Source organism: Coloeus monedula (assembly GCF_965178545.1).
Source record: "Coloeus monedula genome assembly, chromosome: 6".
Classification (NCBI taxonomy): Eukaryota; Metazoa; Chordata; class Aves; order Passeriformes; family Corvidae; genus Coloeus; species Coloeus monedula.
This window is the reverse complement of record NC_138786.1, coordinates 42,775,508-42,914,162: the sequence shown is the minus strand read 5'-3', so window position 1 is coordinate 42,914,162 and position 138,655 is coordinate 42,775,508. Positions and strand designations below refer to the sequence as shown.

The 138,655-nt window shown below is 44.0% G+C and overlaps 4 protein-coding genes across 6 annotated transcripts in view; 3 read left to right on the top strand and 1 right to left on the bottom strand.

Moving 5' to 3' along the window:
• The first annotated feature begins 20,393 nt into the window (after positions 1-20,393).
• On the top strand, positions 20,394-99,677 carry SPTLC2 (serine palmitoyltransferase long chain base subunit 2). Of its 3 annotated transcripts, XR_014226463.1 has the most exons (13): positions 20,394-20,520; positions 31,622-31,816; positions 39,094-39,248; positions 40,275-40,423; positions 40,746-40,870; positions 45,501-45,594; positions 49,402-49,522; positions 50,353-50,572; positions 52,458-52,584; positions 87,229-87,364; positions 89,352-89,481; positions 94,810-95,674; positions 97,992-99,677. XR_014226463.1 is itself a non-coding variant. In XM_082282935.1 (12 exons), exons 1-12 carry the CDS (start codon positions 20,428-20,430, stop codon positions 94,927-94,929), a joined length of 1,650 nt encoding a protein of 549 aa, XP_082139061.1. In that variant the 5' UTR covers positions 20,394-20,427; the 3' UTR covers positions 94,930-99,677. The 3 variants fall into 3 exon arrangements, 2 of the variants coding, with proteins under 2 accessions (XP_082139061.1, XP_082139060.1); XM_082282935.1 differs by having other exon boundaries at positions 49,417-49,522; positions 94,810-99,677; XM_082282934.1 differs by having other exon boundaries at positions 94,810-99,677.
• A 3,380-nt stretch (positions 99,678-103,057) lies between these two features.
• Positions 103,058-120,895, top strand: ISM2 (isthmin 2; the record flags this gene model as incomplete). The annotated part of the gene is made up of 6 exons (XM_082284268.1): positions 103,058-103,198; positions 117,256-117,516; positions 118,006-118,381; positions 119,176-119,316; positions 119,830-119,907; positions 120,378-120,895. 6 exons carry the CDS (start codon positions 103,058-103,060, stop codon positions 120,893-120,895), a joined length of 1,515 nt encoding a protein of 504 aa, XP_082140394.1.
• Positions 120,896-127,898: 7,003 nt separating this feature from the next.
• Positions 127,899-134,331, bottom strand: AHSA1 (activator of HSP90 ATPase activity 1). Its single transcript, XM_082282757.1, has 9 exons — positions 133,983-134,331; positions 133,439-133,629; positions 133,173-133,255; positions 132,411-132,528; positions 130,685-130,773; positions 130,200-130,334; positions 129,341-129,442; positions 128,747-128,798; positions 127,899-128,305 (listed from the first exon to the last, which is right to left on the bottom strand). The coding sequence occupies exons 1-9, from the start codon at positions 134,060-134,062 to the stop codon at positions 128,133-128,135; spliced, it is 1,023 nt and encodes a 340-aa protein (XP_082138883.1). The 5' UTR covers positions 134,063-134,331; the 3' UTR covers positions 127,899-128,132.
• Positions 134,332-134,567: 236 nt separating this feature from the next.
• The window catches only part of VIPAS39 (VPS33B interacting protein, apical-basolateral polarity regulator, spe-39 homolog), a 15,295-nt gene continuing 11,207 nt past the window's right edge, over positions 134,568-138,655 (top strand). The window contains exons 1-6 of the mRNA XM_082283154.1: positions 134,568-134,627; positions 134,786-134,878; positions 135,343-135,442; positions 136,738-136,881; positions 137,879-137,917; positions 138,276-138,340. Of these exons, the coding sequence (XP_082139280.1) occupies positions 134,786-134,878; positions 135,343-135,442; positions 136,738-136,881; positions 137,879-137,917; positions 138,276-138,340 (441 nt within the window). The 5' untranslated portion in view covers positions 134,568-134,627. The remainder of the gene's footprint in view (positions 134,628-134,785; positions 134,879-135,342; positions 135,443-136,737; positions 136,882-137,878; positions 137,918-138,275; positions 138,341-138,655) is intronic.

The following is a 138,655-nucleotide window of genomic DNA, read 5'->3' as shown; positions in this document are numbered from 1 at the left end:
TTTCCTGGTTGGTGGGCATCTGGCGACGTTTTCGTCTCCATGCCGAGCTGGTCTGGTTTTGTGGAGGTCCTGTATTTGTCTCAGGAGAGTTCTTGGTGTTTGTAGTAGCAGTGTTTGTAGGGCCTAAGTATGGTTTAATGCTTTTTCCTGGGAACCACTTCGGGCCAGATGGTAGCTGGACACAGGCGTAGCCTCTCCCCCAGGTAATCAATTGGAAAGGCCCAGATACCTGGTGTGTTTCAGGGTCCTTCACCAGCACTGGTGGCTTCTCCGTGAGCTTAGCTTGGGTTGAATTTGAGAAGTGGCGGAGTACTGGTGGGTCAGGCTCTGACGAGGTACCATTTAGGAAGTTAATGACATAGAGAGCCTTACAGAGTCTTTCAACAGGAGACAAGATTTCCGTTTCTCTCCGTTGCTGGTTGAGGACTCTTTTGAGGGTTTGGTGGGTCCTTTCTACAATGGATTGTCCTGTGGGATTGCTAGGTATGCCTGTCTTGTGTTTTATTCCCCATTGGTTGAAGAAATCTTTTAACTTGTGAGAGGTGTAGGCAGGCCCATTATCTGTTTTGATTTCTTCAGGGACTCCCAGGGTGGCGAAGGCAAGGAGAAAATGCTTGATGACGTGGATGGCACTTTCTCCTGCATGGGCTGATGCAAACACTGCCCCAGAAAATGTGTCAACTGACACGTGCACGTATTTGGATCTCCCAAAGGATGGGAAGTGGGTTACATCAGTTTGCCACAATTGGCAGCTGTTCAGACCGCGGGGGTTGACTCCGGTACCCATAGATGGTATTTGGTAGTTCTGGCAGTTCGGGCACGTTGCAATGATAGCTTTTGCTTGATCTTTTGAAAGCTTGAACATTCTGACGAGTGCAGGAATGTTTTGGTGAAAAAATGCATGTGACAACTTTGCCTGGGCAAAGATGTCAGGGACATTTGCAGTCTCTGCTGGCATGGCCAGTGCATCTGCTCTCCTGTTCCCTTCAGCAATGGGGCCAGGGAGGTTAGTGTGTGACCTCACATGCATAATGTAGTAAGGCTGTTTTCTGTGCGAGATTAAATGGATTAATGTAGAAACCAATTGGTATAATTTTTGGTTGGAGACCTCCTTTAGAAAAGCATGTTCAGCCCTCATAGCTATACCAGCGACATAAGCCGAATCTGTGACCAGATTAAAAGGTTCATCTTTAAACTTCTCAAAGGCTCTGACAACAGCTGCTAATTCAGCAATCTGTGGAGATCCCTCTACTGTTTGGATATCAGATTCCCATTTCTGGGTATTGGGTTGTCTCCATGTCATGACAGACCGATGTGATGAACCATCAGTAAAGACGGTCAGAGCTTTAAGAGGTTTTCTACTTTGGATTAATTTTGGAATCAATTTAAAAGCTGCTTCACGGTAGAAAAATCTATGTTTTGGCATGTGAACGGAAATTTGGCCTGTGTAGCTATCTAGGGCTAACTGGAGGCTCTCATTGGTCCGAAGCAACAGCTTCAGATCTTCAGTGGTCAATGGCAAGTATATGCATGTGAACTCACACCCTGCAAGAGAGCGGAGACGAGTTCTGGCCTTTTTTATTAAATGTGCCATCACTTCTTGGAAGGTGGTTAATCTCTTTGTAGGTTGATGGCTTGTGAAGACCCATTCAAGTATCAGCAAAGGGTCTCTGAGTTTAGGGTCCCATTGGAAGATCAGTCCATGGAAACAGGGAGCTTTACCCAAAACTGCAAACTGAAGAGGCAGGCTGGGTTCAATGCGATGGGCTTGGCGTGAAGATAGGGCTTCTTGAACTTTAGTGATGGTATCTCGGGCTTCAGGTGTCAGGACACATGGAGAGTCCAAGTCTTTGCTGCCGCGGAGGAGGTTGAACAGGGGATCAAGGTCTTCATTTGTAACTCCCAGTAGGGGGCGTATCCAATTTATGGATCCACACAGGCTGTGTAAGTCCCTTAGGGTTTTAGGGTCCTTTTTGATGGAGAGTTGCTGGGGTACGATGGTTCTCTCATGGATCTGGAGGCCGAGGTAAGTCCATGGGCTGGAGTGCTGCACTTTGTCTTCACGAATCTCGAACCCTGCTTCTTCTACGGCTTCAATTGTCTTTTTAAGAGTTCTGTCCAAGTAAGTTTTTTCTGATGCACAGATTAGTATGTCATCCATATAGTGGTAAATGATTGCTTCTGGAAACAGGCTTCTGATGGGGGATAGAATGTGGGCGACATACCACTGGCAGATGGTCGGGCTGTTCTTCATGCCTTGTGGGAGGACGAGCCAATGGTACCTTCTGAGTGGGGCTTTATTGTTAAGAGAAGGGATGGAGAAGGCGAACCGTGGTGCATCCTGGGGATGGAGCGGGATGTTAAAGAAACAGTCTTTAATGTCTATGATGGCCAGCAGCCAGTCTCGGGGCAGCATGGATGGTGATGGCAGGCCGGGTTGGAGGGGGCCCATGTCTTCAATGACCTCATTGATCTTTCGTAGGTCATGGAGTAGTCTCCATTTGTTTGTGCCGGGCTTTTTCAGTACAAAGACAGGTGAATTCCAAGGACTTGTAGTCTCAGTGATATGACCTTTGGCAAGTTGCTCTTCCACCAGGGCTTCCAGCGCGCTGAGTTTTTCTTTATCAAGGGGCCACTGCCTTGTCCATTTTGGGTTGTCAGTCTTCCAGGTGAGTGGGGGAGTAGATGGCAGCGCGCGTTTCTCAGTGGCCCCAGTCAGAAATCCTGGCTGGGAATGGTAAGAGTGGCACCCCACTGGGATAGAAGGTCTCTGCCCCATAAGGTGATGGGGGCTCTTACCACGAATGGTCGGGTGGTCGCTATCTTGCCCTCAGGTCCTTCAATGACAACATTCCGTTTGCTTCTCATGGATACTGCAACTCCACCAATCCCGGAGATCATACCTGCCACTGGCTCCAGTTCCCAATTCTCTGGCCACTCGGAGCGGGCGATGATGGTCACGTCTGCTCCGGTGTCCAGCATCCCTGGGCGGTAGACCCTCTCTCCTTTACAGAACAAGCTGCACTCAATGGTCGGTTTGTTTGAGCCCACGATCTCTATCCACATTGCTGTAGGATTGAGGGGAAGCTGTTCTGGGCGGTTCTGTGGAAGTAAAAAAGCTTGTGCAATTGGTGTTCCCTGTGGGAGAAAGAAAGGTGTGTCCGTGCAGCAAAGCTGGACAAGAATCTCTTGTCCAGGGTGCACTGTTTGTATCTCAGGTAATACAAAGAGTTGTTCTGGACCATGGATGGTATCGCTTAGGATAAGAATGTCCCATGGGCCGTCATGCGGTCCATACTTTCCTGTGGGGATACGATAAAAACGCTTGTCAACAAAGTTAAATGGCAGTGATGTTACCAGTTGGCGTCTCGTTCCGATCGGTAGCGTTCCGTGTGTTGGATCCTTTTCATGTGTTCTGGGATCGCCTGGGATGATGGTGCCGGGCGAGGTCCAGCTGTCTGCTCTCGGTGGTCCGATGTGGAGTTCACCGCTGCGGCAGGGTAGTATGGCCTTTGATTTGTTGTCTGAGCGCGGGGCCTTGACACCGCGCTCCGATAGAAGTTTTTTGGACGCTGCTGGTGCTGTTGCTGTCTCTGGTGCCTTTGGTAGGCGGCGCGATGGTCCTGGGTGGGTGACCTTTGTGGGCAGTCCTTTATAAAGTGTCCAAGTTCGCCACAATAGAAACAGCGGGCATTCTCCTTAGAGACTGCTGCAGCAAATGCACTGGAAACTCCCTCTGTGATGCCCTTTACAACTGCTTGGGTCATTGTGTTCTCTGTGGATGTGTGTCTAGTACAGGTCTCTATCATTTGTTCTATTGTGGGTTCTTTGTCCATGGGTAGGGCCCTCAAGATGATCTTACATTGTTCGTTAGCATTTACCATGGCAAGTTTGCTCAAGAGTTCTTTTCGTCCATCCGGACTTTCTATCTGTTTTTCTAAGCTAGCTTTCAAACGATCAACAAACTGAATGAAGCTTTCATTTGCTGACTGTTTGATGTTAGAGAAATATTGTGTAGGAACAGAATCATCAGGGGTGAGAAACAGCGATGTCTTAGCTGCAATAGCTATATCTTGTAATGCTACTTCAGGTAAGGTTGTAGCTTGATCTAAAGGTTTTTGGAGGTCACCTTCTCCAGCCAGTTGTTCTATTGTCCAATTTGTCTGATTTGCATCTTTAGCATAAGTGTCAGATAGTGTTTTTAAGTGTCTTTTCCAATGCCTTTCCCATAACATATATTCGGCAGGGGAAAGGATGCAGTTAATAATGTTTTTAATATCATGTGGTACTAATGTATAGGCAGAGAAAGTGGCTTCCAATAAGTTTCTAAAGAAATGTGATCCTCTCCCATGGTCTTTTGCTGCCTTGCTAAGCTCTTTGATTTCTCTGTATGGGAAAGGCTCCCATGCTTTTGTAGATATGCCACCCCTCCTCCCTCTCCCTATAATGACTGGAAAAGCTGAAATTTTCTGAGCCAACTCCCAATCCCCCTCCCGGTTTGCTTCCCTGCGTGTCTGTGCCCACCGGTCTTCAGATTCAGAGTCAGAGCTGCTGCTACTGTCATCTGAACAGAAAGGATAGGCCATGGCAGGCCGGGGCTGGGATACAGGCGTAGCGCGGCGTTTTTGAAATGCCGGCTCTGCTTTACCCAGGGCAGGAATGGCGGGGGGTCGGGGGTGCTTTGAGGGGTGGGAAGGGGTCTTGTTATGGCAGCAAGTGGGTGAAGAGGTTGTACAGCAGGAGGTCGTTTGGGGGGGCGGATTACAGGTAGTGCCGGTTTCGCAATTCCATGTGGAGTCGGGGTGGGCGATAGGAGGATGGGGGGGGGCAGTAGGCTCTAGGACAGCAGCGGGGGAAATGGGGATTGCGCAAGAACCCGTAGGAGGGGGAGGGGGGGGTGCAGGGAGAGGGGGAACATCAGCAGGGATTGCGCAAGATGCAGCTGGGTGGGGGGAGAGCGGGTGTGCCGGCGCCTGCCAGGGTGCCAGGGCCATGTGCGGTGGGGGAAGGGGGGAGGGAGATTCCATTCTATGGGCGATAGCCTGAGGCGGTGCCGAGGATAGCTGCGTTCCGCCAGCGGCGAGAGGGGCAGACGCGGCAGGAAACTGGGACGCGGTGGGGTGGGGGGGGTCGGAGGCACCGCGGGCCGGTGCGAGAGGGGGAAGGGTGGTGTCGTGCGGGGAGGGTTGCGGGATGCCAGGGGCACAGGGAGACAGGGCTGGGGGGGGTTCAGAGTCATCCACGCCGGGGAGGGGGGATGAGTCTGGGGTGGGTACCGCGTGCGCTGCCTGGGGGGTGACAGCGGAACCGACGGGGCGAGCGGGGGGGGCCGGACACGGGGGGACCGCCGGGAACAGGGGATCGGGGAAGGGAAGTGGGGGGGCCGGCGCCCCAGCTGGGCCAGGGCCGGGGCAGCTGGCGGGGTCCGCGCTCTGGCTGGCCAGTGCCGGAGGCGGAGAGGGGGGGTGGGAGGGGGGAAGGGCAGAGAAGGGGTTTGGCTGAGGGGGGGTTTTCGCACGACACGTTGTAACCAGTAAATGAAATAAAGGAATGAATTTGGAAACTGACAGGTTTCCCGAGGCTTGAGAGGAATACAGTTTGTTCCCCACACTGTCCCAGAAAGAATCAGAAAGAACAGAATCGATGGTAGCTTCAGGGAAATTTAGAGATAGCCAATTACTGAAAGATTTGAGATTTTTCTTAGAAAGAACACCTTTACAGAATTTAAAGTCAGATTTTAAGAGAAGAGTCAGAAGAAAGGGGTATAGGTCTCTCTCAGATTGGGAAAGGCTGGGTTTAGTTTGCCTTTGTCCCATCTTAGTTCCTCCCTCAGCAGAAAAAGAGAAAAAACCAAAAAAAACTTAAAATGCGCGCAAGACGAGAGCAGAGCCCCAGGTTTAAACTTACAAATCCCGTTTCTGGTGGGGCTGGCTCCTGGAAAAGTCTGCTGGGGGGATGGTCTGGCAGTTCGATCCTCAGGGACTGTGTCTTCGGTGGTAGATGAGGGACTCGAACTGTCCCCGTCCGAAAGGCCTGCTAAAACGTAGGTCTATCTTCAGAGGAGCAGCACACGAACGGCTGGTTCTGTCTTGGCAATCAAGACGCAGCTCAGGCCAGGTCCGGGTTGTCCAGGATCCAAGGCTGTTCGGGCGCCAGTTATTACAGCTGGTGATGGGGTCCGTGGCTGCGACCCAGGAAGATATGACCGGTCCGGGGAGATGGTCCCGAAAGGAATCGCCTGCCCGAAGTCTGGTATCTTCCTCTCAGCTGCTGGCAGAGGAGCCCTTGCAGAAGCTATCAGCTCTTTAGTGATTATCAGCTCGTGATTTCAGCTCAGCTCTGCAGGGCTGCCTCTAAGGCCAAACCAGACCAGAGAGAGAGACGAGAAGACCCGTGTGGCTGGTTCCGCACGAAGGTAGCTTTATTGGTGGTTCCCTCCGGCGAAGGGAAGGCCAGTGACGAGCTCTCCCTACAGAGGTGAACTTGTCTTCTTTTATAGGGATACAGGGGATCAGCAAGGGGACCAATGGGTTACAGAGGGTCTGGGACAGACCAATGGGTTACAGAATGATCTGCATAGGGTCTCCCAAAGGATTGTGGGTCTACTTTTCCTCACCATGACTCAAAAGTCCTTTCCTTTCCAGGGAGTCCTGCTGGGTGATTGCGAAATCTCTTATCTCAGCAGACATCCCTCCAGGGCAGTGGCTGGGCATATCCCACAAGTGCTGAAGGCTGCAATCCTTAATTCCACAGATTTTTAATACTTCCTTTCCCTGAATTTCACATCAGAAATGCTTTTTTTTTCATGTGATATGAAACCTACTGAGAAGCCATGGGTCCCTTCTGGAGAGTGACTGTACAAGTACTCTGTGTTTGATTCCATGAATATTGTTTTCTGCAGCAGAAAAGTGTAAGAGAAAGAAGCATTAGTCACATACATGCTTAATTGAGATCTAATAGCCAAGGTCAGTGCTCAGCCCAGAATAGATAGCAGAAGCCTCCTGTGATATATTTTTGTAATGAGAGGTTCATAGCACACAGACTGATCTATTATTGGGTTTCACTATGAAAAATTTAGCTATCTCCTGGAATATGCTCAAATCTATTTTGCATCAGTTCCTTGCTTTTTCATTTAAAAATATCTTTCCAATGAGACCTCATGACCATGCAAATTAGCAAGTCTGTGCTGTGTGGAAAGATTGCTGCACCTCCACTGAAGTGCAGCTATTTGTTCTTTTGCCAACCCTCTGCAAGATGACAATACCTGTTTGTCAGTGTCTAGAATGCTTTTCTGTGATTGAAACAAAAACTCTTACAGGGAAAAGATGAGTACTCAAGGGAAGATGCTGCGATGGGCACATCAGTGAGGAGAAGCACTGGACCTTTGCCTTGAGCTGTGTTCTGCATGTCTGCAAAATACCAGTGCAGCAGAAGTGACATGATGACCTGCTTGCTGGTCTACAGCACCTCCCTGGTTTCCTGTGGTACTTCAGCCTACAGGACCAGTGTGACCATCCACTTGGTTTTTTCTTTCCACCTTTTGCATATGGCTCTGTGCAGGATGCATCAGCGTTCCTCCCCAAACCAAGCATCTCCGAACATTTTTAGTCCACAAAGCCTTTCCTCCTTCAAGTTTTCCCCACAGACCACAAAGTAACCATCTCCCCAAACCTCTGAGAACACAGGATAGACACTGTTTATAATAGCCTCACAGACCACTGAGAACTAGAGAACTGATGAAAGAAATAAGGCTTCTGAAGATAAAAGGAGTTAAGGTCTCCGAAGATGAAATATAGAAGTCTCTGAGGAACACACCTTAGCACCTGTAGTACCTGAAAGATGGAGCTGTACTTTCCTTGCCAGGAAAACAGCATAGGACATGATTTGATCCAACTGAATAAGAACAGAGAACATGTTCCATGTGGGCACTAAAAGCAAGTGTGAATACACTAGATGGAAAAAAGCTTTATGTTCTGGTGCACATTTGTCTTCTGTCTGTCCTTGGAGTCTTGCAGTACATATTGCTGGTGAGCTCCAAGCTCCTGGTGGCACCAGGACTGGAGCTCTTCACTGTGATGCTCCCTGGAGCACCTCTTGCAGCATGGGTGCGATGTCCTCCAACACACAGGTCTCTGCACACGTGTACTTTGTGCATAAGGGCTGGCAGCTGGCTCAGACCTCGCTGCTCCTGAGGTCACTAAGTGGATGCACAGTGCCAGAACCATACTGTGTCACAGTAATTCGAATCACACCCCTTCTGTCTTTGCACTGCAGTAGTGACCAGTGTAGGAGGTATCCAGACAGTGGCCCCCTTCTACTGGAAGATGGAGTGTGTAGAAACCACCCCATATCCCAGTGTTTACCACTCTCCCACTCTGGAGACAGGGCAGCATGGTCCTCACCCTTTCTGAAAAGTGGGGGAGAGAGAATTTGGGGGTTTTAGAGCAATGCACAAACATTATTGCCTGGAAGTCTGGCATCTGTCAGGGAGAGGAGTGCGGTCGCCGTGGTAATTCTTCGCCTCATTTAACTGCAAAGTGACCCCGTGTGGTTCTTTGTAGCCACTCCCAGCACAGCAACCCCCTGCCCGCGGCCCACAGCTACACTACACATCCCCTGCTGGGCCACACCGCTGCCGTAGATGATACACAACATGGATGTGCTGAGCAATTCACACTCCTTCAGCTCTCTCCCCCTCACATCACCTATGCCTCTGGATAACCACCCAGTCCCTGCTCCTATAACTATAGGTCCCTCTATTGCACAGGCATAAGATGCTTCGGGAGCACAAGATCAACACATGCTCAGCCAGGCACCAAAAGATGCACCCACCCTGTCTCCCCCAGCCCCCCAGCCTTGCCACCACACCTGCCTCCAGCTCTTGTACAGTTTATTCTTAGATGCATTTTGTTTTCATGCTGTGGCATGAACAAGGAATAAATTCATCTTTGTCCTATTCATTTTCCTCTGTTTCTGTCTCTGACCAAAAAAAAAAAATGTCCCTGAAAAGCAGGTTTATAAGGAGAAACCTGGGTGCCTCTCTGCAGAGCCAGCTCATGGGAAGCTGGTGATCAGGTCACTTGGTGCTCCTGACTGGACCCTGCTGCTCACAATTCTTGGCAGGTAAATCATCTCAGGAAGGATAGGAAATCATCTCAGTACTGTTTCTCCTCAAAGCACCCTGTGGGTCCCTGCAGGATCTCCAGGAGGCAAGGAGAAACTCCTCAGCCATATATACATGACAGTTTCAGATAACAGGGTCCGTGGGAGTCAGCAGGCAGGGACTTAGTGAAGCCTCAAGTTCCCATATTGCATGGTGTAAGTGTCCCTTTCTACCTTGTGCAGTGGTGAGTTTTAACAAGCACGTAGCAAAGGCACGCAGCCAGGGACAGCCCATCACTGACAGTAACAGTCACCTGAGTCTGACAGGGTTGCTAACAACCAAGACCCACTTGTTGCTGCTTCACAGCTTATGTGCTCTATGCATGTGGCCTACAAAATGCTATTCGAAGTTCTTCAGGCAAAACATGTCCTTTAGAGAGCTGGCAGGGTTGCCTGCCCATACGCTTTTGTACCTTCATTCCTCTTCATAAATCTTTCAAGCTTGCTGACTTCAGCTTGCTTTCTCCCGAGGTCCCCTGCCCTTCCTAAAAGCACCTCAGTGTCACCATCCTCAAGCCTGAATGCCCTAATCTGAGTATGATCCAGGTAACACAACCAGACATCTGTATATGTGTGAGGAGAAAACTGAAATGAGATTTCCCCACCTGACTGCCCATCATTTCTGAACAAGACATCTCCAGTTCTCTCAGGACTGGTCAGGGTTGCACATCTCATCCTCCTCTACCTCCAGGAAGTGACAATTCACTTTCCCACCCTTGCTCCCCTCTGACCCCATCCCCATCACTGCTACCTGCACACTTGGCTGTGGCTGAGCTTATATGCCTCCGAAGGTGCTGGCCCTGCTTTTAGCCCTGAAGAGGAGGTGGGACACAGGCAGATCCACGGTGCTTGCAGAGCCCACAGCCAACACAGCTGGGGCTGCTCCAGCCCAGAGAAAGCCCCTAATGCCTGAGCACACACTTCCCTCTTATGGCCATGCCCGATACAGCAACCACGCAGGCCTGCAGCATCTTCACTGGAGATGTGATTTTCCTATGAATATTTATGAATTTCCTATAAATTATACCTACGAAACATTTCCCGTAGTTTCCTCTTACACTTGTTGGATACAGACATGTCTCCCCTGCACTCGAGGCTCAAACACAGCATGAGCTTTGCATCCCTGTCTGGCTGCTGATCAACACACTGCGCAGTGTGAGTGGGAAAGACACGAGTGCTCAGTCCTGCCTGCAGCATCACACTGTCTCTCTGATGGAAGCCCGAGTATCAATCCCTGGTCCCAGGGTAGATTTCCCCTCTTGGTAGTGCACAGCCTTTAACATTTTTCATCTCCTCTAGTTAAGTTTTACGTCCTTTGACTTTGGAGGGAAAGTTTTTAACTACCTAGTTATGGGCAGTTAAAGACTCTTCAATTTCTCCCTTGCCCCATTTCACTGTATGGCAAAGTCTCTTTCTCTTCTATCTATAATAATATCCTTGCCAAAAGAAGAGAAAGCAGCCTTCTGTTTTCCTGTACTGACCTTTTTCTCTGGACTGAACTTCAAGTTCTTTCTGAGCTCCCATCACCCCTTATACCAGATTTTGTAATTCAAAAGCAGTTTGCTGCACAGATGGGGTAGTTTCCCCTTATGTCTAATCCATCGCCACCTTCCTCCAGCCACCAAACCACTTCAGTTCACAGACCTGAAGAAAATTTTCCGTAGGATAATTTTCTGTTGGATGAATTGAACTGACTCACTCTGCAAGTACAAAGTTAAGCACTTAAAAAAAAAAAAGCTCCTTTAGCCATGTCTTTTGCCAACTTGTCTATCTTCTTCCTTCATTCATTTTTTTCTAAAGAGATGCAGGAAAATAAGAACCTGAAAAACTGTGCTTGGTATTTGAAAGGTAGCAAATTGCTCTTTCCTTCCTCTCCAACCCTTCCTTCCTCTCCAAGCTAAGGTTTGGTCACTGCTCAGGTGCTAGAGCACTGTCCTCACTGTCTCTCTTCTCTACAGTATGCTGTCCTCTCATGTGCCATCTTTGTAATAGCATCAGTACAGGATGAAATGAAAGCTATCAACAAAGACATTTTCCAGGGAACACCATTTTTAGTTCTGTTCTTCTCACAGGAAGAGGTGAATAAAGAGGAACCTGTCCAGTCTCCTGCAGTACTAACAGCACTGTCAGAAGCAGCAGCAGCAGTTATGTTGCCCTTGAAGTCAGCCATAGCAGCTTGATCATGCTCTGCTGGGCTCTGGGCCATTAACCAGAGTTTCTCAGAGTGCTCCACAGCCACTGATAAAGTGAGACCATACCTGTCTGCTCTGAGCCTGTTTGCCAGGGTTCTGATGGGAAGAGGGTAACCTCCATAATGCCAATAGATAGTTCCAGATCCTCAAAAGTATTTAAGCACCTAGAAAGAAGTTAGAAATTAAAATACTATGGGCCTAGAGGTCCTAATGAGGATGTAGTTATATTGGTATTCAATGTTTTTGCTGATACAGCTGATGGTGCTTGGTAAAGTTCTGCTCAAAAAAGAGCCTCATTCTGCTGACATAAGCTGCCTGCACACAAGGAGGGCTTCACTGCTACAGCTCTGCTGCTACAGCGATATCACATGCATTTACATGTAAATTAGGGCTTTGTTTATACCGCACAGATGCAGCCTTTCACTTCATCCTGGATGGGGAAGGGGGGCAGGGACAGTAATGGTCTCACTACTCTCATTTTATGGACTAAGAAAGCAAGGCACAAACAAAATGAACTCACTAGTTCAATATCACCCAACATGGGTGTCAAAAAAGGCAGAGATCCTGATCACAGTTTACAACCATGGGACTGTTTTTTACTGTAGAGAGGGGGAGACGAGTCATCACTTGGCTCATAGGAGCCTCATCATTATGTGAGGTCAAACTCCCGATGTGTTTGAGATGGAGGCATTAGGAATGAATACACCAAGGAACCCTGAACACAGGGCACGGAGGCCTGTTCAGATGCACCGTCAGAAACTAACTGAACCCGCGACCTAGTGTTTCTTCTGCACTGCTCCCCACTCACCAACATGACTGGCAACAGGCATGGGTGACAATGAATGTCCATGGAGGATGGACATGAAAGCTGAAGCAGCACGGGTGATTAAATACACACCACAGGAACCAAATATGAGATCAGAAGCGACAGAGATTACCTTGCTTCCAACTACTGCTGCCCAAGTAAATGCGCACTGACTGCACCTCCATTCTGCCAGTACTTCTGTATCTTGACACCAGACCCTGTTAGGCCATATTTCCATTTACAAAAGCCAACATAAGCCAAGAATGATGAAATAACTGATCACATCTCAGCCATTCATTCCCAAACATGCCTCTGCATTCCCAAACGCTGCTGTATTAAACCATGTATCTGACATGGATACAAGGTGAATTGTATTGTAGGACCAAACTAATCATTTTTTTCTGGAAAGCTTAACTTGTATCAGCTTCTCTCAGTGGCAAGTACAAGGTTCCTGAGCTACAGCCTTTGTTGGTCCAACAGTGCCAGTAAACAACCTAGAAAGACACAAAAACCACACAGTTCCACTGTGATGGTATAAACAAAGGCCCAAAATTCAGGCTCCAGAAGAAGCAAGTCATGTCATGTGAAAAGGGGAGATTTCCTCAACCCTTAGTGTGGGGAGATTTACTTGACCCATAGTGTTTGATTTGTCTGTCAACACCCCAGGAAAGTCGAGATCCTTGTGCCTGACCAGTCTGTCAGACTCCTGTTAGGACAACCCTTCACTGAGCAGTCCTGCTGGACCGGAGCGTGGTTCCACTGACTTAGAGAGGGACATGCACCAGCAGCATAAGGGAGATCCCTCAGTGGGTCTTCCTCTTTATTTCAGTACACTACCTGCTGCTGGTGACTTCTAGTGCCCACGAAGGACGCTCACTAACAGTTTATGGAACAACACTCTTTATTAATATAAAATTGTGACAGCTTAAGGTTTGATGGGTGCTGGTGATAGTATCTGACTGCAAAAACATATTCAAAGCAGTGCACAGAAAAGCTCTAATCTCCATTAAAATATTCAGCAAGCATAGAGTTTGATTCTTACCCAGTAGGCATCTCCACAGTGGAGAAGGCAAGTTCAGCCTGTTGACTGATCCCAGCAGTTATGATGGAGTCCTCCCTAACTTTTCCCTCGCTCTCAACTTACTTTTATACTACTACTCTACACTTAGGTGGAGCTTGAGTGACTCCAGTCATACACACCACTGTTACTGATTGGTGTAAAATTCTCTCACTTTGTTTTTAAAGATACAGTCAAGAATACAGAGCACATGCCCAGTGAAGGGTGGTTGTACTTTGGGGGCAGGTAACTTTGGGGTGGAGGTGTGTGTTAATATTACAATTAGGCTATAATGACCCAAGTTCATCCAAGGGGAATGATTTCACCACAGCTGTTGGCTCAGCAGCAAGACATCTCCTGTCTCCCTTGGCTGACAGGTGTTATGCAGTTTCTCAGCTGCAAAGTGCCATCGAGTTCCCCTCCCTGCGAGGATTTCAACAGAGCCCACAGGAGGTGACTCCACTCCACCCTCCCTTCCATCCCCCTTAGCAGGTGCTACGGTTGCAGACTGTGGGTGTGGGGAACCATCCTGGAGTAGGTGTTGAACATGCCAACCGCATTCTGTCCAGGGAGCAGCAACTGTGTTTCACTCTATAATTTCCATACCATTACAACCTCTGTTAGGCTGTGAATATAACCTCTCCATTTCCTCTGATATTACCCCCGGTCATCTTTCCACAGCTGAGTGAAATGCAGTGAAAGTGGATGGATGTTACTGCTGGCCTTAAGTTGGCTGTAAGATACAGTCTAGTTCTGTTGCAGAGAAACAGACATCTCCATTCCAAACCACTGCCCAAGTCACTGCCCAAAGGAGGGCCAAATATCCAGAAAATTGAACTGAGGAGGGTGGGATGGGAACAGATACGAGTTTCTAAGTGCAGTTTTGTACTGCACTTAGAAATCTTGGGGACAGGGGACATAAGTAAAAGCAGATAAAGCATAGGAGGCTCCAAACAAAGCTAGGACAATCTTGGTAGTCAGCCCTGACTAAAACCTAGAGAAAAACAGCTCTTTGTTATGGTCTGAAAAAAGGTGTGGTGGTGCATGCCCCCTTCCTCCCCACCTCTGCGTGCACTATCATCTGAGAAATGCTTGTTAGGCCTCAGCCTTGACCAACAGCACCTGGGCTCAGCTCCTCTTGAGCTTATCAGAAACACTGTCTGCTCCCAGGAACTCATGCTGTCTAATGAGCTCCTGCTTTTTAACAAACAGCCTTGGAAACTTACTTTTCTTGCCTGAATAACAACCCAAGTGGAACTTTTCTTTGAAAGTTTGATAGCAAAACCAACTAGAATTGCAGCCAGGATGGAAAATTACTATGGCTAAAGTCAACTCCCTTGTGACCCTATGAAGAGCAGTCCTAAGTGAGACCCTCTGAGCTCTCCAGGACTGCAGTGGGCTGTGACCAGCAATCTCCCTCTGAGTGGGGTCTCTCAGAGCTCACAAACTTTCAAGTCTGCTATACTTGGATGACTGCTGCTGATTGCCGACAAAGGAGCTGCTATCTCCACTCCTTGAAGCTCAACCCTTTGCCCATTGAAAATATGCAAAGGCATCTAACATGAGTATTTCACTGAATTAGAGGGGAATTTTTCACAGGCATATGTACATATTCCTTTAGGTCTCTGTGCGTGCAAGTGTGAATATGCAACAGCAAATGTACTATGAAGGTTGTTCTCCTACATTCTTAAGTACTTTAGATTAATAAGTAAGTTAGGCATGTGAGTCATTATGCTATAGCAAATTCTATAGATTTTTTTGTTAAATTGATTAAGTTATCAGTTCAGTGCTGTTAAGTTTAAAGCTTTGGTCAAACCTGGGGCTAAGTTTGGTACGGGTGTCCACTCTAAACCTTATGACTCAACAGGAGGGTCTCTCTTATTTCTTTTTATTCTTACCCTTTTCCCATCTCCAGCCTCCATGCAGATAATTTTTTGTTGGTTTAGACTGACTGATTTTTACATCTTGGTCTGATTTTTCTCTGTGTGCTTTAACCACCTAGTTAGTAGTAGAGTGAAGCTTGCCAATGAACTTTGTTGTGCTTTCACTTTAATATTAAACCTGCTTTTGCTGATACTTTTCCCAGTGATTCTTTGAGCAACCTAAAACACACTTTTGTGACAGAAGGCTGGAGCCATGAGCAAGGAAATAGTGCCCTGCTGTTTGATTTCCTTACACCATTAGAAATATAACACTATACGTATTTTGTAAATAATAAAAAAGGTAAATACAGTTATCCGCTTCTCTCCTAATGAAGGATTAAACTTTTGCCACTTATATGTATGTATTAAAAGGAATAACAACTACAGGGGGTTAAATTAGTCTGTCATTTATCCCCTTTGCCACACTGGAATCCCTCACATACCCTGTTCTGCTGGCTAACACCCTGATCCTAACAGATATCATCCCCTCTGTTTTCTTGTGGCTCATCAGACCCATGCTCATACACATTCTTCAGTCCCTGGTGTATCTTCTCTGATATCTTGCACCTCTGATCATAAACCTCCTATCCTGACTCCTTCCCCATTTCACAACAAAACCTTTTTCAAGTCTCGTTGGCTAGCCTGGCTTCTCCAGGCAAACAGACTGAACAGCAAACAGTTCACTGTGTTTAGAAATTCTGGTCCAAGTCAGTGCCCAAATACAGGTTCAGTCAAGGCTGCATTGTAAAAAAGAGGAGAAAGTAGTCTGAACAGTCCTTTTAGTATTACATAGCTTTAAAGGTTAAAATATTTCCAGAATAGTGTTATTTTCCAAGCCAGTGAAACAGAAGCTGTAGTGAGCCTAGAACTGTAGCATCCACAGCAGAAGGTGTTAAGGACAGGGAGGGTCTCTCCTGGAGCAGAAACACGATTCTCAGCACAGTTAAATTTGAACCAACCAACTCCATTGTTTAGAAATATGTACCTGCCTACTCTTGCCTCCACCAGAAGGAAGCAATCTGCTGTGGGCATTGATGGCTTACCTTTACTTATAAAGATATGCTGAGGACAAATGATGGTCATTCCTACACCAGGCTAGCCAACCTTCCAAGCACTGCCTCTCCATCTGTCCATGAAGTTTAGCTAGGGGCTTACCAAGTTTTCCTGAGCATCCTCATAACTATCTGCTTTCTTCAAGGCTGTGAGGTCCCCAAAGAGCTTTCCACACTTATGCTAATTCTTCACCTATGCTACAGGCTGCTCTGAGAGGGTACAGTCTACATTCTTCAGGTGCATTCTGCCATTCAGACCCAAGCTTAAAACCAAGGTTCCCTGCTGCCCTGGAGGCATTTTGCAGCACAGTCCCTGTGCCTTCAGTGCTAGGCTGCTGTAACCATGACAGAAACACAGGACACAGTAACACCTCACAGCACTGCATTGTCCTGGTCATACTGCAGCCTTTTCAGCTACACCTTCAGCATTTTCTGCTTACTTCAGCCTGCACCTGGAGACTGTAGAAGAGGAGGAAAGACACCTGAAGAATGTAGACTGTTCCCTCTCAGAGTAGACTGTCTGCTATTATCTGCCTTGAATGCAATTGCTGAGCCACTGCTTTTCTGCCTCTGAATTGCAAATATAGAAGTCAAAGGCTAAGGTTTATTTCTGACTACAGCTGCCTTGTGACCTTCCATCAAGACTCTCTGCATACCTTGCATCATTCAGACGCCCAGTTTTGTGTCAGTTTTCAGTTCTCCCTTTTCTCTAAGGAAATTCTACCCCTCAGTCACAGCTCTGATGAATTCTGATGATCTCTTAGCAGTGCAGAAGGCCCTTGTTCTCTGTTTGGGACACTGGAGCGGAAAATTTTCTGCTGCTTTGTTCCAGTGGCTACCCAATTGCTCCTTCCTGAACTTGCCCTTCTGCCATCTCCAAAGTTCAAAACTCTCCTCTCTGATCCCCAAACCTACAGATGGTTAGAACAGTACTCATAGACTCAGACCAGTGATGTAAGCTTTCTGTTGACATGAGCCTGCTATGCAACAATCCCTGCCTGTCTTGACTTGTTACTTATGGCCTACTCTTCCTTTTGACTCATTAATTTTTTGATACAGTCCTTCGCTTTGTTCAGTTGGCAGAGTAAGGCACTTTGCTCTGACAGTTCATTGGAATAGTATCCATGAAAACTTAAATGTAACTTAAAACTGGAATTTGCTCTTCAGATTTTGTTTGGCTTCTCTATTTTGCAAATGCCGAGTGCAGAGGTACAAGCTGCAGCCACCTGTGTACACAGGTGTCTTGTGCAGTGCACAGAGCCATATCAGAGTTGCCCCCAGGTGTGATTCCAGGAGCTCTGTGGGATGTGTTCGGTGCTGCCTGTGGCAGTAGCTGTGCCCTGGGATGTCATCCCCATGCTGGGACTTGTCTCCGTGGATATCCTGGACTCTTCTGTCATTGCAACCCCAGTGTGGGCATGGCCTTCCGTGTCCCCAGCACTGTGCTGGAAGGGACCAGATGCTCCTCAAACCCCAGGTTATGCTGGCCCCATGCTCAGGGCAGGGTGAGGTCCCTCTGTGCAGGGCAGCACTGCAGCTGCTGTGTAAGACTGCATAAGGTAAACAGTAGCTCCCTTAATGTTATTTACATTTCCTAAACCAAAACTGAAACCATCACATTCTAAGGGTTCATGTTAGCTGGGTTCAAGGACAGATGAAATGACCAGTCTGCAGGTACCTACATGTGAAAAGGGTTTATGCTTTAATAGATAACACAGCAGTGAGATCCAGTGCCTGTCAGGAAAAGCAGCTTATCCTCTCCAGAAGTAAGGCATTTTCAGGTGAAACTCCTCCCTGTGCAGGTGGGCAGGGAGTAGAGGATGCTGCCCTACATATGCCCTGTGAGTGTAGACAGGTGGACCATCTACACCTCATGGCAAAAACTAGTCAGTATAATTTAACCTGTTCTGTTCAAAGGGAGAGGAGAGAGGAGGAAAATGCTTATAGCCAACTACGGCAACAGCGGAAAAAATCCTTCAAAAAGGTCTGCAGTATGTGGTCCCCTAATACACTTCTCTCTTTCTTGCTCATTTTTTTTCATATTTATTAGTTTCATGGATAACTTCAACTCTGCAAAAGCCCTCCACTAAATCTCTCATGTCTCTTCCCCACCAGTGCTCCTCCCTGAACCTACACTGACGGTCCACTGGCACAAGCACTCAAGTGCTAAACAGGGGTGTTTGCTGCTTTGATCCCAAGGTCCTTCCTAGTAACACCAGTGTCCCCCATGGCCCCAACCTGCAACACAAAAGATGGGACATGGCCCAGCCCCTCTCTTACTGCATATCAAAACCAGGTGAAAAAAGCTTACTGCTGAGGCAAGTCCATACCTGCTTCAGTGGCAGTTCAGATATGGGAGTGGCCACAGACAGCAAGAAAAGGAACAAGGTCAAACACCCAGCTTGCACTTGTTACTCTGAGACTGTGCTTGTACCCCGCATTACAAAAAGCCCTCTTATCCAAAGGTGACGTGGAGACTGGGCATGCACTGCTGCCTACAAATAGGCTGAAACCAGGCCTTCCTGAGGGAAGAAAAATGACTGCCTTTCACAGAAGCTAATTCGCTTGTTAGGTACTGCATGTTCATATCAAATTTGCAGTAAGATCCGTGACAAAGGCTCCAAGATGTGACTATAATACATAAAAATAACTATCAATAGCAGCAAATCAGAGAGAAAAGGATGAGACCGCTCTTTTGAATTCATCTACTTGAACCTGATAACTCTTCATTTTGTTTTTTCCCTGTTGCTAAGTACTAAGAAAAACCACAGCCCTTCCTTCTAAATTACACCAGAGATATCAAAGGTCACACTCTTCCATCTCTTCAGTGTGTGGTTAAACATGTCAGGCTGTTTTCTTTCTGCCAATTAACACTCCTGCAGCTCCCCACTCCCTCACCAGGATGCATACAGGTGTTTAATAGCGCACAAATACAGACGCTTTGTGTTTTCCTTCTGGCCTTGTCTGCATGACGTTTGGTAACCCAAACTGTACTGAGGTTGGTAACACCTGTCCCCGAACTAAATAAGGAATTTAATTTACCTGGTCTTTAAAAGAAGTACATCTTTCCAAACCCTGTCAGGAAACACGTTTATACATAAAGCTAATATGGTTTTTAAACAGAGCCGTGGGCAGAGCGAACAGCCAGCCAGCTCCAGCTGTCGGGGGCGATACAGTCCAGCAGGGCGGCCAGGCTCACACCAGTCTTCCGCCCAAGTGTACATCCTGTTGGGTTAAGCTCTGCCCGAGGCTTGTCTGCAGGGTTCTCTGCAAGGGCCTTCGATGACCTCGCGGACTCCGGCCGGGATACATCTCCCGAGTGCTGGCAAGGGCATTAGAGTAACTACGTCTGATCTCCTTTCCGGAGCTCTCACCCGGGGCTCTCCGTCGGCTCCGACGGATGATCTCATCAGGACACAGCCCGAGGCGTCTCGGGACAGCCCTCCGGGTGCCGGAGGAACCGCTTCATCAGCTCCCTCAACACGAAGCAGCGAAGGGCTCCCCGCTGCCTCACCCCGCCCCGGCCTTCTCCCTGCTCTAGCCACCGGCGTGCCCCAGGCAGGGCTGCCGGTTTCCCGGCGTGGATGGTGACGGCAGCAGCACCAACCCGCGCCGCTCTGGGCCCCTCCCCACCGCGTGCGGAAACGCGCTCACGGGCGCTCCGGGTCCCTCCCGGAGCGGGACGAGAAGGGCGAGGCAGCTTCACGCGGCCGCGGCCCCGGCCCTGTCGCCACTCCCGGCACCGCCGCCGCCACCGGCGCCACGCGCCCCCCGCCCGCCCCCGCTCCCGCTCCCGCCCCCGCTCCCGCCCCCGCCCATTGGCTGCCGCCTCCGCCCCGCCCCACCCCTCCCTCCGCCATTGGACGGACGCCGCGGCTCACTCGCGCCTCTTCCTCGGCCTCGAGCTGTGATTGGCTAGCTATTTCCCTTCCCTCCGTTCCCGGTTCCATTTCTGCCAAGTGATTGGACAATGCTCACGCTCTGGCTCCGCCTCCCCGCGAGCGTTCCGCTTTGCGATTGGGCGAGCCGCTCCCTTCGCCGCGCTCCCCTCCCACCCGGGTGCCGCGCGGGCTCTCATTGGGCCCTGTCCGCCCGCCTCGCACGCGCGCCGGCGCGTCCAGGCGGGGCCCGTCCCCCCGCGTGACGCCCGCGCCGGCGATTGGGGGAGCGCGGGCCGCGCTTCCGGTGCGGCGCGGCCGGGCGGGGGCGGCGGAGCGGGCGCGGCGGGGCCGGCGCGATGGAGCGGCCCGAGCGGCCCCGCGCCAACGGCTGCGGCGGCGCCCACGGCGCGCTCCGCAACGGCTTCGTCCGCGGCCCGCCAGGCACCCAGGTGTGCGCGGGGGAGGGGGGGCGCCGGGGCGGGCGGGGGGCGCGGCGGCGGGGCCCCGGAAGGCACCGAGGTGTGGCTGTGAGGGATGTCGGCAGAACCCAGGTGGTTTGTGTCGCCGGCCCTCGCCTGGGGAGAAAGGGCTACGCCCGGGGGCTACTCGCTTACCGCACTGGTGGCGGCATGTGAAACGACTGACCCTGGAGTCACGGCTGTAACTTTACTGCAAGGCTTTTGGTGGTGGCAGAGCTTTGAACTTAAACCTCGCTATACCGCACTAGGTCTGTGCTTTAGAAGAAAAGGTTTTAGCAGTTCTTCGCCGCTGATTTGTTGTTGTAGGTGCGATGCACTGGGCTGTGGGTGCAAGTAGCGTTGAGCAGGGACTTCCATGTAGAGCAGAGTTGGAGGTTGATGCAGCACTTCCCATCCGGCTGTATTAACACCCTGTGATGCAAGTGTGTATTTGTGCTTGCAGACTCCAGTTGTTGCTCTGCAAAACACTCAAATTTTGTGTTATAGTGTAAGGAACTTAATGGTTCTCATGAAGTCACTTTCAGCAGAAGTCAGTAAGTTGTGTTTCCTTGAACGCCTCAAGCTGTTTGAGAAGAGCCTTCCTCTGTCATCATGTCTCATGTTGCTTCTGCTTTTCAGTCCTCTGCTGTCCTTTCTATTTTCTCAGTGTAGGCTTGTGCACTTGTTCACTGTGTGAACTAGATTGAGAACTGATGCAGGGTAAAACAAAGCTTTTTTTTTCCTTGAGTTATCATTAACTTAGGATGGTTACTGTATTTCTTTAACTGAATGGATGCTCACAGTCTTGCCCTGGCCCTTGGGAGGTATAGCACAGTACTGGGAGTGAACAAATGGAAGGAGGTACAATACCTTTGTAGTGGTTTGGTTTGCTAAACCATGACAACCTTCGTTTGGCAGCAGTGTCAGCTTGTACTGGTTTGGGGAGCCATGGCATTGGTAGTCTTGCCTTGCAAGCACCAAGCACTGCTGGCTATAAAACCTTACACATAAATCTTTGTAATAAGATAAAGCATGGTGATGGTGAGTGTTCTTCTGTGAGAGTTTTTTCCCACCCTGTGCTTTCTAAAGAAGAAGGTCTGAATACAGTTATATTCTACTTCAGGAGAACAGAAAGTGCCGTAGGGAAGCACTTCCTCAAGGATTTTGTTCAGCTGGGTTTCTGGAAAACATGGGTGATGCAGTGTGTGAATTGGAAAAACCATAGATGTCAAACTGAGGAAGCTTAAAAGCCTTGCTGGTGTATGAGATGTTCTATTCACTTAGTAGCTTGCTTGTGATACTATGCTCAGATATGTTTTGGAGACCTGAGGGATTTGAGATAACTATTTCTAAAGCGAGTGAGGGTTCACTGGAGAAGTGGTAATGAGAAATTTTACCAAAAAGCCAAAGCATAGGGGCATTGTTAGAGGGTAGAAGAAGAATGTAGGAAAGTTTGATATCTTTCTGGCAGCTGCTTGCTGGTCAGAGGTTTATAATTAGGAGTATTACATCCTTTTCTCCGTAATTTTATGTGGGCTAAATTTGAAGTGAGGATCTGAATGTTAGAACTGGAGTGGAAGAAGCAACTGTTCAGGGGAACTAATCATGTCTAGCTTTCTCAGATAGCATCAGTGGTGGTAAGCTGCCAGAAGATGTGTTTGCTGATGTATCACAGATTTGGCTACTTGATTGGTCTGTCGCCTTTTCGGTTTTGGGTTTTTATGCAGAAGAAGGGAAACATGTGAATGCTTACTTTGTGTTGAATATATTTGTCTGCGTAGGTATATACCAGGTACATACCACATACAGCACTTGAGAATCTGCAACTGTAAGTAAGTACCAAAAAGGAGGCAGCTTACACAAAAGAATGCAATTGTTACTTAATAGAAAAAAAAAAAAACAAAACAGAAAATAAGGATGAGGAGAAGAACTTTTTTAAAAAAGCGTTTTACAGGGTTTGTGTGAGAAATAAGAGGCAGAAAGAGATCTAGCTAAAATGATGGGAACAGGAGAGGCAAGGAAAACCATTGGTTTAAAGAAATGTTCCAGTCATTGTCAATTTATCTGGAAAACCACAGAGCTTCTGAGGGGAGAGCTTAGAGACAGGGCATTACCATGCCCTCCAGTAGGGCTTGATAGTGCAGGAAAACTTCACCCATTTTTAACAGTGTGAAAAAAAAGGAGTCCTCTTCTACCTAGGACATTTCTGCTCAGGTTACCTGTGTAAGTTTTGGGGTTTTAAAATTTTGATTTTTTTGTTTATCTTCTTTTGGGGGGTTTTATCCTAGAAAACCTAGAGCTTAGATTCAAAGGTTTCCTTATGATACTCCCTTCACTGGGAGTGGTATTTGACATAGAATGGGTTCTTTACTGTTACTCCAGCATGAGCAGAAGAGGGTGAAATTGTTCGCTTTAATTTTCAAAGAGATTGTATTTGTCTCCTTCTGAACTGCTAAACCTTTTTTTGATAAGAGGAGAGGGAACCTTGCTGTCTACTAAAACTGTGCAATAACTGACTTTGGCTACCTTGGAGATTAATGGAATAGCATCAATGACTAGAAAAGTGACCATTTGAAGTTAAGGTTCCAGCATATTAAAAAACATTCTGCTGAAGTACTAAGATAAATAACAGCTCTTGGCTTTCCTGAGATGTCTTGTTTTCAAATTACTTGGGTCCTGCTTGAAGTTAATATGTTTAGAGATTGTTGCATTCACTGAATTTCAATCTCATTATGAACACCTTAATTAAAAGAGGTTGAAGAACCATATAGCAATTAAAAATTGTGGAATGTTAGAGAAAAGTGACTGTTTTCTGACTGTGTGCAGTTGAGAGAGTTCATTGTTAGAAAGAATGGTAATTTATGGATGGACTTAAAATTGATATAGAGCTCTGGTGTAATACTGCACTATGTAAGATAAAGCCTGACATCTCAAAGGGTATTGTCATGATGTGAGGAATTGAACATAGATAGGAGAAAGAGAGCAAATCTTAGTAAAAGAGATGTGAAGTTACCTCTTCAAGTTGTGCATGATTGTGCTTTTTATGCCCTTCTGCTCTTTTGGGGAGAGTGTTGAGTTCAATAGAAAAATGGTGTTTAGGAGCTATCAAGACACTTGTGGGAATAACGAGTGTGGGGAAATTGCTTTTTCTTTCTGCAATGCAATTTTAAACTGGAATGTATTTCTCCATTGGAGTGTTTTGCAAATGACTAATGGTTTTCCAGTGCTGCATCTAAAAAGATTTTTCTTGCTTAGAATAGGAAGATTGGGACATCTTTAATGGGAGAAGATGCCCTTATTTTCCAAGATAATTTATTGGAATCTACCTATTATTGTGAACAAATTCTTAGTAATGTGATTTTTTTTTTAAACTCCTTAATTGAGCTTCTCACATTAGAATGGTTCTATTATGCTTCTAGAAAAGTTAAAGAAGGAATAGTCTCAAACTAAAAACAATAAAATTGGAATATAGGTTTTAGATATCAAGTTCTTAATTTCTGTTGTGTGCAGTATCTCCAAGTCAGTTAGATGGGAGCTGGAATTATATAAACAAGTTTTAATTTCCCTGGTGTTTCTTGAAGGTTTTCAAACACCAGCTTATAGCAACTTCCAGATAGCTTATTGCATGTGCATGCCTTTGTAAACAAGGTCTTGTACTATTTCCTCAGGAAGACAAGGAATAGTTTGGTTGAGAAGAGTGGGAGTACTGTGGGATTTGCATTCCTTTAAAACTGTCACAAGTCCTGAATTCTAACAACTATTAAAATAGCCAGCATAGGTATTTCTTTCCTGGAAGCCTTGGTGTGTACATGCAGAAAACAGCTTGTGTAGACCTGTGATTTGTGCTTGCTCTTCTTAAATAGAGCAGTCAAACTGCTTGTGTGTTCATCTTGTGGGATGCTTCAGGATGCAGGGGAACAATAGCTTCCTCTTGGTTTTTAGATGCTTTTGCTGGAATTCGGGTTAGTGTAACTTCTTTCGGAGAGCACACTTAAGATGACTGCAGCAGATACTGCAAGTTTTTCTTGCTACAAGTGATTTAGTGGTAGCAGTGACATGAATCTTGTTTCAGATGAAACTTAGGATAAGATAAATATTCTAAATAACTACCCTAGCCACTGGTATAGAAAAGAATTGGAGTACAGAATTGTGAGGTTTTTTCACATCTGTGTGCAAATTTAAAATTCAGATGGAAAAAAAATGATCCTGAGAATCTAAATCTCATTAACTTCTTCATGAAGTGGTTGTTCCCCCTTTGTCAGCATTTGGGAGACTGCATCTTGCAAATGGTGTCCAGTTTTGAGTTTCCCAGAAAGATGTTGACATAACCACATCAATCTGTGAATCCAGTGGAGGGTCCCCAGGAAATGAAGAGGCTGTGACAGCTGGGTTTGCTCAACCTTAGGAGAGAGAAGCTTAACTAGCTGGCTGCAGGATATAGAGAAAATGAGGCCAGGCTCTTGGAAGCGTGTGGCAATAGTATGGAAGGCAGCACATGTAATTTGGAAGAATGGGAAATTCTGATTGCACATAAGGAAAATAATTTTTCCCATGAGGGTGGTAAGATACTGGAAGAAGTTGCCCAGAGAGGTTGTGGAATCTCCATCCATGGAGGAGTTCAAGACTGTTGGATGTGGCCCTTGGCAACCTGTTGTAATTAGCCCTGCTTTGACTTGGGGCTTGGACATGGTGACCACTGGACGTCCCTTCCAGCCTTGGTTATTCCATGGTTACAGGATTGCTGGAGAGTTTGTCCAGGTTTAGATGTTAGCATTTAATCCCTGAACCCCTGTAAAAATGTGTGCCTTAGGGCTTGTAGCAGGTACTCTGAGGCTTATATCAGACCTCAGGAAAGAAGTTACTACTTTCCAACTCTTGCTTGGTTTTATGATTGACTGTATTTATTGTGTTAGTAACGTAAAACTCAAGTGAGAAGAAGGTTGTCTGATCTAGAAGAGACTGCAACCTTGTTCGGATGTGTTAATTGACAAAACTTATTTTTGAAAAAGTGTACCTGTGCACAATGATCTTTTTCTAATACCAAATTCAGTTATAAAAGACTGTGAGCCTTTGTGGAAGGAATAGGTGCTCAACATTTTCCCTGGCTAAACAATTATTTGAGGCCATCATGTTATATTAGTAGGTGTAGTGCCAGTGTTGTACTTGTTGAGAATTTGTGTGTCTGTGCTGGTATGAAAACAAATGCTCATGGTAGCTGCTGATGTGATGGGCTTCTCTTAGATTGGAGTATGTGCTACTGAGAAATTAGTTTGGGTGAAGTGTTAAAATATATAGACTATATTTGTACTGCCATTTCAAATTTAGCTGGTGATAAACCTTAAATGCTCTAAGAAATTGTTATAAATGTATACAAGTTAATTTTTTTTTACGATATCTACTTAAGTGATATGTCATGTTGTATTTTTCTGTTTTAATTGTACAACATAACCAACGTTTTTCTATATTTCATGTTTTCAGTTTGTTGGGAGGACAAAAGCTTTATCTGAATTATCTATTGACTTCAGTTTCTCTAGATGGAACATAAAACATTGGCCCATCTTCAATGAGGTTTCCAGTTTTTTGTTTTGCCATCATTAAGAAATGAATCCTAGAAAAAGAACTGTTTTTAATTCAAAAGTATAGTTTTGAAGAATACTTACAGTTGAGAAAGCAGGAGTTGGAAAGTTTAGGAAGTAATGGGGTTTAATGTCTAAAAAAATGAGAGCAGATTCTAAAATATGTCTGGAAATGCTTTCAGAGGTATCTGAGAGCCTGGAGATTGACTTGTTAGGGAAGCACTGCAGACCTGTGCTGTCTTTGGAAATCTTTATTGTAAATCATATTTAGTAATTAAGCATGCAGTTAGGAAATTCTCTGTCAAAATTCTGTATGCCTAAAATCTACTGAACATAATAGATAAAGTTACATGTAAGGTTTAAGGTTTTAAATTTGAGGTAAACTGTCAGAAAAAAAAGTATATTCTCAGGAGGATTGAAATTGTCACCTATATGTAGCAAGCAAAAAACCCCAAGTTTAATTGCATCCTTTGCTTGCTAATGGGGGTGGGGAGAACCAAACAACTTTTAAACATTTTGAAGATTTACACTATTTTTGTAGATACGGTAAGTGCATCTTAAACAAGGGCTGTCAAATTTGTTGTGAGTAACTAGTTGCAAGTAAAAATATTTGATAATACCTGTCAAGAAGAACAAATCTTTAATGAGGAATATACTCTTAAAGTCTGTTTTATAAAACAAGTTTATCACCTGTGAGGGTTTTTTAAAAGCTTAAAATGTGATTCAAACCAGTTTAATTCTAATTTTCGTGGTAAATACTGGGTCTTTTTACCCATGCAACAGTCTGAGATTTGAAGTCTAAGCAAAGCAGTGCAAGGTGACAGTAAAATTACCACAGAATACATAACAGCTTAGAGCAGCTGCCATCATGGAATTCTCACTGCTGTGGTTTCTGTAGTGCTGATTTCTTCAATCCTTTGTAATAAACGTGACCACTTTTGCATACAGAGGCGCACTCATGGATGCGGTCTTTCACACTGTGTTTCTAAAAATAGAGCCGCAAACCTGTTAGTAAAATTTCTGCAGTATGTGTGGTATGTGGCAATGAGAAGCTACTAAATTTTAATAAGAATTTAGCAAAGTTGTGTTCCAGCGTAAATAATCTTTTTAAGGTGTTTACATGAAGTCTGCCAGGTTCATCTTAATTTGTTCTTCCTGTCAGTATGAAATGAAACGGCCTCTTTAATACAGAGTGCTGGGCCTTTCCTGGGGTAGCAGCAATAAGCAGTTACAGTGTACTTAACTTGTACTGTGTGCAGTAGCACTTGTAGCATCTTCTGTCCCTAAAATACATGCCTGCCATGCAAGGTGTGTACCCAGAGCCCTGTGGTAAATCCTGTGTGTTGTCTATGGGAGCATCTGCCGATGTTCCCATGTTTGTGCATGGCTTTTGTCTTCTCACTCACAAAGGATACAGAGACCATCCAAAGGAGGGCTACAAAGATGGTGAAAGGATCTAGAAGGGAAGTTTTATGAAGAGTGACTGAGGTCCCTTGGTCTGCTCAGCCTGGGGGAGAGGAGGCTGAGGGCACACCTCATTGCAGTTACAACATCCTCATGAGGGGAGAGGAGGAGCAGGCACTGATCTCTTCAATCTGGTGACCAGTGACAGGACCTGAGGGAATGGCTTGAAGCTGTTCTGGGGCAGATTTAGATTGGATATTAGAAAAAGGTTCTTCACCCAGAGGGTGGTTGGGCTCTGGAACAGGCTCCCCAGGGAAGTGTTCACAGCACCAAGCCTGACAGAGCTCAAGAAGCTCTTGGACAACTCCCTCAAATACATGGTGTGACTCTTGGGGTTGTGCTGTGCAGGGGTGGGAATTGGACTTGATGATCCTTGTGGGTCCTACTCAGTACGTTCTGTGATTATCATCAGACTCTGATGTGTTCTGCTTAGACCAGTGGCATCCTTTCTAGCAGTAGCTGTGTGATGCTGCTGCTGCTGCTGAGTAACTGCTACAATACTGTTTAATGTGATTTGTTTCCCCAAGAGTTTGGCCCAATACAGGCGTTACCTGTGGCTGATTCTTTGCTGCCTCCTGTAACCAGCTGAGCTGTGCTCTCTGATTCTCCTGCAGTTGAGTTCTTTAATGTGGTGGTGCTCTTCTGCGTACATATACTCTGCACGGTACAGGAAAGAGAGATGTAGGTGAGCATACATGTGCTTTTTTGAACCACGTGTTTAAGTGAACTCTGACTTTTCTTTGTACTTGGATATGCCGTATATTCTACTTCAAAGGTCATGGCTCACTTTATGATCATAAGGCTTGTTGAAATCATAAAAATCTTAATCTTCCACGCCTTTTTTCTCCTCCCATGAAAAGGAAATGAAGCACTGAACTGTAGCCACCTCCTTTCTTGGTCTCTGGACCTAAAATTGCTGCTCTTTTGCAGCAGCTTTGGAGCTTGCAGCATGTAAGCCTTCATTTGAAGGCTAATGTGTGGATTTATAAGGCATTCTTAGAAAAACAAATAGGCTTGTATTTAATGTGACTACAAATGTCTCTTCTGTAGTCAGCTCTAGAGGTTTTTTTATGGTCATATGCTTCATGAAGAGTTTGTGGAATTGCATTCAGTCTTTAATTTTTTGATTCAGCTAGGATAACACAAGCTTCTCAGCTGATGTGGTAGCTGACAGTGAATATAACCATGTATAAGCACATTGGTGGAAGAACACTGAGAGGTGAAATTGATTGGAGTATGGGTTGAATCAACACAGGTATTCCTAAAACAGCCTTTCTTAGTGAAATGTGGGGTTCAACCATATGGAATAACTTGTTCAGTTTTAGTGTTACAAGCCCAGGCACCTCCAAAGACCTGGAATAATTTGGTATGGTTTTATTCTGATTAAATTTGCATATAGATTTGGGTCTCTTAGTTGTTTCTTTTCTAACTACTTTCTGGTATTTGGTAACCTCAGATCCTTTATTTTAGGATGTAGCCTTTCATCTCTTCGGGCTGAACTTCCAGTTACCTGGGAAAGGCATTGGAAGCTTTGATGTGATCTCTAGTTATTCAGTCCTAGGTACTTTGCAAAGTAGTCATTACCAGTTTTCTGTCTGCTTATCCAGAAATCAGCTGCTAGTAGACAGGCCCAGGTGGCAGGTATGTAGTGTGCGTGCTCTTGAATAGCTGCTATTCACAGCCTGATCTGACAATGTGGGGATGCAAAACTTCAACTTGTAATTCATCAAGCTGTAAACTCTGGTGGTTAGAGCTTTGGTGCGTGGTCTTTCTTGTATGTGGATGCAATAAAATTCTATAGATTTGGGTACTGGAGCCATAGTGATACAGTTAAGCAATCCTGAGAGTAATAGGGAAGAGGCAGCTTTCACGGTTTTTCCTTTGCTTTCACGGTTTTTCCTTTCCTTTTCAATTGGCTCACTGATTCGGTGATTGTCATGGTGCTGCTGCCCCTCCTCTCTCTCCAAAAGCTGCTGGCTCTTGTTTGCTGAGCTCTATCGAATGACTTTGTGGAGCAGAACTGTAAAGGCTATTACAGTCTAATGAATAACCTTCTGCAAATGATTATATTTTCAACATGGATAGGTTCAGTGTTGAAGGGATACTGTGCTGATAATCAGATTTAGTTGCTTTAGTTGTGCAAGCTGGAGACTGGTGCGGATGGCTCAAAGTGGGAGTGAGAGGGGCTGGGGCAATTTCTTTGGCTGGCATCGTTCATGAAGAAAACAGTGTATGAACCTTTGGCCTGCATTAAAGCCTTAAATTGCCAGCACTTGAGCTGCAATGTGGTAAGCAAGTGTACGTACGCTTGTTCCAAAGCCGTAGCAATTTTCTAACTCAAGCCACCACTGTATGCAGTATGTTTTTAAAATAGTACTTCAGTATTAAACCTGGCCTCAAAGCACTGCAAGTTAGTTACCTGCATCTGGCTTTAAGTGCTGCTACTAAAAAGGAAGTTCCTACTGTGTCTTTGCTGTTTTGTTTCCACACTTACACCTATTCTAAAGTCCCCTCGACTATGCTGGCCAAATCAAAGCTTTGCTCTGCTTAGAACTGTGTCAGCAGAAGGGAAGAGGTAGAAATGACTGTCAGGAGGGAAGGTGCTGTTGTGGCTTATATTCGGTGACGGCATAGCTGCAGCATAATTGTATCTCCAACAGCAGACCCTTGCTTCTGAAAAATTGCTTTCACGTTATCAATGACAGACTTGAAATACAGACTTGCTCCAGCACCTGAGATGAGCAGGTATCACTTTCCAAATAATGCAGTGTCTGGTAAGGCCAGCAAGTATGTGTGCCTTTATTGATTCATCAGCTGTTGTAGAGGTTTGTACAATTCTACCTTACTTTCTCATATGATAATCTGAGTGACATAGGTGAATAATTGGTTTTATTGTGTCTGTTGGCTCACACCCCTCAGGAATTATTTGCCATTGTCTTTTTTTGACGTGTCTAGGTTCAGTTTCTTTCCTAGGTGTTGAGGTTTCTTTGATTAGTATATTTTAAGAAATATGTTTCTTATTTTTATATAAATTTGATGCTACACAAAGGGGATTTATATCTTGGAGAGTGTTCTTTCATATGTAGCCATTCTATTATAGTGCAGCCAGTCTATAACTTTTAGCAATGCAGACAGCAATTTGTGTCTAATGGCTAGGTTTCTGTGTTTTCATTCATTGACTTAGGAGATCTGATCTTTAATGTAAATATTTGAAAAAGTAGTCTAGTTAAAACCATTATTTTTTTCCCAGTGTTAATGTTGTGTGAGCACTTGGCTTGTAGCTGTGAAACTTTTCTGTAATAGTCACAAATATTGCATATTCCAGTAACTGTACTTGAGATAGACTTGCTGTATGTATTTGGCAGCTAGCAAATACCTTACCTTCAGATGATATGTAAGTAGCAAGATGACTTTTAGCATGGATTTTATGCAGAAAGCTTTGCTTTGTTCTGGTGCTGACATATATGCTGTGTTGAGACTCTATATACAATGACTTTTTTGTCTGTGGTGTCGTGTCCGCCTCATGGATGAGTACAGTGTTTATGTCAGCATCTTTAGGCTAACAGTGACAGAGACACATGGATTATGATTGTTTTGTTACACTAATATAGGCTTCCAAGTCTGAGAATATATTGTTTAGATCAATAAAACTATTACTTTCTATTTTTTTTCTCTGTAGTAATCCTAGGAAACATCACTATTCTGTTATTTGTGTCCTCTTGGTGAAGGCACTTTTTTCATTTTGGTTTGCCCAGATGTAAGCAATGCTCTGTATGTAACTTTGCAAGCTAAATAATTTTAGTGAGATGTTCGATTAAACTGCCCTAGATTGGTAACTGTGACTTTGGTTATATCAGCAATATGGCAACTTCTGTGTGGAGGCTGGCAGTATTTATCAGTAATGGCTGAACTTAGCTGGAAGCACTTTGTGCTGAGTGGCGGGGGGATGCAGAGCCTATAACTGACCAGAGGGCTGGGGACTACTCTGAAATGTCTATCTGTCTTTTCTTCAATTAATACCTCAACTGCCTTTCTTTAAATTTTCACTATAGATAAATCATATTGTGCACAATGGAGGATTATACAAAAGGCCTTTCAATGAAGCTTTTGAAGAAACACCAATGCTGGTTGCTGTGCTGACCTATGTAGGCTATGGTGTTCTCACTCTCTTTGGATATCTGCGAGATTTCATGCGGCAGTGGAAGATTGAGAAGTGTCAAAATGCGACAGAAAGAGAAGAACAGAAGGTAACCACTGGGAAATAATGTTCAGGGGGAAATGATGTGGCTGAGGCTTGAGTATTTCTTTGGGGAGAAGTGGTGTTCAAAGTTTTCTGCTGTTTTCCTTGTCTTCTGGATGCCCTAAATACTATACAAATACTGCTGTGTCGTTAAAAAAATAATGTTTCTTTTGAGTTATTTTTCCTCAGAGTAGTTTCCTCATCTGTCTCACTGCAAAGTTGCATTGACAGTTATATCAACCTACTGAAGGATCCCCCAGCTGCAGAAACAAGGGTTTGGGGAAGAGAGACTGCATGTGCCAGCATCAGTACCTAAAGAAAGGCTCTGGTTTGAGTTTGGGAGGCTTTCTGATGCTGATCTGGAGGCTGAGTTTTGATTTAGAAATGTTATTAATTCTTTTTACCTGAAGCAGTTGCAAAGAGAAGCTTGTGGGTTAGCTCCAGAGCACAAGCTATATGACTTTAAATTCATTTGGAGTCCAGAACACACGCAGGTTAGCTGGTAATTTTAGGTACTGACTTCTGGCTCACTGATAGTGATTAGAAAGAATTAATTCATGTTAAGACCTATTCACAAAAGCTTCTGTTACCAGGTGAAAGGTCTTGCCTGCCTCAGCAGTTAGCCTGGAATGGATAATTCTGATTTTCAGTACTTGTAAATTATTTTCAGAGATCTTTATTCCCCACAGGAGCTAATTGTTGTTAGGAAAGCTACCATTGAAACTTGAAGTTCACAAGCTATTTTCTTGCTAACTCTTAATGTGAGCCCTCTTCTAAAGAGTGTGACTGTCAGTGAGCTTTCTCCAAAGGTCTTACTTATTCTTGCTGATTTGGGTTCTGTTTTTCTCAACTGCTTTGGGAAGCCAATCTGGCTTATAAAATGTTAAGGGAGGTCCTTTTCCAGTTGCTGGTTTCTGGTTCTCTCTGCAGCCACAAAAGCAGTTGGCTAGCAGAAAATAGGAGGACGCAGAAGGGACATCTCAGTAAGTCAAACAAATAATCAAGGGAAACAGCACTGGAGTACAGTGCCTGGTTTTTTTGCAGTAGATTAGCTAAGGATCAGTGCCTAAAATTACCTCATGGTAACTTCCTTCTGTGAACATTGTGAGGTAGAATTAAGCAGAGTCACAGTAGGGCACTAAATTCCAAAACAAACATTCTTACAGGAGTTTAATGAGTAAAAGGCGTTTCATATTGGTTTAAAGTACAGGAGTTTAAATTTATGCTATTGCCAAAACTGACTTGTGGAATATGAAAGTAAAAATCTTGGATCCCTCTTAATAGTTAAAATATCTAATTAAAGAATGCTGGTTAAATCTCAACTTGAAACTTGATGTGTTCATTAATGTCTTTTGAGCTACTTTGGTTTATGACACTTGAGAACATGACACCCTTACATTTTTCTGTGTATAAAGTACAGTGGAGAGCAGTCAAAACAGTTGCAGAAATCTACTAAGACATTAGAATAAAAGTTTAAATATTGATGGGTATTCATGGTGTTGAGAATTCTAAAGGAATAACTGAAGTGTTGGTGCAGTTACTCTATCCTGTAGTTGTTACATCTCTGTTGCACAGTTGTGAAACGCTTGTCCTGTTTTCAGTGTGTAAGAACTGCTTACAGCAGTCCTTTTCTGTGGGAGCAGTCATGGCTCTTACATGAGTGAGTGTACAGAAAGGGGGCAGTAGGTCTAATTCAGTAACACATTATTGATTTTAGGCTCTCAGTAAAGATTGCCATAGAGGACCTTGAAGCACAGAGGTGGTTAGCAACAGATTATCCTAGTCCTAAAAGAAATGTAGCCTTGAATTTTTTTATAAATTAGCTCAGCATTGCATCTTACCTCTTACCCTGAAAGACATTTGCTTAATAAGTATGCCTTCGGGACAGATGAATTGAAACTCTTTCAGTTTCTGTGTTGGTTATGGCTTCCATGAAGAGATGCATGTATTCTGGTTTTGTTTGTACATAGGATGTCTGCAGATGGAGCTAATACAAAGTGCCAGTGAATATTGTGTAAGAATGAAAAATAGGAAATCCTGTTTAAAGAAGCTTTGGTGTTGGAGAAATCTCAGCTTAGTGTACTTCCCCAAATCATGTTTCTAGCACTTAGGTTATAATAGCTGTTTCTGATATCAGACAAATAGAAAAGTGATCATGTGAGGTCTAGAACATACAGTACTTATCCTCACCCTTTGCTGCTTTAAGCTTTGTTTGCTGGCAAATGAATTGGTGAGAGCACATTGCAGCATGTCTAATGTGGGAGCCAGGGGTTATTTTGGTGCAGGAGGTGGAGGTGTGTGCTCAATAACTTGTTTTGAAATTATTTTCTCAAATATTTGAATCTCTGCTGGATGACAGCCCAATCATCTTTTGGTAAGGGAGTGCAGATACCAGTGTGCAGAAAAGGCTCAAAACTCACCTTTTTTATTATTACTAATACATCAAATCAGAGGAGCCCTGTGATTACACTGGGGTACTTTCTGGTAGATTTGTGACTTCTGTGTGGAAAGTAACTTTTTTATTATTGAAATTCTGAAGAGCCAACTAGGTTATTATGATTTTCTTAAATATCAAGCAAAAGGATTAGCCTTACCTTTTTGAAATAGTTCATAATTGCTTAGGTGAAAAATTACAAAATTACGTAGTGTGAGAAAGTATTTTGTAAAGGGCTGAATGAACCTGTTCTGAAAAGCACGGAGTTGAAGTATGTGGATTTTCTGAGGTGTGTTTCTGAAGGTGGTTACGTTTAACTCATAACATAAACTTGGGTCCAAAATGTAGTATTAAAAACAAACTCAAGAAAAAGACTCAGTTTTTTCTGTGTTAGGGAGGGCAGTTTATTTCAGTAGAGAAAATCCTTCCTTAAATTGTCACTTAATAGTATAATCTTATTCTGCATCATAACTAGAAAACTGCAAGTGACTAAATTTAAAGAGTAGAGCATGATTTTGAACAGGTTTGAATTACAGCTGTCTCTGATGGCAGGTAAATTCCTTGGAATTTATTAGAGCCATGAATTGATAGAAATGATTCCAGGAAAACCTAATATTCACTCAGGTTGAAACACAAAAGGGTGAAAAGGGACAGACATTGCTAGTACTGATTTCCAGGAAATAGTTTCATGGGTTTTGGCTTTGTTTCAAATACATCCAGCTAAGCTTTTCCTGGAAACCACTGTTGTGTAGCACATCCTCTCGGAAGCATTTACCGGTCTGTTTTAGGCATGGGTAAACGGCAAGATGAAAAATTCTCAATTACTCTGGAATCAATTTATGCGTACCCAATTTAATGTGCTGTCTGGTCATACAATGTAGTTAAATCTGCAAAATGCTTATAGGATTTTCTAGGCAGGATGAAAATCACTTTTACCTTTCCTCCAGTCTAATTTGCCTGTTGATTACCTTACATGTTTTGTATATGGGAGTGACTGTGCAAATGGGGCTGGTAACTCTCTAATATACTGCTTCATACTCTGTAGTTTGCCCAGTTAGAACGTGTTTCTAGCATCTGGGGTTTTCAAACACATGTTCACAGGAGTCCAGCTGTAGGAATATTTCAGGGGCAGTAAACTGGAGTCTTTTGTTCAGTGTCATCTTAACATCTGTGTAGCTCATCAGAGGCCTCCTGATGGTACAAAGGCTACCCACAGTTATTGCTCCACTTTTTCTTGACTCATGTAACAATGAGATGAAACTGGTCTTTCTGCTTCCTTTCAGAAGCCTGAAATTTGTTGCAATTGTCTGCTTGATTTCTGTTCAGAGTCAGTTATGTATTACCAGGGAGCACATTATGCGAATTGCAGATAAGCCCTGCTGGTGCTTATGGCACCATTTGTTAGCTTAGGTGCAATGCTGTGAAAACTTGGCTCTAAAAGTAGCATAATCACTGCATTTGCATGTCCCTTTGCCCTGAGCTAAAGGCTACAAAGCTCTTGTTATGACCTTCACTTGTAGTATTAATTTACAGTATGATGAAATAATGGATTCCTTAATCACCTATGTTAAGGTGTTGTGCCCAAGGGAGAATTTTATTCTTCCCTTGATTGGCTGTGCTTTTCACTGAAATTGTTATGCTTTTCGGGCTTCTGGGAGACCACTAGTACTTCGTGTCTTCATCAGGCATCCCCTCACTAATACGGGATGTGTTCAATGCTTAAATTGACAGGAATAAAGCTGTTTAGGATTTTTTTAGCTCCATAAATGAAAGAACTTGCTGCTTTTGCTCTCTCTTTTGGAACCAGTGTAACTTTTGTAGTTGTTTGACTCTGCTTATTCAGAAGATTGCTCAAAGAATCAACTCCTAGAATATTTTTCCTTGAATGAAACTGTTTCATCTCAGACTGATATTCGTAGGGACTCTTACAGCTAGAAGGAGTGTTGGATCTGAAATAAGATGAGAATGTGATGGAAAAACAACAAGCTCTGAAGGCCATTTAAAGGTGATAGTGGTTGCTTCCAGCTCTAGGACACTTTTGCAGCAGAGCACTGTGGCTGCATGTGTCAAAAATTTGAAATCATGGAATATACTGAGTTGGAAGGCACCCACAAGGACGTTGAAGTCCAGCTCTTAGGCCTGCACAGGGCATCCCAAAGAGTCACACCATGTGCCTGAGGGCATTCTCCAAACTTCTTGATCTCTGTCTGGCTTGGTGCTGTGACCACTTTGCCTTAGGAGTCTCTTCCAGTGCCCTCTGGGTGAATTACCCTCTGGGTGAAAAGTATGGATTGATAGATTTCATCCATCCCTTCCTCCCAGGTGTTTATTTTTTTGGTTCAAAGATTGAAAACATTAAATTAGCATGAGGAATTCAAGTGGGCTTTTTGTTGTACTATCTTCTCTACTTCTTATCTGGAATGCCAGACTGCAGAAGCATGGAGGAGATAAATAAACCAGCCCCCAAACCAACCAGCAGACCATCTGCTCCTGTATGCCAGCTCCAAAAGAGGGCTCTCAAACTCCAAAAGTCAGTATCAGTTTATAAAGGCACAATATCCTTACGCTTTCTCTTTACACGTTCTCAGATGCATGGGTCCTGAGAACCCCTCAGTGGGGTTAGGATTACTGAGGAAATAGACAATCCAGTTTTGCATTATGCCAAAGTACTTCCTGCCTGTCTGTTCCAAGGAACTTTCTCATGAGACCTATCTGAGGATGGTTTGTTGGAGGGAGGGGTACATTTATAGATAACAAAGGAGTTCACAGTATGCTGATACCTCAACTTAAAGTCCTTTACTATAATTCTACAACTTGGTACCCCAAAAAACTAAAGCTAGTGTCCCATATTAAACCTTAATTCCCTTACCCATAATTTATTCCTTGAATTCTTGACTTTTAAGACACATTTTTTCTTTATCATAATCCATTAGGTTCAGAGAACTTCTCTACTTCACAGTTAAATCCCTTTAAACTTAGTTCTAATGCTGGCTTGTAAGATAATGCTTTTGTTACGTATACTGGTGGTGCCAACCTGTTGTGGGTGATTGTCCTTATCTCACCAGTTGAGCTTGTTACTGTTTCGGCTTTGTCAGCTTGGGTTTCAAAAGAAAACTCATCTGATGAGTAATCTGGAGTGGGATTGGGTTGTATCAATGCAGGCATACCTGCTTGGGTTGGTATAATGACTCATTTCCAGCTTCCCTTCCTAGCCAAGAACCTTGGCTAAAATATCAATTGTTTCTTGGGTCACATAGTTGGTGTGCTTGGATAACTATTGCAAAGCTGAACTCTTGTGCATAGATGGTTGAGAGGAGTGGAAAATACTTAGAAGCATCTCAGTAGATTATAATTAGATTTAACAAGTCTCTCAAGTATTGATCTTCTAATGTGCCAGGGTTTCTTTTTGATCTCACTTCCTCCACCCCTCTACAAATAACATAGCAGAGGGTTTGAAACAATTGTGGATAATTATTTTGATTTTGTGTCATGAATTGGGACAGGAACATGGAAGAAATAATTGCCCTTCTGTGCATGTTAGCGCATAGAAATTTTATTCCACTGTCTGTCTTTGAGAAAGGACATGCTTGTGATTCTCTGGAAGAGTGATTGCTAGCTAAATTTGGGTTGTTTTTCCATAGTTGAAATGATGAAAATTAATATCTTTGTGCCTTTTTGGCACAGGCAAATCAGAAATGGGTTTAGGTGCTTAGGCTTAGAAGTTGGCACTTTTGGGCTTGGTCTTTCCTGTGCAGCTGCTGGCAGGAGGGTGCAAAGGTACGGACCTAAATGTTCCTTTACTCCAAACTGCAAGGACAAAGTTGTTAAATCATTACAATATGAAGGTAATGAAAAAAGTACTCCTCCTGCAGGCAAACATTGTAAGTAAGAGCTTGTCAGTGCCCGTTTGTGTTTTTATTAAAAATCTGCCATAAATGCTCCCAGTTTTGCTTCAGTGGTGCAAATGTCTGACGCTGTAGTACTTGGTGAGATAGATACTCTGCCTTTCTCATACTGTCACCAAAAATAAAATTCACAATGTTTGCATTTTTCTTGTGCAAAACAGGAAGAAATGTTCTGCTGGCTCATACCTTTGTAATAAATTCGACTTTTTCCTCTGTAGATTAAAAAGGCGCTTTTTTTTTCCACCCAACAGAAGCAAATGAATTATGCATTCTTATCATTACTAAATGTCAAACTTTCTTTAATTAATTAGTAAAAAGGAAATCTTGTGACTTTGGAGTAAGAAAAAAAATATTCTTGAGTGATCAGATGTTCTTGCTGCTGCAGTTAGTTTGACATTCTTGTGTTATCCATTCAAGGCAGTCACTTACTTTTCCTGGAAAACATTGGAAGGGAAGCTAAAATTCAGGAAATGCTCATTCATAAAAATCACATGGGACTTCAGTGTTGATAAGCTGTGCAGAAGAGCAGTGCCATAATGTAGCTTATTAGTTTCTATTCAGAACAAAAAGTTGTGAAAAGTTCTAATGGTAATGTGTAAAATAATGCTAGTATTGCTATATTAAATGCATTCCTTGTGCACAGAATAAAATGTGGTAGAGCACCTTAGTTTTAAAAGTCTTTGTGTATTCAGTAGAGCAGTGTATGCTGTTTGGTGCCAAAAAGCCATTGCATGTTCCCTTGCTCTGCTTAATTCTGAAGGCTGACTATACCTCTCCTGCAAAGATTATATGCCCAAGGATTTAATGAAGGGGGTTATTTTATGTTATGTGTTTTCTTGAGTTTTTTCATTATACCAGAATGACAGAAAAGAATTATTCTTCTTACTCTAATTTTGCTATTGTATATACTTTCTTTTTACTTTGAGTGCCTTTGATGTGTTTCAGGACTTTGTCCCATTGTACCAGGACTTTGAAAATTTCTACAACAGAAACCTCTACATGCGCATTCGGGACAGCTGGAACCGTCCGATCTGCAGTGTGCCAGGGGCCAAAGTGGACATGATGGAGAGAGTTTCCCATGACTATAACTGGACATTCACGTGAGTCAAAACTGAAGAAAACACTTGCAAGACCTGCCTTGAAATACAGGGTCTCTAAAAGCAAGTTGCAGGCTGTGAGGTTAAAGGAGCAGTGAATTATGTTTAGTTTGAGCTTTCTAGCAGCTTGAATCAATGAATTTTGCTCTTTTGAAATGCATTTAGCCACCGAGGCGATGATTTGTATATAATCTTTTGGCTACTTTGCTGTACTATGATCTCCTGGGCATACACCTGCAATAAAATTTATACCTTTGTGTATGATAAGAACCTGGGGTAGATCCTTTGGATTGCACTGCTGCTAGTGTCTCTGTTCATTTAGAAGAAGTTCTTCCACTTGAAGTAAATGCTGCTGCCTGAACTGACTCTAACATGATTGCTTTGAGTCAGAACTGAAGTAGTCTGTAGAAACAAAATCGGAAATACAATGAAAGGAATTTTACAAATTGGAAATGACATATCACCAGTTTGACGTGAAGAGGTTTGCAGCACAGTACTTGGTGAAACTAGTTATGTCTCTTCTTGGCTTTCAAGGGCAAAAGAATTAAAACAGATTTTTTTCTGCTAAACTTCTACCTTATTCTCCTTGTCACGTACTGTTAGCACCGAAGTGCCAGATGTGTTTCCTTTCTGTGGTTAGAGGATATCCCGCTTGAGGGGCTGCCAAGTTAATTGATAGAGAGGTGTTATTTTGTAATTTAAAAAGAACTTGTATGCTTCTGGGATGGAGGGGGAAACATGTCAGAGCAACAGATGCTTTGAGAAGCCTCAAGCAATTTTATATGTGATAGCAAATTCACCTTTAAATGTAAACTCTCCTGGGAATTAATTTGAGATTGTAAGATAGGGAAAGAATCTTTTTCAGTGATTGTTGCAGTTTGATAATGAGAGGCAGTACTGAAATAATGTTTGGTTCTGCTGAGTTTTAACATTTCAGTGCATAGTCTAGGAAAGTGAAATAATAATCTTCTGGTGTAAATAAGTTTTTAAATTTTGAGTATCCTAACTTATGCTGTTTTTAAAACACAGGTACACAGGGAGAGTGATAAAAGACATTATAAATATGGGTTCCTACAACTACCTTGGATTTGCACAGAAGGCTGGGGCTTGCCAAGAAGCAGCTGCTAAAGTCCTGTCCCAGTATGGAGCTGGGGTGTGCAGCACTAGGCAGGAGATGGGTAAGTTGGAGGATGATAGTATGTTCCCTGAATGTGTATTTCAAAGTCTGTATCTGATTGCAGGTCTTTGAACCATTAATCGTTCCAGCATTGAACTTTAGTCTAACCAATAAAGAAACTTTTACTTCAGTGAGGACAAATTGACTCCCTGGATTTACATTGCACAGCAGTTCTCTTATGTTTTCATATATGGGGTTTTTTCAGTGTTCCGTTAGGGGCCTTTAAATAAAGCGTAGCTTGGTTGGTGGAAATTCTTTTTGTAGAATTTAGCAATAGTGAAAGCTTCTGCTTACTCTGCATTTCCCATTTGTTTTATGTGCAGGAAACTTGGACAAGCATGAGGAGCTGGAAAAGCTAGTTGCCAGGTTCCTAGGTGTGGAATCTGCAATGGCATATGGAATGGGATTTGCAACCAACTCTATGAACATTCCTGCTTTAGTTGGCAAGGTATGGATTAAGTCATGGACCAAAGCTCACCTAACAAAGATTCTAGTGGTTGAATTTTCTAAAAGCTACTTGTTTGCTTTTGTGTTTCCTCAGTGGCAACCCCTGCAGATATTCTCTATGGAAGCTGTAGGTCACAGTGTGCATCTCTAAGCATTGCAAAAATTTCTTCTGGAAACAGCATCCATGGGACCAGTAGCAGCCCAGAACTTTCTCTCTGGCAAAAAGCCTAGCATGTTAAGTCTTGCTTTCTCAGGCTATTCCTTGGTGTGTGAAATGGTGGCTGATTAACAGGCTGATTGGCTGGAGGTACTTTGGTGTTTTTGAGACACTAAGAACTGACTGTGTCAGATACACCGATAAGCTGAATTGCATATTGGCACATGGAGAATTTATTACCTTTGAGTGACAGCTAAAAAATCCTCCCTTTGAAGAAGTACCAAAGTTGTTTGAGGGAAATAAGGTCAAATAAGTAAAGACTCATGATGTTTACTGTGTGCCTCATAAAACAGTAGACAATTAGTCTGAGTGTCCAGTATCTCCAGCTATGTTTTTTTAGTTATTGGAAAATGAAATAATAGTGAAATTTTTGTTTGCATCTTCTAAGGCAAAATATATGTACTCTTAGCTCCTCCATAGAGTAAAATAATGCAAGGACTGGAACAGGTGGTTTTTTTTTAATTATTCACTGTCACCCTAATACTACTAGTCTATTGAAATTCTTTGTCCCTGTGTAGTGAATTATTTTCCTTTTATTTAATTTATTTATTTTTTCACTTCCTGATACTACTTTGTAAATCTTCCTCTTGCAGTATCTACAGATTATAAATTTGCTGTCTCATTCTTCCTGGCAACTTTTCTTCCTGGTGATTCTGTCTGATTAGCTGCACTGTCTTCCTGCATGCTATTTTTTTTTTTTTTTTGTAACAAGGAAGTAGCACTGTCTAAATAATGTGCCTTTTCTTTTGGTCTGTTAAATTTGAAATATGAAATGCTTTGCACAATAAAAAAAAACCCAACATTTTTGAGTCTGATGTGCTTCAAATCTAGTCTTTCTGGAGTCAAATACTTCTGCAGTGCTATGAATCTGAGCACTTGTGTTACTTCTGACATATCTTTTACCTGCATTTTTTGGCTCTTTGTCTTTCCACTTCTCTCCAGTTTTATGTTCAACAGAAAAATGATTAGTGATTTCTGTGAGACCTTTCAGTTTTAGTACACACTGTCAGATACATTTAAGTAGATTGCTGGTTGTTGTCAGTACAAATTACTCATTCCTGCAAACTTACTCAATCTTTTTTTCTATGTGGAGCATATCTTCTGTATATCTTCAATGCCTTATGAGAATACCCTCGAGACACCTTACTCAGATCCTGAGTTTTCACCTTTGAACTTCAACAGGTTTTACAACCATTGAGAAAATCTGAACAGTAAATTTCAAGGCACGTAACATACCTATTTTTATACAGCTCCCTTGTACATTTACTAAGCCAACTCTTGTCATAAATGGGTACAGCAGTCTGTGTTGGGTTAGTCATGAGGATACTTAGTTTTTTGTACGCTTGAAATAAAGTAGTAAGAAGCTTCTGCCTTATAACAATACAAGTGTCCTTATACTCAGGTGGATACTCCAAACAGAAAACACACTCTAGTGAAGAAAAGTTCTTGTCAGATGAACCATTTTGCAGCTCAGAATGTTCACTAAATGTTTTTTTTTTTTTTGGCTGCCTGAAGTTGCTTCTCACTGCACATTTGATTTCTTCATTGTCTGCAAATAAGGACACATAAATCCTGAATTCTGGCACCACCCAGTACACGATTAATTGTGTGTGCACAACCTGTTTGGCAATGCTTTGGTAGTCCTCAGTAAAGCTCAGAGATTCCCATGCAAAGCTCAGAGATTCCCATGCTTGATTAAACTCTTGGGCTAATTTTTTTTTTAATACTGTTTGTCTTTCTGCATGTCCTACTTAACGTTTTCAACTGCAAAGCTGCCTGGAACACAAGATATGTTTGACGTTAATGATATCTGGATTCCTCTATTACTATTTAATTAGCTAAAAACAAGCTACTGAGTGTAGTTGCTCACATATACTGGACCACCTGTTCTTTTTCTGCTCTGTGGAATCCTGAAGCACTTAGTTTATGTTCCTACTGAATCCTCTTTTAATAGCAACAAATACAGTTTGACTATCCTAGATCCATCTCTACGCCATAATTTGATCAGCATTAGTCAGCAAAAGGAATTCAAAAGCTTCATCATTACTTAGTTGATCTTTATTCACTGTGCCTTGTTTTCAGCATCTGCTTAGTAGAGGCTGCTGTTAATAGGTATAGTTGGTGTAGACTGAAAGTTGTATTTCAGCACTGTTAAAGCATCACTAAAACCAGGTCTTTCTGCACCTGGTAGTTTTCATCAGTAGACACCCTCTGTTTACAGCCAAGTTGTCATGTGCCTGGTACAGTCACTGCCAAGTATGCTGAGTCTAGACCACAGATAATGGGAAATTTGAGGGTTACTTAGAAGTTGTTAGACCATTCGAGGCTAAGCTAGACTCTCAAACTTGCCTGTTTTGGAGTAAGTGCCATTAATGTAGTTAGCATAATGTAGTCAGGAAGTGTCGTTAGTGTAGTTAGTTAATAACACCATTCTGTACTGCCTTTAGCACGGAACTTTTTATCATAGCTCTGGATTGAGAGACTAGACAGTTGAGTTAGAACAATGATGCTTGAAGGATATTTTTTTGGTTGTAAGAAAGTAAATTAATTTCCATACATAGGTGGGTTGTGAAATTAAGTGCTCAGGACTGAATTACGCGATTTATGTCCATAGCACTCTGTGGTAAAATGTGACATTCACTTCAATAGGCCTTGTAGGATGTGGTGGTAAGCCTGATCTTCACTAAAATGTTTTTCTAGAGCCCAAGTAGTGTTACCTCCAGTTACTGTTAGTCTTGTCCTGGATGCTTTCTCAAATGTAAATTAGCTCATAAATGCTAGTGAAGTCTTATTGTAGTAGCAGCACCCAGTTTTACATATGATCATCAGGGATTGCTGTACCAGTGGCTTATGTGATCCATGGCCCTCTCTCTACAGGCAGACAGTATTAGACTCTTTACTTCTTCTTCAGTTTCAAATTAATTTGTTTCTAAATGAATGTCCTGTTAGCAGGGGGTGAAAAGAGGCTGCTGCTGCTGATCAATTTGTTAGGTCTACTTTCTCCATCAAATGCTCGTCCTTGTTTTTATGGAAAAGCTTTTTCTAGACTATTAATCTCTTCTTCCTCTTGTTTTTTTTTGTTTTTTTTTTTTTTTAAATCTATCATCAGCTTTCTACCATTCCAAGAAGGATAGTAGTACTGGATTATTATATTCATGTTTTTTGATACAGTGGTGTTTAACAGTAATGCCCTCTGATGTATACATGGTCTGATATAGTAGTTCCAAAGAGCAAACACTAGTTGGAAATTTTCATACTGCATATGCCAAAGTCTATGAACTGTGTAATGTGAATGTTTGTAGCAGCAGTATGAACACATGGCATTTATTGCAGTTTCTGACGAAAGCCAGTCTTGAGCTCTCTCAGAATGTAGAATGTTTCTAAGTTCATCACAATTCTAGTGCAGTTTCCTTTATTTTGGAGAAAATACTGTTGTCTGTGACACTCCTATAACTATAGGCAATGCTTTTCACAGTCGTTTCTAGTAATTCCCATTGCAGAGAAGAAATCCTCTTGATTATTCCCTCCATCAGTTGTTATTAGAGAAGCATGGAATGACCATCTTTCAGTGCTTGATCTTCATCATTTTGACACCCTTTCTAGATTTTTAACTGAGCAAAGTCACTTTTAAAGTTGCAGCACATTTGCATAGTAATTGGAGCGGACCAAGGTTATTTAGAAATATTGTTGCTCCCTTATATATTAATCCCCCAATATACATTCCTGAAGTCCACAGTGGTAACGCTGTGACTGAATGTTCAGCATATCAGTTATTGACCTGTAATCATCACTGCTCTCAAAGCATACATATCCTGGTTTAATGTTTGTCCAAGGATTTATCATCTGGTTTTTTGAAAAAGCAAATGAATTCAATGTCATGTTTAATGGCTTCAGAAAACTTCCCAATTTCACAACGCAATTTTGTTTTCCACTTTCTGCCCCTTGTATATTACCTCCATCTACACATGGGTTTAGTCAGTGGTTGCTTCCTAATGTAAGAAATAGCGCAACTTCGATAAGGCCTTTAATCTAGGACTTCTGTGTCCTGTTTCTTAGCAGCACTGTAGACTTGCTGAGTGAACTGTGGTAAGCTGCTCTGCTCCCTGTTTTACCTGACTGCATAGGAGGATGAGTACTCAGCAGCAGCATGAGATATTCAGGCAGATTCATCTGCAGGATTTCCAGCAAAAGTGAAACTTGAGTGGTTCTTTCAGTTAAGAGAAGTTGTGTATTTTTATTTGCCATAATAAGGCTGCAAATTGGGTCTTAGCAAGTCTTGCCTGGACTAGCTGCATTTATGATAGAATTTTTTTTTCTTAAATGATCTTGAAGTACTTCAGAGCTGAAAGGTGTTACATGCTTGGCTGTGAAACGTAACCTTTTCAATATCTTCCTCTTTCCCCTTCTAATTCAGGGCTGTCTGATTTTGAGTGATGAACTGAATCATGCATCACTAGTGCTTGGAGCAAGACTGTCAGGAGCAACGATTCGAATCTTTAAGCACAACAGTAAGTATCAGATGGTGGACTCTGCCTTTCTGCAGATGCTATAGATCAAATACAATCTTTTCTATCTTCTAACAGTTGGAAATCCAATTTCATGCAAGGAAATCAATTGCTAGTTACCTGAAAGGTCAGAAGTCTGCTGCTACTGAAAGCAGAATCATCCTGAATAGGATATTTTTTTGTATGTTCAGTCCCAACTAATAACACTTTTATCCTGAAGCTGTTCTGGCTTACATCTTCTGCATATGGAGAAGAACATGCTACCTTTTGGCAACTCTAGGGGCACTGGTGTTTTAACATGGTTTCTTGTTCTACCGTGCTTGGGTAGCTCAGCATGGTTAGACTATTCTAACAGTCTGTGTCACATAATAATGCAGTCTTGTAGGGGCCTAGGTTACAATTTGGGGGATAAGGAAGTTTAATTTTAGAACTAGATGCTAACATGCTCCTACAGTAACAAAAGCTTATGATTGCAGATGTCCTAGCTAAACATTGAATTGAATAAACATTGAATTGGCACAGTGTAGTACTAAAAGAATTTTTGGGTCATGAAGCATAGATTAAGTTTACTGAATTACTTGCTTTAAGTATTTGTTTCCAAAATACACAGATTTTTTAACTTCCTAGTTTCATCTTCCTCCAAAGGAGGTATTTATAATAACTTTCAGGTTAAAACTACCTAGGATTTCCTTCTCTTACTCTTGATGAAAGAGGTACCTGGTTTTTCTTGACTAGTAAGGCCACAACCTTCGTTCTTCAGGTACTCCTAACACTCTTTATAGTGTCAGTCTCTGAGATCACCATGGCTCTTGCTCTCTTTGAAGTGTGTGGTGATAACAGCAAAACTTGGGTGACTGAAATTTTTTTTTTCTTTGTCCTACTTGATAGTGTGGATTCTCTCTGCTGTGCATACTGTTTCTTTTGTGTTCACTCTTTCTTGTTTTCTATCATTTGAAATAATTTGTTTTACAAAAAAGTAGAGCTTATTGTAACATTCATTTTTTTCTTTTTAATTTGTTGTGGTTGGATGCTGGCCCAATACCAGGCACCCACAAGAGCCACTCGCTCACCCTCCCCTGCCACAGCTGGGCAGAGGAGGGAAAAGGAAAAAAAAAATTAACAAACACTTCATGAGTGAGATAAGGACCGGGAGAAACACTTCAAGGGCAGAACAGGCTCAACTTAAGCTGTAAAGTGAATTTATTACTAACAGAATCAGAGGAGGATAATGAGAAGTAAAATAAGCCCTTAGAACACCTTCCCCCTGCCCCTCCCTCCTTCCCACCGACAGCACAGGAGACAGGGCCTGGGGGTTTGGTCAGTCCATCACCGGGATTTCCTTCCGCCGCTCCAGGAGAGGAGTCTTCCCCTGTGAGGCCGTGGGTCCCTCCCATAGGAGACAGCTCTCCTGAACTTCCCTGGCGTGGGTCCTCTCTCCCGAGCAGCGACCGCACCGCCCCTGCTGCAGCGTGAGCCCCTCCCACGGGCACACAGCCCTCCCAAACTGCAGCGCCGGGGCTCTCTCTTTCCGCGGGGTGCAGTCCCCCAAGGACAGGCTGCTCCAGCCTGGAAGCGGGGCCCTCTCTCTCCAGCGGGTCTCCCACTGGATCACAGCCTCCTCCAGGCATCCACCCGCTCCGGCACGGGCACCTCCCCCATGGGCTGTGGGTGGATCTCTGCATCCCCCGTGGATCCCCACGGGCTGCGGGTGGATCTCTGCATCCCCCGTGGATCCCCACGGGCTGCGGGTGGATCTCTGCATCCCCCGTGGATCCCCACGGGCTGCAGGGGCACAGCAGCTTCCCCATGGGCTGCACCACGGCCTGCAGAGGAACCTCGGCTCCGGCGCCTGGAGCACCTCCTGCCCCTCCTTCTCCACTGACCTTGGTGTCTCCATGTTGTTTTCCCTCACGTGTTCTCACCTCCTCCTCTTCTTTTGACTAGAATCAAAAACCTTGTGACTTCGTTTTGATTTTCGTCTTAAATATGTCATCACAGAGGCGTTACCAACCTCTCTCATTGGCCCAGTTTTGGCCAGCACCATGTCCATCCTCAGAGCCATCAGCCATTGGCTCTGCCAATGGTGGAAGCTTCCAGCAGCTTCCTCGCAGGAGCCACCTTTGTGGCCCCCCTGCTACATAAAACCAGGCCGTGCCAAACCAATACATAATGTATTTGTAAATTTTGGTTGCTGAGCAAGATCACAAAAGTTTTGCATTCAACTTCTGCATTTGTACAGACATACTTCTGAACATTACATCCAGTTGCAGAATTTCAGAGAACATTGGTGACAAACATAGTTCTGGCTATGAGGAGAAGGACTTAGAAGCTGCTGTGATGAAAAATAGATGATTTGTCAGCATGGGGTACAAATTAGCACTGGTGAAATTGGGGAGTATTCTAGAAACATTCTAGATGGTGGGTTTCTGTGAAAGAGAATGTAATGGCAGATTAGAATCAAGGCAAATTGCAAACAGTGGTCTTGGCCTGTCAAGATAATGTTCAGTTCATATTTCTGTATGCGTTCTCAGTCTTACTCTTGTTACACTCTGTGCTGCCTTTTTAACGTCATTTTCTCAAGATGTTAATGGCTTCATTCATACTCAGATTTTTAGAAGTGGGAGGGAGGGGGGAATGAAAAATTCCCCTGAAATTCCATGTTCAATGTTTTTATTTTTTTCCTGCTTTATTCTGTAGTTTCTCTTTTTTATTAAGGTCAGACTAATCTTCCCCTCCTTCCTGAAAAATTAGAGTAGAAGTTTATTTTCCATTGTTCTCCCTAACTGCACTAACCTTGTCTTTCCTTCATTGAGAGACCTGTTGGAGACAGGGACTACACTGCAGATTTCTTCATTATTGACTTTCTTAATGCTAGCTGTCCTTTAACAGTCCATTAACTGACCTACTTTGCTGTGTAGTTTTTAGTCTAGATCTAGTTCACAAGTTCCTCTTGCCACTACAACTGCCCTAGTCTACCAATGCTCTTTTCATTATTAATGTGTGCTCTTTTTCATGCCCTAGTGTTTAGATCTGTCTCTTGCTCAGCACTTGGCTTTTATGCTTTGATTAATCCCATCTTCACTCCTTTCCTCAGTTTTTTTCAGGACTGATTCCACGTGTATGTATTTGTTCCCATTACTTAGGTCTCTTAGGACTCATGTCAAGTGTTTGTAGCCAAAGTTAGTAAGATTTCAGAATACATTTCTCCTAACAGCTTTATCTGTCTAGTTTCTGATATGCTGAACATTGTCCTCTTTCCTACACTGGTGGTTCTGTTTTTTCCCTTTTCTCCTTTTGGTTTAGAAGCTTCCTGTTCCACACTTCCAATACCTTCAGTTGTAAACAAAGGAAAAAAGTACACTTGCCCTGATTCTTTTCCTGCACTCTGGTCTATCTTCTACTTGTCTTTAATTGATTATCCTTGAACTTGTTGTGTTCTAGCTCTATTCTGTTGTTCTGTTCTGAATTATTTCTATCCACAAGGACATTCTTACTACCTAAATTGCCTTCTCTTTTCATCAGAATGAGATATCTTCCTTTTATCTTTTTTTTTTCCCCCCACTTTCTTTGTTTGTGCCTAATGTTCTAACTTCTGTTTTAGTTTAGAATGATGAAATTCTTCCTTGGAGTTCATACAGTTACCTATTCCCTTCAAGCTCATCCATGGGCCTGTAGGTAGATGAAGCCTGTGCTTATTGACTTGTGTATGGTCTGTCCTCCACCCTGGAGCAATTTGTGCCTTTCTGGAGTATTGCTGTCTTTAGTCATGTCAAAGCTCAAGCTAGTAGCTGTTTTGGTACCATTTAACAGTAATTTCTGGCGCAGATATGCAAAGCCTGGAGAAGCTGCTCAAAGATGCTATTGTGCATGGGCAACCTCGTACACGGAGGCCCTGGAAAAAAATTCTTATCTTGGTGGAAGGAATATACAGGTACAAACTATTCTTTATATTCCTAAGACCCTCCACATGAGATCTAAATGCTTAGTTTTTGGGTTTCTTTGCCAAATCAAACTATGAATATTGTCACTTCATAGTTATTTCATTAGTCTCATCTGTGAATTAAATTACACCGTGTATGTCTCACATCCTGGGCTTTCTGTTGCTAGAACTATAGCTGCACCTGGTGTTATCACAATGTTTCCCACATCCTGATTAGATTGTAGAAATTAATTAATCAAAGCGGATTATTTTTATCAGAGCTGAGGTCTTAAGTTGCTTGTCCATTTCATTCTTTCTGTGCTCATTAGATTATGCTAGTGTGAATGGAATTGCACAATTTAAAGTTTTTGCTAAGAGTGAGTAGGAGCAGTAGGCATAGCTATGTTAGGCATTTAAATCATGGTGACTTTCAGCACAAAATGGGGTGTTTTGGAGTGTTACTAATGAGAGCCTAGTCAGTTCTTAGAAGCATCAGGTAAGTAGATGTCAAGTCAGAATACTGACATTAGGGTAGAAGTAAAATTGAGATAATTTTATAAATGAATTATCACTGAACACATTCCTATGCCCTAAGTTACTGTTGCCACTACTGTTTAGTCTGTATGTCAGTATCCCAGACATGCTGAACAGGTAGAAAGTAGAGATCTGGGCCCCAGGTACAAGGAGGAGAGGTGCATCTCTGCAGACTGTGATGTGTCTAGCAAATTTTAGGTGTTTGTAATTACTGAAAGAGTGAAGAAATGAAAGCTTAGTGACTTTAGGCTCTATAAGGTGGTCCCAACTATGAAATCAACTTATACTGAATTTTTGTTTCTTAACAGTATGGAGGGATCCATAGTCCGTTTGCCTGAAGTGATTGCCCTTAAGAAGAAGTACAAATCCTATCTGTACCTTGATGAAGCTCATAGTATAGGTGCCCTGGGTCCCAGTGGCCGGGGTGTAGTGGAGTATTTTGGACTCAGTCCTGAAGATGTGGATGTTATGATGGGAACATTCACCAAAAGCTTTGGAGCTGCAGGAGGATACATTGGGGGCAAGAAGGTAAAAAGCTGGGAATCTCATGGTTGGTGGTGAAGTCCATTTCAGACAGGTGGTGGAACTCTTCATTAAGCATTTCAAAGTTAATCTACTCATCAAGTACCCTACTGTCCATTTGTTTCATAATTTTACATACTGTCTAATACTGTGAAAGTCTGCAGTGCAGAAGAGTCTAGTCTAGTAAAATACCTCATAATCATTTAGGTTTCACATGATGATCTCATTTTGCAGAGTGTACAGTAGTGATGTAATATCTTTCTAGGAACTGCTAGGAGCCAGGAAGCTGGGATTTCTTGATGTTACTTTTAATGAGACTTGAAGGAAGAATGCCAAAAGCTTAAGTTTTTCAACCTGTTTGGAGGAAGATCCTCTTAGATTGGTCTGGTAGAATTGATTTCCCCATGGTGGAAACAATTTGCTTTCTGAAAAGACATCTTTTCCATTTTTCTTTTTTGGCTGGTTGATTGTTTTGGTGTTTTTGTTTATTTGTTTAGGCATTTTGTTTGTTTGGGGTTTTGGGGGCTTTTGAGGGGAGTTTTTTTGGCTACTGTCTCTTTTCCATTGGAAAGTATAGCTAGAAGGTTTTGCCTTTGCCAAACCTCTAATTCTCAGAGGGATAGTGTAGACAATTCCCTGTGTCACCTTTCCCATATCCTAAAATATCTGATCTCATAGATCAGGCTTCTAAGCTTCATTTGAGGGTAAAATTCTATCATTTTCCTACCAGGACAATAATTTTTTACGTATTAATTGCGATAATTACTTCCACTGACCCAAACGGAGATAGAACTTAGAGATATTGTAGGGTGTTAACTGCAGTTAGATGAAAATTACTTTGACAACTTCCCCAGAAAAAAACATCATATAAATCTTTTTCCAAAGGTAGTGAGCTAGTGGGATTGACTCCATGGCATAAGGTAAAGCAGCTAAGAGTCCTTTGCAACTGTGTTTTAGCTACTGATTGAGAGATTGCTTCAGAGGTAAGAGGCCTTAAATCTTCTTACCTAGTTTATTTCAAAGTCCCTTTACAACTTCCTTTCATTTAACTCTGTCCCTAGGCAGACAGCCAACGAACACTTCTGCACATTTTTATAATACATTTGCAGCTTGTGATAGCTACAGAGTTGTCATTATTCATTTTATGGTAGCAAAAGACAGAATCTGTCCTGGCATTCATACTGATGTTTATAATATTTTGGTAGGGTGGTATTTTAGCATGGTTTTATTACCATTAACAAGCAGCCTAGATAAAAGGTGTGTTGGTCCTTTGTTCCTATATGACCTGCTTTTGCCCTCTAGGAAAAATAGCATGTGTTTAACTGTGAAATGCAGAAGGGTTAGGCTGAGGTTCTTGTGCTCTTAAATTACACCTACTGGTTTATTTATATTGTGCTGATGAATGAGAGAGAAGATTTTGTGACCTGTTCCCTTGTTTAGTGGATTTTGGGGGAAAAAAGTATTTTGAGCATGATCCATAAGCATGTATGGATCCTGCTCCCCACTATTGGATTTTCTGTGTATTCCTACTGTTGTAATGAACACTTTTGAAACTCACCCTGGGCACAGCCTAAGCAATACAAACATAATGCAAACCCTTGTTGCAACCCACTGCTGATGGTGTTAGCTAAACAAATCTGTCATAGACATTTGTCTCTGATCAACACGCATTCTTGCCCTGTGACATTATTATTTGTCATGTCCCTGCTGTTCACATTTCAGCTGTTTATTTCTTGTACTGTTAAATTAATCCTTGAGGTACTTGTTCTCTTATGGGGCATTCTGAAAGAAGTTTTTTGTGGTGCCTTGTTTTATTGTGATTAAAGATACGACAGAAGCATTTCTCTGAGTGCTGGGAAGGCTATGTCTGATGCCTTTTGTGTTTTGCTAGGAACTGATTGATTACCTCAGGACATACTCTCACAGTGCTGCATATGCAACGTCAATGTCACCTCCTGTTGTGGAGCAAATCATCACCTCCGTGAAGTGCATTATGGGTGAAGATGGTACAACTATTGGTGAGTCTTTCTAGCAGTAAGCATGTAGAAACAGGAAGCCAAAAAGAGCTTCTATCACTTTGACAGATAACACATTCAGTGGGCGCTTTCATAATTATCTGTTAGTACATGTGTGGTTGGAATTTCTGGATCGGTAAACCAGTTTACAATTCTGCTTGGCAGATCAGCCTAATTACAGCATAAAGAGTTTTCAGCTAGAGGTAAGTCATCTTAGTCTTGTCTAAGACACTATTTTCTTATATTTGCATCTCAGTTAAAGTAAATATGGAAACGTTTCTGAAATCCCTTTTTACTTGGGGAGCTAGAGGTATATTTTTCAAAATTGGTGAACTTGATGGCCTAGGAGAAGACATTCAGCATATTTGTCTTTATTGCCTTAGTTTTCCTGTTTCATTGTAGAAGTAAAAGGGAAATTTGTACTACTTTCTGGGCATTCAAAGCCATAATGACAAATTCTTGTCTCGTTTGGTTATGGGGTTGTGGCTTCCTTCTGTTACAGCATGAAGTAAATAGCTCTTTAAGCTGCCTTGAAACTGAAATGGTTTGCATGTAGGATACTTTTCCCTCTTCACAGGTAATTAAAAAGTTGTGAGCAGCTCAGACAGGATGCTGGTGTAGTTTGCTGAGGATCTGTTGGAGGCATTTAGAATTCCGACTGCAGTATATATTGAATTCTTGGAGCTGGAGGCATGTGGCCACAAGGTGGTGGTGGTGTATGCTGAAGAAATGAACTGGCTTTTGAACATGCATCATCTGACCAACCAACCTGTTGGATAACTTACAGTGGAAAAGCTCACTGGGGAAATGACTTGAGAATTTTTCTGTTATAATAGGCTTCATTTGGTTTGCTTATATTATCTGAGACCAGGGTTAAGTGCCAGCAGTTGATGTTGGTGGTTGCTCAGTAGACACATCCTCAGTGAGGCAAGTACAGCTGGGCAGCAGCCTGCATTTGTGCTAGCTTTGAGTGCTTCTGAGTGGTCCATGTGAGAGACCTGTACCAAGAGCCAAGAGGTGACTCCCTGCTCTTGAGTACAGATATTAAGCAAGCATCAAACTACACAAAAAGTTGTCTTGCTGTAGTCTTAAAAGTAATTGTTTGAGCTTTTTATAGCTGATGATTTGCCAACAATCTGTGGTCTGCTTAGGCGTTGCTTGTTTTGGGTTTCTTCCAGTATCTGTTTTGCTTAATGAAACAGGAAGCAAGGAATGTGTAACTGATTTCTGTTTGCAGTATTTAAACTCAGGCATTTTTGTCTCTTTCTGAGGCTACAGTGTGGTATTTGTTCAAGCCAGGAGAATGGAAGTAACTTCCATTCCAGACTTCTCCTGCCATTATGCCAGCGAGATCCATCTGAGCTGAAAGGCAAACCAGATCAGGAACGAATTTGGCAAAAGATAAGCTCAAAAGATCTTTTTTGTTCTCATGTTGCTTAAAATGCATGTCAAGCTACATCCTGCTAATTTGGTACCAAGAAGTACCAGAATTCCTAGGCACTCTAATGAGAAAATGAGTGGTTTTGGTGTTTGATAGGTATTTCATTTCCAAGAAGTCTCCATATGTCCACTTTCTATATGAGCTGTAGCACTTTTCGTAAGTGATGGATTTAACATCTGGATAGCCAGAACCCTGTCAAATCTCAAAGGATTTCTCAGCTACAGGTCTTGTGAAAGTGTTACTGGCTTCTTTAAGCATCTAAGTCAACTTTGAGTTAAGATAAGCACCTCACAGGATGATTTCTGCATGAAAGTGCTTTTCTGTTTATTTTCTGCAAAGTGCTGTATCCCAGTCATGCGGGTTTTTTTTAATTGCCTTAAGGCTTTAGAGATAATACTACTTTTTAGACATTTTCTGTGGATGAAGTTGGCGAAAGTTCAATTGGATGAACTGAGCAGCTGATTAGTGATAGCATGACAGAAGTTTTTCTTTGTTTAAGGGCTTTGGCTGAAAAACTTCTGTTTAGATTCTGTGGAATTACAAGTGGGCTCTGGAGGACCACTGCCTGCAGCTGGTTTGACTGTGGATAAATAAGGAGTAGATGGGTGCTGGTAATAGTTGTTAACTGTGAAAGACAAGTGGAGAAATAGTGTTAAACTGGGTGACTGGTAAGCACCTCTGAACTGACTGTGTACTACAAAAATTTCATTGCATTTAAGTTAGTCAAGCTGAATGAATGGATGAAGGAAACTGAGATAGTGCAGTGGTTTTACAAGAGCACAGGAGTGGAGCTGGAATCAGAACAGTAGATGGCTAGCTCCCAACCTCATGTTTTGGACCACAGCTAAATCTTTTAATGGCTTCAAGAATGCTTTATTGAAAAGAGCCTTTGCGGCTTCTTTGTCTGACTGCTTCTGTTTACCACATGCTATTTGTAAAACCTGCTGTCCTCCATGGCATCAAATTATTGTGGAAATTGTCATGTCAGATTGAGACAGTCTGTAGCTGAGGAATAAGTAGTAGGAACAGAGTAGTTTTTGAAGATGAAAGAGGTTCTGTATATCATTTTGCAAGAATATGTTAATTGTTTTTAGGTTAATTCTAAATCTAAAGAAGCATCTGAAGACTCTAAACTTACAATATAAGGTGGTGTAATTACTAAAACTTTACATAACTAAAAAAAGTGAATGTCTCCTTTCAGATTTTTCCAGCAAGTTGCCAGCAACTAAATAGGGTATTAGTAGGAGGCAGCGCAGACAAAATACAGATGCTATAAAAAGCTTCTCAACAGAGAATGTAAGATGTGCTTATGTGGAGATGTGCTGCCTGAGTTGGGACAGTAGTTTTCTTGTGTCTTGATTTCTATTCAAATTAATCTTTTAATTCTTTGTAATGTGTATGCATGTACGTGACTAGCAAACTTCAATCACCCTGAAGACAGTTACAGCAGTAGAATTATATATGAATTATATATCTTATCTCTCTCTCTCTATATATATATATATGTATTTTACTTGTTCCTTCATCCAGACTGCAAAAAACCATGCCAACAGCTAAAGCGATGGCAGAGGCACCTTAGGGGTTCTTGGTAGTAGTGTTGCAGTATTGTAGCTCCTCTACATTATCAGATCAATACTCTGTCCTATTTTACTTTGCATTACTTGTCTTGCACTGTAATTGGCTAGAAGACCACCATGGGGTCTTAAACGAAACATATTTGATCTGTGATCCCTTTGAGAATTTCTTCAGAGGAACAGTCATCCTCAAGAGTGTTGAACATGTTGAGCATACAGACTCTTCAGAAAACTCAGGTGACAATGTACATATCTTGTATATCATCACATTTGGCTTTGATATATAGTAGAGCAAGGTGAGCAGGAGAGATGGAGAAGGCTTCTTTCTGCAAAAACCTTTTGGAACTGTTTTCCAATTCAGAGTCACTATGGTTGAAAACTTTAATGAAGAAGTGTTGCAGATGCTTGTCAGCAGTTTGGTGAATGTTGCTCTTGCTCTGTTCAGCCACAAAATGAATGAATTTCATATAGTTTTGTAGATAAAGGAGCTTTTTAAACAATGATAATAAAAAGACACAATAAGCAGACTTTTCAGGGTCATACTACACATACACAAAGATGACAAATTGATTCTTGGAATGGAGTTCTGGAAAGCTGTAGCATAGAGCCACTTGATTCTTGCTGTTATTTAACTTGACTGTAGGGAAAATGAGACAGCTTGGGTCTTGTCATGGTAAATGAGACATTGTTTTGATTTATGATGTTAAGTACTTGGCCTGTCGTGATGAATTTTTCAGCATCAATGGTTTGGTTTGAGTTGAAAGCTGGATTTTTTGCCACTACAGTCTCACTAGGACTGGGAATCCAGCTGGCTTCTTTCTGTTATTTACATAAGAGCCAATGATACATCCTGTACAACTGGAGTTCTGTTATCACTGTAGCTCTTCAGGACCCAGCCTGTTTGTTGCCCTGATAACATTGCTGGGGGCATGTGGAAGAAAATCATAAGTAACCCAAGTGAGATTCAGGCAAATCAAAACATGCAAAGTGAAACCAGTCTAGGGACTGGTTAAGCACCTTCAGAGCTGAAACTGAGTTTGCTCTCCTGTGTACTAAAACTGAAGATCAGCCTTAAAGCCAGGTGTCCTTTAAGTTTGAACTACAGCTGGCAGTACTAATGGCTTGTAAAAGAGGTGAACTACTTCTTTCCACAGACCTTAACTCAGTAATAGTAATTATACCTGTTGACATTTGTAATGAGTTTACTGACTTCCATGTGAGTTTTAGGTGGCAAATATCCCACACCTAATCACAGCACCATACATAGCATGCATAGAATGAGTTGTGGATAGACCTTGCCCAAGATGGCTCTTAAATTTTGAGTGAATGTTGTCTTGAGCACTGTATAGAAATGAAGGATTATTATCCAACACAGTTCAGTGGAGGCAGCAGTTGCGTTGACCATCCCAGCTGCTAAACTGTTGGAAACTGCTCTTTGGAGGCTGGTCAGTCAGTTAGCAGCACACAGTCTGATTGGTATTTTTCTCAGCACCTCAGTTGTGAAGAGCCAGTAATTGACTCCACCTCATCAGTGAAAACATTAAAAAAAAAAATTCTACTCTTGCCATTGCTATGTGCAACAATATTAAGTGAGTTAAATCAGAGAAGGTAGTTAAGCCAATTATAACCAGAAGTAATAAGAACGTACAGCTGTCTTGGCAGAGAATTGAGCATAACTGAGCTGTTCAGAATTCAGGACCATTGTTATACTGTCAATATGCCCAGGGAGAAGCATGCTGGGGGGGGGAGCTAAACCAAACAAAGCTCAGATAGGCTGCTTAAATTCTGGAGGAGAAAAGACTGCAATTAGTGTTTTAACTTCCATGCGGTTAATCAGGCCCTCACGTGAAGAAAGGATCTCAGCAGTTCAATCATCTGCCTAATCAGTAAGTTTCTTGAAGTTGGACATTTTGTAACATTACCTTTTTCTTTCCAAAGACAAACCACAACTATATGCACGTACAAACATAAGGAGTAATAAAGGAATAGCCCATGTTTCAGCACCTGGAACTGAATTTTAAGTAGCTTATGGTATATATATAAATGAAGTCTGTACTTTGCCATTCATGGCCAGCAGTAGATCCACAAATGGAAGCAGTGGCTGCTGTTGTACTCCAAGGGGGAAATACTCCTTCTGCAGGCTGATGCTGAAAACATTCAATTATCATTAAAATCGGTTCATCTGAATTTCCTCCAATAATGCACTTGTTAATGAGGTGTTAAATTATCACCTTGGGAACCTGGGGACCAGTCAAAACTAATTTGAGCAAAGTGAAATTTTTTTTGTTGCTGCCCTTGAGAATCTCAAGCTGAGCTGGGAAACTGTTGGAAAAACAAATACTCTGGGGGTCATAAAGAGAGTTTCCTGCTTCTCTCCAGGGGTTTAACAGTTTTAAACATCATTCTCTGTATTTGTACTTCCAGTTGAGGCTCTTTTAAATCCAGCTTGTTGCTGCACCCCTACCTGCCTCCCACAGAGTACGGCAAGCCTCCAGAAAAATTGCTTTAACCTGGGCTGGGCGGGAGAAATCTTTCAGCTTTTGATGCTTTGAAGAGTGTTTACAGACATTAGCAGAGTTGTGCCCTTTGTGTTGTACATTGAAATGTGAGAATTCTTCAGTGCCTCTTCTTTTGGACTTTATTCAACATTGTGGTGTTTGTACAGAGCTTATAAATCTTTGTAAGTGTACACCTGCTTTGTTCTTGCAACATTCTGGTTCAGAAATATTGCTTTGTTGAAGTAATTTAATTTTTTCTTCATTTCTTATACTACATTTGATTTAAAATGTGTATCTTTTTACTCTCAATAGCATATGTGGTGCCAGGTTTTTACAGAATGCTGGTGTGCAGCTACTACAGGGAAAGGAGAAAATACTGGTAGCAGGTTACTAGTATATTGTTAGCAACAGTGCAACTGATACGCTTCTAAATCATTAAGGTAACATTAAGGTAAAGCATTTCAACAGGAGCAGTCACACATGAGGTGATGTGCACTCTTTCTTTGGGTTAGTGTTAAATAGAGTTCATGGTTCCTGGTGTGGTACATGATTTACTAGAGCAGAGTTTTTAGAAAATACGTGAATGACCCACACAAGCACTGCCTCCTATCATCAGTCCTGGCAACTGCACCAAATTTCTACATATTAAAAATAATACTAGTACTGCAATAGTTTCTGCAGTATAGAGACTTCTGTGAAGACTGTGGTAGAATTGTTTCTATCTTCTTTGGAAACAGGCAATAGTCAGTAATGAAGCCTTTTCTGTGGGCTGTGTTAGGCTATGTGGGAGTTGCAGGCCAGCTGAGCTACTGTCCATGCCTACTTTAGTGGGTTCTGATGGAAAATGTGTTTGGCACAAGGTCAACTCATGCCATTTCCCATCAATGCAGTTGATCTGCCACAAATTCCCAAACACAGACAATCTTGACAATCTACAATGTGTACTTTTGTCCTACTAGAGTGCAGATGTTTGCTAATGTTTCAGAATTAAACTTTCTTAGATAGTACAGATTTAATCTTTGAAGGAAGAAGCTGTCTGAAAAACCTGCATGCCAGTTAATGTGTTTGAAGACCATATGGCCAGACGAGAGATTTGAGATTACTTTGAACAAGATTGAGCAGATTCTGTTGCAGTCTAATTTCAGTATTGGGGTTTAGTTCAAGACAATTTGACTTGTCAAGGACAGGATAAACCAACCTGTAGGGCTTCTTTCTGCCACAAGTAAGCTTCTGTTAATGCTCAGGTTATTGCCTAATTGTTGCATAGTGCAAAAGTTGTGGTTACAATACTGTCTGCATGGGGGAAAATGTGTTACAGAGTATGCATGCTTCTCAAGTTCATGTTGGCTAGCAGCTCCTAATATTTCTTAACTGTTTGTCCATGGACAGTGGGATTGAAAAAAAAAAAAAAAAGATAAAAAAGGCAGCAGTAAAATACTTCTGAAGCTTTTTAAGACTTTCAAGCTTGCTTTCCAGCTGGTCAGCTTAATATTGTATCATATAAGTGTGTTGGCAAACTCAGGCTCTAAGTAGGCATTGGAGAACTCATTTGTCCTGCAACTAGCATCTCTAGAACTAAGTACTCTGTGCAAACGGATGTGTAACTCTTGCAGAAGAACTGTACCAAGAGCTGGAAGCAAAATGTTTAGTACCTCCAATCTGAAATACAGCTTGTCTTTTCTAGGATTATAGCTATATTCCTGACAAGTATCTTTTTGTTCAGGACCTGGCATTGTAGAGGCAATTGTGGGTTTTATATGCACAGCTTTGATCTTTCCAGGATCCCTGGAAAACAGAGCTGTGCAGGAAAAACAAGTCTGTAAATGTCGAAGGAGAGGCAAGGTCTCCAGGGTTTGGGCCTTTTCAGGCACAAAGCCTACTCTTCCACCTCACTGCAGTTCCAGGTGGCAGGATAACAGGAGCTTCTTGCCAAATACAACTTACTAACATGGGAAAGCTCAACACCCTTCCTGTTGAAATTATTGCAGAGTTTTAGGGTAAATCTGAGAGCACACTGTGGAAGGACAAGTATGGCTACTATAACAGATAACACAGGTAGATGTGGGCAGCTCTGACTTGGTGGGAAACTTCCAGGCTATAGTTTTTATCATGAGATAACTTGGCTATAAGCATCTTTGATGTCAAAGGAGAAACTTGAAATGTTGTACAGGACCTCTTATTGAATGGATCAAAGTCTTCACAGAAAGATGTATGAAAATGTGTTCTGTGAAAGATTGAGGTGCTGCCTTCTCAATGACTTCATACATAAGCTTCCTATTGAAAAAAAACAAACCAAACCAACTCGTTCAGAGTGTAAGTTTGTAATTTTAGGACACGTTAGTAAAGAGCACATACACACTTGCAGCATCCTGTCTCTCCCACTGTGCCTCTTCTTAGGTGAAATCTGTAGCAATATTATATTGGGAGGTATATCAAAGTCCGGTTGAAGTACAGAAAGAACTTTGGAACTTAATGTGCTCCATTCCATAAGGTCCCATTTAGTACCACTGATGAAAAGTAGGTGTTGAGGACTATTCTGTTCACTTTCTTTATCCCTTAAAGGATTCTTCTACCAAGAGACATAGTTAGAAGGTAGTCTGTCTGCCAGGCTGCTTTTCTGGATTTTCAGACTAACACAGAGATAAATACTTCTCATAGTACTTTACAGTATCAGTTACTGGTCAAAGCGTACTTCGCTGTAGGATCTGATTATTATCTCAAGCTCATGGAGCCTATTTCGTAGCACACTTGGCATCATTTCTTTATAGAGCTGACTCCTGTTCAGTTTGGCCAGAAGATGGTACTTCAGTGTTTATGGCGGCCACCTCCCAAAGGAGTTTGCTAAAGAGTACAGTAGTCAGACGCATCCTACCCTTCAGGTGATACCCCCTCAGGGATACCTCACTATCCAGGTAAGAGAATGGATGCCTTAGCTCTATTTGTTGCTTTCTAGATGAAGCTGATTATTGGCTATTTCTAACCAAAGGTGGACACTTTATAGCTGGCTGGTGTGTCTTTTCCAGTGAATGACAAGCCTTGCTGTGCTAGAACTTGAGCATTAATCCAGATGCTTCAGCAGCAATGCTATTAGAAGCTTTTAAGGTGTTGACATGGAGTGTGACCAATCAGCTGACTTTTGCTGAATGCTGTTTCTTGCACTTAGAGCATTCCTATCTGATTTTATATGTAAGGGCAGCACTTCAGTATGTGGCTAATGCAGCTGTAGGGAATGGGGGAAAAGATTGTTGCTAGTCATCTGCAGTTAATTTGCACTGTTTCTTAGTCTACCTTGTTGCCTGTGATTTATATGATGTACAAATCCTTCTATTTGCCTGAACTGGCATTGAGTTTTAGAAGAACAGATTAAGGCCTATGGGTGTTGTAAAACCTTGTGCTTTTATACTGGTTTGATGTAAAACTCAAAAAAAATTCAGGAAAAAATAAATCTAATTTTTATGACTAGCTAGCAAGGATTCTATAGGGAAGCTAGTGTGTTAAAGCTCAGTCAGAAGAGCTACCAAATTACTGCTCTAAAGTTGAATACTTGGCTGTCTTTCCAGTCTATGAATTCCATTGTGAGCTCCTTAAAGATGTGCCTAATGGCAGGATAAATATACAGGCAAACTAAATGTTAGTTAATAAATAATAACTTTACCATTAAACCACACTGACTATACTTTGCTGCATTTCCCTGAAGACTATTCTTGTATTTGAGAATTTTAGGGGAAAATTGTTCTGGTTTTTTCCTGAACACAACGGAGCTAATTCTTTTTTTCCGAGTTTGATTTTGGGAGGTGTTCCCTGTTAACACAGGGCATTCAGTGACATTGGTTATGGTTGTCAGACTCTTCATCTTTTCTAACCCTATGGCTTGGCTATAACCTGTGTAGTATGCAGTCATTTTTACCGGATTTCAATACTTTTCATTTTCATAATGCTTCATACTTGTGCATTCTTTCCTCATTATGTTTTGAGAGAAGTGAGCACAGTTTGGAGTAGAAGGTGCTACATGACCACTTTGGGATTTTTTGTTTGGTTTTGTTGGTGGGGTTTTTTTGTTGGTTTTTTTTTTGGTGTGGTGTTTTTTTGTTGGTTTGGTTTGGGGTTTTGTTTGGTTGGTTTTTGGGGGTTTTTTGTTTGGTTTTTTGTTTGGGTTTTTTTTCGGTGAGATTTTCTCCATTAGGAAGAAGGCGCTAGTAGCTTGTAGCCTGTCGATTTTGAATATGATGCCCTAATATCCTGGTTGAGTCTGTAGATTTTGGTATTTAATTAACTTGGAAATTTTACTACCAAGGGAAACCTTTGGAAAGTGTTATGTAGATAAAAAAATATTCCACTACAAGTGTTTGTGTTGTCTTGGGATTAGTTCTTTTGACAATTCATCGCGAAGTGAAGGATTTGCATGTCTTCATGGAAGCTCTGTAGATACCTGGTAAACAAGGGGAATTACACTGTGTTCTGGGAAGTGGATGTGTAGGATCTGGGGGTTTTGATAGCTCTTTTGTAATGGCATTTATTGGAATGGTGGAAGATACTGCTGCTGCTTAGGCGTGGTCTTGGATCCATGTGGTGATCTTCATAAGACAGCTTAAGTTTTGGGTTTGATGTATTCAGTGGGATTGAACGCTCATATGGGGGACTTTGGGAATATTTTTCATAGCAGCATTTTTCCTAACACAGGGCATAAATGTTCAATGACTTCCCTTTAGATTTGAGGGGAGTCTAATGTGGCCACAAGGGCTGTATATTCCATACACCTTTGTTTTTCTATAGTACTAATGTATTGTGGAGTGTTTCGAGTGCCTTTCTTTTAAAGTCTTGTCTGTATAGATCACACCTATTAAACTTAAGCACTGTGCTTTTGCTTGGAAAAGCTGGTGTGCACTGCAGCTCTTTTGCTTTCTGGGAAAAGAAATATGGTTTTCTGCACTTCTTATTGTGGTCTATGCATGTAGAGAACAGCTATGCCATATAACATAGGGTGAACTTCAGCCTAACAGCAGCAGAATGGCAGAAAATGTGCTAATAATATATGAGTTTAATAGATACTTTTTAAAATTTGCTTTATCTGTTTTAAGGTGGATAGCTTCAGAAGAGATTTTATGGTAAAATGAACTTTGGAGATGGAAGGAGTACTTCCAGTGCTGATATTTTTGTTTTCCTCTTGAAGAAGTACTTACAGTGCTGTCCTTTTTGTTCTCCTCATGGTTGACCTAAAGCTGATTTCATGTTTTATACTTGACTGTATCTTTCCATTTTTGATTATAGCTCTCTTAAAATGTGGAAAGGGGCTGCTTTGCTGTTCTTACTGCACATGTTCAGCTGGAGGTGATAATCTATCTGGTTCTGTAAGGTTTTTTATACCTGTATGATATTTTACAATTAATAAACACAGTAATATTAGCTTAAACTAGGTGACTGCTATATCATGTGTAACATGTCCTGCTTGAAACAAGAGGTCTTCATCACATATTTTTGTATATATTGTTAATAGCCATTCGTATCCTCCATCTTCTCTTGTACTACATAGGAAAAGATTTCTTTACCCTTTTGTGTTGCTGTTTAAAATCCCATGGAGCAGTTTGCTTTGGTACTGACTTCCATTGTAAAAAAAAATTCCGCACAAAACAGATGGAAAATATAGTTCACACTCTTTGTTGCTATGTTGTAAAGCTACTGAACTGTCTCCATGGAAGTAGATTATAAACATCCTTAATATAATATGCTTTGTCAAAGCTTGCACATTCCTTAGCTTCTAAAGAAATGTGGTGTTTGTATGTGTTCCTGATGTTTTTGCTCTCTGTAGCTTCAATCTGCCATAAAGGCCTGCCAACCTATTTGTACTGTTCAAAGATTTGAGTCTTTTTTTGTTCTGTCTCTTCTTCAGTGATGCTTTCTCTTGAGACTTTTAAGAGCAAAGATGTGCTTTTTAAATTTCAGTGTCTGTGGTATCATAATAAAAAGAAAATAGAAGGTTTTTAATGCTTGCTTTTTTCAACAAATCAATTAAAAGGTAAGTTTTATTGAAACTATATAAAGGTAATTTTTTTCATGGTTCTGACTTTATGGTGAAGGTGCCATAACTAGTTCAGAAGAGTAGTCTGATGAGCGCACATTTCTTTTCTTTCTTCTCAGCAGGACACAAGAATAGCTGTCAAACAGGATATGTACAGCTGTCTTTTTAATGATTATGAACACTATTATCATGACTGCATTTGTGATAATACAAAATCTGTATGAGCTAATGTGTAAGTAGTGTTAATGCAATCCCACAAATCCTCCCAGTGATTTAATGTACAGTTAGATAATACGTGTACCCAGGCAACAAAAACTTAATTTCTTTGTTCTGGAGGGATAGCCCTTATCCCATTCTTTAAAATTACCTCTTGATCTGAACCAATACTTTATAAGTTCACCTTCAAAATAAAGACGACTAAATCATAATTGTTAGGATGCAGGGAATTTTAGTCATGTGACAGCAGTGCAGCCAGATCCAGTAAGCAAGGTATAAACAAACAGGAACAGGTATTGTGAATTACATTTCAGAAATTGCTTTCTGGATTGTCTGAGGCGGGGGGGCTGGGATTCTTGCAGGCAGTGCTGCTTTTCTTCAGCAGATCCTTCAGCTAGTGTCAGAGTGAAGTTGGCTGGTAATGTGCTTTTGTCCTCACTTTCTGTCACAGTAGATTTTCTTTGTCTGTATGGCTAATCCATTTGGCTATGTTAATGCTAGACGGAACTTAAACTGCTTTCAGTAGAAATTTGGCCTCTGGAAAAGTCCTGTGTGGAAAAGTACAGTGGTGGCTTGTGGGGTTGGAGTTAGGGAATCCTTCTGAGTCTTGTGGGCCTAGTCTCTCATTGCAACAGGGCTTGAAACGTATATGAGGAGATGAGTGTAATGTGACCATGAAATGTAACTGTTGTTCCTATGCAGTTCTTTGCCTATGAAATAATTTTGTGTTCAGCCGGTCTTACTCATTTTTAGATACACAGGGACATGCTGTTGCTTTCTTATTCTTTTTTTAATAGTAAAATAGAGTTAGTGGATAATTTTATCAACTTAATCAACCAGGCATTATCTTCAATTCTCCTTTAAGTGGAAAGGGCTTGTGTCTTTCTGACAGCCTTCTGACAGGAGACAGTGTTTTGGTTTGGTTTTGTGTGGTGGTGTTGCCTTGGACAAGATCCATTCTTCATCAAAGACATCAAATCCTACTTCTGTCTGGGTGGGTTTCCCATGAAGAGTCACACTAAACACAAAAGAAGAGCATGGAATCTTTTGTTCTCTGTTGTGTGAACTTTAAAGTAGAGACAGTTGGTGTTTCTGCAGTGTCTGGTATACCATTGAGTTAGTACTGGGAGAAAAAATTTAAAAGCAGATTACCAGATACACGTGATTCTAGTAGTCATTAAGGAATCTGATGCTACCAGCTACCAGTCTTTTTAGACTTTCCTAAGTGTTAAAGAAAACAGGTTTCTGTAATTCAAAGTGCATTTTGACTGCAGAGAAGTGGCAAGAGATGGTATTATGACTTCCTTCCCATCTCTTGAAACTGAGTTACTGAAATTAATTGCAAGGTGGCATTACGTTTGAGGATGTGGCTCTTTTACATGGATAACTCCAGTAGATTATTTATGTGATGTGGATCTACTATTCTATAATTTCTGTATCTTTAAAATCAAGAGACTGTTGAAACTAAACAATGGGAGCAATTCCATTTTACTTTGCATGCCATCTTGCATAAGATAAAAGGCTGTATAAATGTGAATCAGAATTGTGGTTGGATTTGGTGCCTGTTTTGGGGGGCGATTGGATTTTTTGTGGTTGATTTGTTTTGTTTTTCCCTGATGCTAACTTAATAATTCAGATCTAAAGAAAAGAAATCAATGCTTGCTGCATGACAGTTTTTGCATGTTAGGCTTAAATGAAACACTGATATACAAAGCCTGTTTCACAGCAGTCCTTGAACATTGTCTATAACCATAAGCTTTCTGGCAGCCCAGGTGTTTACAGGTTTTGAGAGAACCACTCATCCAGCAGCTTTTGGAGGAGCAGGCCTAGGGGAATGTATGTCCTGCTGAATAGTCCTTCCCTCTTCTTTAGGTAATGTGTGTGCAGACTTCAAAGACTGCTTGAGGTCAGCAGATCATTTCCTCTGATTATCACACAGGGAGCCTGAGATGGTAATGGCTCCATATCCCTGTTGTGTGTCATTTTCTTATCTATACAGAGGGAAAGGGCAGTTTTTAAAATTAGGGTAAAAAGCACTGCAGCTCAAGTGTTAAACTTTGTAAAGGCTGCTGCTACAAGCTCAGTGGTTCTTAAGATTTCTTTTAAAGGTTGACAGATTGTAAACACATGCATTTTGTTGGTATCCCTTTAGCTGTGAACTCCTGAGGGCTGGATGTACCTTGTAGAACAAATAAATGGTCTGGTGAAAAAGCAGGTTCAGAGGGCTGATCTCTTTGGCAACCTGAGAGCAAATGTGTGGGAGGAGGTACTGTTATGGCCAAGGCATCAACTGATGAACCTCACATAACAGCACAAAAATTCACGCACTTCTGTGACAAATATGTAGCATGTCTCAAATGCCAGACTTGTGTAGGAATTATCCTGGTATTAAGACAGCTGTAATGTTTCCGTATTAAATTACAAACAGTCCTGTCTTTTGGAGGTACCAAAGAGTTGTGTGTTGTTCCTGTTGTGAAGCAGTATTTTAAACAGGAGAGTTTTGAAAGTTCATCTATTGAAATAGTTGGTGTATTCTATTGGCTGTATTTTTATCAGAATGCTGAAAATATCTGGTATTTTTAAAAATGCTAGTCAGTATGCAACCCATGATGTTGCATACCAGTGGAGCCTTTAAAAATCTGTATTCCCCAGAACTGTACTGAAATTCACTTCATTACAGCTCACACAAAGCTCAGCAAAAGTGATCATTGGTGCCTTGTGTTTTTTGTTAGTTGTGGGCTTTTCTGGGGGATGTCCCCCTGTTTCATTTAGTTACATCTCAGTGCAGATGCCAGTTCATTCTGTGTGTCAAGAGAGACTGAGGTGTTTCAGTTAATAAAATAGGTTAATTCTGGTTGCTGGCTCTAGAAAATTCAGATTACTTAGGAAATATAAATTGCAAACTAAAAGGAAGAGTCATAATAAAACCTACAGGAAAACTGTTCAGGCATGTTTGTCTTTAGAGTTGTATTACATGATTTTAATATGGTGTTAATTAGAAGCTGATATCACTTCTTCGGTCACTTACTGGAGCAGGAGATTGATCAAGAGGAAGGTTCTGAACATGCTACAGTCTGGTTCTGCCTTGGTGTAAGTGCTGACCTAATTAGCACCTGATCATCGGTGCTGTGGTGTAGCCTATATTCTTTGGCTTTATTTTTTCAAGTACTGTGCATCAGTTGATATTGGTGGTTCTGAATGTATTTTCTTCATGTAAAGACAAATGCCTTCAGTTGCCTTTAGCTTGATTGGAGATTGACTGGTTTCTGTTTACTTTTTCATTAACATGGTTTTAATAGTAGTGGCAACACTAATGCTTTAGAGCTGTTGGGGAATCTCAAAACAATGGTTTTGTAGTATACTCTCTGTGTAATATGGCACAGTTGGAGATAACAGTATTGTACAAAACAAGAACAGTAAAAATATTTTGTTATCAAGGTGAGACTAATTGTCATGTATTGGAAAACCAACAAAAGCCTCTAACTTGGAAAGGGCATTGAGCTTTTTCTTACTGTACATCTTTGCACAGTGAGTGTGAGTTGCTGCACACCTGTGTCTGGGCTTTGGAAAAGCCTGCAAAATCTCCTTTGAAGGCTACTGCATAGGTGCAAGAAATGCTTAAAATCTGAGAACAGTTTTAAGTGTTAGTAAAAATAGATCTGTATCTGTGTGTTTGTGGAAGTTTATCAGTTGCTGTCTCCATTGTGTTATGTCCCCACTGCATGTGCTTATTAAGAGTGAACAACAAAGAGATTTTCCAGTGATATTTGAAGTTCTGGTGGGACTTGACCCCGGTATCCTAAGGTAAGAGCCACCCTTGCTCATTAAGACAGAGAAGACAACTTATTCTTTCCCTGTGAAGCTTTTTGTTCGTGCACATAACTGTGCTTCTTGGGAGAACCAAAGGATCATGCTTTATCTTCTACTCTTTTTTAATGAGTTGTGGGTCTTCTGGATGGTAAGTCATCAGCTACTTACTGAACCTTCTGGAGGTGATGAGCAGAAATTTGTCAGCTGCGATTTGTGTAAAGTCTTAAATGCTGTTCAATTGTTGTGGTGGTTTGGTTTTTTTGTTTTCTATCATGTTTTGCCTGAATGTATTTTTCTTCTAAGGCTGTAATTCACATGTAAAATATAGTAGAATCTATAATAGGATCCTTTAGGCAACTGCTACGTGAAGAAAAGAATATACTGATCTTAGCTAGAGAGAGGGTCAATCAAAAGTAAACTGAGCCAAGATATCTTTTAATACATTTGTTACCACTGTGGAACTAAAACGACAGGAATATTTCTGTTCTATTCTGTTAGATGTAATTCCTGGAAATGGTCACACTTGGGCTTCCAGCTCATGTTTAATTTCCCAAGCTAGAGAGTTATTCTACTTTTTTGAGGTGAACAAAATGTTCTGGTGTTATGAAAAAAGGATGTGTTTCTTAACCACTTCATTAAATATGTACTGTTGAAAGAAGGACAAGTTGAAAGTCAGTTTTTGGCGTGGAAGTAGGCTCAGAAAACGCTTCGAGTGTTCAGATAATTACTGCTTTTTATTTGGTGGGGTTTGAAACTCAAGGGGACATTTAGTATGTGTGAAATTCATCCAGTTTCTTGCATTGCTCCAAGAGAAGGTACCATTTGTGGTTGTATTGTAACTTGTTTAATTATGCTGCAAGGTCCATTCCTCTGATTACTCCAGTATGATTGCCATGTGTTTCCAGATGTCAGAGGAGTGTTAACCTACTAGTGTTTTGGTGTGTGAGAGACAGCTTTCTGTTCTTCTTTAGCTTTTACTGCTAGTTAATTTTAATTCTCTGTGCTTTACAGTCTTTATCTATTAGTCTTCCTCCCAGAATAAATGTTGCTACTCCAACTCCTGAGATGTAGAAATGCAAAGCAGAAGAGGTGCGTAACAGAGCAGTGAATATCTTCCATAGTTTACTTAAAAGGCCTGTGACGTAGGTGGCATTTTAATGCAATACAGCTACTTAGGCTGTAAAATTTGTGATGAAAAAAGTCTGTGCAAAAAGCTTTTAAAGAAGATTCAAAATGTCTTTACTGTTTGGGGTTTTTTTAAATTGTGTGTCATCAATGTTCTCTGAGATACTCGTGCTATGTTTTTAACAAATGGTCTCCTTCACTTCTGTGAGTCTAATGAATCCTGGAGCTGCACAGTGGGAGTCTTGACAGACTGGAAGTTGCATTAAACAGCTTGGGTTTTTATTGAAAACATTGTCCTTGGTTCAAAGGAAAGGTAATTATTCTGCCCTGGAATGATAGCAGCCCCTCCTTTATTGACAGCACACCATCTGGTTGTGATAAATTACATGGCCCTGGCAAGGCTGCAGCTTTTTGGTAGCAATGGGTGATGTAAAACCTTCATGTCCACATGGTAGAAAATAAGAAATAAAGACTGTCTGTATAAATGACACACTTCTCTGTGTTTGGTGTCATGGTTTAAGCCCCAAGAAATCACAAAGTTTTTGCTTTTTTTACTGTCTTTTAGATGTATCTCTAAAGGAAGATATCAGAAAGCAAGGTAGTGTATAGGATTTTTTTAGGAACTAATTCTTGCTGCAAGGTAAGTTCCACTAATCTCTTGAGGGAGAGCTTGAAAAAATTATTATGGAAATACTGAGTATTTCAGGTGTAATTGACACCATTTATTTTACTTTACCACCCAAGGACTGTTAGTGTAGTTCTCACCTAGCAGTAAGAACAATGCAGGTTATAAAAGGGTTTTTCTCAAGAACTGGTTGTACTTAAACTTGTTTGTTGCCGTAGCTTCAGGGAGGTAGGTTCTTTTTCTGAAAGCTTGCCAAGTAGTCAGTTTACATCTGTAAGTAAAAGTTCAGAGTGCTGTTAGGTAGTTTGCTAGCGAATTTGTCCTCCTGGCAGCTACTTCTTTTTCTTGCTGTCCTAGCCAAAGTATTATTTCTTCCTCAACCTGTTTAATTTTATGATACTGTTTAATGATATGATATATTCAGCTCAGTTCTTGTGCCATGACAAAAATAAACATCTGAGGCAATGGTGATTATTAAGCAGAAATGTCTGCAAGAGTCTTGGAGGGTAGAGGCAGTTTTGGTTCTCTTAATGTCTGAATTATAACTGTAAGACAGGTTTAAATGTTTGCGAGTAGAACATACTGCATGTGACTTCCTAGAGTGTCTGATTTGTTGAGAATGTTGGCTGGTTCCTACTTCCAGATTTTATTTCAGAAACAATTTTAAATTCTCTTGACACACATTACTATTCTTGGTTTAGAAATGTCTTCCATTTGTTGTTTTTATTAGCTTTAAAAACATAATCACAGCAACACTATGATAAAGCTTATTCTTGACAAGCTCTTCTGGTATCTTTTCTGAGGTGAGTTGCTGCAGAGGAAAGCGTCATCAACTAACTCTGCAAAGCATTTCAGTCTTTTTTATTTGGGCTGAGATAGCGGTAATACCACTCATTACTAGTTCTTACTTTCCTACCACTTCTTTTTTAAGACTTGGATCCTTGCAGTTATATTTGCATGATGTGGCATGAATAACATTTCTCTTCGATTTAGATGTGTCTTTGTTTGAAAGACAGGTGTCTGCCAAGGAAGGCAGGAGCCTCCCTTGAAATGAAAAATGCAACCCCCCTTCCCTCTGAATTACTATAATTTTGAAATTAAGGGGCTTTCAGGCAAAGATATGAGGAACAGGAAAAACAGTTCTTTACTCTTTCTCTCTCTCTCTCTCTCTCTATATATATATGGATAACCAGGCAAACAACAATAACTACAGGAGTAACAGGAAACAGAACCACAAACTCAGTCCCAGCCATCTCAGCTGTCAGGCCCTTTCCCCTCGGGTGCAGTTCCGATCACAGCCAGCACGGGCGCTGGCGGCTCCCGGTGAGCGGGGTGGCTGCGATGGTTCCGCTCCGGAGCGAGCTCGGGGAGCACGCGGCAATGGCAGCCTGGGATCCCGGGAAGGGATGGAACAAAGGCTTCACAAACCCCTGGGCAGCCGATCCCGGTGTCCGGCTGGACCCTTGGGAACAGCAGGCTGGAACAGCAGGGACGAGCACAAATCCCGGGTGGCAGACGAGATGTATCGAACTCCGGAGCTGCAGCGGGAACCCCGGGAGGTCTGGGCAGGCAGGGCGTGTGGGGCTACGATACAGCGAAGGCTCAAAGCAACGGCGGGGGCAGGGCAGCCACAGCTCGGCTCCCAGCGGGGCAGGGAAAGGCGGGCTTGGGAATCCTGGGGTTTCTCCCTGAGGCACCTGAGCAGATGGTGAACAGGTCCCTCTTCTAGTAAGGTGGGGTGTTAGGGTCCCGGTGCAACAGCCGCTCCAGTGAGCAGGCTCCACTCACAGTAGAAGGAAGGCAGCAGAAAAGGAGAAGCCCGCAGCAGATTAAATCCCTCCACAAAGATGGCAGCCTCTTTCTCCTTCGAACTCTGAGAACCCCAGCCCACAAGTCCAGGTGAAAGAGAGTAGCCCGTTGGACCCCTCCCTCTGTGGCCAGGTCTTTTGTTTTTCTTAAGCACCCAGTAATTTGTTGCCCTGGCAACATTTATGGGAAAAATTCTTTAAGAGAAAAAGAAAACTGAACGACTCCTAAAACCCCAACAAGATGTAAAGAGGAAACACTTTGAACCTGGCATTGCTATGCTTGCTATTTCTGTGGCTAGGCAGTTTGGACATACATGTGGGGATTGGCCACAGGTTAAAATAACTCTGAAGACACGTTGAGTTGTTACTAAAATTCAGTCAAGAATTCTATGTATAATGAGCAAAGTGCCCTGGCAAATTTGACTCACTGTTTGGCTTCCAGGGTACATAAGAAGCGGATGTGTATTATTCTGGGGTTTGGCAGCTTAGACCTTCACCTTTTGTGGGCAAAATGCCTCAGCAGCTTCAAGCTATTTAGGCTTATGCCTCCTATCTAATATGTGCAGTTTGCTGATGAGCAAAAGTTACAAAGTGCTTGTTATTATTAATCTCTCAAACCAATAGACTTGAAATTTTATCCTCTATTGTGGAAGATGGCTTAAAGTACAAGGTAGTACTGAATGTATGTAATAGTAGTGTGTATTAATTAATGTATGTAATGTTTTCTGCACCTAGTAGATGGTAAGTCATTTGATAATTTTAGGATTTACCAAAGAGGAGAAGAGTTTCTAAAAACTCAAACTGTGAGGGTGCTCAAGCATTGGAACACACTGCTCATGGAGATTGTAAAGTCTCCATCTGTGAAGACAGTCAAAACCCCAACTAGACACAGTTCTGGGCAACCTGCTCTAGCTGATCCTGCTTGAGCAGGCAGGTTGGACTGAGTGATTTCGAGACATCTATTCCAACCTAAAGAACTCGTGAAAAATGAAAGTGGTACCTTCTGTGTCAGTAACAGCTCTTTTCACCACTTGGGACATTTTATATTTTTACACAGAGAATAATAAACCTGCAGAGCTTCTTTTACATTCCGCAAAAGCCTTTTTCAGTGCCATAGGAAAGATGCAGAGTGGATGTTTCCGGAGCCATTGTCTGTGCAAGATGCATCCTAAAACGACCTCATTGTATTGACACTTGTAACATCAGTTCCTAATGCTTCATAGGTGATTTATGTTTGTTTGCTTATGGACAGTTCCAGCCTATGGTCAGAGAAGCTGACTTGTCCTCTGATGAGATTCGTTCTGATGGTCTTTGGCAAGCCAATACAGTGTGTCAGTTGGTCCATCCTTTTAGATCTGGCCAGGTCTCTAGCATCTCATCTTTTGGACAGACCATAGATATATTACATACTTTCAGATCTGATTGTACAGAATGACATCAGGAGATCATCAAAGCATTTGGAACCTCTCTCTGGAGTTGAATGATGCCCATGTGTCAGAACACTGTCACACTTACAAAGGATTTGCTAATTGGTAAGCAGGCAAGATCCAACGGGACATCCTTACCTTGCTAAGTGGGCTGTTTTGTGCCATGTAGAAGCTGTTACATGTCCCTTGCTCAGCACTTCTGGAGTAGCTGTTTGGTTACTGTCTTTCAAATTTACCCATTGTTTAGATGGGTTTCTTGCATCTGCCTTGGCCACTTACATCTTTGAGATGCCATTTTCTACATTCAGTCACCCTGTAGTTCTGAAGTACCTACAGCAGTCCAATAAGGGTGTTTCCTTCAGTAAAAAAACTTCTTCTCTAAGGCAAATTCCAGTTTTCATTCCTACTATACTTATATGCTTCATAAGGTTTGTCGGTGATCTTGCTGAAAAGGAATGACTGGCAGCTTTTAGTAATAGTTTTTCTTCCTGATGATGTTTGACTTTCATCCAAATCAGAATATTATCTTCTTGCATTTTAGATGTATTTAAGCTTTGTACTTCAGGACTGAAACTTCCAATAACGGAGAGCAATCCAGTCTTATTAAAGGCTTCAGTGTATGAGTGGCTGCAGTCACTCCATGAACTATTAGGATTGGTTACAGAAGTCTTCCCTAGTAGTGGAAGCATGCTCTGCTAAAATATTCTAACATAGCCCAAGATAATTTAAAAACGTTTTTCAGACACCTGCAGGTCAATCAATCTTACATTTCAATTGTGGCTTTATCAGAATCTCTGCCACTGGTACAGTATATGATAATGATGCTACATTTGATAAAGTAGCTCTCTATTCATGTATGTTTTAAAGACCTGGGCCCGTTGTTCGCTAATTGTAATGACAGGGACTGCTTGGAGTCTTCTATCCTGATTTTTAGATTTACCTTTCTTAACACTTGGTGTGTTATTTTCATGCATAATAACCTTCCTCTGAGTCTTTAGTAGGTTACTGAATTCTGTAGCTGAGAGACTGTAAAGGACACATGTAAGGCTGAACATTAGCCTTGTTTCAGTCACAAGGGGGAGGATGCAGGTTGCTATACAATTGTACCAGCTACAAAGGGAAAAGTATAGAAGTTGATTACTAATGATGTATGTGCACCCAGAAGATCAAACTTACATGCACACAAGATAATTAAAGAATTGGGTTATCAAGAAATAATTTTCCTTCCACTTTAATTAGTTTGGATTAATAATTTCTAAGTTTCAGCTATCAACATCTCTAATGGAATGTACTCATTTTATGTATTTGCAGCTCTTACTAAATGTTCAGTATATGCTCATTTTAGGAGCCAATGTTGGCCAGATTTGAGGCAGGATGAACTTTTTTGCTGTAGGATCAGTAGAATTCTACTGCTTTAATCTCTCTCTTTAAAGCTTGAATTTTTAGGATCTTATGGAAAGTATTTTTGCTGTAGAAAAGCTGACTCCTGTAGTTTGATAAACATTGGCTCAGTTTAAATAAATTGGTTTTAATATTGCTTTTACTAACTCCTTAATGTTTATTCGTTCTGGTCTCCTTAGCATATGTATCTTATTTCAAAGTCTTTCTGCTCACTTGGTGAAGCCTGCTGTTTGAAGCAAAAGATGACTAATCAAATAATTATAATACTCTCATGGCTGTGCACAGAGGAGCCGCCATTTTAGCTGATTTTATTAGAGTGTCATTTTGTAACATCTTTGTGTTCCCCATACTGCAGAAATCCTTTGACATGAGCTAAGACTGTTGTGCTTGCCTGTTGACACATATTGTCACTGCTCTAGAGAAGTTTAAATAATACAGAGAGCAGGGCAGTATGAAGAAATCATATTTACAAATACTATTTTATTGGCTACAGCAAGGTTGGGCAATGTTACTTCTGTGATATTTGAAGTGCATATCCAGCCAGATCATTCAAGTTATTTCATGGTCACCAACACAGGTATTCTATTAATAGACTAATAACCTGTGAAACATGTGCTATTTTGAACAGTTAGTAGGATCCTCTGGCAAAGTGCCTCCATTGTGGCCTTTCTGTACTTAAAGGGAGCTTATGAGAGAGATGGGGACAAACATTTTGGTAGGACCTGTTGCAGTAGGACAAGGGGCAACGGTTTTAAACTAACAAGAAGGTAAATTCAGACTAAATAGAAGGAATAATTCTTTTTACAAGTGTGGTGGAACACAGATAAGTGGTTTTTTAAAGTAATTTCCCCAAATAAGTGGTGGATGGCCCATCCCTGGAAACATTCCAGGCCAGTCTGGATGGCGCTCTGAGCAACCTGGTCTAGTGTTAGGTGTCCCTGCTTTTGGCAGTGGTGTTGGAACTAGATGATCTTTAAGGTCCCTTCCAACCCAAACTCTTCTATGATTCTAACAGATTTCATCTTTCCAGTCACATCAAGCAACATGATTTCTTCTTGGTGAGAGCTGCTTCTTTTTATGATGAAGTTCATGGGGAGAGCAGGCTGCCTTGGAGTTCTCTAAATGCAGCTGGTAGTTGCAAACAAAATCAGAAAGTGCAAATACAAAAATACTCCTCTGGGCTCTGGAATATGCCAAAGGCTTCAATCTCACCAGTATATATAAACTCAATGAGTACACAGTACATGCACCCAGCTGTTTTTGGCATGCCTTTAGACTCCACTGGAACTATTTAGTTTGATAGCAAATGCAATGATGGATATTTAATATTAGCATAAATTTTCTCTGAGATATTTTAATGCCAAGAATATCAACCATAATTTTTCTATTCTCCTTTTTCCGTTTCTGATTCTCTTTGGCTTTACTGTTGCCAGTTTTTAAAATCAGATTTAGCTGTTTTCCTCTCTCCTTTAAAGCACTGAGCATTTTTACCATCACCTCTACAGTGGCTCCATAGTGAGTACCCATGTAATCCGGGCAAATCCCCTGCATACAGTGTTGTTAAAATCCACAGTCCTGGGGTTAACTGAGAATAGTCATGAGCCAAGCCTTTCACTGCTTCTCCTAAAATAAATTGTTGCTTATGCTGCTGCCATATGGCCAACGAACATGAGCTCCCAGCCGTCTTTTGATTTCCTCATCCACACTTTCAAGGGCACTGATTCTTAAACTGTTCTCTTACCATGTTATTTGTAGTTTCTCTCCCGAGTGCTGAACTCAGAAAGCATGCAAGTATGTCAGAAGAATAAATAACTTGACTCAGCTGTCCCCTTAGCGTCTCCTGGGTGAATTAAGCACGGCCTTGCCATGCTGCTGCAGTGCAGCCTTTTGTGGGGAGCACATGCTGTGAGCAGGTACCGCGGCTGGGGACTCCAGGGGTGCAGCGCTGGCCTCTAGTGGAAGGTGCCCGGTCCTTCTGGTGACCTCCAGCTTGAAACATACAGCTCGAAGACTCTTCCCATTCCCAAATTAGCTTTAAACCTGGATTCTCCATCAACCCTGCAAAAAAACCCAGTGAGTTTACTCTGTCTTCAGAGTGGTTTGCTGAATACTAACGTTTGAGCTATTAGATGGTAATATAATAGCAATGAGTTAAGGAATTATTCTAATTACTTTCTTTAGGTTTCTCATTGTTCTGGGAGGCTCTCTTGGTATTTGTTGATGTGAACTGGTATGTTCTAATATAAAACTGGGGGAATACAGTATTCTGGCCCACACATTTTAATATATCTCTGTGCAATCTCAGGTTACATTTTATAATTGTCTACAGTACTTTTCTGAAGATCTGTAATGAAAATCTGCAGACAGTATCTGAAGGGGAGGATGTAAAATTCTTACTGCAAATGTTGTCAGTGACGCAGTGTTCACATGAGCAAACTTGGAGGAAGCAGACTGAAACGTGGAGTCACCTTGTCCCTGGAACTTAAATAATGAGATAGGAAAAGTATTCTGAAAGATAAGAAATCTTTAGGTAATGTATAATAAAATTTTCTTTATTATCGATTGTAGAGTGATCTCTCAGAAGAAACCAGCAAAACTTTGCTTTTTACCTTCATCTTATTTATGAGCTGTTGTAAATCACTTTTTTTAGGCTGACAGAATAGATTGTTGTAGGGGGTCACCTCTCCCTTATTTTGTGCGTGAGTGATGCCTTTGGGTGGGTTGTGCAGGTGAATCACTGTTGATCCCTCTTTCTGCTTTGGGTTATGAGTTTGTGTCATGAGTCTGCTTTCTCACAAATGATGTTACAAGCATCTCGAAATCAGCACATGCTAGGTCCTTAAGCATCCATTATGACATTTTTAACAACACTGTGCTCTCTCTGTCTCTCTTAGTGCAACTTTTCCTTAAAAGGTAAAAGTTTTGGCATACAATCATTGTTGAAGTGGAATTTTGCTTAGTGTTCCAATCTTTTTTGATTTAAAATCTCACTCAACTTTCTCTGGTTTTAGGTTACTCACTGTAACCCCTAATAGGTACTACTTTGTTTCTAATCGGACCCTTGCTTCCAGTCAGATATTCATTAGTTGTGCTTGTCCTTTCTGCTAGTTAGCAAATCCAGAAACATTTTGCTATTTTTTTTTCATCATGCAAATACTATTAGAAGTCCTGCTTGACTTGTGCTTTTCAGGAGAAGCCTTCAAGAGGGGAGTTCTCTATATCTTCTATGAAAAACATGTTCATGGCAGTAAAAGGGTAGTAGTGCTTTTATGTCTTCTCAAAAAAAGAAAAATTGGCTGTTGTATGGGTTTTTTAATGATGAGGTATTTACAAGTATAATGTCCAGAAAACAACTTGACTTATTATGTTAACATTGCAAAAGATCTTCATAAGCCCTTGGGAGGCAACTTAGCTTCTGAAAGCTTAGTGGAGAATCTGTTAAATCAGCAGAAGAATATTGAATTCCTGGTTGAGATTTGAAAAATGCTTGTTTCCAAAACAGAATATGCTGAATTATGTCTTTCACTGAAACAGCCAACCAAAAGATGGAAATGTAGGAATAATAAACAGAATGAAAGTATAAGCCTTTGCAAAAACAAGGGGGTTTTAATGTGGAAAAATTTACAAGCTTGATTGTATAATAACGTCACTCTGACTTGAAGAAACAAACTTTTAGAGAATGATATATGTAACCAAGTTTTCCTCGCCAGTTTACTTTGATTTAAGCACTTCCCAATGGCTGAAAATACAGGCTTTTTGAAGTAGAAATTTTATCTTATTATCTTTTGTTTGGCCCATTGATAGCAAGGTATATGGAGAAAAAGCACTATCCTTGTTAATGAAGTAGTACTTTATCTTCTGTGTCATTGATGCTGGTGCTCTCAGAAAAGCAACCACAGAGTATTGCAGCCTGGTCCATATCCTTTCTGTGTAGGTTGTATTTAGCCAATGTTTGTTTGGAGAAACAGGACACACTGGCATCACATTGTTCTTTGTGCCTTTGTAGTGGATTGTGATTTCCTTCTCTTGTTATTTTGTTTGTTTTCTGCGATGGAGGACTTTTAGTTGCATACGTGTCTGCTAAAAATTGTAGTAAGCTTACATGGTCAAGGATTTCTGTAAAATTGGGTTACAGAGTGGTCATGTAGTTTTGGAACAATGGTAGATGCTACAGAACCTATCCTTTCCACAAGCTCTTTTTATTCCACACAACAGTCAGTAACTATTAATGCTTAGGTTATAAAATGCCTTTCAGCATTATTTCCTGAAAAAGTAGGTTGAGATCTGCTGCTTTCATCTCCTTTGACACCATATGCATGCTTCTTTCCATCAGGGCTGACCTGCTGGGAAGCAGCTCTGTGGAGAAAGATGAGGGGATGCTGGTGGACAACAGGCTGTCCATGAGCCAGCAGTATGCCCTTCCCATGGCCAAGAAGGCTAGTGGTATTCTGGGCTGCATTAGGAAGGGTATTGCCAGCAGGTAAAGCGAGGTGATCCTGCCCCTCTGCTCAGCCCTGGTGAGGCCACAGCTGGAGTGCTGTGTCCACTTCTGGGCTCCTCAGTACAAGAGAGACTTGGAGCTCCTGGAACAGGTCCTTTGGAGGGCAACAAAGATGCCAAGGGAGTGGAGCATCTCTCTCTAATAAGGAAAGGCTGAGGGAGATGGGCCTGTTCAGCCTTGAGAAGAGACAACTGAGAGGGGACCTCATCAATGTACACGAGTATCTGGACAGAGGATGCCAGAAGAAGGATCCAGGCTCTTCTTGGTGGTGCCAAAGAACAGGACAAGGGGCAATGGGCAGAAACTGATGCACAGGAAGTTCCACCTGAATATGAGGAAGAACTTCTCTACTGTGCCAGTGACTGAGCACTGTAACAGATTGCCCAGAGAGGCTGTGGAGTCTCCCTCACTGGAGATCCTACAGAAGTGTCTGGATACAATCCTGTGCAAAGTGCTCTAGGATAACCCTGCTTGGGCAGGGAAGTGTGAAAAAATGACCCACGTTGGTCCCTTCCTTCCCCATTCTGTGTATACATGCACTTAGAGCTGCCATAATCCCCATAAGCATTTAGTTGGCCAAATACCTTCTTTTAGTTAGCTTGATTTTTATTTTTAGTTCTGAGAAAGACCAAAACTTGTTTAGTTCTGGGAAAGCATTTGTACAAGGGAGGGAAAAGTTTTATTATATTCCCTGGATTGTGGCTGTCAGGAAAGGAGAAGACAGGAAACCTGCCCAGGTAAGCAATCCTATAAAATTCATAGCCCTAGCAAAGTAAATCTGCAGAGGTCATGCTAGCATCAGTAAAGCTGTGGTATTTGTCAGGGTAAACTGATTGCCAGATGAATCTCTTCCTTGGCTGAAATAAGCTCTACTAAGAGAAATGATTCTGCCACAAATTAAGGATGGCACATCTATCAGTAGTTAATGTAATATTTCTCACCTCCAACACCTGGCAAGAGTTCATAAGATGGGACCAACTTGGAAAACAGTGTGAAGTGGATTACAGTAGAGACTGAAAGCAAATTTTCCACAAAGAATTAATAGAGTATTTTCGTCTTAAAGATGCCTTATGGATCTGATATTAACTTGCTATAATCTTCCTGCAGTGGTTTAAAACATCTTTAATATGTACCCGACAATCTTGTTAACAAAACTATTTCTTGCTAGACACATACTAAGTCTTAGCAGAGGCCATGTGCTACTGTCAGACTACATCTTCACAAGTTCTTACAGAATTCTTACAAATCTCTGCTAATAAATGTTTTCATTTCCTTGATCACATAATGAAAACTGAACCTGAAGGTGTTTGATTGTGTTACAGCATGAGCTGTTACTGAGGGACTGAGTAATTGGGTCAATAAATATGTATCACAAGTGGAATGATTCTGCATGTACTGAATTCCAATCTATTTGTATCAAGAGGGTTTTTTTTATATGGCTTAGTTTAGCCTCTCTTTCCATGTTGACAGCAAAGTAAATAGGTTAAATTAAGGCTGCAATAATAAAACTCTCATATTAGTGTTGAACATCTGCAAGATCGGTTAATGAAAGAATATAGAGTAACTTCATCATAGCTGCCTAATGTGAACTGATATTTGTTGACCAACAAGAGCTTGTGCATACAATTTACAGTTTCACTGATTAGGAACCATTTTTCAAGATATGTCCTACTATTTTGCTTTGAAGTCTTTGTAAGAACCAATTTAAAATGTAAAGCTTCCTTTATATTGCAGCAAGTATCTTTATTTTAGATCCAGGAGACAGTGATCCCTAGTGTGACAAGCAGATAAAATCCTGCCTGTGTGTGTTTTTTGCCTATCTGAAGTTGGTTTGCCCCTCTGAGTTCAGTGTCAGTTGGTAGTCTGTCTGTGTATAATGCAACATGCTTTTTATTTCTCAAGAAGCTGTGCTGATTAAGTGTTGCACTGTTTGGAACAGATTTGTGATTGCTCTCCAGTTACTGCTTAGAGATCAAGGCGGGGGGAGGGAAACAAGTACATCCAGGTTGAACTGAATTTTCTTTTGTGTCCAATACTATCTATGATAGCTTATTTATCAACCTTAATAGATGACAGAAATGTTATAAATACTAGATTTTTGTGAGAGAGTAACTTCCACAAATTCTTGGGGTTCTTTGTAGAGATGATTTTTTTTTTAACATGGAATTGAGAAGTTACACAGACATTAGCTCTAAGAATTGTCTTCTTTTTTTTTCCAAAGGCTAAGTTCATCCTGGCCTTGCAAAAATTTTTAATTGCTGAGCAATTGTTGTTTGTTTATTAAACTGACTTTTGTAAATCTGGGTTGTTTGAGAGTTCTTAAGTATCTGGACCATTAGTTTAAGCATAAGCCTTTATGAGAGAGCGAGGTTAAATACAGGTGAGTTTCTCTGTTGATGTGTGCCATTGGTAAACCCATTGCAAAAGGAGTTTAGATGTGCTGTGGTGGAATGTGCAGCTCCCTTTTTATCCTGCTGATAATTATAGTCAATATCAACTCAATTTTTACTTCAAGAAAAGGTGGGCTTAAATATTTCTTATATAATAACAGAATCACAGGGTGGGTAAAGTTGGAAGGGACCACAGTGGGTCATCTGGTCCAACCACCCCGCCCAAGCAGGGTTATCCTAGAGCACTTTGCACAGGATTGTATCCAGACACTTCTGTAGGATCTCCAGTGAGGGAGACTCCACAGCCTCTCTGGGCAATCTGTTACAGTGCTCAGTCACTGGCACAGTAGAGAAGTTCTTCCTCATATTCAGGTGGAACTTCCTGTGCATCAGTTTCTGCCCATTGCCCCTTGTCCTGTTCTTTGGCACCACCAAGAAGAGCCTGGATCCTTCTTCTGGCATCCTCTGTCCAGATACTCGTGTACATTGATGAGGTCCCCTCTCAGTTGTCTCTTCTCAAGGCTGAACAGGCCCATCTCCCTCAGCCTTTCCTTATTAGAGAGAGATGCTCCACTCCCTTGGCATCTTTGTTGCCCTCCAAAGGACCTGTTCCAGGAGCTCCAAGTCTCTCTTGTACTGAGGAGCCCAGAAGTGGACACAGCACTCCAGCTGTGGCCTCACCAGGATGGAGTAGAGGGGGCAGGATCACCTCCCCTGACCTGCTGGCAGTGTTCTTCCTAATGCACCCTGGGATACCACTGGCCTTCCAGCTGCCAGGGCATACTGCTGGCTCGTGGACAGCCTGTTGCCCACCAGCACCCCCTCGTCCTTCTCCAAAGAGCTGCTTTCAAGTAGGTTGGCCCTCAGCCTATACCAGTTTCTGTGGCTCCATCTTCCCCAGATGCTGGACCCTGCATTTGCCTTCATTGAGCAGTTCTTCTCTGCTCATTGCTCCAACCTCTTGAGGTCCTGCACAGCACTCCAGGGTATTGTCCACTCCTCCCAGCTTCATGTCATCAGTGAACTTGCTGAGGAGGCATCTATCTCTTCCATCCAAGTCACTGATGAACAAGTTAGACAATACTGTGCCCAGTATTGGACCTTGGGGGACACGACTAGTGACAGGTCTCCAACTAGACCTTATGCCACTGATTACAACCCTCTAGGATCTGCCATTCAGCCAGTTCTCAATCCACCTCACTGTCCACTCATCCATTCCTCACTTCCTGAATTTACCTGTGAGGATATTGTGAGAGACAGTGCCAAAAGTCTTGCTGAAGTCTAGGTAGACAACATCCATTTTCTTCCCTCATCCATCCAGGTAGTTGTTTCATCATAGAAGTCAATCAGGTTGGACAAGCATGATTTACCTTTAGTGAATCCATGCTGACTATCCCTGATCCCCTTCTTGTCATCCATGAGGACAGAGATGATCTCCAGAATGAGGTGCTCCATCACCTTTCCTGGGACTGAGGTGAGGCTGACTGGCTGGAAGTTTCCTGGGCTCTCCTTCTTGCCTTCTTGAAGGCCAGGGGGACATTTGCTTTCTTCCAGTCCTCAGGCACCTCTCCTGATCACCAGGACTTTTCAAAGATGATCATGAGCTGCCTTGCTGTGGTGTCCGTCAGCTCTCTCAGCAGTCATGGATGCATCCCATCAGGGCCCATGGACTGGTGGATGTCAAGTCTGGCTAGGTGTTTTCTAACTCGGTGCTCCTTCACCAGGGGAGAGTCTTTATAATACTCGTTTACCCTTCTTGGTCTTCTGAGCCAGAGATTCCTGAGGAGTGTTCTTGTTGGTGAAGACCAGTGCGAAGAAGGCATTCAGTAACTCTTGCCTTCTCTGCTTCCTGCTTTCATTATAACTTCTGCCTTTCTGAGCATTATGACCTCTAAAGCAGACACCTTTACAAGTGATGAAGTATTATTCACAGAATCACTGAATATTCTGAGTTGGAAGGGACCCAAAAGGATCATGAAGTCCAACTCTTACATGAATGGCCCATACGGGTATCGGACCCACAATCGTGGCGTTATTGGCACCATGCTCTAATCATCTGAGCTAATCTCAGGGTCATTCTTTTAGCCTGTGGGAACCTGTCCTGGCAGAGACACTAATTTACCTCTAGTGGATACAAGGAATATGCATCTCATGGGCTTTCAAATTCATAATGAAGTACTTTCTCTAGGGTGTGGAAATTCTATTTTTTTTTTTTCAGGTATATGCGAGCTGCATTTTTAAAATAATACTGCTTGCATTGCATATTTGTGACCTGAGAGCGTTTCTCCCCTTTAGATGGTGTGTGACCTTTACTTCTGATAAAATGGCAGCATGTGCTTTAGGAGATACATGTGCACTTTAGACTAAATGATGCCCAGGCTACTACAAGCAAAGAAGTGTTTTACTAAATTGTAAGAGCAATCTTGATATGACTGCAGTAAACTTGTAAAAGGGTATAGAAGAAGTACAGGAAAAGTTATTAGTTGTCCTCTAATTTCAATGTTGCTCTGTCAGTAGCTAGTTTAAGCCATTTACAGGACCCATGAGGGATTTGAGATCTGTTGATCTGATAAACAGTTCTAGCTTTTTGAACCTTCTGAAGAACTCAGTTCCAGTAATCATCCCTTTCTTCCCCCTTTCCTTTCTTTGCTGAAGGTCATCACATTCCAGTTTCCTAGATGAAAGGATGTTACCAGAATCATTGCACAACTCCTATGCAAGAACAATTGGCAGGATGGTGTCTGATCTGGCCTTTTTTATGGTCTTAAAAATGCAGCTGCATACTGCCAAAAAAGCCAGTTGCTGGAGAATTGCTACAGTCCTGACAATTTTTCTAGGCCTACTACAGTTGAGCAGTTGTGGACAAAGCTCTGAGCTTTGGAAGATGCTTGGGCTGGGAAGGGATTTAGAGGTCCTGTTTGAGTGCTCAAGCATTGTTTGGGTTGTGGGTGGGATTAGCAATGGTACCTACTTGCTGCTGTTTCTAGCACTGCTTAGTTTGTCTTTGTGGTCCCAGAAAACATGGTGGAACTGTAGTAGCAGTTAACAGCTTGCTACACCAGTGTGTAGCAGTGGGGCTGAACCAGCAAATATTAGTAGAGCTGAACACTGGATATATGCTTGTTGCATAGTATTACAAACCCTATTCAATTAGCATGTGGCATCACTCTTCCAATTGCAGGATTTTATAGTGGAGGAGGAGACCAAATATCTTGACATACAGAGAAGAGTAGTTGTACAGAACGCAGGGAGAAAGGCAAGCAGAGGACAAGGAACCTGTGCTCAATTTTTGTTTGATTCCTGGTGCTTTGCTTCACCACGACGACAGTTCTCTTCAGATGGTAATGACATGGTGGGTAGTGAGCAGATGCCACTGAATATGTTTTCAAGTTCTTGGTATATTATTGTAGCCACAAGTTTTTAAAGAAGTAATAATTTCATTAAATGACTTGATGGCTCTAGAGTGAAGTAAAAGCTGATAGACTTTTGAGACCCACAAACCTGAAGAAGGCAGGCATCTTCCAAATCTCTCAGTTGCTGTTAATAGGTGATTACTTCTCTGTAGAGTACTGAAAGACTTGTTCTTGAGACTTGTTTACATTGCAAAGCACTCTTCAATCTATAAGGACAAATCTAGAATCATAACTTGTTTTTATTGGTAGGAGTTTAGGGAAGACTGTGAAGGGGTTGCCAGCTACAAATTAATATTGCTCTGTAATCTTTAGTCTGGAAGGCTCTCAACAACATACAAGAGGGTGTGAATGTGTAGAGGGGAAAACCATAAAGGTGATGAAGTTCCTTCTGTTTCAACTGTAAACTCCATGCTTTATGGGAACACAGAGAAGATGTATGTATGGCAAAAGCTGCATTCCTTGTCAGGGAGAGGGGCTGATCACAGCAGCTGTGTACTTTACCTTACTACTCCATAGTGGTGAAATCGGATTTGTATTTTGATGCGATTGTACATCACTGACCTGACATATCAGAAGTTGGTGCATTTCTCTGTAGGAGATGTGTAGATGCAGCTTTCTCAGAAGGTACCAAAATAGCTTCTTTTCTGCATGTAGTTTGCTGTGGACACTTGTGTGTTTATTGATTGCCTCAGTATTAGAAATGCAAGTAGTGGCTTTTGGCCCACTATTTTTAGTATCTTGTAGTAAGCCTGGTTCTTTTAATTTTACTGAGTTTGTTTCTTTTCTTCAACTTCATTTTGCAGTCTGGGTTATTCAAAATGCTCAAATAATTGGTCTGAAAACATAAGAGAAAGCTGGGTCTGCAGCAGAGGATCTGATCTGATGTGAATAAATTAAAAATTTAGTTTTGTAAGTTCAAGAAGCCTTTGTGTTTTAGTGAAATCTTACTGCTTTTTGGGGAAGAGGAATTAAGTTTCTGGAGAAACTCTGGGGGAGAAAAGATTAAGAAATAATGCTGTTAATGGAGAAGAAGAGATGTCTTAAGTGACAGTTGGTACTATTAAAAATACCAGTTTCTACCCGCTAATGATAGGCCAAGTTTTGCAAACTTAACAGGTTTCACCCTTTTTTCTTATACTGTGCCTTTGATGGGATTTTGCTTTTGATTGTCTGGTTGTGGGTGGAATGTCTGATACTCTTGGTAGCAAATACTATATAGGTTCTTAAAATTACATTTGTTCTGGCCTGGAGCAGAGCTACGTGGGTGTTGGATGTTTCTTTGAGACCTGGCATTCCTTTTAGTTAATCACCTAATGTTATCTACAACTTCAAAGGAAGACAATTATGTCTAGCAGCCACCTTCACTACGTGGCATAGATCTGTGTGCTGTACATTTAATGGTTTGGTTTGTGAATCACCCATCTGGGCAGGGCAGTGTTTGGGTAATCAATTACCCAGAAATATACTTTGTGGACCAGAGACAAGAAAGGTTAAGTGTTACTTATTATAGTCTCATCAATGGCATAGTGCTTAATCTCTTAAGCACATTAGACTATTAGTTGATCAGAAATGCATTATGATCTGCTTAAGTGAGATGACGTGAACCTTTTTCTGGGCAATACAGAAATGTAGTACAGTGTGCTAGGCTAGAATTTAATTAACTGATAAATAGGTTGTTCTATGCATAGATCTGAACATCTGGAATATTTAAATTATACTAGCTGTCTAATGTCCTGTGTTCTAATTTTGACAAATATCAAAGTACCCCTACAGAAATGGCTGAATACATAATAAATTGGCTTGGCTGCTGCCACTTAAGTGAAGTGATCTGGATTATCAGAAGTAATCAGTTTAATTTAAACCTAGATCATTTTAACTGAGAAAGGTTAGGGAGCAGCCATGCGGTAGTTCAGCAAAGAGATCTAAAGAGGAAGGTAGTAATTTACAATAATACAAGCAAGCAGGATAAAACATGGTGAACAACCCCAGCTGATTCAGTAGGTTTTCCATTAATTATTCAAAGTGTAAGCAAACTCTTCTTCAAGATGCAGTTACTAGTGAATTCTGAGCAAACTTTGAATCTTGTTTAAAAGCAGGTAACTGCCCCTTTTTTGCCAGGTACCTCTTGATTGAAAGAAAACCTGGTATGGAAAAACTAGGCAGTGCTTGGACTTGATAGTTGTGCCTGTCCTGGTCCATTCAGACTTGTCAGAAAATGCATGATTAATCTTGGTTACATAAAGGAGAAGAAACTGCAAATCCCAATTTGCATTTGTTTTTAACGCTTCCATAAGCACAAGCAGGACATTAATGTCTTGTACTTTAGTTTGAGGTCTTGTGTTGCAGTTATGGATGTGACTACAACAGTTGAGTTCACAGTCTCACCTTCAATTCTTTTCTAGGGAGAGCACGTGTGCAGCAGCTAGCAGAGAACACGAGATATTTCAGGAGACGACTGAAAGAGATGGGCTTTATCATCTATGGAAATGAAGATTCCCCTGTTGTGCCTCTGATGCTGTACATGCCAGCAAAAATTGGGTACGTTTGACAGCATAACTTCTTACCCTTCTTTAAAGCTAGGTTGGTGTAAGAATATGAAGAGTTTTCTAAATATAAGAAAAGACCTGTTTGATTTTTGCTTTTATGATCATTACTGAGTGTTATAAAATATGGAAACTTCTGTAAGTGATCTTGAGAAAATTGAAGCTTGTAGCTTGGAGCATCAAGAAAGCACTTCAGGGAAGCAATTTTGCCTCCATGTGTCATGCTTTAAAGGTTGGGTTGTGTGTTTCCATTATATTTATATGTAAAGTTTATAAATGTGCTAAAGAGGAGCTAAAATTGAATGGAAATGAACATTAAAAGTCACTGGAAGAAGTCTTTCAACTAACTCCTGGATCAGAAGGAGCCAGCATTTCCATTGATGAACTTTGAAAATTAAAAAAGGAAAAGCAGGGGGGCAAGACATGATGGGAGCCAACAACATGTATTTAATGAATCCCAAGTTTTTAAGAAGTCCAGATTTAATCACTCGGGTATTGGTATTGTAAATACTAAAACAACTGTAGCACATAGGTTTATAAATGCTTGCTGATTAGTGTGGTGCTGTGTGAATAATTAAGGCTAAAATTCTGCAAGGAGGCTATATAATGTATATATTAAAAATTTGTGCAACATAAACAAAAACCTGATTTCAAGGACAGCTTGGCTTTGATTGCTACTTTTTAGTGTCTGTGTAATGCAGTGCTCAATCAACACTTTCAAATTTGGAAAACATAATTTCATTTTAAGCTGTGCTGAGCATCTCTAGTGCTTTACTAGCTCAGGCTTCAGTCTGGCACTTTTTACAGAGCTAGATACAGTTGTTCTCCACCCTTCTCAGTGTAACACAGTTTTAAAAGGCCTGTTACCTTTATGGGGGCTGCACAGTACATGTCCCACACACTGAGGCAGCTGTTTCTGCTGCCCAGTTTCTCTACCAAGCAGTACAATCTTTTCCTTGGAAATATTCATGGAAATATTTATTAGCTGAGCAGTTGGGCCAGTATCTTACTTTAAATGAGCAAGAACAGAGAGCATCAGATTTACTTGATCCTTTCTTTGTCCCTTGTAGCCTGTTTTTAAAATAGTTTGAGAGTACTAAATGGATACAAAATGAAGTGTATCAGGAGGCACATATTTGTAAGGAAAAGAGTTGTGGAAGAAAATTTAAAAACCTATTAAAAGAATGTTATTTTTATATGTCCTTATAAGCCTCTTAAGTTCATTGCTACTTCTCACAACAAGGTCAGTTCAAAAAGGATTAACCATTTCCTGTGGCCTGTAGAAACACCCAGAACCGCACTGCCATTACAGATAGGATCAAGATCTTTGTGCCTCTCATTGCATAAGTCACAGCCACTACTTTCTTTAATCTCCTTAAGAAATGGTTTTGTTGAAGGTAGTGTGTGACAGTTGTATGATATTTTTGCACCTTCCTTACAAATATTAGGTATCATATTAGATGATCTCAATTTACTGTGGTGATTGTGGTTCCTGTGATACTTATGAAGTGGTACATTCTGTGATGCAATAATGTACTTAAATTAAATTCATGAAAACAAAACATCTTGAAATTGCAGAAACATCCGCTTTGGGGCATTGCAACATGAGGGATTCCTTTGTATAGTCAAACTTCTGAGCCAAAATCACTGTTTCCTATTGGAAGGATTTCCAAGCTTAGGTTGGTTACAAATCCATTTAGAAACAGCCTGCTAAAAGACCAGTCTCTGCCACATACAATCTTTCATCTTTGTTAGAACTTAATACACTGAAACCTTTTGAGAAGGACCACCTTGGGATTGAACTTAAAAAAGGCTTTTGTGCACAAGCATTTCTGCCTCTAAAAAGAAAGCACCAGAAGCTCCAAACTGTGGTCTGACAGCCTTGCCTCAACAAAGGCCTGTATGGGTTGCCATATTGAGTCCTTCATGCTTCTGCTTTGCCACCACTGGAATAATTGTGACGATCTCGTTCTCTCTGGCAGTGCGTTTGGGCGTGAGATGCTGAAGCGGAACATCGGTGTTGTGGTTGTGGGCTTCCCTGCCACCCCCATCATCGAGTCCAGAGCCAGATTCTGTTTGTCTGCAGCTCATACCAAAGAGATGCTTGATACAGTAAGTGTCTCATCTTGTCTTCCTCCTGCTCATGCCTGCTAATAAACAGATACAACAGTTGTCTGGATTTTGTACACTGGTTCAATGTTTGGTAGGCAAACTAGCTGAACCTAATCTTCAAAGCCCTTTGTAGTAGGGCTGGCAATGACTCCATCTCTTTCCTTGCTTCAGTAGTGCAGAATGGCCGCTTAGAGTAAATCTCAGAGCTTTTCTTGTCCTGTTTTAAAAGGAGATAGTCTCATTCCTATGAGACAATGCTTTTTCCCCTCTTTAAAGGCTGTACCTTGCATTGAACTAGTTAGAAAGAAACATTCTGCATCTTCTGACCCTAGATGCTAATGGTAAGAAAAAAAATAAAAAGGCCTGAGATCTTCCAAAACATTTATATTCCTCTCAAAAGGAAGCACTAGTGAGAATTTTTATTCCAAAGATTACTATTCCTGTTCTTGTTTAAAGCTTCAGAGCACTGTATCTTAAATGAACCAATCCTAGTGAGTCTGTGCCACATGCAATGCCTTACTTACTCTTACCAGCACTTCCAGAGGGAATGGAAGTCCCCTCAAAGGAGGCCTGCATCACAGTTAGGAGATGCTGCCTTCAAAAAGTAAGGATGGTGGTTACTCTCGGACTAATAGAGTTGAAAGAGGATTATATGAATAAGCCTGACATACTGAGAATAGTCTTGGTGTGGTAGCTACATTCAATTTTGAGTCTTCTGAATAATCTTTTTTGATGGACATGTGTACATGGGCTGTCTTACGCACTGCCAAAGTTCTGCATTGCACATTTTTCCCCACTTTGCCGGTCTGTGACTTAGAATATAAACTAGGTTAAGTAATGAATTTGGACTTCATGAGACTAGACTCTGTCCTGTTCAGAGACCTACTTGAAAGAATCCCATAGGATACAGCCTCAAAGAGCAGAGATGTCCAGGACAGCTAGTTGATTTTTCCTCCCCACTCCTTCCCTGAAGAATGATCTATCCTGACTTAAAGGAGAGTGAATGTGGTGGGAAGCCTGCATGGATAAATAAACTGACAAAAATATATAATGAAAGTGTGTAAGAGGTGCAAGCAGGGGCAGGTGACCGAGGAAGAATGGAGACACAGTCCTGAGCATGCAGGGATGGGGTCAGGAAAGCTAAAGCCTGCCTGGAACTCAGTCTGTTAAAGGACATGAAATGCAGCAGGCAGAGCTTTTATGGGGGTATTAGTAGCAAAAGAAAGAGTAGAGAAAATGTGGAGGACTGCTGCTGAATGGCACAGGGAATCAGGTGACAAATGCATGCAAGAGGCAAGGGTACTTAGTGCCTTTGTTGTCTCAGTCTCCTGGTGAGACTTCAGGAATCCTGAGACCATGAGATTTGTGGAAAAGTATGGAGCAGTAAAGACTTACCTTTGGTGTGAAGGAGGCTCCAATAAGGGCACATTTAAACAAAATCAACATGCACAAGTCCATGGGACCTGATGAGCTGCATCCACAAGTGTTGAGGGAGCTGGTTGTCACTGCAAGGCCGTTCTTGATTATCATCTTTGGAGGAAGAGTTCGTGGTGGTTGGGGCAGGCTCCTGAGGACTGGAAGATGGCAAATGCCACCTTCATCTTGAAGAAGGGCAAAAAAATCTGGGGAACTGCAGGTTGAAAAGCCTCGCCTTTGTCACTGTTATACCAAGAATGACACAGTCCAGGATCAGGTTCAAAGGCCAGAAGTGGCTATATTTAATTTTATAAATCAGCTTCTATAGCTTTGTTCGCAAGAGTGGCATAACACCCATTTCCAAAATATTTTTCCCAGTGTGGGAAACAAAGACACAAACAGCTTGCACCTGCAATATAGTTTACAAAACCTCAAACTGTTTTCCCAGCTAGTTAGCGTGAGAACGGAGACTTTCCACAGGCGGCTGTGAAAAATAGGAAAATCTCTCTGCCAGCCCTTTCAACATCTACACACCTTTATATTGAGAAGATTGTGGAGAAAAAAAATCTTGAAACTATTTTTGAACATTTTGTGGACAACATGACTGAGAGTGGTCACGGAGTTAGGAAAGGGAAATCGTGCCCAATGTCCAAATATGATCAGGTGGGAACACTTCAATATGTGAACAGCAAATGGGACATACGACAGATATTTACTAATGTCTTGTAAAAAAAATACAGACTCAACCTTTTCACTCTTTGCTGCTGCAGGACTTACATAAAAATCAACAGCTTCAAATGGCACACTTTTTAATTTTTGTTAGGAAAATTAGTAAGGCAGTGAGTGATGTGAGCAGTTTCATAATGTATGTTTAGTGTCATTGAGTAGTATTAACCTGCTGTGTATCTGTGGTGCTGTACTTGCTGCTCCTGAGCTGTTTGTGCCTTGTGAGAGATTCCCTAACACAACACTCCAACAACAGACGGTTTAAGGAGTTCCTTCCCAGCTACTTGTTCTGCTACTCTTGCCTTAATCATCTCAATTCAGTTTTCTATTCTGAGTAAAGGTTTTGAACCAGTATGTTCAGAGAAGACCCTCTCCTTCGCTTCCTTTCCCCATGTATAAAATGAATAGTATCCGACTTGGCTCAGAGCATGGTAATAGAGACCATTCATTGGCACAAATGAGGGAGCAGTAACTTCTGGACAGGTGGGCATGGAGTGGGGATGAATGGATAAGAGGTGGGAGGAAGGAAAATAAAGAAAACTGAAGTCTCTGAAATCATACTGCTGCAAATTGAGCTAAAACTGAAACCATAGAAACTTGATGTGAAGGCACTACGTGAGCAATCATTCAATTTTACAGTTGGTTAGGTTCTTGATCTTCTCTTTTAGTGACTAGCTGGGGGCTTTGCCATAATAAGCTGCTTTTGTAGGGTCTGTATAAGTATCACACTTGTTCTCTTCCAAAATCTATCTGTAACTTTTATTACTCTGCTTTAAAAGCCTCTTTTCCTGTCAATTCTTACTGCATTTTCCAAAAAATGTTTCAGATTTTGTGCATTTAACATAAGACTCGTTGCTAGAGTACCTCTGTAAGTGTTAAATGTACTAAATTGAGGAAATGCTTGTTCAATATATTAGAGCTTGTCTGCCTAAGAAAATTAATCCAGAGCAAAATGAGGTGTGAATTTTGAAGTGAATGAAGAAATCCTGATTTAGCTCAGTATGTAGAGGCTTTGTTCCAAGTTAGTGTAACCCCCTTTAAGGTTCAAAATAGCTGCATGCTCAAAACCCAGAGCATTGGCAAGAGGAGTTAATAAGGAGCAAGTGTTTTTGTCAGTGACTTTGTGCTGTGTTTTCTTGTGATGCAGTGAAAGGGGATTGATTTCAGGCAGCTAATCATTAAGGCAACCCTCAGATCTAATCCCTCTGCTAACTGTGGCAACAACATTCAGGAAGAGGAAGAACTAAAATGAATGGACTTGGGGAGAGCTGGCAGACAGCTTCTTCAAGTCAGTGACAGAGGATAACTTGGTATCCCATCTGTGTATTCATGGCTGCTAACCAGGGCTCCTAACCAGGGCTCTTGTGGTATTTTTTAAAAGAAAACTTACCCAGGTTTGAAGCATAGGGAGGAGAAGCTTGTCTTGCAAATGGTGATATTTGTAATGCTTCCTTGTTCTTATTGAATACACCCACATGATGAGGAACAGTTCTTAGTTACAACTTTAACTGTTCTATGTAAATAAAACTTACTTGCCTAAAAATATTTGGCTTAGGATCAGAGTGAAGCCCCTCATAACCTGCATCCCTGTGGGCTGTGCTTTCTTTTCAGTGATGAAAAATATATTGCACTCTCCTAAAGTCAGAGTACACCAATGCCATTTCCTTTGTAGTCTTTGTTGGTCACATGGCTCTTTTTGTTTTAAATTAATAAAATCCTAAATCTGCATTCAAGAATAACAGTTAACATACTCTTTCAACAGAAATTCAGCTTTAAATTGCTTCCATATGGGATCTTTACTTAAAGCTCTAGCAGACTGTGCCCACGCTTTTGTTTTGTTTTGTTTTACCGAGGTCCAACTTCTGGGTTTGTCGTTCCCTGAGATTTTAGAGTGCAGAGGGTTTTGCTGCCAGATATAACAAGCATGAAGGGCCATTGTTTAAAGAAACAAAAACTTGAACTATCCGTCTAGGAAGAAAAAACATGTAGAGGTATCAACCCCCATCTGCCAACTGTCCTCAAGAGACAAGCATTTGACCCAGATTGGAGCATTAATGTTGAATTAGTGACATTCTGAAGCAATGCTGAATGTACCTATCTCAAATAAATGTAGTACAATTCAAGGCAGCAAAAAATGCCAACCTTTGAATCCAAAAAATCACATTGGACTTGGAAGTGATCTTCTGAATTCATTTTTTGTCACTTGCCTATATAAAATAACTAGCATCACATGCTATTGCAGATTTGTTTGCAGCAACTGATTTTGTACTTTGCTCTGTAGAGAAATGAAGTTTAGGATTTGGCTTTGAACAGAACTTATTGTGGGCAGTGACTTATCAGAGATTGCAACATAATGGAAGCATGATTATCTGAGCTGGGACTTTCCTCATTTCTTACACAAGCAGATGTTTGATCTCTGGTAAACTTCATAATATTTGAGTTCAGGTCAAAATGGTGAAAGGTTGTGCTAATTCAGTAGCAGTGTTCTGGGTCATCAATCGCTTGAGTGTGGCCTTTGTGGCAACCTCAGTGGGCCTTGCTTTCCAAGGAGAAAATGCTTGGGGTCCTACCCAGAATAACTTTTTCTTTCCTTGGATTGTCTGGCAAAAATCTCCTGTGCCATGTAGTTTATGATACATAGCTTTCATCTGTAATTGTATATGGCCAATGCAAATTAACCAAATGTAGATAACACAAATGCATCTATAGAACTTGTTAGCTCACTATTGTAGTTTGTCTTCACTATTTTGCAATTTTAAAAATGTGGTAGATCAGGTATGCTAACACAGGTTGTTTTCTACATAAAGAGGAGCCAAACCTCCATGTACATTTTCTTCTACTTCAGCTTCATTATCTCCAGGAAGGGAAGAACATTATTCTCTGGTTTTCTATCTGTGAATAGTCATGGGGTTTGCTGGATGTTATGATCCTGTTTTGGAACTGGAATAGTCAGGTGGATGCATAGGCAGTCTCAGTTAAGTGACCAGTGCTGTTTACGTGGTCTCAAAATTTCTGAATGCTAAAATAAAAAAAAAAATCCTATGCACTTCTGAAGGTACCGGCTTCTAGCACAATAAAATCTCAAGTAAAATGGCTGTCAGAGTAGTCTGCAGGCATGCAAAAAGGAAGATGTGCTGATAACTTGCATCTGTCTCCTCTGCTGATCTACTGTGGTCTCTTTGTCAGGCTTTAAAAGAAATCAATGAAGTTGGGGACCTTTTGCAACTGAAATATTCCCGTCGCCGTTTGGTACCTCTCTTGGACCGGCCATTTGACGAGACAACATACGAAGAAACAGAAGACTGAACTCCCTCCATGTGCCTCAGTGGGAGGGACACAACCCATGGGACACTCCGTGGCACACAGGCCACAGCATCCGTGAACAACACACTTAGGACTGCTTAGTATAAAAGACATTTCCTCACAATACTGAAGTGGCCACATCAGCTCCAAATGGCATTTTGTAAATAGGGAGAGGAGAAAAAAAATTCTTTGATTCCCGTGTCTTCAGGGTCTGGCCCTAGAGGTGCTTGGCTTTATTTTTTCTCTTGTTGCTTTTTTTTTATTTATTTGTCTCAATGAGTTCACAGCAACCCAAATTGGCTGTGGCTGATTAGTTCAGACTTTGTATGCACCATTAGCCTCCCAAATGCTGGCTGAGATGTTGTGAGCATGTGTGATGCTGGCATGGCAGCATTTTCAGTGTCACTGCTAGGTGTCTGATCTTCCCAATAATGAATGAGCTGACCTGTCTGTTTTTGGAGACTTCCTAGAGAAACTGTTGATTGCTAACTTTGACATATTTAACAAGATGGATAATCAACCAAAGTAGTTTTTTTCATTTGCAGTTACTTATGTTTAAAACTTGAATTTAGCCTTTTTAAAATAAATGTGTTGTTGACATGTTGCTGACAGGACCATTGTTCCCAAACATTATTTAGTTTTGTAAGCCACAGGCAGAAGGACTTCTGGAACTGTAGCCTCTTTTCCTTCCCAGTATGGATACCAGATTGTCTCCTGGTTTTGACACTAATTGTCCCCTTGATAGAGGGTAAGTGATGGAGAGGGGTTTGTTTTGTTTTGTTTTGTTTTTAATACTTCTGTTTAAAAAAAAGGAAAAATACAGATTGCGTTTGTGTTGCTTTCTCATCCTCAGGTTAGTTTCTCTTGCTTTAGAATTATCATAAAGTCATGAACAAGTCACTGCTAAGTTCTAGGAGGGTGCTCTTGGGTGCGAGTAAACTAGAGCAAGTCTTGTGCTTATTCTTAAGTCTGTGAAAGACTGCTGCCCTTTGCCATGCTAACTCACTGTTTCTTGTCATCCACGAGGTGTTCTTCACTGGCCCTGTTACATGTACGGACAACCTGAATCTTGTAATCATACATTACATTTTGGCTAGCCAGCAAAGTCTCCAACGGCAGCTGCATGTCTGTAGGCCTTCCCTGAAGAGAGAAAATGTCCTCACAATTGCATTTAGTTTGACATCTTTATTCTTTTGTACTTCTGTTACTGATCAACACTGCTCAAATGAGTGTTTATTGAGCCAGTTGCTGTTTGGAGTCGTTATTTGCAAGTTTCATACTGTCCCTCTGTTTAAAATAGATGCCTTTGCTCTAACACACCTTATGGTTGCTACTTAGTCTTTACATCTTGAATTCTTTCAGAGAACAGAATGGATCAACAAAAAGGTACCAAAAATTTTAAATAGGAGTCAATTGCAGTATAGTTTCTGTATTTTCTACTTAGACATATATGATTTCTGCAAAGATCGTAAAATGTTAACATTGTGTCAATTGGTTTGGGCCAGCTCTTCAGTTTGGGTTAGCAAGATGCTTTTTGCAGGTGACTGAGGTTTTAGAAACCGACTCATCACCATCATCATACTAAAGCAGAGGGCAGCTCAAAGCTCTTTGTGTGGTGCTGAAAAAAAAAATCATTCTTTTAAAGTTCTTTTATGTTCACTCTGCAACTAACAAGGAAGGAGTGCTTTGGCCACTAGAACCAAGTAGTTCTGCAAATACATCTGGTGATTTAAAGCAGAATTGGCTTCTATTTAATAGAATATCTAACTTCATGCATTTATAGATCTTGTTCCATTTTAATGTACTGGAACTTCAAAACACTGGTTCATTTTTTACCATTGAATTTCAGAAATTTAATTATATGAGAAGAACTGAAATTGACTTTTTGAAAATAGGTCCAAATAACTATTTCTGTCTTAGTCCATTAATGTTGGTTGGCTCCTCTTCTGGAGCTGAGTGTGTGCAGAGTTTGGGGAGTCTGTATGTGCAGCTTGGATAGCTTTGAAATAGTCTCACATGTTCAGCCACAGAGTGAACAAACCTCAGTTAGCTGAGCTTTCTTGCCCGTGTTCTGCCCAGGGCTAGCTCTAACATTCCAGCAGATGACCTGCTTTCTCACTTCAAGAAGCTTTACCTCAAAGAATTATTGATTTTTTTTCTCTCTGGATTGTACTAGGGAACAAGAGGAAGTTAGTACAGGAAGCCCTGACTTCAGCCCTGATCCTATTAGCTTGATCATGGAATGGTTTAAGAGCAGACAAATCTGACCAATTTAAAGGCTTGAGTCAGTAGGTAGCTGTTTTTAAGCATTCACAAATGTACAGTGTGTTTGTCTGCTGTGTAGTCAAGTCAGTTTGAAAACTGTGATGTATTAGGTTAGAAGTGGGTTATCATAGATTCTACAAGTCTTGAATCTTAACCTTGTCTCTGGGAATCAGTTTTAGAGCAGCTTGTCTTTGGAAGGGAGAAAAGCATCTGGAAAAATCTTCATAATATTGATAAATCCTGTGTAATACTTCTGAAATGGTCAGTGTTTAAGAATTACTAGTGTCCATTTGGTTTCTAGTTGCACTTGTTGAGGAAATTGTGTTCAAGCTTCTGCCTTTTCATATCTTTCTGCTGTGTCACACTGTCTGCATATAACTTTGAATTTTGGGTTGCAAAGAAAGACACTTCAGAAATAACTCTGGCAGTTAGCATTTGCAAACTGCTTGGTTACATTTCAGCCTTGTCATATCCTTTTTGGGAAGCAAATCCCCCCACTTCTCTCTGAGGCCTTTTGTTTAAAAGAACCTGTTTTGCCAAAGTCTGGTAAAAATAATGAAACCTGTTGAAACTGCTTCTGAAAAAGTAAGAGTTACAAGGCCAAGATTTCATGCTTTTAATTCAGTAATTCACTGAGCTTGAAAGCCAGGAAAACCTTTTTGCATCTACTAAAAAATCTCCAATACTGGTTTGTGCTAGGCAAACCTACAGTATGTATGCTGTCACGGTATGTCTAGGATGGATTGCTGCTTTGATATTTATGTACTGACCAGAAATCTGTCTCCTTTTTCTCCTGGCAGTAGAAATGAATGAAAGAACCAATCTTGAGAGATCACAAAGGAAGAAAAGCTGCTTAAGAAATAAGACTTCAGTCCCTGCCAACTTTTCAGAGACATTCTAATTGAAAATGACTCCTGGTATTTCTTAAGAGATGCAAAATTCGAAAGAAAATGAAGGCTGCTTTTGAACAAAGGCTTTTGCCCTGTACTGTATATTGGCTAAACTTACTCATAAATATACAACAGTTACCATCTCAGTAGCTCTCTGAAGAACTTAGCAAGCAAGTTGTTGCCTCTGTTGAGCAGAGTGGAGAGTTTAGAACCATTACTGTTTTTAAGGCTAATGGCTATATTCTTTCACTCCTAAGAAAATTGAGAAGCTCCTATTACCGAGCATCAGCAAAGAGTGGGAGATGTGCTTCTTGTTAGGAATGGGCCTTCCCAAGCAGATCTTTGTCTTAAGGAGCCTGATGCATAGTTTTCCTTTCATACTTTGGCAGAGAAGAAACTAATTTTTTTTGTGTCAAAATATTCAGGGCTTTCATTTTTATTTTTTACACAACACAAACTTTTGTATAGTATGTATATGGTATATTTAACTCTTTAGTTGCTATATCTTTTCCCTTCTAAGTAGCATCCTTAATGAAGAGTTCTGGTTCTTGAGTTACAGGTGTAGTATGCTTCTGCTTTAGGCAAAGACTCAGGAGCGAGTTGACCAAACATCTTTCTGTGATGAAGTCATTCAGTGAAGGAATTGCATTATCCATCCTCCTCTTGCTATTTCCTCTAAGAGTGCAGATGTGGTACTCACTATCAGAGCTGCACCTTCACAAAGAACAGGCAAGGGAAGTGTGCCCATAAACTCAGCGACTCTGTGCTGTGTGGATGAAGGACTGATACAGCAGAGAAGGAGAAAAGGGGTAGCTAATCATCACTTATTTTCAGCTGTACAGGGATCTTTCACATGTACTTGAACAAGTATCCCTAAATCAGGAATGCAGCTTTCAGTGCCTAAATGGACACTCCTCTAAAACTTTTCCACACCAAGTAAATACTTCTCCTTCTGTGCAAATTTTGATTTCTTTACCTCTGAAAAGCATTTGGCTTACAGCTGTTTGCTCATTCAAAATCCATGTTACCCGTTCAGGGAGATCATAGGAGAGGCTGGAGGAAAGTGTGAGCATGACTCTTCATTTCATCTAAGAGAACACCTTGCAGCATTGGATTTGGAGCACAATGCATGAGCCCCCCTGCTGCATCACAGAGAAGGAAACTTGTGGAAATGTATCCCAATATACAATGCTCAGTCAGAATTTATGCAGTTTATATATATTATTTTTACAGTTTATATTTAGCCTATGAAAGTGTCAAGCATGCTGGGATCTGTGTGGGTGGCACCTTCTGCATGGAGATTTGAGGCACCTGCAGTCTGTTCTGTTTTAGCACTAGTGAAGTCCTGAGCTGTTCAGGAATGCTTAGTATAACCCCTCAGCAGGTGCACTGTTGGTTTTGGTGCTGGACCTGACACCCAAGTGGCATTGGACCACTGCTTGGGAAAAGCCCTGGGAGTCATTTGACCTGCCTAACCTGAACATGGTTTTAAAAGAAAAAAACCATCTCTGATGCCATTTGGATGGCTTTGTATTCCTGAAAACATCCCCAGCCTTCCGGTTGTTCACCTGTTCAAGGATTCAGACATCATACTAGAGCACAAACATGAAGTGTTTGTGTGAAGTATTGTGCTTTACCTTTCACTAAAAAGAAAAGCATTTGCTGCAGACATTGGAGCTGTTGTGTTCATATCCCCAAAAGGGGCTGGGTGAAGCAGATGATGACTGTGGTGTGTGTTGAAGGCCTTAAACTGTGATTCTTGGTATGAAGAATTGAAATTAAGACTGGCCTTGAAGAATGCAGTGGATTTTAACCCATGGAAGAATACTCTGTGCTCTTAGTTAAGCAGTTATGTACTGCTATTTTATTGGGAGGGAGAGGTTTAAAATTCAATTTGTGTGTGACCCTGGCTAGCAGCTGTTTAAGGAGATATCTCCACGTGGGAGCCAGAAGTAGTGCAGTTCTCTGCACTGATGTTCCTGTGTAGCTTACATGGTTCCTGTGTAGTTCCATCGGTAATTTGTTCCTGGGCTGCTGAAAGTGGGAAACTTATTGAGAGGGTCAGGGACTCCAGAACCAGTGGCAGCTAGCAAATTCATTTCCTCAACAGTAGGTGAACAGGTCTCACATGAATATGCCAAGGGTTGGTGCCGTTGCAAAGATACCCACAGTGAGGTGAAACATGCACCAAACCCATCTGACCGTTGTAAACATTCTTCTTTTTTTGCCAAAGCTCATCCCATTCAGACAGTATTTCTGCTACCCCCTAATGGTATATTAAGTTTTATGCATCTCTGGCCTCCCAATATCAACTTCAGACCCATTTGAGAGAGAACAGAGGAATGCTGGAGCCTGAGGCTTTAGGCTAGCAGCCCTAAAGCCAATGGTGGCCCACATTTCCACAAGCCCTGGGCAGAATTACCAAGTCACAGCATTTCATCTTAAATTGCACTGTATTCTTATGCCTCTGTGTTGCTATAATGTACATATATATTGGATTTTTTTGTAGATAAGACATTTTAGATAAAATTTTTAAATGGGCTCCCCCCAAAGATATTTTATGCCAGATGTCTAACTTTTTTTACACTCGTGATTAACATGAATATGGATGCTCTGTGGGCAGGGAAAAAGATAAATGAATGGTACATTGGCTTTAAAAAGGTAACAATGCATGTTTAAAAAAAAAACACTGGAGAAAAAAAAATGGGAAAAAAATTCATTCAAATATATTCTATGTTCTGCATAATAAAGACTTTAAAAAAACACTATATTGTGGGTTTGGTGCTTTTTTTCTTAATGAGGCTTTTCCCTATTAAGGAGACCGAACCCTCTTCCTCTTTCTTCCCAGTCCCTCTCCTACCCACCCCCAAAATAAAAACCTCAAAAAAATTCAACACACAAGTTTCATACTGGAATGACTGGGTAAAACCATAGCCTGTTTGTGAGCTGAGACAGATCATTGTTTCCTTCTGGCCTTGTACTCCAGAGCCAGGAAACCTTGCATGTGAGATGGATGCTTAGCTGGTTTTTGGCAGTCTCCAGTCCATCGTACAGCAGCAGCTTTGATGAGCAGTCTAGAAAAGCCACTTCTGTTGCGGAGAGACGCCTGCAGTGGTAGCTGCTGTTCCTGATGTGCAGCACTCCCACGATGAGTGCCCGTTCTGTAGCTCGTTGCTGGCCCCAAAATGCTGCTGTGCTTGAAAACCAGGCTGCTACCCTTGGGTGCTGTTACAGTGTCAGGCTGCTCTCAGCTGTCATGCTGCTAATGAGATGTTTGAAAAGGCTTCTTGATCCATTTCACAGGGGATTCTTGACCTCACATCTGTCTTGCCGTCTGTGTCTTGTTTTAAACATTTCTTTCCATGCCCTAGGTCTGCATAAACCACATGTTGGCATTTGAGAAGGAGGTGCAGGTCCTGATTTTAGCTGGGTACACAAATGGGCCCAGGTGATTTGCGGCTTTGTGCTAAGGCTGCTGTAGAAATGTTGGGTTTTCCCTTCCAGGTCTCCCTTTTTTGGACCGTGCCAGCACTGGCACTTTTCATTAGCGGGCTGCAAAACCTCCTTTCAGTGTCCTTCCCTAATAATTTTTTTCATAATCCTTTCCCTAATTTTGTTCCCAGGCTCATGAACGCCTGTGGAGATCCTGGAAAAGATACTCTCTAGACCCCAAGTAAACAGCCACTCCACGTTTCCAAGAGGCCTTAAGGACTGGATAAGATGCTGCCGGCGCAGAAGAGAGCAGATCATGGAATAAAGACTTTTTTTGAGCGGTAGAAACTCTCCCGCAATTCGGGAACAGCCAGGGCTTTCACCGGGGAGCACAGAGCCCCGTTTCTGCCTGTCGCGGGCCGGCCCCGGGACGGGGGAGCCCGTCCCTCCCACCCGCAGAGCGGCCCCAGCCCTGGCGCTCCGAGGAAGGGGGAAAAGGGCGGCTTTTGCAAGCTCTTTTCCCCGGGGGCGCGGCGGGAGGCTCGGAACCCCCTGCCCGACCGCGTCCCTGCTCCCGCCCCTCCGTCCAGGGCACCTCCATCCTCCCGCCTCGTGCGGCCGGGCCGGAGCCGCCGGGGCCCGCGGCCGCCCCGCCCCGCCGGGAGGGCGCTGCAGCGGCGGGGCTGCCCCGGCGGGAAGCACCCGGTGCCGCGGAGCTTGTGCGAGGCCGGCGCCGCCGAGGCGCGGAACAAAGAGCCCCGGGCCGGCCTCGCCGGAGGGGCAGCGCCCTGCGTGCACCGCCGGGTGGAGGGGGCGGTGGCCGCCCCGGCCATGCAGCTGCCGGCAGGGGAGGAGCGGAGCGGGCGGTGGCGCCCCGGAGGGGGCAGCGCCCGGAGGGAGAGGGGGGAGGTCTGGCAGTGCCGGCAGCCTCCGAGCGGGGCAGGGGCGCGGCGGAGCCGTGCCCGGGGCCGGCAGCCGCGGCGGTCGCCCGGGAGGGGCTGGAGCGCGTTTCATCCGAGTAGGAGACTCTCCCCGCCGAGCGGCCTCCCGTCCGCCCTCCGGTGCCCGGCGTTGCCGGCAGAGCCGCGGCAGCACCGGGGAGTGACTCGGCGAGGGGAGGAGAAGAGGAGGAAAAGAAATCGGATTGCCGAAAGGATTAGGAAGTGGGGTGGGGAGGCGAAGCTCTCTCCCTCCCTCCCTCCTTCCCCGCGCACATTTGTGAAGCTTTTCAGAGTTATCCTTCAGCATCAGTGGTACCGGCAGGCGAGCCCGGGGGAGCCGCGACAGCGGAAGGTGCTCGGCAAACTGCAAGAGCGATCAGAGGGAGCGGAGTGGCCCGGGCCGGCGGACCCTACCCCTGCCCTTACCCCGGCCCCTGCCCGCGCCCGCGGGGCACCGCACTTCCCGGCTCCGGTGGTTTTTATATATATAATTTTTTTTTTTTTCCCCCTCCTCTCGGCGGACAGGATTTGGAGCATTAAGGGCGGGCGTGCTGCCGGACCGCCTGCCCTGAACGTGCGAGGTGGGGAGAGAGGAAGGGAGAGATGCCTCTGATTAGAGGGAAAGTCGTGCTCATCCTCGGATTCGTCTTCCTGACAACTTTCCTGGCCGCGGTGAGAGGACTACCTGTGAGGGGGAAACAGCGCAGCAATAGCCCGAAGGAGAGGAGCTCCAGGCTGGCGGAGGTAGGGCGATCTTTGGGGAAATACAGGGAGCCGGGAGGCTGCTAGGACGAGCTCTTCCTCAGCCTCTGCACCCCCTCCCGTGCCCGGGAAAGCTGAGGGGGACAGCCGGTCACCTGGATGGTCACTGGGGCTCTCTCGGACGTGGTTGTGCATCTCGGACGGGAGCAGCATCCAACACGTGTCCCGCGGCCCGGCCGCCCAGAGCTCCGGGGAGAGAAGCAGCAGCGGGGAGAAGCAGGGTTTGGGGGCCCCGTCTTATGGGCTGTTTCCTCACCCGCTGAGGGGCAGAGCCCTTTCCCGGCCTGCGGGATTCTTGGGCAGCCTCAGGTCTTCACCACTGCACAGAGGCGGAAGGACAGGGGATGCTTTAGGCTTGCTGAGCTCGGGGCCGAGTGCCGTGACCCGCTGCCCGGGAAGATCCGTTGCCCCCGGCGCCCAGCATCCCAGGTGGGAGAGAGGGGTCCGGCTGCAGTCAAAGTAGCAGTTGGTGCCTTGCCAGGAATGCCAGCTCTCCTCTACCAGAAACCTAAGACACGATGGATTTTAGCCACCATCTCTCCTCCCCTCCCCGCCGAAACGCCCCTGGGGCAGGTTCCGGAGCGGCCACGCTCCCTTCTCATGCCGGCAACCTGCGCCCCCGCAGTGCCCCCCGGGGCAGGCGGCCTTGGGAGCCCCGCGGCCGGGAGGGGATGTTCCGGGGCTGCCTGAGTTCCGGATCTTGTCCCGCGCTCGCTGCCGAGCGCGGTTTGTGGAAGGGGAGACTTCAGCAGGCAATGAGGGTCCAGTCAGACTGGGAGCCAACTGGTGGGACCTGATGGGGATGACAGGAATGGAATGGGAAAGAAACTACCGGGAGAGCGGGTGTAAGAAAGTCTCTTGGATGGTCAAAACAAGCTGTTTCCATCTTGAAATTGTTCTCTGGAGGAAAAGTCATTCAGCCAGCAGAGCTGTGTTCAAAAAGTACTCTCTCAAAGAATGCTACTGCTAAAACTAGGTGGAAAGGAATGATTGGGAAAGGTGGCGATAGGAGGAGTTTGAGCATGACAGGGTCAGAGCAGCTCAGTCCTCTCTGGCGATACACAGGAGTATGCAAAGCAACAGGTTTGATCTTCAGTGTCAGTCAGACTGGCAGAGGAGGTGCGAAGCTATGGGAATATACTTTATTGCTAGTTAATGCCAAAACAGGGTCTGATCTGTGGAGGAGTCATGCTGGCAGCTCCTGTCGGATGCACTAAACTCCATGCCAGCGTGAAGCTCAGGGCACAAGTGTGAGAAGGGAATCTACCATATGAAATGCTTGGCTAAGGGGCAAGAGAGGGCCAAGTACTTGGCATCCAGCCAAGTACCACTAGTCAAGCCTGGTGATGGTTTTGAGTGGCATGTGGACTGAGCAGATGCAAGAACTGCTGGGGATGATGTGCTGTAGTGCTGGTAATACCATGCTGGTGCTGATCTTCGCTAGTGAAACTTCAACCATAGATAGAGATGCTGCTTCAATTGCCAGACAAATGCCAGGCAGAGTGCCCTCAGGCTCCGGCTGCAGAAGGAATAGGGATTTACACTTGAAATCCAGGAAGGTATTGCACCCCTGTGGCGGGGAGCAAGGGTGGGGACAAGCTGTCTGTTAGGAAGTTGTGCGCGTCCCCACCACGGGACCCTGCGGCACAGTCTCAGGCTCCTTTTTATCTGACATCTGAAATACATGGGAGAGCATGTGAGCTGCTGTCAGTCGCGGTTTGTGAATGGCTGTGAATGGGGAGCGTTGTGCGGCCAGCCAAAGATCACATTTGGCGCTTACACAGCGCGGCCTCTGTCCCCGGGACCTTTGCTTCTTGCAGAAATACAAACATACAACAAGGTTATAGGCAAAGGTTTGAGGGTGGAGGTTAGGAGCAAGGAGGAAGTTGAAGAGTGGATTCCTCTGGGAGTCTGGCGGTGCTCCTGTGTGCACCCTGCATCCCTCAGAGTGCTGGTGGCACACTTCTCATGGCAGGGAGGAAGCAGTAGGTATTCGCGTATGTCTTCTAGCTGCGTTTTGGGATGAAATCCTCTGTTTCTGGTGCATGCAGGGGACAATTTAAAGTAGTCATGCCCAGCTGTTTGAACTAAAGCAGAGAGCACAAGCGCAGCAGCATGGTGGTTAAAAAAAATCCAGAGTGATTTTGGGTCATACACACAGATGGTTCCTGTTGCAGCACTGATACGTCCTGTCTCTATGGCAGCAGGGCAGCCACAGCTGGAGTATTGGTTACACTATGGGTAATGCCCTACAGATGTGGGTAGAATGAAGGGGGCTGTGAGGAGAAAAATAGAAATGACAGAGCAGAGCAGATAGACAATCGAAACCATTAAACAATGACATAACTTGGATTTATTTTAATTTAACAACTTCGTTTAAAGCAAATGTTTTTCCTTGGTTTAGAATTGAATGGGAATTTTTGTAATCTGTGCTGAGCCTTAGAGTTGCACTCCTATACTAAAATAATTTAGAAAAATTAAAACAAATAAGTTTTCCAGTAAGTTTTTTGGGATAGAAAGTCTTCTTATTGTAGGAAGGATGGAGAGAACACATGATTTATTTTTAGGTGCTAGCCTTATCAGTGTGTCCAAAGTTCTGTACCCCAGTCAGGATCCATTATTTCCAGCATTACCAAAGGAGCAAGTACTTGCATTTACATTATCTCAGCAATGACACTGGTCAGCAAAGCTTTGCCTGAATTATACTGTGCTCAGCATAAGCAACAGATGAAGTGAGAATATTTTGCTATTTCTTCAGTCTATTTGATTAGAAGTTGAAAAGGCAGAATGAGAAAGTTGAAAGGCAGTTTTCTTTCCAAACTGTGACTTAAATCTAACAAGAGAGGTACCTGCTCATTTGGAGGTTTGTTGGTGACGTTTGAGAAGGCAGGTGGGTTCAGAAACAGCAGACAGGTGTACAGAAGGGCTTTTGCAGGCTGGATACATCATACTTTGATGTGGGCAGAAATGTGGCAGGATGGAGCACTGACCACTAAGTGACTCTTCAGATTTGGGTAACATAATAGTTGGAAAAGCTTGTGTCCCTTGTGGAGACAAGATACAGCTCATCACATCACTTAATAGTTTATATATTTATGAAGTCAGGAGGTTTAAATGAAAAATATGTTTTGATAAACTCACTGGATTTCAAAATATTAGCTCTGAACATAGTTAATAGATGTTTGGATTCTTTCCAGCTGATACCAATGAATTCCAGTGTTCTCCTGGTAAACAGAAAACAGCCACAGTCCTAACATGCTGCAAATGTAAACGTTAGGAGTGATTAGATCTGTGTGAACCCACACAAGAGCTTCAGTAGTTGTGCACAGGAATAACAGTGCCAGCAGGAATGGTGATGGGGGTGTTGGAGTATCCTGGCACTGACAGGGTGAGGCAGAGCAAGCCAACAGTGTTTTATGGAGGGTCCAGCTCTGGTGGGCTTGGTGGGTGCTCTTTTGCAGGAGGGAACCACTCTGAGAGAGGGGCCCAAGAGTAACGTCAGCAAACTTCCCAAAGCACCCGGGGTGTTACTGCAGAGCTGGGACAGGGGTCAAATCCACGCTGGAACTTGCTGTTGGATTTCCCCTGGTCTGAGGCTGTGAGCAAAGCAAATCTGGCACCTGCGATAAGAGATAATGGAAGGCAACAAAAGAAATATCAATCGTAGCATAAAGGCTGAGTTGGCTGCAAATCAGTGGGTTTGTGCAGCACCTGATATGACTGGCTCCTGGCCCCTGAGAAATAAGGAAACAACAACACAACACATTATTTACTGGTTAAACCAGGCAGTGAGAATAGCAGTGGGAAACTACATGTAAAACTGAAGGTCTACACCTGATTGAAAATCATTGCTAGCAGTCTTGATTGAAATCAATTTGCCCTGTGCATAAGGGCGTGAGAGTGCTTAAAAATTAAATGTATAGCAGTGATGTGATGCCTGGCTGGAGAGAGCAGACAGAGAGCGAAGGAGCTCCAAGGTGACATGGTGTGGCTGTACTACATAAGAAGAGTGAAAGAAATATCAGCTGGGCTTGAGTGGAGTTTGTCAGGAGACTGTTAAGTCGGAGTAGCCTTGTCATTTGGGAGCCTTGACACAGCCTAGACACATTGGTTTGGGGAGACCACTGGGGTGATGGGCTGGACAGGCACAGAGGTCTGCGGGAGCCTGCCCTGTGCCTCTGCCCCAGCTCTTGCTCCCTCTTGACTCCTCTAGGGCTCTGGCCAAGGAGAGGATCTCAGTTGCCCTAGAGCGGTCTCATCCTCTCACCCTGCTGTGGATCCCCAGCTTGTGTTGTCACCCGTGTCCGCCCTGCGGGGAGCACCTTGCCGGGCTCCCGTCTCCTCGGGAGAGCCCCGCTGGGGTACGAGTGGGCAGCTGGATCGGTGCTGGCTGCCTGCGCAGCCAGATCCCCGCCGCCACTGCGGGCTGTGTCAGTAGCAGAGTCATTTTGCCTGAGGATGTGCTTTTTACCTTTTCATTTCTTCAGCAATTAAGCGTTCTTGTCCCTGGCTTTGTCCTTGGCGGAGGTCGGATTTGTGGGTACAAAACGTTCACTGAAGCATCCTTCCGCTCTGAAAGGGGCTCTTTGTGCGCAGGGAGGTACTTCGCCCTTTGTAGCAAATTTCCTTTTGAGAAGTGCCAAATTATCTTAGTCAACACAGTTGAAAACCCTCCCGCCCTGGGGCTGAGGCAGCAGCAGAAACAAAGGAGAGCCGGGTGTAGGGAAGCTGCCCAACAAGGGGGCTTCTTCCATTTTCACTGCACAAATAGGTCTGCTGCGTCCCCATTGTTAGAATCAAAGGGGTTCCTGTAAAAGGCACATGTAAAGGGAAGAGATTAGGCATAAATCGCCCAACAGGGTATGGCCCTGCACTCTCTCTGGGTTCCCAAAATTGTCTGACTCAGTGCAGACCCTTTCCTCAAAAGACAGGCAAGCTGGGGGACTCATCCTGCCTCCAGCCATGATCTTTCTCAGACCAGTGGGGTGATAGAGGGAGTATGTTAGAGATTAATTCCCACTTTCCTCTTGTCAGTGTCTTACGCACAGGGAGTGCACACTGGTCCACTGTAGCAGTAAGTACTCTTCCTCTCAGAATAATCCTCAAAACATGAAGCCTGATACTTCCCATAGGGAAGCCTGGGGACAGTCTGAGCTGCAGGCAGGCCCACAAGGTGTACCCGTGCTGTCCAGCTCCTTCAAAGCAAATGTTACCAGCCAGAGGCTCAGGTTTTGTATAATATACTGGAGCAAGGAAGAGATTGCAGCATATTTCAGTGTTAAATCGTTTTTGTTTCAGACAGAAGCTTGCAAAAGTGCAGTGTAAAGACTATTTTTTTGTTTGTTTGTTTTGGTAGAATGTTTTTGTAAGGAACCTTCATTGGGCAGCCTGGTGCTTTTATGTGGTCAGCTGTAAATGTCAGCCTGCATGGTGTTGCTTCCAAGCAATTCCGTTGCTCCATGTTCCTTCTGTGTAGGGACTCCGGGGGCTTGTCTGAGAAGCTGTTTGAGATGTGCTTTCATCTCAGTACTTAAGAGATGAAGACAGCAAAAAAATGGTGACCTACCTGGCTCTGAGTCCTGGGCGGCCCTTGGCATGAAGGGCACCAATGCCTCTTGAGGTTTAGGTTGTTTAGTCTCCAGGGCAAGGATACAACTTCAAAGGGAACAAAATGCGGTAAATTGCTGCCTTCTGCTGTCCCTTGGCACCACAAGATGGGCACAAGGTAGAGACCTGGCTGCAGAAGGCCAGGAAACACCCACGCACGCAGGGAAGAGGTGGTGAGGCGTGGGTTTATCTTGGATTAGGAGCTGATGGTTGGCCTGCTCTGTCAGGGTCTTATCTAGCACTCAGGATTTGGGCTGCAGGGCAGGTGTGGGAACATGCCACTGCCACTATCACGCAGGGCTCAGCTGGAGACTGGCACATGGCATGGGTACCGTGCCCTTCCGGTGAGCCGCCTTCCATCCCAGCCTTGGCAGCCCTAGCCTAGGGTGAGCAAGGCATCCCCAGCTCTTTCCCAGCAGCTGAGCCCCAGGGCCCTGCTGGCTGAGGAGGCACTATTTGCTGGATGGCCTGGAGGTGCTCTGGGAGGTGCCCCATGTGGAAAATCGATCTCTTTCCCTCCCTGGGGTATCCTCTCTTCCTTACCACTTCAGCACTCCCTCCTGCTGCCCTCCCTGCCCTCCCCTTCACCTGCAGCCATTCCCACAGCAGCCAAAATGACAGGGAATGCCAGCTGCACTGTGCAATACCATGCAGCACCTCCATCGAGACAAGATGTTGTACAGATGTCTTCATGTTAGCAGTTCCCAACACCTTCCCCTCTAGAGACAGTGTGGTTTTATTACATGCTAAGGCTGCTGGCTCCTTGAAAGTCAAAGCTGGCTGGGGAGAGGAGTTGAGCTTGACCCCAGGCTGGGGAACTGCAGCCAAGCACCTGGGGCAGGGGCTGCTGGCTGAGCGTCATCCCAGCTTTGCCTCTTCGGGAAGAAAAGATGCAGCATCCCTGCCTGGATCCCTTCCTGTGCAGGGCATGGAGATACTCCGAGTCTGGCTCAGGTGCCCATTTGTTGAAGGGATCCCTGATGGATTTGCATTTGTTTGGTTGGCTGCATTCCTTGTGCTGCTGCTTGCACGGAGGGGCAGCCTGTGTGCCCTGCGTGGGACAAGGGGAGCAGGTGCCCCCTGCACTCCCTCCTGCCCTGTGATCCCCTCCCCCACCTCTTCTAGCAGGCAGGGGGAAGCTGGTGTTGATCTGGTCCTGTCAGTTTCTACACCTGCTTTGCAGTATTTGGGGTTTTCTTCCTTTTGCAGTTTTGCCTGGGCTGTGGCAGGCAAGAAAGCCGCAGCTGGAGCAGCGGGAGAGTTACGGTGTGCAGACTAGCAAATGCAGATCATTAGCTGGAACAAGTTAATGGTTACTGAAGCACATGGGCTTTAGAGCTGGAACAAGTTAGCAGCGACTCCCTCTGATGCATTAGGAGCTTATGTGTATTACTGCTCAACTATGTTAACAGAAACCATGTGCCCCAGCAAGAGCATTTGCCAGAGAGCACCAGAGGGTGTGGATGTGTGTCTGTTCATCTCCGTGGGGGACCTCTCCATGCAGTCTCCTTTCTCCCATACCATGACTGCAGCAGAAGTCTCAAGGTCTTCAAGTAATGGGTGCCTTGCCACCAGCTGGTGTCATTGCAGCAGGCACCACCCATCAAGAATTGTCCCTTGGGACCTGTGCACTTGGACAGAGTCTCTGGTGCGAGGACAGCCCCATCTGCTGTGCTGGGACATATCAGTAGAGCCAACTGTATGCTCCAGCTTCTCCACTACAAGGCCTGTGTGGTTCATCTGTCTAGAAAGCAGACCAGTCCCTCCTCCAGGGCAGGTGGGGAGGAAAAACTGAGCTGTGGTGAACCTTCTTGAGAGTCTTCCCCAAGTACAACATGGGAGACCCGCATGTATCTTGCCTTGCTGGAGGCTACCTGAGGAGCAGGTCATTTTCTTTGTCTGCAGAATGGGAGTTTTGCAGACAAAGAATTTTGTCTCAGTGTTAAAGAGAGAAAAGATATTTATGGTAGAGAAGCATCTGCCAGTGAAATGATCTGCATGAGGAGGGCAACAGTGTGGCATGGTGAGGTGAAAGGCCACAAGGCTGCTACTTTTCCTCCTTGTGTCACAAGTGATCTGGGGTGGGAGGATGCCATGGGCAAGTTACTCATAAGCACACCACAAGAGAGCTGGCTGGGATGAGAGGGCCTGGGCTGTGTTGCACGCAGGGATGCATGGTGAGGAGCATTCTCAGTAGCCTGGGCAACCTCCTCATTTCTGGTCTTGCACAAAGTCAGCTATGCTGTGTCCTTGCTCCTCATGGTGCTGCATGCTGCTGCTTCTCTGTGCTGTGGTGTCTTCTGCTCCAGGGCTGGCTCTGCCTCAGGGGCAACTGAGTCACCGACCTTGGAAAGAGTTTTGAGATTACAGTTGTTGCAACTGTGAGACATGAAAATAAATGTGAAACATGAGGAGGCCTTTGATGCTGCCTCCTGCAGTTCCCCACCCAAGACAGGTGGGATGAAGCTAGTTAGAAAAGAAAGTGATACCATATGATCTAAAGTATTTTGATAACTGCATGAAAATTATAATCATGAGGGCGTAATAATTATCTGCACAGCCTACAGTTTGCTGCTGGCTCCTGCTGGTGTGTCGTAAACAGGATCTGCCCACGTAATAACCAAGCGCCTTGTCTGTTCTGTAAGCACTTGTAGAATTCTCCTAAAACCTAAAGGGAGTGTTTACTAAAAGAAAAGAACAAGCCAACAAAAACAAACAAACAAACCAATAACCCCCCCTCCCAGCACCCACGTAAGTTGATCCTGAGGTGGACCGGATAGTATAGCAGTTGGGAAGTCATGGCTCTGCTCTTCACCTGTGCCACAGCCCCTTTGCGGGCAGGAGTGTAACCCAGGGCACAAGAAGAGGGAGGCAACTGGAGGTGTTAACTTCTTTAAATTACCTCTGGCAGATCTTCCAGAGCTCACGTGTCAAAATCCTGAGTGATAGCTCCTGCTAAGCCACCTGCCTATAAGTCTAAATGTGTTGTGTCTGATGACTGGGGCTGTGGCTCAGAAGGTCTTAAAGACAGTAACAGGAACTGAGCAGCATCTTTGCATTCCCTGTTATCTCATAGGTTCCCACCCAGCTCTTGACACCGCTAGAAGCTGCTGTGCTCTGTCACGGCTCTGGGAAATCCCTTAAGTGGGTGATGAGCTGATGGCTGGCAGAGGTCACTTGCCTAATGTGCATCCCATGGATTTTCCATCTGGCTGAAAGACTGCCAGTAGACAGGTTATGTGCTGGTGGATGGGTTATGAGCCAGGAAGATCAAACTACAGCCTTCAGGAGGCTGCAGTGGTTTCAGCTGGCTGGGCTAAAAAAGCCCTTTATTTGAGCAGTGCCTCATAGAGGAGAAAGCATGCACTATGGGAGGGAGGCATCATGGCACACTGCATTTGTTCCTGGTGATTACCCTGCTGTTCAACCTTACTTTATTTTAAAGAGACAACAGTGTTACCTGTTAGCAGTAGAAGAACCTTCCTTTCTCCTAGTCCCACCAGCAAAAATTGTCATGAGCCTTTCTGCAAACTGCAGCCCCAGAGCTAACCCCAGACATGCTGGGCTTCCTTCTAGTGCAACCAACCAGCCTTCTCTACTTCCATAGCTTTATAGTATGGCTTTATAGTAAAATCCTGCTCTGGAGTTGTTCCCGCCCAGTTTCAATCCAAAGATGTATTTTTTTAATACTTCCTCCAGATCCTTGCAGCTCATTTAGGTAAATATAAAAAGAAAAGTTTTATGGTAAAAAAAAAAGGAAAAAATTTTGTACATGACTAATTCATAAGTGGGCAAGTTTGCAACAGACTGCAGGACAGATTTTAAAATAATGTTGGAGAGAGCTTGGGGGAAAGAGAAGGAAGGTCTATTCAGGAAAAGATCAATAGTTCTTCTGGTGGTTTCTTGTTTCAATACAGCATGGTAAAACTGTTCAAAGGAAACCTAACACAAGCAGTAATGATTAAGCAACAAAAGCGCCCATTCCTTATAATTATAGCTCAGTGTGATACCGGCCTTTAGCAAATACGTCATTTTCCTCACTGCAGTGTTAACAAGCCCAAAGCACAGCCTGAATGTTGCCTCTGATCTGACTGCTGTGTGCACAGGTTTCTTTGGTTCAAGTTGAATGAGTTTATGTGCTCTATAATTGGCTTGGAATAGGTGTGGGTAGAAGCTGCATCCTCTGAGCTTGTGCTATGCTGGTGACTTGCTTGCTCCGCTGGCTGCTGATGCACAAGCTCCAGCAGTGCTTTGCTGCCAGAGGAGTTCTCTCAAAGGTACTTGGATTGGCTTAACCCCATGATGAGGGGCAGCTCTGCTCAGCCGTGTATGTAGTTACAAAGAGCACTGCTGTTGGGTGCTCTGGCAACTTGAGATGCCTACAGAGATGCTGAGGAACGTGCTGGAGGGACAAGTACCTATGGTTAAGTGGCAGTGTAGTGGTGTTCCTGGTTGCCGAAGTGCAGTACAGCACAGGAACTAGTCCGTTGATGTTTTCAGGTTTTAAACTGCTGTAGGATCTGAAATGTCATGTCTCTAGTAATTTTTAGTTAAGAGCTGCAGCACATGAGCGTTGGCCATTTGCTTTCTTAACCTTAGAGACATTTCTAAGGCTTTCAAAGCCTTAGAGACATTTCTAGCAAAATCACAAATTTTAAGAGCAGAAGAAATTACTAGAGCCTTGAATTTCTTCCCTAGTGCAGTTGCAGTACTCATGTTGAGCCCAGTGACGTGGGTTTGACAGTCTCCACGAGAGAAGTTGTCATTTTTCTTGTTAATTGTTCCTGTGGTTAATTACTATGGCATTAAAAGCCCGATCCTTATTCCTCAGTTAAATTTGTCTGGCTTTGACTTGGGTACATTGTTTCCTATTAAGTGTTTCTGTTCTGGATTATAGAGTCTCTGGTGCCTGATGGATTACTGCCTTAAAGAACTGGAAAACCAAGTCATTGCTTTCTTTTTTCAGCATGACAAACAAATTGAATTGTACAAGTTTTTCACTCAAAAAGTCTTTCCATCCCGTGAAATGTTTTTGTGGCTGCTCTCTTCATCATCTCCAGATTTTGAAGCAATTCTAATAGAGATGTATGGACTAGAAAGGGAAAAATGTCAGCCTTTAGTCTCTAGAGGAATGATGTGTGGCCTTTTCCCACACCTTTTCCACACACCTTGTTGCCTGTGTTATGTACAAAGTAGGCATGACACCGGGGTGAATTGCTAACTGGTTACTTCCCCTTCCAAACATCTCCTCTAAGGTTGTGCCTCAGGGTGTTTAGGTGATCAGTCCTACATGTGGGAGAGCCTGGACTATGTGGGAAGGGCTCCTGGACTGGTAGGTAGGCAGGAGTGATCCGGTTTACAGCCTTCAGTCGAAATACGATCTTCACAAATGGAAAGTGCATGCTCTTTCCCGAGTGCTGCCCCAGAGTTTCTCTCAGGTTCCTGCCCTGGGAATCCTTATTCCCAGACAGGTAGGATATGCCAAGTGTATGCAGGAGCAGCTGTGGCAATTCCTTGTTCAGCATTTTCCTTTGCTTGGTGCTGGCTGGTCGCAGGAGAAGGCTGGAGCTCGGCTGCCAGACATTAATGGCTTCCCAGCACTGCACTCTGCTTCTGTGGGGTGGTAGCAAGTGTTCTTCCATGATGGTGGAAGGAGAAGGGAGCTGCTGATGACCAGCTCTGCAATGGTTTGCAGCCTTTCTCCTGTGCTCTATAGAGAGCAGTGGAATAGAGTGTTCCCTCTGGACAAGCAAAGTCTTCTCTTCCCTTAGCCCACTGCAGTGGCTTAGCTCCAGCCTTGATGGCTTTATCCAGCTGCTCCTTGGACAGTGCAGAGGAGAGGGTGGATATCACACAGCAGGAGTGCAAACCTCAAGGGCAGCTGCTTGTGTGGCTGTCAGGGGACCCTTGATGACTTGGAGAAGACACATCTGATACCATAGATGCTCTGACCTGGAGGGAGCACTGGACCTCCTAAGAGCTTGTTAAATCCATGGATTGATTATCTGGGGCAGGGCACTGAGCCTTACTCAGGAGGGACATCTGATGCAGGGACAAATTTGAGCCCAGCAAAGCTTCAGAGCGATGCAGACGTTAACAGGAGGGAAGCATTGGGTGGTACATTGTAGTGACCATGGCTGAAGGGCTCTGGGCCATCCAGGGCGGCCACCCCTGTCGTCCTTATGCCTCCAGAGTATCTGGGAGCTGAGGGAATTCTGTTTGCCCTGCAACATTCTTGCAGCCAGTTCCCCTGGAGCAGTTTTACATTTTCCCTGTGGGAACAGTACTCTGAATTTCTTGAGCTTGTTTGGGCGTAAAATCTGAATTAGGCATTGAGTGTAAATTTGGAGACTTTGAGTCTGTTCCTGGCTTGCTTGCTCTGGTGTCCTTGGGTGAGCTCAGATCTTGTTACTAAGAGGAGACCTCCCTTTCCATGTGTATTAAATTTGGGTTGCCTGTGAAGTGAGCTTACCCGGCCCAACAAGCTCTTGGCAAATTGGGCAGGAATGCCAGCCTTGCAGAGCTGTTGCCAGTCTCCTGTGCAGGGGTTGTGCTGGGCATGTGCAGCTGGCAGCAAACCCAGCACCAGCAGGCAGTGTCATGCAGCCAGCACTGGGACATGGCTAGGTTTGCCCGCTGAGCCCCTCTTGCTATTTTTGTTCCACCTGGGCTCCTTGCGGCCTGCCAAGGAGTCCTGGGGCATGACAGGAGACTTAGCAAGGGGCTAAGGCCCTGGGAGATGGGCTGAGACAGAGCCAGGCATCATTCCCATGCATCCTTCCCAAAACCTTTGTGGTATGGATGGGGACAGAGGGCGCTTGGAGGGGAAGGTGCATGCAGGGGGGTGCTTCTGTTCATGTTTGCTACCAGCAGTGCCACAGGAGCCCTCCAGGCCAGGGAGAGGGGCAAGCCCCAAACGCTCTCTCCGGGCAGCACAGGTTCTCTCCTCTCTGCAGCCCTCTCTCCTCCGGGCCCATCTGGTGAAGTCTGTCACCGGCCCTTTCCTGCATTCAGCCTGCTCTGGGCAGCAGCCAAGGGACCAGCAGCGTCCCTGCTGCTCTTTTCCCTCCCCCGGGGATGGAGGGATCGCGGGCTTTGATGTACAGGGACAGGGCTGGGGACAGGCTGTGTGCGCTCATGAGAGTCTGGCTAGGCTCCAGCTGCCTTTGAAGTGCTCCAGTGATCAGGATGAAAGGGAGGGGAGTCCTTCCCCAAACCATCTGGCTCTAATTGCAGGTAGAAATGCCTCTCTGCGTCCCCCCCGCCCGACGCCGTGGGGAGGGGGCACTCCATGCTCTTCATTAATCCCACAGCTCTCGACTGGGCTGACACGAAGGGTGAGAGCTTGGGAACAAAAGGGGGTTTCAGCTGGGCAGCCAGAAATAGGCAGCCGCTGGCGGAGATGCTGGGAGTTCGGGCACCTCTGCTCCCAGCCTTGAGCTGCAGGGCCCTGCAGACCTTCCCAAGGACGCCCGTGCCACAGGGGGGGCTTTGCCAGTTGTTCCCATCTCAGGTTTCTCGGGCGCACTGGAGCCTGCTGGCCCCTTGAGTCACGCTCTTTCGTGCCAGTACGCACCGAGTGCGGGACGAGGAACGTGGGAACTCGGAGCGGGCGCAGTCATTTGGCAGCATTTGCTGGCCGCCTCCCTGGCCCCCCGGATGGCTGGTGCTGCCTCTCCGGCGGGGCTCCCTGTCTGCTGCCGCTGCTCCTCCTGGGACTGGAGGGCTGGCTGCGAAATGCCATGTGCCCCTGGAATGGCAGCAGCACTTAGAGCCTTTGGCAGCACTCGTGAGTTTTGTTGACTTGTTTGGCTGGGCATCTTCCCTTTCCCGAAGAGCTAAAGGTAGCTGGGTTATATCTACCAGCAGTTTCTTTCCCTCTTTGTGGTAGCCTTTGGGCACCATCAGAAATCTCAATTAAACCTGTGTTGCTTGAAGTCATCTGCCCTAATACCAATACCACAGAACTATTTATTTGGGTGAGGTTTTCCCCTTTGTCATAAAGCCCTTGTTGTAAACTTTTTATATAAATATATAAAATTATTAAACTTGAGCTGCAGTAACTCTGTGACCAGAAGCAGCCCTTGCTGTTAACCCATTTCCAGGGACTGAGAAATAGCCAAAAAGGGAGAGTGAGAACTGGAAAGCCAGGCGAGATGGGCAGTGGGATGGCAGAGAGGGTGGTCATGGGGTTGGGCAGTACCAGTCTGAATAGACCTGTAAGTTCAGGTGCAGCAGGACTGAGCGCTGTCACAGTACAGGGCACTTGGTATTAACTTGATTGATTAACATGTTAATTGCTATCTTGATGCTGCAATAAGATGGGGTGGAGGAACTGTTTGGGGCAGACCCGTCCTTGCAGGGCAGCAGTTTGCTCCCTGCCCTGCACTGCCACCCTCAAGAGATACTCTCTCTGCCTCTTCCCTCTCCAGGTCTCGGCATCATCCAGCCCCCGTTCGGCAGGAGACGAGGAGCTGCCACCATCGGGCAAGGCACGGGGGCTGAGGCGGAGTGGGCAGGCTGGCCCGCGGCGGCACAGGCGCAGAGGGGTGGCTCAGCAGCCTGCCAGGAGCCCAGCGCTGCCCCAGCCCAGTGGTGCTGGCCGGGAGGAGAGCCTGCCGTTCATGCTGGACCTGCAGAACTTGCCAGGGCTGGCCAATGTGGACCTGAGTGCCCAGAACCCCAACATCCAGGTGGGGAGTGGGTCTCGGAAGGCCACAGGGAGTGTGCGTGAGCACTGCGCTGAAAGTGGTGCTCTCCAGCCTCATTTGGTTCCTTAAGAGAAAGGATCTCATGAGCAGGGTCTGTGTGGCCACTGTCACCTGTTTTTTTGGTGACTACCAGCTGCAAATAGCTGGCATGGAGAAGATCCTCGACTGAGGAATTTGCTCACAGCCTTTTCCCTGGCCCCCCCCAGCCCCTCTCCACAGAGCAGGAGCAAACTATGTGGGTGACCCCTCAGTTTCTGAGGGTGGCGTTGGCCCCTGTGGGTGACCACCAGCCACCCTGTGCTTCCCGCTCTGTCCGTCCCTCTGGATGGGGAGAGACCATTTGCGCTCCTCATACGGTCCTGCAGCCCAGAGTGTCTCTGGCCTCTCAGGCTGGGAACCAGTGCATGGTCTGGTAGGCCTGCCCAAGGGCTGTGCCCCAGCTCACTGCCTTGCCTTGTATCTGCCCGCCAGGTGACCATTGAAGTGGTGGATGATCCTCAGGCTGAGATGGAGATGGACTTGCTGAAGGAGACAAGCAATGACTGGTCTCTGACATCCTCTGAGTGGTTGTCTCACAAGGACCTGTTCTGGCCCCTCTTCTGGGAATACACTGACCCTGCTGAGGGGGACGAGGAGGAGGAAGATGAAGAGGAGGAGGAAGAGGAGGAAGAGGATGACAACCTGGATGTAGGGGACAGGGAGGAAGAAGAAGAGGATGATGATGAAGAGGAAGATTACACAACAGAGTATGAGGAGGAGGAGTCCATGCTTAGTGGAATAGGAGGTAACTGGGACCAGCGATGGCCTGGGCAGAAGAACTGGATCTTTAAAGAAAAATATAATTACGGTGAGTTCTCATGGCATGTGCAGCTGCCCTGCAGACCAGCACTGCCCTCCCCTGTCCTGCCTGGCCCACAGCCCTGCACCAGCAATCACAGCACGCTGGTGCTCAGCTCTTACTTACAAAATAAGCCAGCGTGCCAAGGAGCAAGGCCAGCACTCAGCTGGGGCTGCCAGCAGACATGCCAGTGTCCTGGTGGGAATTGCCCTTGCATGTAATCACACTGGAGCATGGGCTCTAGCGAAGGCATGCTCACATGAGAAATACAGTGCAAATGTTTTATGACAAGTGCTGCTGCCATTGTCTCAGGTCCCTGTAGTGACATCAGTGCCAGAAGCCTTTTCCACAGACCTGGGTGCCCCCCAAGAGAGGAGCTGCAGAGGGCTAGATGGCAGATGGGCCAGGGCACCTCAGCAGCTCCCTCCTGCAGCTTCCTGGCCATGACTTCAAAACCAGCCAACCTTTGCTAACACATGATGATGCTTCAGCGTCATGGCCAGTGTGTTGTGCAGGTTTGGTGAGGATCGGGATGGGCAGCAATACCTGTTTGGGTTGGTATGAATGGAAGCAAAGTTGTGAGAATGAGAGCTTTTGCTCAGGGATGCTTTCCTGGGGTTGGCAGCGAGGACGGGGTTGGCCCTTGGCATTGTGTGGCTGGGCACTTCCCTGTGCCCCAGGCAGCACTGTCCCTGTCAGGGATGGAGGCAGAGCTGCAGGAGGTCCCAGGTGGCTGTTGTCTCCCCTCCTGCTAAAGCTTTGCTGAGGTCCATCACTCTCTGCCTCTTCCCTGCCATGCACAGACTATGAAGATGAGGAGGAGTGGAGCCCATGGTCCCCTTGCAGCATCACCTGTGGCCGTGGCAACCAGAAGAGGACCCGGTCCTGTGGCTATGCCTGCACAGCAACGGAGTCGAGGACCTGCGATCTGACACGCTGCCCTGGTGAGCCCCTGGCCATATCAGTCCTTGGGGACTGTCTGACTGACTTTGATGTGGGCTGGTTCCCCACTGCTGCAGGCTGGGCATTGCTCATGCTTCAAGAATTAGGTATGTTTGATGTGATCGGGGCTAATGACCATGGGGATTTGTGTCCACAAAGAAGCTATGATTGGGCTTCATGGCTCCCCAGGTAGTTGTGTGGGGCCTAGGAGGTGGTAGAGCTGGCATCAGGCTTTGTGTGTGACTTCTAGCACTTCTCTCACACTGGGAGCTTGAAATCCTCTCCTGACATATTGAGAGCCAGCTCTATCCACTGGGATTTACATAACAGCCTCAGGTCCGTTGGGCCAGTCTTGCTGCTGGCCCTTCCTTCCAAACACAGGGACATGTTACCAAAGAAGTGGCAGGAGAGGCTCTGGGAGATGGATGGTGTCTGGTGCATATACAGAGGAAAAAAACACCATTCCTCCTGGTGTTCAACCAGGCTCTTTGTTTTGTTTTTGTTTCTGTCTCAAGGAGCAGAAGGAGAAATGGTCTTCCCCACAGAGGAGACTCCTTTCAAAAGCGACAACACCACAGAGCTGTTCAACTCAGGTCAGCCTCTGCCTCTGCCTTGCACTGGGGGCTTCAGTGACAGACCTTGGGAGGGTCATAGCTGGCTTGTGGGCAGGGCTCTGCCAAGGGGTCCTGTGTCTGGTGTCCAGACCTAAGCCACCCAAACCACTACATTGTGCAGGCTTCAGTGGTCATGCTGGGAAACCCAGTTGCTCCCACAGCCCTGGTACAACACTGTCCTGCTTTATGGTTCACTGACTGAGGCCAGCCTGCCATGTGCCCTCTACCATGAAGTAATGTTGCCAGCCTGGCCCCAGCACACAACCCCTTCCCTCTGTCACTGCCTCGGGAGTGGAGCCTGGCTCCAGCTCATCCCAAGAGCCTGGCTGCTCCTGCCTGGTGGTTGCAGGCTCCACTGGTGGTGTTGGCATGGCTTCAGGCAAATGGCAGCTGGGTAAAGTGGGGTGCAGAATGTGCATGCCCTCACCCTTTTGGTACCCTTCCCCCAGAGGTGGACAGCTGTGAGAAGTGGCTGAACTGCAAGAGCGACTTCCTCACCAAGTACCTGAGCAAGGTGCTGACGGACCTGCCCAGCTGCCCCTGCTCCTACCCTCTGGAGGCCGTCTACAGTGCTGTCAACCTGCGGGATGAGCAGCAGGGCAAGAGCTTCCGATGGCGGGATGCCAGCGGCCCCAAGGAGCGCCTGGACATCTACAAGCCGACGGCACGCTTCTGCCTGCGCTCCATGCTCTCCCTTGACAGCACCACCCTGGCTGCCCAGCACTGCTGCTATGATGAGCACACCCGCCTCATCACCCGTGGCAAGGGGGCCGGTGTCCCCAACCTCATCAGCACCGAGTTCTCCCCGGAGCTGCACTACAAGGTGGACATGCTGCCCTGGATCCTCTGCAAGGGCGACTGGAGCCGGTACCACGCCGTCCGGCCCCCCAACAATGGGCAACGGTGTGCTGACAACCCCACCGAGGAGGAGTACCTCTCCCAGCTGCAGGAGGCCAAGGAGTACTAGCCACAGCCACTCTCCAAGGTGCCACGACCACCACTGGCTTGCAGCCCTGTGCAGCCTGGCCAGCCCTGACCCTGCTCATGGGTCAGTGGTGCCAGGCAAAACGGGGAGGATGCGCCATCTGTCTCATCCCCTCAGAGAGGTGTCTCAGTCCCCCTCTGATTTCTGAGGGTGCTGGAGGTTATTGTGGTGCAGTGCCTGCCATGCCACCCAGGGCAGTCCTGCAGTCCAGGGCTCCTGGCCTGGCATGTGGGGAGCAGCAGGGACTGGGAGGTATGAAGGGAACAAGGGGCTGCTCCTGTCTGCTTTTATTCTCTATGACCTTTCAACACAGCCTGTAAGCTGAGCACAGGGTGAAGTGGGCTCAGCTCCTGCTGGCTTCACGCCACATCTGAGGAGCTGCTGCAGGCATGGCTGCCTGCCCTTGTCTGTACACCTGCCCTGGCACATGCTGGTTTATGTCTGAAACGGGGGATAGGTCTTCCTGGAGAGTGCAGGGCTGTCCCAGCCACACATACAGAGCAGGGCCTCCCCTATTCTTGGGTTTGTGTGTGCACAGTTGGGAAGGAGCAGGGAAGGACTTAGAAGGGTCCATGGGTCCAGGGAAGGGGTTTGTGGGGCAGGAGGAGACTGGCTGCCTGGGCTTCCTTGGCAAGATTGCCTTGCCACCAGAGTTTTGGCTGCCACAGCTACGCATAGGTGGACCTCAGAGGAGGTCAGCATGGGGACACACCACCTGTGTGCATTTCAGCCCCTCTGCCTTGGTGCTTGGGGGAGGGGAGCAGGGTGGTAGCATCTGTGCAAGTCACAGCACTAGACCTCCACCAGTCCTTGGTCCCCTGGCAGTCCCCAGAAGGTCTCAGGAGCACCTGTGACACAGCCTCAAAGAAAGTCCTGTGTTTCCCACTCACAGCCCTGCCAGGGGCAGGAGGCACCTTGGCCACTGCTCATGGCATTGCTGGCGAGGAGCAAAAAGCACTGAGCCAAGCAAGACCCTGCTCCATGCTGTCTGCCCACGTCCCCAGCTTCTCCATTCTGTGTCTGCCCAGGTCCCCAGCTGGAGGCAGGCCAGACAAACCGAGCCATGGATCCTCAGGCTCACTTCCGGGCCAGGCTCACAAGTGTGGCTCCAGAAGAGGAAGACACACACATGCTAATAATGTCAATACCTGGTGTCCACAGATCATGAATTGTGATGCTCTCTGTTGGCACTTTGGTCTTGCCTGGGTTTTATTCAGCTTTTCACAGGTCCATGGCAGTGTCTCGCAGCATATTTTGGAGGCTTTTCTGCAGAGAAGCTAGGCTGAGCACCTTTGTCCCTGGACATTCAGTTGCTGAACTGGCAGAAAATTTATAGCTTTTATTTAACAAATTTGTTGCATCAGGGGAAATAAGTTAAGCACACATAAAGAAGAATGGAGTAATTTCTACACTAGAGGTTTCACACAAGGCTGCTAGCTACTCCGTGTACTTCTGCAGGGCACTGTTGAACCAAAAAACTGGTTGCAGAGGTCCTTTGTTGACCATCCTGTGCTATCTGTCCTGCTTACAGGAGCTTTCTCCAGCATCAGTGAGTATCCTTGGTCTGAAAGCTCTTTGGGGAATCTTTTGGGGGTGTCTTTGTATCTATTGAGTGTATGTTGATCCTTTTGCCTTGGTTACTGATAGAAGATTGCATCCTTGGTCATCTATACCTAAGACTTCATAGCTGGTAAAACAAAAGTATCCATGAAATTATGACTGAATTTTCTTACTCAACTATTATTACACCCCTGTATCCCTAGACTCTGGTTATGGGTTCTATTAAAATACAGGCAGACATCATCCATTTCCCAACTGGCATGCAGTCTGAGATGACCAGTGTTCTGTAAATGGTGAGAAGGAAGAGAACCAAATAAGCACGGATAGAGACCTAGACCCTGGAAAATTATCATGATCACTACATGTTCTCTAGCCCAGATGATTATTCACTTGCTAGTTTCTGGCAAAGAGGTAGGTCATATAGAGGTGGTCAAGAGGGGGTGACACTGATCTGGTGGCTTGGTTCTGGGAGCCAGGGAGCCTCAGCAAGAGACATGGAAGCAAACAAATTGAGCAGCTGAAGCCGTGGAAGAATGAGCTTGTTAAGAGCAGTCATTCAGCAGAGCGTATTTCCACTCCCATACTATATGCTGTCATTAACATCATCAGATTCTCACAGGAGTTTATTTACCATCAGTGCAGACTTCTTAAAAGCAACGTCCTATTGAACGTGCCTAGTGTTCAGTATTGGACCACACATGGAAGCAGGACTTCCACAAACAGCCTTTCCTGAAGACTTGCAAAAGCTCAGCCAATTTGTTTGTTAGACTGGCTGCTCTCTAAGGAGGTGTTCTTACAATAAGTGTTACCCAGGATTTGTACCCTCCTCCTCTTTATACTGGCTATGTCAACCAGTCTAACCCCCAGAAAAAACCCTGTAATTTCTGTAATAACTGGAGTTCCTGTCCAAGGGCAGGTAGAAAAATCTATTGCATTGATACCCCCCCCATTCCCCACTACCCCCACAAAAGCTAGTTGAGAGCCAGTAGCTGTTCTGCTTTGCTGCCTCTGTGGTTTGGACAATACAGACACAAACTGGAGCATGAGAAAAAAGCAGTGTTGTTCTTCATACAAGCACCTTACACACCGTGAGGCTTTGCAGAACACCATGAGAAAAGTAGGCATTAAGCAAGTGTTTATTTTTATATCCCGTCAAAGATTCTGTCCAGCCCACTGCTATTTAAGTGCTGAATCTCTAAGCTTTCACTCCTTAAGTTTATTGTGGTTTTTTATGTATAATATATATATAAAATGTCTTTTATTCCTACAAAATTTCACAGAGAAGAATTCTTTAATCTGATGCTGCAATAAAGCACTTTATATATGTATATCTCACGCTGATGTCATTCAGTTGTGTCTGAAGCATATGTTGCTATTTATTTTGGTTGAGGGGGATGATCTGTTTAGCTATATGTCTTGGGTTCCCAGCCCCAGTTGGGGCCCTGATGGCTTTGCTTCCTTCCCGTAACATTTGTATTTGAAGTTGTCTGGCTGCAAAAGTCACAGGTAAGAAAGACTAGCTGGAGGCCATCACATCATGGAATATGTGAAGTTCTGCTTGCAGCGAAGGAAGCCTCCTACAAGAAGACCGTCAGGGTCAGTGCTGAGAAGCAAATGCATTGCCTGTGCCCCAGCTCTGACCTCGGGTTTTATTCCATGGTCAGCCTGGCCAGAGCTGGGTACTGGCTGACAGCCCCTGCCCAGGGGGAGCAGGTGACTTCTCTCAGTGAAGGATGCTAGGAGCTTCCTACCGGCCTTCTGCAACATCAAAAACATTGTTGCATGGAGCCCAAGCCGGGGGGAGCCGGCTGAGCTCCACTCTGCTCAGAGAAAATCACTCTTTTCCCTGGAGGGGCAGTCAACAGTTACTGCTGTGTATAGTAACATGCCTAATTTTTATCCTCTGTAACAAGGTCTTTGCTGTGTTGGATGATGAGCCCTACTGTGAAACTCGTGGGATATAGAAATCCCACAGCCAGAGGATGGAAGCAGGAAGAATTCCTGCCCTAATTCTGCAGGTGCTGAGGACCTGGAGATATCACCTGAAATCACAGAGTGAGTCTGTGGCAGTCTTAAGCTGCACTTTTGCCTGCGGCTTTGAACACAAAACTTCTTGACCAGTTGCTGTTGAGTTGTCGTAGTCTGCCAGCCTGGGCTGGAGCTGAGCTGTACCAGTCCCCTGGCATCTGGCGTGCAGTGGTGTTTGTTTGCACACAGAAGGAGCTGTGCCCAGATTTTGCTGGGGCACAGGTGAGGTGAGTACAGCCCATCTGTCAGGGATGAACTTCAGATTTTCTAGGAACATGTTTACAACAACAGAGATCCCAGTACCTGTGTGATTTTTTTCAGGGCTCCACCTCCAAGAATCCACTTCTTGGAAAGCACACAAAAAGCCCAGCTGGGCCCAGAAGGATCTCCTTTGGAAAGGGAAGACAGAATGATAATGCCGGGAGAGTTTAGCCAAAGCCTGTGCAGCAGGCCTGAACTGCAATGCCTGGTACTAGCCTAGGAAGGAGCAAGATGTGGTTGTGGTCTGTAGATCTTGAATAAAAACTGTAGTTCTAGAGGAGAAACAAACCTTTCAGACACCCCTATTCTGGTCTGAGAAGGGACACACCCTGCTGTGTGGCCACATTAGTCTTCTGTGCTGGTGGCACATCTCTGGAGCAGAAGATTGGAAAAAAACCAAACCCCAGCACATTACAGGTTTTCAGCTCTAGTCCTCCTGACCTCACTTTTCCACTTGGTCAAGATAATTTTCGACCCTAAACTTGTCTTTTACAGCACCAGTGGTAATGTTGGGGTTTTTTTTATGTTAAGTTACCAATTATCTTCGATACTGAAATGTAATGGATTCATGAGCTTTATTAGGCCTTCCCTTATTTACTAATAAAACGATTATACAGAGCACTGCCTACAGTCTTAAAGAAGTTCAAAGACCCCTTTGGTTTATTGTTTGATGGTTGCTCCTTACTCATCTCCATGTGCCCATAATAGCATATTGAGGATCCACCTTTGACTTTCATCACTGTGAAAAATTCACTTCTGTTTTCTGTTTTTTTGTTTTCTTTAATTCACAAGACTTTCCCTCTTATCCTATGTCAGGTTCTTAAAGAGCCTTTGGGCCAGAGTATGCTGAACCTTGCTTTTCTCCCTAATCTTATACATCCCTCCCTTCCCCAAATAGCTGAAGGACTGCAAACTGTGCCTGTCTCCCCACACTTCCAAGTAAAGCAAAGGTCTGGGGCTTCTCATTAGCATCGTGTAGCTGCACCAGAGGTCAGCTGTAGCTGAAGGAGTGTGTGTCTGCTGGCAGCAGGCAGATGTAGTGCAGCGACCTTCTCTAGCATGACTTAAGGCTCAGATCTCCATCCCCAAGTAAATGTCTGAGGCCTTAATTACCATTGCTGTGCCCCATTAGAGCTGGCACAGCCTGGCACGCTCTGCCTGAGTGCACAGCCTGGCCTTTTAGCACAAGCTTTCCCTCACCGCCGGGTTAGTCCAAGAGATCCACGTGTGAACAGCAGGCAAGGCACGGCTACATTACACAGCCTGTTCTGCTGCTGTGGGGATGGTGATTTCCAGCCTGCGGGGCAGGGAGCCAGCTGGGGAAGCACCAGCATAACTGGGGGTAGTCAGTTTTGCTGGAAGAGCCCTCAGATGGCCTCTGAGCAAAGCCATGAGTCCATGAGCCCCATGCATGTGGGTTGCTGGCTGAGGCCAAAGCGTGTCCTATTAGAGTAGCAGCAGGATGCCTGAAGTAAACCCTGCTTGTGATGAAAGGAAGGCAATTAAAATTCCACTTCAGTTGCCTTCCTGTCCCACTTCCTAACCTTCCAGCAGCAGGTGATTAGCACGGCCTGCCTTCTGCTGCCCTGGCCCAGCTGTGCCAGCAGAGCCTGCAGCAGGCGAGCACTGCTACCACAGCATAGCTGCTGAAGCATGGCAAGGACATTGCAATTCAGCTGTCACGTTTGCCTCATTGACTTAGAATTAGACTTATTTCAGTTTTTAAATAATTTTGCTTTTCTTTTACTAAATTTTTGGCTGTAAATTCACTTGCTAGCCCTGTTGTTTAAGGTTTCCCATGTTTCTGTCCAAGATTTCCCAACAGAAAAGCATACATGCTGTACAGTGACATCAGTGTGCCTCCAGCATGTTACCCACCCCCCTGCAGCCTACCAGGTACATACAGTAGTTCATCTGTGCACAAAAATCCTGGCAAAACACCTGCATCCATTTTCCCAGCCAGAGAGTGCTTTAGGGAAGACAACCCTGCATGACACAGGGAAGCTCTACCGTATCTATAGCTGCCTCTTCGTACAACTTCCTTTGCTCTCGCAGGTCAGCTCAAGGATGAGCACACACTACAGAATTGAGTTCCATGCTGCATTCTTGATGTCTGTCTGTACACACTTTATCATGATTTTTTCATACTTCAGCACTTTGGAATAGTGATAACAGGGAAAATGCTCTTTATAGTTTAAAAGGAGACTCAACTCCATTCAGGGTTTTTTTTTTTAAACAGGCACTCAAGTTATTTTTTCCTGTCTTCTATTGCAGGGAACAGTTACCACATACCATTCAGATTTGAAAAATGAAAAGAAAAACAACAAAAATCCCCAAACCAGTAAATTTCACCCAGTAACATTACTCTCTTCTAGCTTACTAGGGGAGCTCTGCAGGAAACACTAGCAGAAAACAGAGTATGCAAGAGAAGCTCATGCCTCGGAAAGAAAACCAAGCACTTCTGTCAGCCTTGAGGTTAAACAGATGGACACTTCTGATAAGTCAGATTTTCACCCCTCCTATAAACAAGTTTATTGCTTTTGAAGACAGCTCCAGGAACTAAACTGTATTAGCAGGTGAGAAAAAGCCATTTTTTTCCTTCCTCACCAGTTAAAGCAATAGCTGAAGTATGATGAGTGGAAAGTACTGCACTCTGTAGACTCTAAATTGAGGTGGGATTTATTGAAAAAAAACCAGTTTGCTTTCGCCTGAAGCTCTTGGAGGTAGCTGGCCCTGGGCCCCACAACCTTCTAGAACCATTCTGTAGGTGGGAGTTTTCCTAGCACTGGTGTGCACAATTGTCATTCTTGTAGAGCAGACTAGTGGAAGTGTAAGAAATGAATGTGTTGAAGAAGGGGATGTGCAAAAGGAAAGGAACAGCTTGAACAGGATCACAGATCCCTTCAAAAATGTATGAAACATTTACTAGCGGCAGATCAAAAGCAGAGAAAATGAGCAGCTGCTCAGACTAAAAACTGCATCAAGCTCATGCTCTCTACTGCCCCAGAAGTGAGGAGTAAATCACATTGGCATCAGCACTCCTCATTGATCAGTGTTTTTCCAGACAGATCCCTCCCTCAGCCTATCGCCCAACCCTTTGAACTCAAGCCGATTTGAGGACACAAATTCCACAGTGTTTTTTTAAGTTAGGTTTATTTAGCAATAGAAGTATGTACATGTAAGAGAATCCCCTGCAGCACAAGACATGCACAAAGCAGTGAGGGACTGAAAGTGGTGCTGCTCCATGGCCTTCCTCATCACCTGTCATCCCACTTTACTCAGCGGCAGGGCCAAGATTAGAAAGGAACAGGCGAGAAATTTATCAGTCCATGTGGCAGAATCTTCAGGCAGAGCCTCCAAGTAACCGGTATTAAAACAAGCGGGCCCCATAACCAAATGTCTGTTTAATGCCCTCAAAGTAGTAGCGCTGCCAGCCTTGCTTTGTTCTTTCTTCCTCACTGGCAGGAATGCCCTTGCCTTCCAAGCACACCTCTGTCTCACCACCTTTGTCATTGAAGTTCAAGGTAATGGTTGCAAAGTGCCCTAGAGGAACCAAAGCAAATCTGTCAGCAGTGTGTAGTACAGTACATACAGCCCTCAGGGGCTGCTCTGCCCCTCCTTTCACAGGGCACCACTTAAAAGACTCTTCGAGGTCCTTCGCAGAGGATCTACTTATGGCAGCTGTAGCCCGTCCCTAGAAACACAGGTAGGAGAGGGCTCCCTCTTCCTGGGCTTTGAAGCAGTTGCAGCTACAGCTGCACAAGCAGCTACCTTCATCCTTCCTACCTGGTCACTTCAATCACACAGTGGCTGAAGATGCAGACATGATAACGTGGGATAAGAAGCTGGGATAACACTGGAGCAGCTCCCAGAACACAGTGTGCTCCCTGATCATGAGCCACAATACAGTGTAGCAAACGGGACTGGAATCCTTCAAAGACAGGCAAGGGCAGTAATACCATAGTACATTTCTGGACTACTTACCAGCTGGCCAAGATTTAAATCTCCATTTCATAACAAGTTGCTTCTCGGGAACCTTGAAAAGGAAGACAAAGACTGAGTGGTAATTTCTTGTAAATCCTACAGTCTAATGGAAAACATCTAGAATTGTGTTGATATGAATGAATCCTTAGAGATCCCTTGAGAAACACACACACAAGAGGGAGAGATTTTAAGTGTCATTTTCTTTTCAATCCCCTTCTAGAAAAGTATGCAACAGTACAGCCCTGAACACTGATACAGAGTCCCTGTCCAGAAGGCTTTCGTGGCAATTGGGCTAAAGAGAAAAGGGTCAGTTACTATCTTTAACACTCCTCCCACCCCTGGTAAGTAAAATCACACAAAACCAGGGGAGATCTATGACTGGAAGCCACGTTTTCTCCCCAGACTGAAGTCCCATGCATTAGTTCATACTGCTAGGAATGCTTCAATCGCCACAGAAATTAGAGGTAACTATTAGGCACCAGGTAGAACCCCACAGTTAGCTAACAGAAGCATTGTTACAGAACTGATAGGAAGTTACAGCCTGATAAAAGTGCTGCCTCTGAGCAAGATACACCTGAACTAGTTAGTACTTACTAGGTCAACAAACTCTCCTGTGACACTGCCATCCAGCAACTGAAACTTGCCTCCTTTATCGGCCTCCAAGGTGGCTTGTGCGTGGGTGAAAGCTTGAACCATCTGAAAAGAATTCAGGAGCAGACCTGTGTTACTTGACATTACCTTCCTGCAAACTTATTGCCTCCTGCCCAGCTACAAAAGTGCTGGAAGAGGAGGTAAGTCAATAGTGTAAGGTCTTCAGCAAAAGACAAAACCCCTGCCCTGGCCAGAAAAGCAAGGTTTCAGCCACTGCAGCAACATTTCGCCTGCCCAAGTAAAAGAACCCCCAGCTTTCTAATGCTTGGTGTTCTGAGTAACACATTGATTTACTTTGTTGATTTCTTAATGAAACCTAATTCTAAGAAAAAATATTCTTTGCTTTTTCATTTTTCTTATCAAAACAGGAGGAACAAAAGACTAAGACCATGTTTAAATATGATACAATGCTGCTCTCTCCTCCTAAACTATGTAATAGTGTGCAGAAAAGTGGAAGCTGTTCCCAAAGTACGCTTTGATACCACCTAACCTTAAAAGGAAAAAACAAAAACAGACCAGAAGCACACAATTGTAAATCCCAAGTGATCTGGTCACATGCAGTAAGGGATACACCTACAGACAGATGCTGACAGCAGTCTGGAACTTGCTTCTGGTTGGCATTAATCCCCTCTTGTCAGCTGTGTGAAAAGATGCACACATAAGCTTTGAGCAACTACTCTGCAGAACAGCTTTCTTAGTCCATTCTCATGGATTGTGAGTGGCCTACAGAACATCTTAAAAAGCTTATTAGGAAGAGCCTCCTATACGCAAAGAACAACTCCCAGAACAAGCCAGGCATTACCTCCTGAGTAATGAATACCCGGTAGAGCTCCTCAGGAGATGTTAAGAAGGTGTCCTTCAAGCTGATCTTACAGGTAGGGATCTTGACTCCAATAGATTTGGACTGTGATGGGGCAGTACTGCTCCTGGCAGCCGTCTAACAAAACAACAAGGAAAACAAACACATACACACTTTTTTTCACAAAAAAACCCAACAACCAAACCAAAAATCAACAAATGGTTCACATATCCAAGGGGAAAAACAAAACCTCTTGGTAAAGATGCAATTAGATACAAAAGTACTTAGATGTAAAAAGCAGATTTATCATTTTGCTTGGATGAAACATCATGTGCTGCCAATGGAAACAAATGACACCTATGCCACAGACTGCCAGTTCCTGGATGTATATATCCTATACACAACATAGGTTGCTCCTGTAAGCCCCAGAATCTAATACAGTATACCTTTCTTCACTGATCCCAAAGCGTGTTTGCAGTTTTGTTTACCTTGCGGTCTTCTGCTTTAGGAGCCACCTGAGGTGCTGTTTCCATATGTTCACCATTCACTGTGGGCAAAATCATGCCCTGGGTGAATTCTGGAAAGACAGGAATGTGCCCATGAAAACAATAAAAAAATCAAGTAAACCTTCTGACTGTACTTTGAAATACACAATCAAAAAGGGCTTCCTGGTTTCCCCCTTGCTCTTGCTAGCATCCATGACTTGAAACAGATTTTAGAAAAAGTAAACAGACCTCTTTTTACAAGCAATTCATTCTTTCCCTCACTACTGTCCACCGAAGGCCCTGTCAGAACCTGGAATTTACCTCCTCTTCATAGCCTAGACATAGCGTCTTCCACACATTGCTCTCACATTAATGTTGGTTAGCTTTAGACTTTTTTCCTCTCTCTCTCTCTAATAAAAATTGCAATCACGTCTCAAGAACTTTTGCCTTGCTGGCCTAGACACACCAAACCAAGCTTTTCCATTTCTTTTCACACTGGCTCTTCATTTCTTGTATCACTGCAGTAAACAATAGTAACTTCTAACTCCCTCCTTGATTTATCTTTATCAACACCACATGCCAAAACTACACATGGAAACCCAGGCAAGGCCTCACCAGCACCCTGTCCAGCAGCACTAACACTTTTGTAATTCAGTCAGAACCTTCAGCCTCTTTCAGAATTACATTTGCTTTTTCTCCAGCTCAGTCACTTCTGCTTTTACCAATTATACAACATCTTGATTTTTTCTTCCTCTTCATCCGTTCAGACTGGCAAAATTCCATTATAAAGCAGAATTTTATCATATGTGCATAAACCTGTATCCTGCAATACTTGGTTCCCACCTGTTCTCATTTATTGCAGCCCACAAGATCATACAGTTTTTCCTGATTAGCATTCTTATTTTTCACTGGGTGACTGCATCTCCCAGCCTGAACACTATAGTGCCTGAAAAAACCCCAAAATTACAGAAATTTGATCCTGGAAAAATGGAAATCAGTGGTGGTTTGTACCCACCATATCTAGAACATGTAGTGTAATATAGGTAAATAGATATAAAAAAGCAACTGTAGCATTCCCAGCCTGTATTTGAGAGGAAAGCCAAACTCAACCAAAGCACATTGATTTAACTCCAACTGGTGGACTCATATGTAACTTAAAAAAAAAAAAATGTATTTGATGCAGATGCTGAAACAGCTCATTAAAAGACAGCAACAAAACCTGCAGAGCAATTTCCAGATATCAGTTATTCTACACTCTAAGTAACACTAGATGTCTTTACTAGTGTGGCAAGAGGAAAAAAAACAAACAAACAAACCACAAACTGGAGAAGATATCACTTTCAAAGGGAGAAGCAAACTGAAGGCCAGATTGTGCCCACAGGCAGTGACTGTGTCACTGGGTAACAAACACATTTTACTGGCTTTCATTTTCTCTATAGCTGAGCTTCAGCACGTGAAGGACATTCTCAGTTTTAAAATATAAATCCAAAAATACTGTTTATTACTGGGTTATCACAAAGTCAATCTTTCTGGGCTGTGCTATACTGCCTAGAACCAGAAATGCTTCTTACCAAATCCTAACGATTTCCAAAAATACAGAAAAGTTACTGTTATTGCTCTGATACCTTTCTGTTGAGATGGAGTGAGCAACTCCTCTCTTTACCCCCATCCCTTCTTTAGAATTAGTCCATATGGGTTCCCATAACACTTTTCTCTCTCAGTTACATACCCGTTTTGAGAGTGCTGATGTAAGTTTTCATTGCATCTCTAATTTTCTTTGCACCCTCTTGCTTCATCAGGGTCTTCAAGTTAGTGTCAGGCTCATCTTTAGCAAGGCTGACAAGGATCTGAACAACAAAGACAAGCACTGATTAACAAGGACAAATGTGCACACTTCTTTTATTAGTCAATTCAACATCACAGACTTTGGCTAAACTTTCATAAACAGCCCTGAAGTTTTACTCATCTTTCACTTCATCTCTCAGCCTACAGTGTTGTACATGTGTGCCTAAATACCTTCTTGTGCTGTAGAGCCCTTGTATCCAGAAGACAGGAATTAATTTGATAAAGATACATGGTGGGGGAGCGCCTCTCTGTCAGGAAGAGTAGTGACAGAATGAAAGAGAATGGATTTAAGTTGAAAGAGGATAGATTTAGATTAGATCACTCTTTACTCTGAAGGTGGTGAGGTGCTGGAACAGGTTGCCTAGAGAATCTGTGGATGCTCCATCCCTGGAGGTGTTAAAGACCAGGTTGGATGAAGCTCTGAGTAACTTTGTCTAGTTACAGATGTCCCTGCTCATGGCTGAGAGGTTGATAATGTATGACCTTTAAAGATCTCATCCAACCCAAACCATTCTTTGATTCTATTAACTGAAACAATTTCTAGGAGTAAAAAAATTCTACACAAATGTTCTAAGAAAGGTAACTGGGAAGGAAATATTAATGCTGTATTCCTGTTAGCATACTCTATACATCCAGTTGTGCTTACCTCAACTTCATTGATGTCATTTTCATCCGAGAGGTTAGGAATTTCCACATAACCTTTGTACTTCACTCCTGTCTTTGAGGTGCCTGCAATTACAATTATATTGTTCAGATCAACCTTTCTTACTCTGGTTCTTGTAAAAGCAAACTTGTATTGTATCAAAATACAACACTTCCCTTTATTTTTATTTCCCAAGTGAGATAAGTATCCTTACCCTTCATATTATACATGAATCTGACCTTGAAACAGGAGGAGTGCACCTCACTCACCAGTCCATGCCAGCTTGATAGCCCACTCATAGAAGAAGATAAGTTTCCCTTTGCGGTTGTTAATGGAGGCCTCTCCATCCAGTTTGCTCACTTCTGTCACCTCACACATCCCTTCCTCACCCTCCACCCTGACAGGCAGGAGGAGAGCTTTCAGCCGCTCCGTGGACCAGTTGGAGGCATCCCTCTCCGTCCTGCAGGAAAACCGAGCGGGGTGAGAATCTGGGACAGGTCACGCTACCAGCATATATTGGGACTATCCAGTGTTCCCCGATTCTTGTCGCCCTGCCCCGCTTCAACACAAGCACACAAGACATTTCTTCTCCAGGCCACCTCCACACATTCCCCCGGCAACATCGGCTCGGGCAGCCCCCTGCACACGCACGGAGCCGGGGGCCGCCCCAGAGGATCAGCCCGGACACCCCCGCCTCAGCACCAGTCCGCAAGGAGGGGACGGGAGGCGTCCCCTCTGCGCGCGACTCCGGCCCTGCAGCCCCCTCCGCCCCGGGGCCTCCCGGGCGGATCTGGGAGCAGCCGCCCCGCTCACCAGTGCCAGTTGTTGACGTTGGTGGCGTCCGCCCGCTGCTCCACGATCCAGCGCGGGTCTCCCTCCCCCCACTTGGCCATCGGGACCGGGATTGCCGCCTCCGCTCCGAACACCCGTGGAAGCTGCTAGAACCGCCGCGCCGCCTCCCGCTTTCCGCCCGGCGCGGGCCCTTCCGGCACGCCCCCGCGGCGCAACCCCGGCTTATTGGTTCCGCTCGGCTAACTGGTTCCGCCGCGCCGCCAGCAGCTGGGGCTGGGGCTAGTGCTCCCGATCCCGATCCCGATCCCGATCCCGATCCCGATCCCGATCCCGATCCCGTCCTGTCCTGTCCTGTCCTGTTCTCGCCGGCCCACAGCTCCCGGAGCCCACAGCTCTCGGAATCGGTCCAGAGCCCCGATCCCAGCTGCCGGCCTAGACACCGCACTGCCGCGCACACCGCCCGCTGGGACTGGTAGTCCGAAGGTACGTCATGTGGCCCGCGGGGTACGCCGGGGCTCGTAGTGCGTGAACGAGGAGCGGCCGCGACGCGCTCAGCGGGAGAACTAGAAGTCCCGACGTGCCCCGCGCGCAGCTCCCCGCCCCGCTCTGCCGTGCCCTGCCCTGCTGTGAGGACGGGGGCGCTGCTGGCGCGGGAGGGGCGGCGAGGTGAGAGAAGGGCCGGGGGCGGCGGGGCCGGGACCGGGACCGGGACCGGGACCAGGACCAGGACCAGGACCAGAACCAGAACCAGAGGCGGGGGTGGTCATGCCCCCGAGGCAGCCGCTCCCTCCCTCTGCTGAGGCAGTCGCGCGGTGCCGTTGCAGATGAGCAGGGTGCGGGCGGATGAGGAGGAGTACTGGCATAGCTCCAAGTTCCGGGCCTTCACCTTCGACGATGAGGATGACGAGCTCTCGCAGGTAGGGAGGGTCCGACCCCGCGACTGGCGGTGAGACACCCTCGCCGGGAGGGCCTCCGTGGCCGTCCCAGCTCAGGACTGGGCCCTGCGGATTGCGGCGGGTTGATGCTCTGTGGGTGGATTGTCACTTCCTGCCCACTGCGGAGGGTACCAAGGGCTCCCGTCTCTCCCCCCACACTAGCCAGTCCGAAATTTCATGTGGTTCCTCGCCTACCCAGCAAACTGCATCTTCCGCTGGTTGAGCTGTTAATGTCTGTGTAGATGTCCTTGGGGTTCCCAGTGGTGAGGAAGGGCTGCTTAGTCTGCTGAACAGCTACAGGACTAGAATACCACCCCGAGAAGAAGCAATGAAAGCTGAAGAAGCTGTATTCAAAGTTCTTTGGGAGATTTTTTGATGGTAATAGGAAACGAAATGCATTCTGCAATTCTGATGGTCCTTATGCAAGCTCGCTCTTTTGTGTGTAGCTAAAGGAATCCAAACGGGCAGTGAACAGCCTTCGGGATATTGTTGATGATGATGATGATGACCTCGAGAGGGTCAGCTGGAGCGGAGAACCTGTGGGAAGTAAGTGTAGAAGTACTGCAAATTATCCTTGAGACAGAGGGAGTTTAAAATTGGTGTTTAAGTCAAGTCACTTAGGTCAGTGGTATTATTTGCTATCTAATCCTGCATGTCTAATCTGATTCTAGTCTCCCAGGTCACATTGTGAGCTACTTGATTTACCAGATCCACTGAAAAGAGAGTGAGCAGAAGCCCAAATTGTGTAGAAAAGAGGAGTGCAGACAAATGGAGGGAATTCACTGTGTTTTTTCTAATATGTAGCCAAGCTCCGAGAAGGTATTTTGAAGGTTGTGGATTGATATTCATCATGCTCAGGTGGCCTGCGAGATTCTAGGTGATCATTTCCTTCACACTGCTGCCTGAAATGGCACTATTTAAAGTTTCTGTGTTTTGACGCCACAGCACTTTAAGCAGATAATTCAAGGTTTAATGTGTGTTTATAGAATGATTCTTACGCTTGAAATTTGAAAGGAACCTGTAAACATTAAGCAGATGTGTTTCTAGTGATAGTGGGAGCAAGCTTATGGCCCACACACAATGCTGTGTGCTGTGCTTTTGAGTTCATGACCCACAGAATGTGTGACACTTGCTAACCAGTGTCAAACAATGAAAATTTATGTATGGATCACCCAAAGGATCTTCAAAGACTGATCTTCGTGTCCTTTGCTATAGCTTCTCCCTCTTCTTTTCCCACCCAGGGTCTCTCTACCTATTGTGGTTTTTTGTCTGTCATCCCGATCGTAAAATATGTGTGTTGTGCAGCTGTGTGAAAACAAGGGGAAACTGTGTCTTGAACAGGCAGGAGGGAGACATATGCATTGTTGCCAGCAGCATGTGCACACTGAGAGCTGTTTTGTCTGTGTGAGAAGAAAAGCTATCTTAGTCTTCCAGTGTTCAGGAATACATGCTCTTAGGCTTCCGCAGTTTGAGGTAGGCCAGGGACTCTCTGTCTTGCTTTGTACTTTCGGAGCAAGGACTATGCTTTGCCCCATGCAATAATATATAAATGGTGGGGGTGTCTATGTATTCTTTTTACACAAGCTGTAACCAGCTGTACAACATTGCTGAAATCAGCCATTTCTGGAGCACAACATGCCACTGCTTAACAAGCAGCATGACATGAGACTGGGATTCCGCATGGAGAGATGCACTGCGTCTGCTTAGTGCTGAGGGTCAGACTTGGCGAGATGTGCTTGTGCAGAACTGACCAGCACACATTTGGTAATGTTTCTGCCATGCCAGAAGATCATTCTTTACAGACTCTTTCTTGGTTAAAAATTACCTCTGTCTGCACACAGGTATCTCCTGGTCAATCAAAGAGACAGCCTCCAGCAGCACTAGCTCCCTGGATGGCCGAGACTCCAGCCTACAGAAGGGGTCTTCCTCCTATGCTGCTCTCCCCAAACAAGCTTCTTCCTACTCCCTAAGCAGCCTGTTCAAAGGTGAGGGTCATTATATACCATATTGACAAATGTGTTTTCCCTCAAGACTGTCAAGGGGCAGTTGTGTTATCTTATGTAAATGGTTTTATCTGAAATGTATTGCAATACAGGGAAACTCCAATCTTTTCTCAGGGTGGAAGTGTATTGCTCACTGGTCAGAAATTGAAGACTGTCTTGTGCAGTAGATTGCATGCTTTTGTGGAGCAGGAAGGGGCTTTGGAGATTACGGCTTCTTAAAATCCAGGTTCCACAGAACAGCAAGGTAGAGCACAGCACTGTGTGGCAATCTGTTTGGTTGGTGGAAAAGAGCAGGCTGCAAAGGGACTGGCTTGACCTGTGTAGTCCTCATTTGGTTTTCAGTTCTGTAGAGAAGGCAGATTGATTATCCTTTATTTGGAGCTCAGCTGGCTGCTGTTGGTGTCGGTTCAGCAAACACATGATAGCGGCAGTGGCAGCGTAGCTGGTTACAGGGGGAACTGTACAGCAGGCCTTGGGCAAACATACATAGCTTGCAGGAATTCAGCTCTGTTCTCTCACAGCCAGACAACAAAGCAGCTTTTACTTTGTCTCTCTTTCCCTGGGGTGTTTTTTTACTCTCAACTTGGACAATAAAGTGATGTAGAAAGGCATCCAAATCGCAGCTCTGATGGATGGAGCTGTCCATGTTGCCGTGGCCTATGTTGCAGTGCTATGTGCTTGAGCCTCTGCTCTGCAGGTAGATGAGTGAATTCAGGCTCTAACCTCTCCTGGCCTCCGCACCAAGAGAGCAGATAGGGATGGAGTGTGAGGTGGTTTGCGATGCCACAGACGACTTCAACACCTTAGAGTGTAAGCAGGTGAGCCCCAGCTGTGCTGGTGTAGTATTAATCACTGTACAGAGTGGCTTGTTCTACAGTGGCATAGCTGCAGTAAACTGGCTTGCAGTCTAGACTTACATTCCCTGTGCAAGAGATGTTGCTGGTGAAGGGACAGTCTCTCATCAGTGTTTTTATTTCAGGACGAAACAAACTTCCAAGTTTTCAGTCCCTTTCAGATGGTAAGTTTTGGGTCCCCGCCTCATTTTGGGAGGGATGCAGATTTACATGAAACAAAGCATTTCCAAAAAAAGGGGAAGCGTCATCTGCCTTACAGTGCAAAAAGGGAAACTGTATCATGTGCTATCTAAAAGTTCAATCATGGGTGGTTCTTTCCTCAAAGAAATTAAAGAATTGGCATGGTGATCTGGGGTAATTACTTATGTACAACTGGCAGCTGTTTGTGTTAGAGCAATGCTGTATTGCCATTTGGTGCTTAAGTTTGGGTCTTCTGCCATGAAAACCAAGAGCGAGATGGGTTTGGAAATGGATGTGAATCAGAATTTTTATGTGCTGCTCAGCTGTGCCTTTCCCTCTCAGCCCTCACTGACACAGGAGTTAAAAACTACGCCCCAGAGCTGCGCAGACCGAGAGCTGAGTACAAGGTGAGCAGCCTGTGCGTGTTGTATGTCGAGATTAGTGGACTTGCTACTCCACTGGTTTCATGGGAAGTGAATAATTGATGTTTCAGACAGAAGAGGACAATGCAGGGAATAGGACAGGGAACTGCAAAATGCAGCCTTGCAGTAATTTAGGTGTTCTCTGCTTTTGCTCAGAAGTAGGGAGTTTTCCCGGGGTTCCTGGTTACTCCTTTTAGTGAATAGCCCAGCAGTCTTTGTGGAAAGGATTCTTAAATAGTGCTTTGTCTGTAAGGTGCTTTCATGCTGGGTCAGATAAACTGGCATCACATGTGGTTTTTA

Excerpts from the sequence above, each read along its gene's own strand:
- SPTLC2 (XM_082282934.1), top strand. The coding sequence starts at position 20,428 with ATGGAGCGGCCCGAGCGGCCCCGCGCCAACGGCTGCGGCGGCGCCCAC. Across the intron at positions 20,521-31,621 it reads GCGGCCCGCCAGGCACCCAG|ATAAATCATATTGTGCACAA; the intron begins GTGTGCGCGGGG and ends TTTTCACTATAG. Across the intron at positions 31,817-39,093 it reads CAGAAAGAGAAGAACAGAAG|GACTTTGTCCCATTGTACCA; the intron begins GTAACCACTGGG and ends GATGTGTTTCAG.
- AHSA1 (XM_082282757.1), bottom strand. The coding sequence starts at position 134,062 with ATGGCCAAGTGGGGGGAGGGAGACCCGCGCTGGATCGTGGAGCAGCGG. Across the intron at positions 133,630-133,982 it reads AACGTCAACAACTGGCACTG|GACGGAGAGGGATGCCTCCA; the intron begins GTGAGCGGGGCG and ends GTTTTCCTGCAG. Across the intron at positions 128,799-129,340 it reads CAGGAGAGTTTGTTGACCTA|GTTCCCGAGAAGCAACTTGT; the intron begins GTAAGTACTAAC and ends TTCCTTTTCAAG.